The 144,179-nt window shown below is 40.7% G+C and overlaps 2 protein-coding genes across 11 annotated transcripts in view; both read right to left on the reverse strand.

The window, feature by feature from the left end:
* Nucleotides 1–6,065: 6,065 nt before the first annotated feature.
* On the reverse strand, nt 6,066–74,534 carry BBS5 (Bardet-Biedl syndrome 5 protein). 4 transcript variants are annotated; one of them, XM_070092475.1, is made up of 10 exons: nt 74,408–74,534; nt 65,586–65,854; nt 59,966–60,114; nt 44,660–44,709; nt 40,441–40,568; nt 40,022–40,157; nt 38,975–39,076; nt 32,301–32,492; nt 31,998–32,069; nt 6,066–12,811 (listed from the first exon to the last, which is right to left on the reverse strand). In XM_070092475.1, the coding sequence occupies exons 2-10, from the start codon at nt 65,627–65,629 to the stop codon at nt 12,596–12,598; spliced, it is 1,089 nt and encodes a 362-aa protein (XP_069948576.1). In that variant the 5' UTR covers nt 65,630–65,854; nt 74,408–74,534; the 3' UTR covers nt 6,066–12,595. The 4 variants fall into 4 exon arrangements, with proteins under 4 accessions (XP_069948576.1, XP_069948577.1, XP_069948578.1 ...); XM_070092476.1 differs by having other exon boundaries at nt 74,472–74,531; XM_070092477.1 differs by having other exon boundaries at nt 65,586–65,770; nt 74,472–74,519.
* A 44,046-nt stretch (nt 74,535–118,580) lies between these two features.
* Nucleotides 118,581–144,179, reverse strand: part of LOC128696384 (transient receptor potential channel pyrexia) — a 235,169-nt gene continuing 209,570 nt past the window's right edge. For all 7 annotated transcript variants that reach the window (XM_070092480.1, XM_070092479.1, XM_070092482.1 and 4 more), the window contains 3 exons: nt 141,328–141,534; nt 139,874–140,121; nt 118,581–126,549 (listed from right to left, as the gene is read on the reverse strand). In XM_070092480.1, the coding sequence (XP_069948581.1) occupies nt 126,417–126,549; nt 139,874–140,121; nt 141,328–141,534 (588 nt within the window). In that variant the 3' untranslated portion in view covers nt 118,581–126,416. The remainder of the gene's footprint in view (nt 126,550–139,873; nt 140,122–141,327; nt 141,535–144,179) is intronic.

Consider the following 144,179-nt stretch of genomic DNA (forward strand, 5'->3'; position numbering starts at 1 on the left):
AAACAATCAGAAAAATAATCTTAACATTTTCATAAGAAAAAATAATTTTTTTTTTCGAATATTTTGCGACACCAGGAGACACTTCAGGATTGGGCCCTTCGACAGTCAAAGGGTTAATTCTGGATCCTATTTTTAAAATAGTAATTTTTTATTTTGTGTGGAACTGGCCAAATTACTGATTTATGATCACTTTATTGGGTAGTTGAAATAGGTAAATGGGCGGTTTCTTTACACAATTGATTGAATAGAAGGAATACTAGCAAAATAGCTATGGTCAACTGAAAGAATGGGAGTGGCCAAAAGTGGGCGAAATTGCTGATGCACAAATATCACAGACCGCTAACTTTGCGAGAGCGTAATTTTGCAAGTTTTTCATTAAATTTCGTACTTTTGGTTTTATTACCTTTTGAAAGAGATTCTTTATCATTCACAAGATAAATTTTTTTTTTATTTTTTTTAAATTATTCAACCCTGGGAGCAAGTTCGAGATCAGGGGTCTCCACCCTGAAAGGGTTAATGTTGGTGAAGAGCTCTTGATCCAAGAAACTGAAGCTACTCATCCCTTCTTTACAATATTTTGTTACTGATGACTTTGACAAACAGGTACATCTTTCAAGGGGAGTACCTAGATGCTGGAGACAAACTTTTGATCAAAGTAATTGCACTGTCCTTTTTCCTTGAACTGAATCTGATTGCCTCCCATTCACGAGAAGTGCTAAACCCCTAAGGATTTAGCACTTCTCATGAATGAGATAGATAAATAATTACAAAAAGATAACCTCCAAAACTGATTTTGACATGGAAAGATTTCTTTTTAATGAATACTAAAGGGTACATTATTGTTTATACGTCAACTGGAGCTACCCTTCTCTTTGTTAGATCAAACCTAACTGCTTCCCATTTGCCACCCCTCAGGGGAGGTTTCTTGATGCTGATGAGGGGGCTCTTGATCTAGGGAAGTGGATCTGTGCTCCGGTTCCCTGAATTGAGCCTGAATGCTTTCCATTCCCCCCACTTGCTGTATAATGCCTACAGGTTTAGCACTTTCCCATGATAATAATTCCCATTTTCCAGATGGTCTCAGATACGGGCTTATTTCTTCCATGAATATATGACAATATATATATATATATATATATTGTCATATATATGACAATATATATATGAAGGAGGGGTGTTAATGTTGCAGTTTAAAAACTGTAGTGTAAAGCACCCTTCTGGCAAGACAGTGATGGAGTGAATGATGGTGAAAGTTTTTCTTTTTCGGGCCACCCTGCCTTGGTGGGAATCGGCCAGTGTGATAATAAAAAAAAAATATAAGAGAGAAGTGTAGAGGAGAGAGAGAGATCTTGGGAAATGTTGAGTGAATGCGTGGGGTGTTTTGAACCAAGTGTGAGAGTAATGGTGGTTGGGGATTTCAATGCTAAAGTAGGCAAAAATGTTGTGGAGGGAGTAGTAGGTAAATTTGGGGTGCCAGGGGTAAATGAAAATGGGGAGCCTTTAATTGAGCTATGTGTAGAAAGAGGTTTGGTAATAAATAATACATATTTTATGAAGACGAGGATAAATAAATATTCAAGGTATGATATAGCACGTAATGAAAGTAGTTTGTTAGATTATGTAATGGTGGATAAAAGGTTGATGGGTAGGCTCCAGGATGTACACATTTATAGAGAGGCAACTGATATATCGGATCATTATTTAGTTGTAGCTACAGTCAGAGTAAGAGGTAGATGGGAAAAGAGGAAGGTGGCAACAACAAGTAAGAGGGAGGTGAAAGTGTATAAACTAAGGGAGAAGGAAGTTCGGGTGAGATATAAGCAACTATTGGCAGAAAGGTGGGCTGGTGCAAGTATGAGTAGTGGGGAGGCTGAAGAGGGTTGGAATATTTTTAAAAATGCAGTATTAGAATGTGGGGCAGAAGTTTGTGGTTATAGGAGGGAGGGTGCAGGAAGAAAGAGTAATTGGTGGAATGAAGAAGTAAAGGGTGTCATAAAAGAGAAAAAGTTAGCTTATGAGAGGTTTTTACAAAGCAGAAGTGTTATAAGAAGAGAAGAGTATATGGAGAGTAAAAGAAAGGAGAAGAGAGTGGTGAGAGAGTGCAGAAAAAGAGCAGATGATAGAGTGGGAGAGGCACTGTCAAGGAATTTTAATGAAAATAAGAAAAATTTTTTGAGTGAGTTAAACAAGTTAAGAAAGCTTAGAGAACGAATGGATTTGTCAGTTAACCCTTAAACTGTCCAAATGTAGATCTACGTTTTTCCAACATTTGAAAGTATGTAAATAAACGTAGAGTTGTTTTTTTTTACACTTGAAAATGTGTAAAAAAAACTTTGACCTACATTTTTTTTTTATATTTGAAAATATGTAAAAAAAAATGTAGATCTACTTTTGGAGCACTACACATATGAATGTAGATCTGTTTGGACAGTTTAAGGGTTAAAAACAGAGTAGGGGAGTTAGTAGGTGGGGAGATGGAGGTTTTGGGTAGATGGCGAGAATATTTTGAGGAACTTTTAAATGTTGACGAAGAAAAGGAGGCAGTAATTTCATGCACTGGCCAGGGAGGTATACCATCTTTTAGGAGTGAAGAAGAACAGGAAGTGAGTGTGGGGGAGGTGCATGAGGCATTAAGTAGAATGAAAGGGGGTAAAGCAGCTGGAACTGATGGGATCATGACAGAAATGTTAAAAGCAGGGGGGGATATAGTGTTGGAGTGGTTGGTATGTTTGTTTAATAAATGTATGAAAGAGGGGAAGGTACCTAGGGATTGGCAGAGAGCATGTATAGTCCCTTTATATAAAGGGAAGGGGGGCAAAAGAGATTGTAAAAATTATAGAGGAATAAGTTTACTGAGTGTAGGTAGTAGGTTGGTAGACAGCAACCGCCCAGGGAGGTACTACCGTCCTGTCAAGTGAGTGTAAAACGAAAGCCTGTAATTGTTTTACATGATGGTAGGATTGCTTGTGTCTTTTGTCTGTCTCATAAATATCCAAGACTACAGGTACGTCTTGCTACTTCTACTTACACTTAGGTCACACTACACATACGTATACAAGCATATACATGTATATACACACCCCTCTGGGTTTTCTTCTATTTTCTTTCTAATTCTTGTTCTTGTTTATTTCCTCCTATCTCCATGGGGAAGTGGAACAGAATTCTTTCTCTGTAAGCCATGCGTGTCGTAAGAGGAGACTAAAATGCCGGGAGCAAGGGGCTAGTAACCCCTTCTCCTGTATATATTACTAAATTAAAAGGAGAAACTTTAGTTTTTTTCTTTTGGGCCACCCCACCTCAGTGGGATACGGCTGGTACGTTGAAAGAAGAAGTTTACTGAGTATACCAGGAAAAGTGTATGGTAGGGTTATAACTGAAAGAGTTAGAGGTAAGACAGAATGTAGGATTGCAGATGAGCAAGGAGGTTTCAGAGTGGGTAGGGGATGTGTAGATCAAGTGTTTACATTGAAGCATATACAGTAAGGCCCCGCTTTATGGCGTTTCGCCTTACGGCGTTCCGCTAATACGGCGATGTCAAATTATGACCAAAATTTGCTATACGGCACACGGTCTTTCAAATACGGCGCCCCCCACCCAGTTTGTTTACATTTTCCGTGACCTCATCTATTATGTCAGGAAACTTTCCAAAATTTCAAGTGTTTTAAAGTTACTGCATATTTCATATGTACTCTGATAATTACACCTACCATCCGACTTACGACCAAGCTTGGTTCCGACCAACCGGTCTTAAGTCAAAATGGACGTAAGTCGAACCTTTGAAAACTGCCGACATATTGGGTAGGGCATAATGTCAAAACTTTCCTATATAAACTACCTACATAATACTGTAATGTAATGTGCAATCATTATTTCATTCTTTTTACCATAATTTACTTCTATTGTTGTATTTTATTTATGTACTGTATATAATGTATACATGGTAGTGATATGCATTGTAAATTTTACATCGCATACAGTATCATATGTTACTATTATCTTTATGTATTGTCGACACAGTGGAATGGGAGAATACCACTGGTAGTGTCATCCTGGCAGAATGTTGTGTAACCTATACCCTAAGTAAAGAGAAACAACTCTGGAACGTGTGTAATACGTATCCGGCTGGCTGGCTGGTTGGCCGGGTCTGTGGTTGGCCGGGTGGGTGGCTGGCTGGCTGGATGGGTGGGTGGCCGGATGGGTGGGTGGCCGGATGGGTGGGTGGCCGGATGGGTGGGTGACTGAATGTGGCTGTCTCTTTGTATCTCTCTCTCTCTCTCTCTCTCATTGGTACACGTAAGTCAAGTTATCATACATATTGTAAATTACCTAGGATAACCCAAAAAATCCAAAGTGCTATACAGTGGATCTGTGCTCCAGTGCCCTAAATTAATAATAATATTAATAGTCGTTATTATTACAATAATACATATGTACTAATATTAATATTATTATTATTAAGCTATAGTATAATAATCGTGTCCACTCATTACTTACCTTAAAATATCTGTAGTTTTAATGTAGAGTGAGAGGTGAGTAAACAAGATTAAATGAATAAATGAGAGAGAGAATGAGAATGTAGAATGTTCATGAGTTATGTAAACAAATGTTGTTGTTGTTGTTGTTACCAACCCGGACACGAATGGTTCCTGTTCACTGTCAAGCCGACCAGAAAAACATCTCATATTTGTTAATTTATATGTTATGTAGCATGTTTATTATATAATTTCGAAAAAAAAATCATAAATGGATTAAGCAAAATGTCTATATTAACGTTTTATACACATTTAATGCGCCTCAGTGATTACTATTATTATCATTATTAATATGGCGTCTTCAAGACCAAGTACACTCTTAATGAGTGGCTCTGAGACGGACAAGCAGACAAAGACAGACACACAGGTAGACAGACAGACACACAGGTAGACACAGACAGACACAGGTAGACATAAAGCCAGACACAGGTAGACAGAAAAACACACAGGTAGACAAAAACACAGGTAGACAGAAAGACACACAGGTAGACAGAAAGACACACACATGTAGACAGAAAGACACACAGGTAGACAGAAAGACAGACACACAGGTAGACAGAAAGACAGACACACAGGTAGACAGAAAGACACACAGGTAGACAGAAAGACAAACTCACTAGTAGGCAGACAAACAGACACACAGAGATACAGACAGATATACAGGCAGACAGATACAGACAGGTTTATGTGCAACAGTGAAAACAAATAGAGAGTTCGAGAGTAAGAGCCTTTCTTGCCACAATCTCCAGTGCAAGATTCAGACTTCATCTTAGGGGCCATGGTGAAATTTACTGTCCAGTTAGTACAGTTAATACAGTATGATGCTGCTGATAGGGCAGGGTTACTCAAACTGATGCTGCCTGCATGACACATTGCCGCCGCGAGTATTGTCAAATATTGTACAGCGGTGTGCATCAGCCGGCCCAGCCCAGCCCAGCTGCCAGATGCACGGTCGTAAGTCGAGTGGACGTATGTCGAGCAGGTCGTAAGTCAGATGGTAGGTGTATACTTAAGTGTACCTGTACTTAAATATACTTACACACTGTGCTGGTGTGCAGGTACACATTAAAATCACTAAGTCTCTCTCTACTCATGACGCCAATACTACGTAATAATAACCACTCTTTGGCACACTAAATGTCTTACTTTACATCAATATAGGCATTTTCATTAATCCATCTATGATATTTTCCTCAAAATTATATATGAAACCCATTACATAGCATATAAACATGATACATACACTCACAGAATAAAAATTGACGTAAATATGAGATTTGTTTACCAAGCAGCTGTGTAGGTAGTGTCGGAAGAATTACGTTTTCTCTAGTCAAACTGGGGGATAACTGTAGAAAAATATTCTTTTCGTATGCCTTTACTCTATATATAGCAATTCACGACCCTTGTGGGTTTAGTGCTTTTTATAATTAATAATAATAATATTATTATTAATAATAATATTATTATTAATAATAATATTATTATTAATAATAATAATAATAATAATAATAATAATAATAATATTATTATTATTATTATTAATATTATCTTCATTCACTCTAAAAATGGTGTGTTGCTGTTTGTTTATTCTGAACTAACTTGTACAACTTGTACACAATGTAAGAGTATTTGTATTGTGAGGTAATTATTATTATAATAAAAAAAATATTGAGGTAAATGTTTTACAAACTTTTACAAATGGACGTGAATGAACTAAAAGTAGACACACATTAATACGCATTTATTTCGCCTGACCAAGTGATCGTCCACTGCCTGTTCAGTTTGTGCTCTTACATTGTCTCAGCTCTGTATCTCTTTCTCTCTCTCATTTACTCTTTCGTTAACTAGTTGGCTCTCACTGACGATGGCGTCTAAGGTTAGCTGTGATAAAAAGAGAAGCCGTAAGCCTCTTGCTTTAAGTGCCAAGTTAGAGGATGATGGTGTGCCATTCTGATTTTATTCAATAAACACCCTGCCACTCACCTCTCACACATTAATATTAATATTTTAAGGTAAGTAATAAGTGTACTCTGTGTGTATCTTACCTTTTATTGTGTTTTTAATGCCTATTTCTATTGCTAACTTAATATAAGTTAGTATAAACTTGTTGTCTGGCATTTATTGCATATTTTATATGCTCTGATAATAATACAGTGGACCCCCAGTATTCGATATTAACCCTTTGACTGCCGCAACCCCCAATCCTGAGGTGTCTCCTGGTGTCGCAAAATTTAAAAAAAAAAATTTTTCTTATGAAATGATAGAGAATCTTTTCCCGATTGTAATGACACCAAAAAAACGAAATTTGATTGAAAGCTGACGGAATTATGCTCTCGCGAAGTTAGCGACCTCGGCACTGTTTACAAATCGGCGATTTCGCCCACTTTGAGCCCTATTTTTGGCTAATTCCATTGTTCCAGTCGCCCAAACTCATAGCTATTTCTTTAGAACTCTATTTTTTCTATCGATTGAGTACAAGAAACTGCCCATTTACCGATTTCAACTACCTAATAATGTGGTCAGAAATTTGCAATTTGGCCAATTTCACGAAAACTAAAAAATACGACAATTTCAAAATAAGGTCCAGAATGAACAATGCAGACATTCCTGACTCTAAAATAACATTTTCTTTGGTCATCAGTCGTGTTTCCAGGCCCCTCTGATATTACTCTTGCTTTCTATTTTGAATTTTTATTCGAACAAAAAATTGAAGACTTACTATTATGCAGACTACTGCAATACTGTAATAATTGTATAAATAACATCAACCCATTCATGACTGCATATTAGAATGGCTAGTTGGACATTTACTGGAAAATGGCATCATTTGCTTACTTTTGAACATTGGCAAAAATCAAACATTTCCCCTACTTTGAGCTCCATTTCTAGGTTCTTTTTATAGTAAAATCAATCAAAATCACCTCTATTTCTATAATATGTTTTCCATTCTATCAAATGAGACCAAGAAAACGAGAATACAACCATAAATACTATACGAAAATAGACCACAAAGTCGGCATTTTAATTAAAAAAAACGGTCGGAGTTTTTTTTTTTCTCATTATGCACTACGTGCTCCAGGATTTTTTTTATATGGTGCACACTGACCACACAGACCCATTCTCTCACATGTAGGCCTACCAGCTTTCTCCTGCTTGATTTGAAGCCACTAGAATTTATGAGTATATATACGTCAAACACGGTACCTCGTAAGACGTATATATATGGCCGCGACAGTAAAAGGGTTAATCCGTTCCTGAGAGCTCATCGAATACCGATAATATTGAAAACCGAATCAATTTTCCTCATAAGAAATAACGAAAATCAAATTAATCCGTGCAAGACACCCAAAAGTATGAAAAAAAAAATTTTACTCCATGAAATATTAAGTTTAATGCAATAGAATAATTACAATAACAATAAAATAATTGACACTTACCTTTAATGAAGATCTGGTGATGATTGATGGGATGGGAGGAGGGGAGATGTGTTAGTGTTTAGAAGGGGAATCCCCTTCCATTAGGACTTGAGGTAGCAAGTGCTTTTCCAGGATTACTTCCCTTCTTCTTTTAATGCCACTAGGACCAGCTTGAGAGTCACTGGACGTCTGTCACACAACAAATCTGTCCATAGAGCTCTGTACCTCCCATTCCTTTACGATTTGTCTAAAATGGGCCACAATATTGTCATTGTAATAGCTGTGTTAGGGTGATTTTCATCCATAAAGGTTTGCACTTCAACCCACTGTGCACACATTTCCTTAATTTTTGAAGTAGGCACAATGTATTCCACAACTGGTATAGGCTTCTCAGGGTTAGCCCCAAACCCTTCAAAATCTTTCTTAATTTCCATACTAATTCTCACCCTTTTTACCACAGGGTTGGCACTAGAAGCTTTCTTGGGGCCCATGGTGACTTATTTTGCAGAAACAAGCACCAAACACAGTGATAATATGGATAATATGGAATGTACCGAATGTATCCTTAGATGCGCACACACTGGCTGGCTTGTAAACACTGGCACACAAGGGGCAGTTCAGGCCACATGTGGACAGGTCTCGTACGAATCGTATCGAATACCGGGTTTTCAATCGAATACCAAGGAAAAATTTTTGCGATGTAATGCATCGAATACAGGTTTTATCGAATACCGATGCCATCGAATACCGGGGGTCCACTGTACTTGTGGAGCTGTGTGGTAGCCGGGTGGAGGGGTGGAGGGACATCACGTTTTCTCTGCTCAGCCATCAGAGAAAACGTGTATGAATTTGCGTTTGGCCCAGCCACTCCCTCACTCCGCTTTTGTTTACAATTTTCGGCATGAATTATTCATTACTTCTACCTTCGTTTATGATGGCATCTAAAGGTAGTTGTTAGAAATGATTAAATTCAGTGAACAAGGCATGTCGATGTTAATAATATGGCTCTGGGCCACAGTGTAGGTAGCCTGTAGGTGTAGCCCAGACGGGCTACACCTACCAGCTACCTACACTGACTTCCTACAAATAAATACTACTCACCTCTCTTCCTATATTAAGACTACACATATTTTAAGGTAAATAATGAGTGTATTGTATGTGTATTTTACCTCTCTGGGATGTTTTAAATATCGTATATTAAGTATGAGACGGGGAGTCAGGGCTACCTACACCTGGGCTACCTGCTCCTGACTTCCTACAAGTAAGTACTACTCACCTCTCTCCCTACATTAAGATTACAAATACTTCAAGATAAGTAATGAATTTACTGTGAATGTATTTTACTTTGTGTGTTTTTAATGTCTGGTTCTATTACTAACTTAATATAATTTAGTGTATACTTGTTGTCTGGCATTTATACGCATTTATAAATGGAAAAAAATGGCGTTCTGCCTTCCGGCGATGTCTGCTTTCCGGCGACAGCCTGGAACCTAGCCCTACTGTATGTGAACAGTATTTAGATAAAGGTAGGGAACTTTTTATTGCATTTCTGGATTTAGAAAAGGCATATGATAGAGTGGATAGGGGAGCAATGTGGCAGATGTTGCAATTATTTGGAATAGGTGGTAAGTTACTAAATGCTGTAAAGAGTTTTTATGAGGATAGTGAGGCTCAGGTTAGGGTGTGTAGAAGAGAGGGAGACTACTTCCCAGTAAAAGTAGGTCTTAGACAGGGATGTGTAATGTCACCATGGTTGTTTAATATATTTATAGATGGGGTTGTAAAAGAAGTAAATGCTAGGGTGTTGGGGAGAGGGGTGGGATTAAATTATGGGGAATTAAATACAAAATGGTTATTGACACAGTTGCTTTTTGCTGATGATACTGTGCTTATGGGAGATTCTGAAGAAAAATTGCAAAGGTTAGTGGATGAGTTTGGGAGTGTGTGTAAAGGTAGAAAGTTGAAAGTGAACATAGAAAAAAGTAAGGTGATGAGGTTATCAAATGATTTAGATAAAGAAAAATTGGATATTAAATTGGGGAGGAGGAGTATGGAAGAAGTGAATGTTTTCAGATACTTGGGAGTTGACGTGTCGGTGGATGGATTTATGAAGGATGAGGTTAATCATAGAATTGATGAGGGAAAAAAGGTGAGTGGTGTGTTGAGGTATATGTGGAGACAAAAAACGTTATCTATGGAGGCAAAGAAGGGAATGTATGAAAGTATAGTAGTACCAACACTCTTATATGGGTGTGAAGCTTGGGTTGTGAATGCAGCAGCAAGGAGGCGGTTGGAGGCAGTGGAGATGTCCTGTCTAAGGACAATGTGTGGTGTAAATATTATGCAGAAAATTCGGAGTGTGGAAATTAGAAGGTGTTGAGTTAATAAAAGTTTTAGTCAGAGGGCTAAAGAGGGGTTGTTGAGGTGATTTGGTCATTTAGAGAGAATGGATCAAAGTAGAATGACATGGAGAGCATATAAATCTGTAGGGGAAGGAAGGCGGGGTAGGGTTCGTCCTCGAAAAGGTTGGAAGGAAGGGGTAAGGGAGGTTTTGTGAGCGAGGGGCTTGGACTTCCAGCAAGCGTGTATGAGCGTGTTCAATAGGAGTGAATGGAGATGAATGGTATTTGGGACCTGACGATCTGTTGGAGTGTGAGCAGGGTAATACAGTGGAACCCCGCCTAACGATCAGCTCCCAACTCGACCAATTATGTAAGTGTATTTTTGTAAGTGCTTTTGTAGGTGTATTTTTAGGGGTCTGAAACGGACTAATTTAATTCACAATATTTCTTATGGGAACAAATTCGGTCTATAACGGCACCCAAACAGACTTCTGGATTGAAATAATATCGTTATGCGGGGGTCCACTGTATTTAGTGAAGGGATTCAGGGAAACCGGTTATTTTTATATAGCCGGACTTGAGTCCTGGAAATGGGAAGTACAATGCCTGCACTCTAAAAGAGGGGTTCGGGATATTAGCAGATCAGAGGGATATGTTGTGTATCTTTATACGTATATGCTTCTAAACTGTTGTGTTCTGAGCACCTCTGCAAAAACAGTGATTATGTGTGAGTGAGATGAAAGTGTTGAATGATGATGAAAGTATTTTCTTTTTGGGGATTTTCTTTCTTTTTGGGTCACCCTGCCTTGGTGGGAGATGGCCGATTTGTTAAAAAAAAAAAAAAATATTTATATGTCAATGATTGCTCTGAATGTTAAAAAATTATATACCAGGCACCTCCTAATTCATTGGGTTAAGTTTCTGGGCCTACTATGAATTACATTTAAGAACTTATGTTAGCTGAGAAGTTGCTCTTAAACTAAGAAACTGATACAGGTTGGCCATCACTAATCCAGCACCATTGGGACCTGTAGTGTGCCGGATTAGTGAGTTTGCCGGATTACAGAGTGGTTAGGTTAGAATACACATAATTCACCTATCAATAGAGACTCTTTCTGCTACATCTTCCTCATTTTCATCACTGCTTTCTCCTCCACTGGCTTGCTGCTGTGGATTTACAACCATCTGCACAATTTCTGAGTCAGTATTATGATGAAATTTGAATCAGTATAATGATGAAATTTGAAATTATGCTAATTGAAATTAGCGCTGGATTACTGATGGAACCGGATAACTGATTGCCAGATTAGTGATGGCCGACCTGTAATGATGAGGCATTAGAGCTTGCACCACTTCTATCATCTATACATTTCATCAGCTTGGCAATAATTCTTTTTCAAGATGTGTTTGTGTTACAACCCATTCGTTACATGTCCTGATTTAATTAAAATATATTAAATATTATTCATAATTGCTTTTGCCGAGTTACATTACAGTACAAGTAGGTATGAAACAATGGAGGTTCAATGCTCCTGACTAGATATGACTCCCTTACCTTCCAGATGAGAGCTGTGAGTAAATAAGCACAGACAACATGTTCTACACTCGGCACATTAATACTAGCACACAGACATCACCAGTGGCAGCTTGTAACGCCAGAAATACCTATACTATCGTTCCGCATCAAACTTGTATTTTTAATAATTTATCTTGTTTCAACAAAATAAAAAATTCACTCCTATGGACGAGCCACCACTGGACATCGCGTGTCCCACACTAGGCATATGTGAAAATTTTGTGTAACAATTTGGATATTCAGTACTGTATTGTGCAGTCACTGTAACTTTAGCTACTTTGGTAGATAATATCAAATACAGTAGAACCTCCATATCCACTGATTTGGTATCGGCAGTTTTGCTTATCCACAGTTTACTGTGGCCCAATAATACCTCTTAATTTTGCATAATAATGGTTCCTAAGTGCAAAAGTAGAGAAGCTGGCAGTTCTTCAAAGCCTAAGAGAAGCCATGAAGTGCTTCCCATTAGCAAAAAGTGATAATTCTCCAATTATTGTGCATAATTTATGAACTAAACTTTATAATAGTATGTACAGGATTTATATATAGGGTTTGCTTCTATCCACGATTTCGGTATCCAAGGCAGGTCTTTGGAATGTATTCCCCACAAATACAGGGGTCCTACTGTCTTTAGTGCTTATATAATACTAAATTTAAAACAATTACATGTGTGCATTTTTCACACTAAAGTACAAGTTCACAAAATAGTACATATTAACAAAAAATAACTTAACTTGGTATAACTTCCCACAAAGTTTGTAAAGTATACCCTTCCTTCAGTTTTTCAATGGCCAAGCCTAATTCACTGGAAAAGACAGGTTCCCTGTCATGGTGGTTACCATCTGCCAGGTAGGCTGCCAGCACATCAGCAGTCTCACTAACACTCTCATCAATCTCTGTCTCATCCTTATCTGGTAGATCCAGCTGCTCATTTTCTGGTGGTGGCTGTTGTATAAGAAAAAAGAAGTCAATATTATTATAAATATGAGAAAGTGCTAATCCAGAGGGGTCATACACTTACAGTGCCTAGGAAATGGGAAGTAATTCAGTTCAATCCAAGGAATGGGAGGGTAGCTCCAGTTCCTCAGAATAAAAAGCATTCACCAGCATCAAGGCATCAACCTTGAAAGGAAAATATCAGTAGTACTATTATGAAAATTAAATAAAAACATATGAAGCATCTTCAGTGATTTATTAAATCTGAATGAACCTTGTTTCAGTATTGAAACTTGAATCAAATAAAGAAAAAAAAATTTTTTTTCAACAAACCGGCCGTATCCCACCAAGGTAGGGTGACCTAAAAAGAAAAACTAGAAGTTTTTCTTTCCAAGAATAATTATATAAATACAGATCTTCCATGAACAGTGCAAAAAAGCAAGCACATTTTAGAAGCATGCATTAAAATCTTGCCTTATAAAACAAGGGATAAAAGTCTTCCTCTTTAAATACTGGTACAGCACTATTGTATTTACATTACAACCTGACGCAAACACTAATGATCATTACAAATACTCTAATTCTACAGGGATCAATCAGCACTACATAGTAGAGCAGGGTGCACATTAAAAGGTGCACACTGGAAAGATGTGTACAGTTGAAGGTTGGTGTACACTGGAAGATGTACAATAAGAGTGTACATTGGAAGAAAGGTATACAATGGAAGAAAGTTGAACACTGGAAGGAAGGTGCACACTGGAAGGAGGGTGCACTCTAATAGTACAGACTAGAAGGAAGGTGTACAATTGGGAAGATGTATATCTGGAAGGTTATATACTGGAAGAAGGGCCCATACATTCAGGGAATACAATAGGAGAGTCTACACTTTAAAATACTAGCAGTATAAAAAAGACACGGAGGGTAACTAGATGGAAGGCAGAAAGAGTGGTGTATAAGAATACAAAAATGTCAGTGCAACAGACAAATATCCACAGATAGCATCTGAGTTCAAGATAATACTGTACTTAGGAGAAGAGGACAGACAAAGCATAGCAAGGCAGTGAATGACAGGCTGGATATAAAACTGGTGTGCTCTAATAAATGACAATCTATTAAATTGTGCTGAACAGTTAGTCTGAATGGGTAATCCTAAGAGCACAATGGAGATTACAACAAGTGAGTCTGGTGTGATCAATACAGAACCCTGTCTCAACCTCAGTCACACTCTGAGGTATATAACCTTCCCAATCTGTTGTTGCATTACTATCTACATTGAGATTTCCAACTGTGTTGACTAAGTGTGTACGACACTGGTTATCACACACGTGCACAAACCCACACACTTGCGCACACACGCACTTCAGGACTCTCAACAAAAAGTCATTCCAGGTGCTTTATTTATTATAGTTCAGGTCCATCTTCGAGTATGCAGTACCTTCATATGAGGAAGCACATTAACCCTTTAGGTTTTTTTGACGTACTAGTACATCTTACGACCCAGGGTTTTTGACGTACTAGTACGCCTAAATTCTAGTGCCCTCAAATCTAGCGAGAGAAAGCTGGTAGGCCTGCATATGTAAGAATGGGTCTATGTGGTCAGTGTGCGCAGTATAAAAAAAATCCTGCAGTACACAGTGCGTAATGAGAAAAAAAAAACTTTGTGTTTTTGGATTAAAACTGCAACTTTGCACTATTTTTGTATAGTATTTATTGTTGTATTCTAGTTTTCTTGGAAAAGGCATATGACAGGGTGGACAGGGGGGGCAATGTGGCAGATGTTGCAGGTGTATGGTGTAGGAGGTAGGTTACTGAAAGCAGTGAAGAGTTTTTACGAGGATAGTGAGGCTCAAGTTAGAGTATGTAGGAGAGAGGGAGATTATTTTCCAGTAAAAGTAGGTCTTAGACAAGGATGTGTGATGTCACCGTGGTTGTTTAATATATTTATAGATGGGGTTGTAAGAGAAGTAAATGCAAGGGTCTTGGCAAGAGGCGTGGAGTTAAAAGATAAAGAATCACACATAAAGCGGGAGTTGTCACAGTTGCTCTTTGCTGATGACACTGTGCTCTTGGGAGATTCTGAAGAGAAGTTGCAGAGGTTGGTGGATGAATTTGGTAGGGTATGCAAAAGAAGAAAATTAAAAGTGAATACAGGAAAGAGTAAGGTTATGAGGATAACAAAAAGATTAGGTGATGAAAGATTGGATATCAGATTGGAGGGAGAGAGTACGGAGGAGGTGAATGTACGTATTCAGATATTTGGGAGTGGACGTGTCAGTGGATGGGTCTATGAAAGATGGTGAATCATAGAATTGATGAGGGGAAAAGGGTGAGCAGTGCACTTAGGAGTCTGTGGAGACAAAGAACTTTGTCCTTGGAGGCAAAGAGGGGAATGTACGAGAGTATAGTTTTACCAACGCTCTTATATGGGTGTGAAGCATGGGTGATGAGTGTTGCAGCGAGGAGAAGGCTGGAGGCAGTGGAGATGTCATGTCTGAGGGCAATGTGTGGTGTGAATATAATGCAGAGAATTTGTAGTTTGGAAGTTAGGAGGAGGTGCGGGATTACCAAAACTGTTGTCCAGAGGGCTGAGGAAGGGTTGTTGAGGTAGTTCGGACATGTAGAGAGAATGGAGCAAAACAGAATGACTTCAAGAGTGTATCAGTCTGTAGTGGAAGGAAGGCGGAGTAGGGGTCGGCCTAGGAAAGGTTGGAGGGAGGGGGTAAAGGAGGTTTTGTGTGCGAGGGGCTTGGACTTCCAGCAGGCATGCGTGTTTGATAGGAGTGAATGGAGACAAATGGTTTTTAATACTTGATGTGCTATTGGAGTGTGAGTAAAGCAACATTTATGAAAGGATTCAGGGAAACCGGCAGGCCGGACTTGAGTCCTGGAGATGGGAAGTACAGTGCCTGCACTCTGAAGGAGGGGTGTTAATGTTGCAGTTTAAAAACTGTGGTGTAAAGCACCCTTCTGGCAAGACAGTGATGGAGTGAATGATGGTGAAAGTTTTTCTTTTTCGGGCCACCCTGCCTTGGTGGGAATCGGCCAGTGTGTTAATAATAATAAAAAAAAAATAGTTTTCTTGATCTCATTTTATAGAATGGAAGACATATTACAGAAATTGTGATGTTTTTGACTGGTTTTACAAAGAAAACTACCTTGAAATTGAGCTCAAAGTAGCAAAAATGTTCGATTTTTACCAAAGTTCAAAAGTAAACAAATCATGCCAAGCGTCCAATACACATCAACTGGTGAGTCTAATATTCTTTCACAAGTGCGCTGATATTATTTATACCATTTCTACACTAATGCAGTAGTCTGCATAACAGTAAATCTTATTTTTTTTTTTTTTGTAAGAATAAAAATTCAAAGTGGAAAGCCAAAGAAATATAAGAGGGGCCTGGGGATGTGACTAACGAACAGAGAACTTGTTATTTTAGTGCCAGGAATGTCTTTCTTGTTTATTCTGGACCCTATTTGGAAATTGGCATCTTTTGAAATTTGTGTGAAATTGGAAAAATCACTAAATTCTGACCACTTTATTGGATAATTGAAATTGGTGAATGGGTGGTTTCTTGTACTCATTCAATAGAAAAAATGGAGTTCTAGCAAAATAGTTATGATTTTTGTCGACTAGTACACTGGAATTTGCCGAAAATAGAGCTCAAAGTGGGCAAAATCACCGATGTGTAAACATCGTCGAGACCGCTAACTTCACAAGAGCATAATTCCATAAGTTTTCCATCAAATTTCATACTTTTGGTGTCATTATGATTGGGAAAAGATTCTCTATCTTTTCAAAAGAAATTTTTTTTTTATTTTTTTTGAAATTTGGCCGACCCTGAGAACAAGTCTCTGAGAGGACCTGTCGACCCCCAAAGGGTTAAGAAACTGGAGAAAGTGCAGAAGTATGAAATGAGACCAGTTCCAAAGATAAGGGTATGAGTTACAAAGAGAGGCGAAAGGAATTGACCCTTAATGACCCTGAAGGGCAGACCATACAAAATACTCAGAGGAACTGAGAGGGCACACAGGGACAGGATTTTTGAGAGGTGGGAAACAGGCACTCGGGAGCAAAGCTGAAAGTTAAAGACAGTTGCACAAGGATGTTAGGAGGTATTTCTTCAGTTACAGTGGTCAGGAAGTGGAATGATCTTTGTGAGGGAGTGGTGGAGGCAGGCTCAATATACAGTTTTAAGAACAGATGCAATAGAGCCCAAATGTGAAGAATGGCAAATAATAATAATAATAGCAGCAGCAGCGGCGGTGGTGCCGGTGCTTGTTCTTTCAAGAATTTAACAAGCATGTGCACACCAAGTCATAAATACAAAAACAATGATGAAAAAAAAAAATACTAAATTTTCTATTCAACAGTGACAGTATGATCATCAAGATCATAAGCTCTGGAAACAGAGATGTGTTTTCAACTGAGACTTGAAAATATGAACAGATTCCTGACTTAAGAGAAACTAGCAACCTGTTGAACAATCTAAAAGCTACATTAGCAAAGGCTCATTCTTAGAATAATTTCTCCCCAACAGCACGAGGCTCAATTAGTCTTGAAGGTCCACAATTCGCAGAAACATCCCATGCTTGGTGTAAAAGATAGAAACGTATCAGAAAGGTGGGTTTATTAAACTTATTTTCTTAAAAGGTTAAATTCAGGTCTTGCCTTGATAGGGAGCCAAAGCAGTTGACACAGGTAGGTACTAGTGAGAACCACAGTTAACCCTCTGAGGGTCCAGATCCCAATCTGAAAATTCCCCACAGGGTCCAAGAATCTAAAAAAAAAAAAAAAAAAAAAAATTCTTATGAAATGATAGGGAATATTTTTCTGAGGGTAATAAAACAAAAAGTACAAAATTTGATCAAAAACTGATGAAATTACACTCTCGCGAATTTTGTTGTGTCAGTAATATTTACGCATCAGTGATTTTGCCCTCTTTGAGTCCTATTTTAGGCCAATTACGTACACTGTTCCATTAGACAAAATTCTTAGCTATTTCGCTAGTATGTGTTCCATTTTATCTACTGAGCACAAGAAATTGCCCAATCAACTATTTCAACTACCCAATAAATTGACTGGAAATTGGTAATTCAGCTAATTTCACACAAAATTCAAACTATTCCAGTTTCAAAATGAGGTCCAGAATAAACACTGCAGGTATTACTGGCACTAAAATAACATTTCTTCTATTTATTACAGATGAATTCCATTTTGATTTTTTATTCACATAAAGAATTTTTATTCACACCAAATAATAAAAGATTTATTGCTATGCAATATTGTAATAATTGTATACATAATATCAGCGCATTCATGAATGCACATTTGACCCACCAGTTGATGTGTATTAGACGCATACGATTTGTTTATTGTAAAGTAAAAGGACACAATTGCAACTAATGTGACATTTTATTGTGGCAACGTTTCGCTCTCCAGGAGCTTTATCAAGCCATTACAAACAATACATGCACACAGAGGGTAAATAAAGGCTCAGAGTGAGGTGCAATACTAGTGAGGTACCATTTCGATGTTCACTAGTGGTAGTAGTAGTAGTGACAAAAGTAATACAATATGGTAGAGCAATTAATTCGTACATGAGTAAAAGGATGTAAAAGCTATTACTTGGGTAACATAAAAATAGGTTGGACAAATACAGACAGGAAAGAGGCAGCTTGATTCAGTGTTCACTCTCTGTAATGTGCTTTGTGTAGTATAACAGGAGAGACTATGTGATGGCAGGGTTTACTGTTTTCAGGAGGATTCTTGCTAAGACTTCGGAGATGGTGAAGCTGCCGTTGTTTTGTTTAATTGTATTCGAAACAGCGATCAGTGCTGATTTGAGGCACTTGCATCTGCGGAAATTAGTTTCTTTGATCACTAATTGGGCGTCTCTGAATTTGAGATGATTGGTGGAATTTCGGTGTTGTACACAGGCGTTGTTCAAGTTATCGTTCCTACATGCGTAAATGTGTTCATTGAGGCGGGTGCCGAGGTTTCTTACTGTTTCACCTACGTAAATCTTGTCACAGCCTCCACAGGGTATAGTGAAAACGTTTTCCTGCATTGACTGGTTCATGGTGCTTGGATTTTGTCCAGGTTATATCCTTTATTGAAGTGCTAGAAGTGATGGCGACTCTGGTGTTAGCTTGTGAAAGTACTTTTGAGACGTTCAGTGCAACCTGGCTGTTGGGAAGAATTATAACTTTGTTGGGAGTGGTGTTGATGCGTGGAGAATTAATGATCTGAAGAGCTCTTTTCTTGCAGTCTTTGATGAAAAAAGAAGGAAAATGTAACTCAGTGAATGTTTGGTGAATGTATGTACATTCCTCGTCAAGAAACTCAGGACTACAAATTCGGTATGCTCTTAGGAAAAACCCGATGATGATGCCTCTTTTGGTCTTGGTATCTTGACTGGAATAGAAGTGTGTGAGATCATTTTTATTGGTTGGTTTCCGATAAACTTGAAATCTTAGGTTGTTGTCTACTTTGTGAATGAGGACGTCGAGGAAAGGTAGCTTGTGATTGGACTCTTCTTCTAGTGTAAACTGGATCGCCGGTTCAACTGCGTTGAGCCTTGCCTGAAGATTCCGTACATCAAAACGTTTGGGAGTTATTACAAGGACGTTGTCCACGTAACGTAACCAAGTGATGCTTGAAGGGATGATGTTGGCGAAGTGTTCAGACTCTAGGTGTTCCATGTATAAGTTGGCTAGGACGGCACTGATGGGGGACCCCATTCCCATGCCGTGGGTTTGCTTGTAGAGCTTGTTATTGAAAGAAAAACAGTTGAAATTAACACAGAGTTCAATCAAGTCAACAAAATCTCCGGGAGGTGGAGGAAGATTAAGGTCCTGATTGACTTTACGTCGTAGAACCTCGATGGCTTTTTTGGTAGGTACTTTTGTGAAGAGGGAAGTCACATCCAAACTGCTTAGTTTCTTGTTATGGATGGAGAAGTTTCAGATGCGGTTGAGAAGGTCGCCTGAATGTTTAAGATGAGCAGGGCTGATGGTCCCCAGAAGGCAGGAAAGATGTTTGGCAAGAACTCCAGCTAGTTTGTGTGGAGCACTGCCTATTCCTTACGTGATTGGTCTGAGAGGAATATTGTGTTTATGGGTCTTGGGTAAACCATACATGTGTGCTGGTTTAGGGTTGCTTGGTAACAAATACAGAAGTTTCTTCCCTTCTCTAGTGCGTTTGAGTATTTGTCTGGTTTTGTATAGAAAATCTTTGGTGAGCGTCTCCCACTGTTGAGTGCTGATGGGTTCGTATGTAGATTCATCATTCAAAAGGTCCATCATTTTAGTGTTGTAGTCACTGGTGTTGAGTATGACGACTCCACCTCCTTTGTCGGCGGTGGTGACGATAATGTTGGGGTCGTTGGCGAGGTTCTTAAGGGTAGTGATGTATCATCTAGGAAGATTAGAAGAAGAAGGTTCACATAAAGCTGCAGTGAGAAGGCCCTGTATATAACCCTTCTAGAAGTTGCTGTCACTGTGTCTATGGTTCCTGGTAACTAGATTGAGTTGATAGTTAGGTTTGCATATGTTAGTGGTAAATCTGAGTCCCAGACTCAGTGCTTGTTTCTCGTAGTCGGTTAAGGTGCATGATGATAAGTTGTTTATCAGGGATTCGCGTCCCATTTCCTTCCATCGACTGTTTTATCTTCTGTTGGAGGTTAGCTGTGGTGACTGTGCTGAGAATATGCTCAGCAGTGTGTTGGTCAATCTGAAGATTGGTCCTCATATTCCTTGCAGTTTCAAAGGTTTCCTTAGCGATGTTAGAAAGTTCTTCAGCACATTCAGTTAATTCTCCACGCATCAACACCACTCCCAACAAAGTTATAATTCTTCCCAACAGCCAGGTTGCACTGAACGTCTCAAAAGTACTTTCACAAGCTAACACCAGTCACCATCGCTTCTAGCACTTCAATAAAGGATCTAACCAGGACAAAATCCAAGCACCACGAACCAGTCAATGCAGGAGTTTACACTATACCCTGTGGAGGCTGTGACAAGATTTACGTAGGTGAAACAGCAAGAAACCTCTACACCCGCCTCAATGAACACATTTACGCATGTAGGAACGATAACTTAAACAACGCTTGTGTACAACACCGAAATTCCACCAATCATCTCATAAAATCCAGAGACGCCCAATTAGTGATCAAAGAAACTAATTTCCGCAGATGCAAGTGCCTCGAATCAGCACTGATCGCTGTTTCGAATACAATTGAACAAAACAATGGCAGTTTCACCATCTCTGAAGTCTTAGCAAGAATCCTCCTGAAAACAGTAAACCCTGCCATCACATAGTCTCTCCTGTTATACTACACAAAGCACATTACAGAGAGTGAACAATGAATCAAGCTGTCTCTTTCCTGTCTGTATTTGTCCAACCTATTTTTATGTCACCCAAGTAATAGCTTTTACATCCTTTTACTCATGTACGAATTAATTGCTCTACCATATTGTACTACTTTTGTCACTACTACTACTACTACTACTACTACCACCACTAGTGAACATCGAAATGGTACCTCACTAGTATTGCACCTCACTCTGAGCCTTTATATACCCTCTGTGTCCATGTATTGTTTGTAATGGCTTGATAAAGCTCCTCGAGAGCGAAATGTTGCCACAATAAAATGTCACATTGTGTCCTTTTACTTTACATATTGTCGGTAATTCTACCAACTTTATTACGATTTGTTTATTATTGAACGTCAGCAAAAATCAAACATTTCCACTATTTTGAACTCAATTTCAAGCTATTTTCAGTAGTAAAACCAATCAAAATCAACTCTATTTCTGTAAGATATCTTCAATTCTATCAACTGAGACCAAGAAACCACAAATACAACCGTAAAAACAATACAAAAATACACTGCAAAGTCGCTGTTTTAACCCTTTGACTGTTTCTGACGTATATATACGTGTAACGAGCCAGTGTTTTTGACGTATTTATGCTCCAAAATTCTAGAGGCTTCAAATCAAGTGGGAGAAAGCTGGTAGACCCACATATGAGAGAACGGGTCTTTGTGGTCAGTGTGCGTAGTATAAAAAAAATCCTGCAGCACACAGTGCATAATGAGCAAAAAAAAAAATTTCCGACCATGTTTTTGGATTAAAATGCCAACTTTGAGGTGTACAGTGGACCCCCGACCAACGAAGGCATCATCTAACGATAAATTTGACTAATGAAGCGTTTGAGCGTAAAAATTTTGGCCCGACCAACGATGAAAAACTTGACCAACATGATTCGTCCCGAACGCGTCTACGTGTCCTGTCTGGCCTGAGCGCGCCTTAGCTGCCCTGCCTTCAGTTAGTGTGCTAGTGTTTACAAGCCAATCTGGTCGCATCCACGCATACATTCGGTATATTTTGTATTATTCCAGTGTTTTTAGTGCTTGTAACTGCAAAATAAGCCACCATGGGCCCCAAGAAAGCTTCTAGAGACAACCCTGTGGTAAAAAGGGTGAGAATTACAATTGACATGAAGAAGATCATCACAAAGTATGAAACTGGAGTGCGTGTCTCCGAGCTCGCCAGGTTGTATAATGAACCCCAATGAACCATCGCTACTATCTTAGCCAACAGAAAGGCAGTCAAGGAAGCTGTTGCTGCAAAAGGTGCAAGTATGTTTTCGAAACACAGACTGCAAGTAGTCGAAGATGTTGAGAGACTGTTATTGGCGTGGATAAACAAAAAACAGATATCAGGAGATAGCATCTCTCAAGTGATCATATGTGAAAAGGCTAGGAAGTTGCATGACAATTTAATTAAAAAAAAAACTAGTGGTGATGAAGGTAAAGTGTCATTTATTCTTCATTACACAATATACATATGTATACATGTATTGTGCATCTATCCTTCTGTTTGTGTGTAGGAAAATGTATATTTCATGTGGTAAAAATATTTTTTTTTCATACTTCTGGGTGTCTTGAACAGATTAATTTGATTTCCATTATTTCTTATGGGGAAAATTAATTCAACTAATGATAATTTCGTCTAATGATGAGCTCTCTGGAACAGATTAATATCATTGGTCGAGGGTCCACTGTATTTTTGTATAGTATTTTTGGTTGTACTCTCGTTTTCTTGGTCTCATTTGATAGACTGGAAGACATGTTACAGAAATAGAGATGATTTTGATTGGTTTCACGATGAAAAGGACCTTGAAATTGAGCTCAAATTAGTAGAAATGTTTGATTTTTGCCGATGTTCAAGAGTAAACAAAAGATGTCATTGTCCAATAAGTGTCCAACTAGCCAATCTAATATGCAGTCACGAATGGGCTGACATTATTTATACAATTATTACGGTAACAAAGTAGTCTGCATAACAGTAAATATTCTATTTTCTCTGTGAATAAAAATTCAAAATAGAAAGCAAGAGTAATATAAGAGGGCCTGGAGACGTGACTGATGAACAAAGAAAATGTTATTTTAGTGCCAGGAATGTCTGCATTGCTCATTCTGGACTCTATTTTGAAATTGGCAACTTTTAGTTGAAATCAGTAAATGGGTGTTTTTTTGTATTCAATTGATAGAACAAATGGAGTTCTAAAGAAACAGCTATGAGTTTGGTCAACTGGAACAATGTAATTGGCCGAAAATAGGGCTCAAAGTGAGCGAGATCGCCGATGGGTAAATATAGTCAAGATCGCTAACTTTGCGAGAGCGCAATTCCCTAAGTTCTCAATCAAATTTCATACTTTTGGTGTCATTACCATCTGGAAAAGATTCTCTATCATTTCCCCAGAAAAAATAAATTTTTTTTTTTAAATTCTTCGACACTGAGAGCAAGTTTGTGAGCAAGGGTTTCAGCAGTCAAAGGGTTAATCCAAAAACACGGTCGCAGATTTTTTTTCTCATTATGCATTGCATACTGCATGATTTGTTTCATATGGTGTACACTTACCACACAGATGCATTCTCTCAAATCTAAGACCAATTATACCACTCACAGCTGATCCGAATGAGCCGAGCTCATGACGTAGTACCACGGCACGGACCCTGGCTTCAAAGCCGCAGAACTATGAGATGGACCCTCAAAGGGTTAAAAGCAACAATACCAGTCTAACTGCATGATTCAGCACAAACTGAAGTATTTTTTAGGAAGTGATTTGGCAAAGCTCCAAACACTTAATTGCAAAAATCAATTCAAGAGGAAACAAACAACTTGATAAGATTCTCTGTTTATAAAGATATTTTCAGACTATATACACAGATTGAGAATATGAAAATTGCAAAATTTAACAATTTGGTTGATGTGTCCATTTTTTCTTTTTTTATCAAGTCGGCCGTTTCCCACCGAGGCAGGGTGACCCAAAAAGAAAGAAAATCCCCAAAAAGAAAATACTTTCATCATCATTCAACACTTTCATCACACTCACACATAATCACTGTTTTTGCAGAGGTGCTCAGAACACAACAGTTTAGAAGCATATACATATAAAGATACGCAACAAATTCCTCCAAACTGCTAATATCCCGAACCCCTCCTTTAGAGTGCAGGCATTGTACTTCCCATTTCCAGGACTCAAGTCCGGCTATTAAAAATAACCGGTTTCCCTGAATCCCTTCACTAAATATTACCCTGCTCACACTCCAACAGATCGTCAGGTCCCAAATACCATTCGTCTCCATTTACTCCTATCGAACATGCTCATGCATGCCTGCTGGAAGTCCAAGCCCCTCACCCACAAAACCTCCCTTAACCCTTCCTTCCAACCTTTTCGAGGACGACCCCTACCCCGCCTTCCTTCCCCTACAGATTTATATGCTCTCCATGTCACTCTACTTTGATCCATTCTCTCTAAATGACCAAACCACCTCAACAACCCCTCTTCAGCCCTCTGACTAATACACCTACCATCCGACGTACGACCTGCTCGACATACGACCACTCGACTTATGACCGTGTTTTTTATGCCAAATTTCTGGGAAATAAACAACTACAGTGGACCCCCGCATAACGATCACCTCCGAATGTGACCAATTATGTAAGCGTATTTATGTAAGTGCGTTTGTAAGTGTATGTTTGGGGGTCTGAAATGGACTAATCTACTTCACAATATTCCTTATGGGAACAAATTCGGTCAGTACTGGCACCTGAACATACTTCTGGAGTGAAAAAATATCGTTAACCGGGGGTCCACTGTATTTGTGTTGTACACAGTGTTTATCCTAAACCTTACAGTATAAAATACAGTACTAACAGCATAAAAAGTAAAGTAAAACATGAAATACCAAAATAAAACAATAAAATAAAGTCATTACAAAAATGTGATGTTGATATTCAGTAGTAAAGTTCGATTTAGGTCCATTTCGACTTACGACCGGTTTCTCGGAACCGAACTCGGTCATAAGTTGGATGGTAGGTGTACTTTTATTAACTCCACACCTTCTCCTAATTTCCATACAAATTTTCTGCATAATACTTACACCACACATTGACCTTAGACAGGACCTATCCACTGCCTCCAACCGCCTCCTCGCTGCTGCATTCACAACCCAAGTTTCACACCCATATAAGAGTGTTGGTACTACTATACTTTCATACATTCCCTTCTTTGCCTCCATAGATAACGTTTTTTGTCTCCACATATACCTCAACGCACCACTTACCATTTTTCCCTCATCAATTCTATGATTAACCTCATCCTTCATAAATCCATCCGCCGACACGTCAACTCCCAAGTATCTGAAAACATTCACTTCTTCCATACTCCTCCCCAATTTAATATCCAATTTTTCTTTATCTAAATCATTTGATACCCTCATCGCCTTACTCTTTTCTATGTTCACTCTCAACTTTCTACCTTTACACACATTCCCAAACTCATCCACTAACCTTTGCAATTTTTCTTTAGAATCTCCCATAAGCACAGTATCATCAGCAAAAAGCAACTGTGTCAATTCCCATTTTGTATTTAATTCCCCATAATTTAATCCCACCCCTCTACTGAACACCCTAGCATTTACTTCTTTTACAACCCCATCTATAAATATATTAAACAACCATGGTAAAATTACACATCCTTGTCTAAGACCTACTTTTACTGGGAAGTAGTCTCCCTCTCTTCTACACACCCTAACCTGAGCCTCACTATCCTCATAAAAACTCTTTACAGCATTTAGTAACTTACCACCTATTCCATATACTTGCAACATCTGCCACATTGCTCCCCTATCCACTCTATCATATGCCTTTTCTAAATCCATAAATGAAATAAAAACTTCCCTACCTTTATCTAAATACTGTTCACATATATGCTTCAATGTAAACACTTGATCTACACATCCCCTACCCACTCTGAAACCTCCTTGCTCATCTGCAATCCTGCATTCTGTCTTACCTCTAATTCTTTCAATTATAACTCTACTGCACACTTTTCCTGGTATACTCAGTAAACTTATTCCTCTATAATTTTTACAATCTCTTTTGTCCCCCTTCCCTTTATATAAAGGGACTATACATGCTCTCTGCCAATCCCTAGGTACCTTCCCCTCTTTCATACATTTATTAAGCAAAAATACCAACCACTCCAACACTATATCCCCCCTGATTTTAACATTTCTGTCATGATCCCGTCAGTTCCAGCTGCTTTACCCCCTTTCATTCTACGTAATGCCTCACGCACCTCCCCCACGCTCACATCCTGTTCTTCTTCACTCCTAAAAGATGGTATACCTCCCTGGCCAGTGCATGAAATTGCCGCTTCCCTTTCTTCATCGACATTTAAAAGTTCCTCAAAATATTCTCGCCATCTACCCAAAACCTCCATCTCCCCATCTACTAACTCCCCTACGCTGTTTTTAACTGGCAAATACATTCGTTCTTTAGGTTTTCTTAACTTGTTTAACTCACTCCAAAATTTGTTCTTATTTTCATTAAAATTCCTTGACAGTGCCTCTCCCACTCTATCATCTGCTCTCCTTTTGCACTCTCTCACCACTCTCTTCACCTTTCTTTTACTCTCCATATACTCTACTCTTCTTATAACACTTCTGCTTTGTAGGAACCTCTCATAAGCTAACTTATTCTCTTTTATCACACCCTTTACTTCATTATTCCACCAATTACTCCTCTTTCCTCCTGCACCCACCCTCCTATAACCACAAACTTCTGCCCCACATTCTAATACTGCATTTTTAAAACTATTCCAACCCTCTTCAACCCCCCCACTACTCATACTTGCACCAGCCCACCTTTCTGCCAACAGCTGTTTATATCTCACCCAAACTTCCTCCTCCCTTACTTTATACACTTTCACCTCCCTGTTGCTTGTTGTTGCCATTTTCCTCTTTTCCCATCTACCTCTTACTCTAACTGTAGCTACAACTAAATAATGATCCGATATATCAGTTGCCCCTCTATAAACGTGTACATCCTGGAGCCTACCCATCAACCTTTCGTCCACCAATACATAATCTAACAAACTACTTTCATTACGTGCTATATCATACCTTGTATATATATTTATCCTCTTCTTCATAAAATATGTATTACTTATTACCAAACCTTTCTACACATAGCTAAATTAAAGGCTCCCCATTTTCATTTACCCCTGGCACCCCAAATTTACCTACTACTCCCTCCACAACATTTTTGCCCACTTTAGCATTGAAATCCCCAACAACCATTACTCTCACACTTGGTTCAAAACTCAACATTTCCCAAAATCTCTCTCTCCTCTACACTTCTCTATTCTCCAGGTGCATATATGCTTACTATAACCCACTTTTCACATCCAACCTTTATTTTACTCCACATAATCCTTGAATTAGTAAACCACCACAGGAATACAACAAAGTTTCATTTAGACTCCATGAAGAGACCTCAATAAGGAATTTCACAGCTGACCTAGAGACTGTTGACTGGCCTACAGAATTCTCCAAGGCCAATTTCATTGATGATTGGACAGACATTTTTCTCAACAAATTACTTAGACTATACAACAAACACTGTCCTATAAAAACAAAACAGATCACGAATAAACGGCTTGGTTGCCCATGGCTAACCAGCACCATTCTGAAATAAATCCATTGATAAGAAACACCAATATGAAAAGCAATATAGACAGGGCTTAATACACAAAGATATTCTTAAACACTATTCATCAGTTCTCACCAAAGTAATAAAGAAAGCCGAACAACTATACTACTCCAGCAGATTCACTGACACAAGAGATATAAAAAAGACCTGGAAAACACTCTCCCAGATTCTGAGGACCCACAAACTGAAAAAAACAAGAATATTGTCCTAACTAAACCTAATGAAACACCACTGCATCCCACTGACACAGCTAATGAGATAAACGACTTCTTCTCAACCATAGGATCTAATCTTGCCAATAAAATCCCACGTACCAATGCCCATGCCGGGGACTACCTAGATGGGAATTTCCCAAATTCCTTCTATCTTGTACCAACTGAGCCCATGGAAGTCACTGAGATTATAAAGTCACTTAAAAATAACTCGGGGAATCTGTCTCATGTCCCACCATTATTGTACAAGCGAGCGGCCCATGTCCTTTCGCATGCTATTTCATTACTTTTTAACAAGTCACTAGAAACTAGCAACTTCCCGAAACTACTCAAGACAGCAAGGTTTACACCAATACAGATTTAACTCTTTGACTGTTTCAGGCCCCTTTCTGAAACTGTCATTCTATGTCGCTCAATTTTTGAAAAAAAAAAAAATTATTTTTTCTTATGACATGATAGAGAATCTTTTCCCGATGGTAATGACACCAAAAGTTCGAAATTTAGCTCATGGAATTATGCTCCTGTGAAGTTAGCGGTCTCGGTGACACATGCATATCGGCGATTTCGCCGACTTTGAGCCCTATTTTCATCCAATTCCATTGTTCCAGTTGACCAAACTCATAGCTATTTCTTTAGAACTCCATTTTATCTATCAGCTGAGTACAAGAAACCTCCCATTTACTAATTTGCACTACCCAATATGGTGGTCAGAAATTGGCAATTTGGCCAATTTCACGCAAACTAAAAAAGATGCCCATTTCAAAATAGGGTCCAGAATAAACAAGGTAGACATTCGTGGCACTAAAATAACATATGCTCTGTTCATTAGTCACATCTCTAGGCCCCTCTTATATTATTATTGCTTTCTATTTTGATTTTTTATTCATACAAAAAAATACAGAATTTACTGTTATGCAGACTACTGCATTATTGAAAAAATGGTATAAATAATATCAGTGCACTAGTAAAAGAATATTAGACTCCCCAGTTGATGTGTATTGGACGTGTGGTGTGATTTATTTACTCCTGAACATTGGTAAAAATCAAACATTTCCGCTACTTTGAGCTCAGTTTCAAGGTCGTTTTCATCGTCAAAGTAATGAAAATCATCTCTATTTCTGTAATATGTTTTCCATTTTATCACCTAAGACCATGAAAACGCGAATACAACGATAAATACTATACGAAAATACACCTCAAAGTCGGCGTTTTATTCCAAAAAAACGATCCTTTTTTTTTTTCTCATTACGCAATGTGTGCTGCAGGATTTTTTTTATGTGGTGCACACTGACCATACAGACACATTCTCTCACATGTGGGCCTACCAGCTTTCTCCCGCTTGATTTGAAGCCGCTAGAATTATTGAGTATATATACGTCAGAAACATTGGCTCGTAAGACGTATTTATACGTCGAAAACAGTCAAAGGGTTAAACAACTATAGGCCAATATCAAACTTACCATTGCTATCCAAAATCTTTGAGAAACTCGTGCACAGGAGACTATAGTCATTTATAACAGCACAAAACATACTCAACCCCTGCCAATTTGGATTCAGGAAAAATAAAAGCACTAATGATGCAATCATAAAAATGCTAGATATGCTTTACACAGCAATGGAAAATAAGGAATATCCATTAGGAATTTTTATTGACCTAAGAAAAGCTTTTGACACAGTAGACCACGGCATCCTACTCCACAAACTTGACCATTATGGTATAAGAGGCCATGCGCTTGCATATTTCAAATCCTACCTTACTAATAGGTATCAGTATGTCACCATTAAAGACACAGCATCATCAACACAGCCACTTGATACTGGAGTTCCACAGGGAAGTGTCCTTGGTCCCCTGCTCTTCCTCATATACATCAATGATCTTCCAAACGTATCCCAACACCTGAACCCCATTCTCTTTGCTGACAACACGACTTATGTCATCTCTCACCCTAATCTTGCCACCCTCAACACCATTGTTAACGAGGAGCTGCACAAAATATCGACTTGATTGACAGCCAATAAACTTACACTTAACACTGACAAAATCTACTATATTATGTTTGGTAGCAGAGCAGGAGTTGCACAAATTAACATTAAGATCGACAACACTTTAATTGCCAGACATAATGAGGGCAATTTCCTAGGCGTATACCTTGACAACAACCTGAATTTCAACACCCATATAAAACACATAACCAAAATTAGTATCCAAAACGGTTGGGATCCTCTCCAAGATACGATACTACGTGCCGCAAAATACCCTTCTCACACTATACCACTCACTTATTTATCCATACCTCACCTATGCTATTTGTGCTTGGGGTTCAACTGCAGCAACTCACCTAAAGCCAATAATAACCTAACAAAAAGCCGCAGTAAGAATAATCACTAAATCCCATCCCTGACAACACACCCCCCCACTCTTCATAGATCTAAACTTACTCCCTGTTCAGTACATCCACACTTACTACTGTGCAATCTACATCTACAGGACCTTAAATTCCAATATTAACCTTGACCTAAAATGCTTTCTTGATAGTTGTGACAGAACCCACAGGCATAACACCAGACACAAACATCTCTATGACATTCCCCATGTCCGACTAAACCTTTACAAAAATTCAATGTATGTCAAAGGCCCTAAAATCTGGAACACCCTACCTGAAAATTCCAAAACTGCAGACACATTCATCACCTTCAAAACTACCATTAGAAAACATCTTATCTCCCTGATACACCCCGTCAACTAATTATATGAATACCACCTGGTGGTTCACACTTACACTCACCCACTTGACCATAAACACAGAAATATCAATCTTAATCTCAAAATAATGAATCTTAACTAGTCATAAGTTGGCCTGTGATACTCCAATACTGAAACTATGTATTGTGCAAAAACAAAAGCATTCACATTGCTAAACTCACAAACTAGTATTTAGTCACTTAGCCATAATACCAACTTACCTCATAATTTGTAATATTTTAAAGTTAAGAATTAATCTAAGTCTGCCCGAAATGCCTAGCCATGCTAGGTTTTCTAGTGGCCCCCTCTGTAATTAGTATTTTAAAACATGTAAACCACACAATATCCAAATTCTGTAAACTCAGCATTGTATTCCTTATAGAGAATAAACTTGATTTGATTTGATTTATAGTCCCTCTTTTCCTGCCGTAACTTATCCTTCAACATCACTGCTACTCCTTCTTTAGCTCTAACTCTATTTGAAACCCCTGACCTAATCCCATTTATTCCTCTCCACTGAAACTCTCCCACCCCCTTCAGGTTTGTTTCACTTAAAGCCAGGACATCCAGCTTCTTCTCATTGATAACATCCACAATCATCTCTTTCTTATCATTTGCACAACATCCACGCACATTCAGACTTCCCGCTTTGACAATTTTCTTCTTCTTATTCTTTTTAGTAATTATTACAGGAAAAGGGGTTACTAGCCCATTGTTCCCGGCATTTTAGTTGACTTTTATAACACGCATGGCTTACTGATCTCACAGGCTGAAAACTGAAAATACCATAATCAAAGGAATCAAAATCTCCCATCTGTATTTCCCTGAGATTTTCACTGATAATCAAAATCTGTCTCACCATTGCTAGCTTCAATTTTCTATTTCTCATTCACAGCATCCAGTAAAAGAGAAGTAAAACAGTTTTGCACCTTCCACTTTTAGAACCCAGCTGTAAACTTGTGTATCATCAGCATAAAAATGTTTCATAGAAAAATATGTATTATCGTATCATAAAAATATACAAACATCCTAAGAAGCATTGTTCATTAGGTGTGAGGATTAGGATAAACAAAGATAATTATCCAGACTCCATACAACCTTTTAATGGTCTAGCATGAACATGAATAGCACTAGCAAGTTTTATTGATGCTAGAGAAGGGCAATGTTTGCCTACCTGGCCTGCACTGACTAGTAAATATGCTCGAGGAACTGAGTTCATATTGATACCACCCACACCTAGGAAATCCTGTAAAAACACTTCATAAATCATAAACAATTCACCATATTTTATAAATTTTTCTTTTACCGAGAAATTATGCTTTAGTTCATCTTTAATGAATAATTATTACTGTATTTGTATATAGATGGCAGAAGCTACATTGTCTTATACAGTATCGCCATTAAGAATGCCGAATATTAAACCACTATGTTGTGAGTGATAACTATGATATATGTCAAGATGGACAAGGGCTCATACCTTATCTTGCAGAACAAATTCCACCCCAAACACTGGACATTGGGAGTACACGCTGTATAGTGCAGAGATCTCCTTATGAACTTCATGAAGCTTTTCCAAAGGATCAATTCTGAATCCCAATACATATCCACCACTTGCCTCAGAGCTTTCTATTACTAGAGCCATCCCAAACTTAGATTCTCGTACTTTTACCTACAAAAGAATATAACAAAGTCATATCAAGAGCGCTAAGGAAGAATATCAAAATATATTGATATTTAGGATGTAAGAAACTGGTTAACTAAAATATGTACATGTACAGTATTTGAAATAAGCACATACTGCAGCTCAATATCTAACATTTATACCTTTAGAAGAAATATGAATTTTTGAAAGGAAATACAGTACAGCATACAGAAAATATGTACTGTATAAATATACATACTGTATAGATAAATACAAATACAGTGGAACCTCTACTTGCGAGCGCATCCATGTGCGAGTTTTTCCAAATACGAGAAGTCGATGGATCGATTTTTTGCTTCCATATGCGAGCAAAATTTCCATAAACAAACAGACCTCAAGGTAGGTTTCTTGACACTGGTGAAGGGCTCTTGCTCTTGATCTCGGGAATTGTATCTCATTTGTTTGTTGGACTATCTTATTGAAACTTGGGCAATGTATGATGGAAAGATGTTTCTTAACGTACACCAAAAATGAAAGAAATCTAATCATAAATAATGGAGTTCACTTCTCAGCAATTAGCCACCCATTAGTGGTAATTTCAAATGGTTTTTATGCTTGTATTCTCGTTTTTTTGGTCTCATTTGATAGAATGGAAGATATATTACAGAAATAGATATGATTTTGATTGCTTTCACTACAAAAAGTACCTTGAAATTGAGCTCAACATAGGAGAAATGGTCCATTGCTTGGCTATGTTTTCAATATGCAGTCGTGTATGGGTTGACATTATTTATACAATTATTGACTTCACAATGAGGCAGCCATTAATAACTTCACAACAGCAATGACAAAAACTGACTGGCACACTGAGCTAGAAATCTATACAGATATTGACAAATGTATTAATAATTTTCTAAAATAGACCCAATACCTCTATAACAAGCACTGCCCTAAAAAAACTAAACAGATGACAGCTAACAGACTGAACAGTCCCTGGCTAACACCCAGCATCCTCAAATCCATAAATACAAAGCACCAATATGAAAAACAGTACAGAATGGGTCACGTAACCAGAGACCTAACAAAACGTTACTCGTCAATCCTAACCAGCCTTATAAGAAGGGCTAAAAAATTGTATTATGAGAACAGATTATCCAACTTAAAAGGTGATATAAAAAAGACCTGGAAAACCCTATCAGAAATTCTAGGAACAAAAAAGATATCACGAAATAGTGCAATTGAACTAACAAAACCAGATGAACCCCAACTCCCATCAACTGAAACAGCAAACAGACTCAATGAATTCTTCTCCACCAAAGGAAAAAACCTTGCAAATAAAATCCCAAGCTCAAATACCCCACCCAATGACTACCTCACTGGCAACTACCCGAACATGCTGTTCCTAGCTCCGACTAACTCAACAGAAGTCTCCCTTATTATCAACACACTAAAAAACAAGACAGGAGATTTAAATACCTTACCACCCTTTATATACAAAAAAGCGTCCCAAGTACTGTCACCAATCATTGCAACACTCTTCAACAAATCCATCGAATCCTCTACCTTCCCTACAGTTCTCAAAATAGCGAGGGTCACCCCGATCCATAAAGGAGGAGACCAAACAGACTTGAATAACTATAGGCCAATATCCAACTTACACCCTCTCTCTAAAATCTTCGAAAAATTAATTGATAAGCAAATCTATTCCTACCTCATCTCCCACAACATACTCAACCCTGTCAGTTTGGGCTCAGGCCTAATAAAAATACGAATGATGCTATTATACACATGCTAGAACAAATATACACTGCACTAGAGAAAAAAAAAAGTCCCACTGGGGATCTTCATTGATTTACGTAAAGCTTTTGATACAGTTGACCATGACTTGCTCCACATAAAATTGTCGCACTATAGTATAAGAGGGCACTCCCTCAACTACCTAAAGTCTTACCTCAGCAACAGAAGCCAACATGTGTACACAAACGGGGCAAACTCTTCCGCACAGCCACTTACAGTTGGTGTCCCACAGGGAAGTGTCCTTGGCCCTCTTCTCTTTCTTGTTTACATAAATGACCTACCAAATGCATCGCAACTACTCAAACCCACACTATTTGCAGATGACACTACATGTCTTCTCTCGCCCAAGCCCAGTCATGCTAGCCAATACTGTGAACACTGAATTACAGAAAATATCTACCTGGATGAGGACTAACAAACTTACTCTCAACACTGACAAAATCCACTTCATTCAGTTTGGTAACAGAGCTACAGATGTCCCTCTTAACATAATGATAAACGGATCACCTATCACAAAGCTCACAGAGGGAAAATTCTTAGGAATCCACCTTGATAATACTCAAATTTCAAACACATATACAACAAATTTCCAAGAAAATTTCCAAGACTGTAGACATACTATCGAAGATACGGTACTATGTTCCACAGTCAGCCCTCCTGGCCCTATATCACTCACTTATTTACCCCTATCTCACCTATGGAATTTGTGCATGGGGCTCAACAACAATAAATCATCTCAGACCATTAATTACCCAACAAAAGGCTGCAGTCAGAATGATAACAAATTCCCACTACAGGCAGCACACTCCACCAATATTCAAAACTCTAAACCTACTCACCATACAAAACATCCATATTTATTATTGTACCTGCTACATACATGGAACACTTAACTCGGATATAAACCCTCCCCTCAAACTTCTCCTTACCAACCTCAACAGAACACACGACCATAACACAAGGCACAGATCACTCTTTGATGTTCCTCGTGTCCATCTCACTCTATGCAAAAACTTAATGCACATAAAAGGCCCAAAAATCTGGAATTCATTACCTGTGAATATAAGAGAAACACTGTCGGTTTATAAATTCAAGTCTCTACTTAAAAATCACTTACTCACCCACAACTAAATAAATACTGAATAATTGTATCTCATAAAAGTTTAACCTGTGACCCAATCAAACTTTGCTATTTTTAATTACATTACCTAACAGAATAGTACTTCATTCTACTGATTACACAGCAACACAGTAAATGACCATATGACCTGTCTTTGAAATACTCATTTGTGCTTAATTGTTATCTGTTTACAATAATGTTTACCACTGAATATATCATTGCTTAGTTAATCATAAGTTAATTTTAAGCCTGCCCATAATGCTCTGCATACAAGGGGCTTTGGCATGTTACACTTAACCACTGTATCTTTTTGTACTTCAATGTATCATGTTCAAATTAATAAATAAATAAACAAATAAATTGCAATAAAGAATAACAGTAAATCTTATATTTTTTGTGTGAATAAATATTACAAATTAATTATATAATAATAATAATAATAATAATAATAATAATAATAATAATAATAATAATAATAATAATAATAATATGTATAAAAATAATATGTATAATAATAATACATATATAATAATAATGTACTACATATAATAATTATAATAACAGACCTCTTCAAAAGGCCGTCACTAGATGGCAGTGTTTACCACAACAAAGAGGGAGCGGTTGTGGCCGCCTCTACCTGTTATATAATGACCTATTTTATTCATTCAAGAGTATATATCATGTTTCTATGTTATTTATATTGTTATGTCATATTAGATGAACTGTGATAGATAAATAAGCTGTATAGATGATATTAGCGAAATTATTTATGAAGTATTTTGCCTGGTCTCCAGACAAACTCTCGTCCACTGCCGACACTGCCCATACCACTACATGAATGACAATTTATTCATTTTAGAGTATATATCAGGTTTCTGTGTTATTTATATTGTTTATTATGTCATATTAGATGAAGTGAGATAGATAAATAAGCCATAGAGTTGATATTAGCGAAATTATTGAAGTACAGAATTCCACTGAAACGGATTAATTGCATTTCAAATAATTTAAATGAGGAAAATTGACTCTGCAAACGAGCAAATCCAGTTGCGAGCAAGGTTATGGAACGGATTAAACTCGCAAGCAGAGGTTCCACTGTACGTACATAGACAGCAATCACCCAGGAAGGTACTACCGTCCTGCCAAGTGAGTGTGAAACAAAAACCTGTAATTGTTTTACACGATGGCAGGATTGCTTTGTCTCATAGACATGCAAGGACCATGGGTCCTAAGAAAGCATGTGCAATGGACAGTGCCGAGAAGAAACGGAGGATGATTTGCATGGAATTAAAGCAAAAAATGATTAATAAGCACAGACTAGGTACAAGGGTTGAGGACTTAGCGAGTTGAGTACAAGCGTAGCCCCTCTACTATATGTACAACACTAAAGCAGAAGGAGTCTATAAAGGCTATAGCACCAGCAAAGGGCATTACAGTAATTTCTAAGCAGTGGACTTCTGTCAATGAAAAGATGGAAAAGCTGCTGTTGACATGGCTGACGGAGAAACAGCTCACAGGAGATACGTAGTGTAGCAAGATAAACATACAAATTGTACATAGCAGTTCTTAAGATTATTATTATTATAATTAAGGGGAAGCGCTAAACCCGTAGGATTATACAGCGCCTGGGGGGTATTCAGGCTTAATTCGGGGAACTGGAGCACAGATCCAATTCCCTAAATCAAGAGCCCCTCACCATCATCAAGGAACCTTCCTTGAGGGGCAGTTTTTAAGAAAAGTGTGAACTCCTGACAGGATATGCCACTCTGTATTTCTTCTCCAAGGTATGTATGTATGTACACCAGATCTAATTCAGTTAGCCTCACAAATTCCGTTTTTGTCTTATAACATCTCTGACGTTTTCATAGCGAGAATGCACGACCACTCTCACGGCCACAATCCTCCTCCCTCCGCCATCCATGTAATGACACATTTTATTCATTCTAGAGTGTATATCATGTTCCTATGTTATTTATATTGTTTATTATGTCATATTAGATGAATTGTGACAGATAAATAAGCTGTAGAGTTGATATTAGGGTTATTTTGTCATGCCTCTCGAGAGCAGGAATTCAGCTGGAACGAATTAATTGCATTTCAATTAATTTAAATGAGAAAAATTGACCCAGCATACGAACAAATCAGGATACGAACAAGTCCATGGAACGGATTAAATTCGTAAACTGAAGTTCCAATGTACTTCAATATAACGCTAATATCAACTCGACAGCTTATTTATCTATTACAATTCATCTAATATGACATAATAAACAATATGAATAATATAGAAACCTGATATATGCTCTAAAATAAATAAAATATGTCATTATGTGGTTTACCTGGAGTTTACCTGGAGAGAGTTCCGGGGGTCAACGCCCCCGCGGCCCGGTCTGTGACCAGGCCTCCTTAGGTCAGTGTCCCAGGATGCGACCCACACCAGTCGACTAACACCCAGGTACCCATTTTACTGATGGGGAACATAGACAACAGGTGGAAAGAAACACGTCCAATGTTTCTACTCTGGCTGGGAATCGAACCCAGGCCCTCACCGTGTGAAGCGAGAGCGTTAACCACCAGGCCACCAGAGGTGGCCATTCCCAATTCCATTTATCTATGATTTCATGCTTTACTTCCATGGACATCATCCTCTTTTTCTTCTCAGTACTGTCCTTGTCACTTACTTTCTTATGACCCAAGAAAAAAAAAACATACTGTGGGCGGGGTTAGAACCTGCGATGAGAGTCATAAAACTCCAGACCGATGCGTTTGCCACTAGGCCAGCTAGCCACAATAAGAGTCATCCAACTAGGTGCTATACTTATACACCATAGGAAAGTTAGCATAGGCACCACTGTGACAACAAATGCAAGTGTTTGCAGACAAATTTCCAGCTAGCATGGCTATGACAAACTCTAACTCAAGTCCCCTCAAAGCCGTCAACACGATGACTTTGAGGGGTATGGTTTGTTTGCAATCGTGTCATTACGATTTCATGAGTCATTAGGGCCCATGGTTAGAAAAAAAAAATTTGGCAAGATAACTGGACAAAACGTAAGCAAAATACGAGAGAAATCCTTCCACTGCGAGGTAAGCATGTGCACTGAGTGTTTTTCTGGTATTCACTGTGCCATCTAGTGGTGGCATTCTCAAGCTCACTTGTTATTATAGTATTATTATTATTATATTATTATTATTATTTATTATTATTATTACTATACATATTATTATTATATTATACTTATTATTATATTATACATATTATTATATTACATTATTATTATTAGTATTATTATAATGGGGAAGTGCTAAACCTGTAGGATTATACAGCGCCTGTGGTGGGGAGGGGATGGAACATATTCAGGCTTAATTTAGGGAATTGGAGCACAGATATAATTCCCTAGATCAGGAGCCCCTCACCAGCGTCAAGGAACCTCCCTTGAGGGGGAAGCTCACAACCTGAATTTTGGCTCACATCCAGGAGCAAAAAATTGACTGAGCGACGGCTCGTAGCTTGAAAAACTCACATAGTGAAGCACTCGTAAGAAGAGGTTCCACTGTACAGTCAATGACTATCTACAGTATGTTCACTTACAGATGATATTTGTAGAAAAGGGAGTGAAATGTTGAATAATTCATTCATGTTTGCGAACCATACAAGCCGTACATTTGTGATAACGAACGTCCCCAAGTTGCCCTGAGGAAAAAGAATGATATTACTCTCATTTTCATTATTCAGTATTATCATAGATTTTATAATATAAATTACCATAATTATTATTACTATTAATACAGTGATTATTGTTGTATGCTATGCTTGTATCCAATAATATTAATACACTCACATTTACCTATGATTGCCTAAGTGTTAGAGGAATTTATTAACAGCTTAAGACTGTATTATATATTATACATTACTGCATAGTGCAAGTGTTATAACAATTATAAATGTAGAGGTATTTGTGATGAGATAAATTATTATTACTGCATTAACATTAATAGTATTATTATCTTGTATTGCTGTTGCTGCCCTATCATTATTATTAATTCACCCTAGTCTCCAGCACCCTTTTTCCTCCCAGTTCTTTCCCCACTCTTTCCTTTCCCAGCTCCTCCTCACACTTTCTATCTCAGCTTCCCTTTCCCAACATCCTTTCCTTTTCCAGCTACCTTTTTTCACGTTAACCCCCATCACTCGTCCTCCTTCCAATTCCAGCCACCCTTTTCTTTTCTAGCTCCCCCACTTTTTCCCCTTTTAGGTCACTCCTACCCTCCCCAGTTCCAGCTCATCCCTTTCCCTTCCATCTTCCCCATTCAGTTTCCCTACCCTTCTCCATTCTAACTTTCCCACTCTTTCCCTTCCTCTTCTCAGCTTCTTTCACCCTACCTCCCTCACTTGTACTCTCCAAGCTCTTTCCCCCACCCTTTCCACTTCCAGCAACTCGTTTCTCTCCCTTCTCTACTCTCAGCTTCTCCCTTCATCCTAGCTTTCTCCTTTACCTCTCAGCTCCTCCCTTGCAGTGAAAAAGAAATCATGGTGACACATGAATCATCTGCTACAGAAAGTAATCAATCATTTTTAATAGTTGTATATATAGAGAGTAATGAAGGTTAAAAAACTGTTCTCCAGTCATAATCATACCTGATCACTTGACAGGTTCCAGACACCATTTACACGTGAAAATATTTGTTCTTGTGGTAATATCCTCAACTGTTTATTCTGGATGATGGCACCACGTAGCTTCAACTCACGATACATTTTAGAGGAAGTGTATGCCCTGTTGAATTATTGTTCCAACTGGTTGGCATTAGAACATTCTGTAATAATCAGGCTTCACATATATAATGAGTTAGAGCTTATATATAAAGTAATACAATGCTGAAGTACTAGTAGAAAATAGTACACTAAGCTTAGAGTTTGTTATATACAGTATATAATACAGTACTGTACAGTACATACTTTAGAATATACCAAAAGGGAAATATACCATAGCAAGTTGTTTTAAGATGGCAGTAAAATGAACTGATCTTTTATATACAGTTTTTACCCTGTGTCCTTACTTATATACTCCCATGACTGATGTGAAGAGCCTTGGGGTACCAGGCACAAGATTTGTAAAGATGAACTCAAATCTGGTATTGTTGGCTTTAGTAAGGATGTACAGAGCCTCTGTCAGCCCTTTTAGTTTCTGAAAATATCACGTGCATCAAAATATGACACAAAATATGACACAAAATTTGAAAAAGCATATAAACATACGTAAATAAATACTTTTTTTAAATGAATAAGCTGTATCCCACAGATGCAGGGTGACCTAAACAGAAAAACAAAAATTTCTCTATTTAAATTTAGTAATTTATACAGGAGAAGGGGTTACTAGCCTCTTGCTCCTGGCATTTTAATCACTTCTTACAATACACATGGCTTATGAAGAAAAAATTCTAAATAAATATAAATAATAGGGATAGATAACAGGGATATCTTGCTACTCCTACTTACACTTTGGTCATACTTCACAGACACGCACATGCATATATATATACATACATCTAGGTTTTTCTCCTTTTTCTAAATAGCTCTTGTTCTTCTTTATTTCTTCTATTGTCCATGGGGAAGTGGAAAAGAATCTTTCCTCCATAAGCCATGCGTGTCATATGAGGCGACTAAAATGCCGGGAGCAATGGGCTAGTAACCCCTTCTCCTGTAGACATTTACTAAAAAAGAGAAGAAGAAAAACTTTATAAAACTGGGATGCTTGAATGTGTGTGCATGTAGTGCGGATGACAAGAAACAGATGATTGCTGATGTTATAAATGAAAAGAAGTTGGATGTCCTGGCCCTAAGCGAAACAAAGCTGAAGGGGGTAGGGGAGTTTCGGTGGGGGGAAATAAATGGGATTAAATCTGGAGTATCTGAGAGAGTTAGAGCAAAGGAAGGGGTAACAGTAATGTTGAAGGATCAGTTATGGAAGGAGAAAAGAGAATATGAATGTGTAAATTCAAGAATTATGTGGATTAAAGTAAAGGGTGGCTACGAAAAGTGGGTCATAATAAGCGAGTATGCACCTGGAGAAGAGAGGAATGCAGAGGAGAGAGAGAGATTTTGGGAGATGTTAAGTGAATGTATAGGAGCCTTTGAACCAAGTGAGAGAGTAATTGTGGTAGGGGACTTGAATGCTAAAGTAGGAGAAACTTTTAGAGAGGGTGTGGTAGGTAAGCTTCGGGTGCCAGGTGTAAATGATAATGGGAGCCCTTTGATTGAACTTTGTATAGAAAGGGGTTTAGTTATAGGTAATACATATTTTAAGAAAAAGAGGATAAATAAGTATACAAGATATGATGTAGGGTGAAATGACAGTAGTTTGTTGGATTATGTATTGGTAGATAAAAGACTGTTGAATAGACTTCAGGATGTACATGTTTATAGAGGGGCCACAGATATATCAGATCACTTTCTAGTTGTAGCTACACTGAGAGTAAAAGGTAGATGGGGTACAAGGAGAATAGAAGCATCAGGGAAGAGAGAGGTGAAGGTTTATAAACTAAAAGAGGAGGCAGTTAGGGTAAGATATTAACAGCTATTGGAGGATAGATGGGCTAATGAGAGCATAGGCAATGGGGTAGAAGACATATGGGGTAGGTTTAAAAATGTAGTGTTAGAGCGTTCAGCAGAAGTTTGTGGTTACAGGAAAGTGGGTGCGGGAGGGAAGAGGAGCGATTGGTGGAATGATGATGTAAAGAGAGTAGTAAGGGAGAAAAAGTTAGCATATGAGAAGTTTTTACAAAGTAGAAGTGATGCAAGGAGGGAAGAGCATATGGAGAAAAAGAGAGAGGTTAAGAGAGTGGTGAAGCAATGTAAAAAGAGAGCAAATGAGAGAGTGGGTGAGATGTTATCAACAAATTCTGTTGAAAATAAAAAAAAAGTTTTGGAGTGAGATTAACAAGTCAAGGAAGCCTAGAGAACAAATGGATTTGTCAGTTAAAAATAGGAGAGGAGAGTTATTAAATGGAGAGTTAGAGGTATTGGGAAGATGGAGGGAATATTTTGAGGAATTGTTAAATGTTGATGAAGATAGGGAAGCTGTGATTTCGTGTATAGGGCAAGGAGGAATAACATCTTGTAGGAGTGAGGAAGAGCCAGTTGCGAGTGTGGGGGAAGTTCGTGGGGCAGTAGGTAAAATGAAAGGGGGTAAGGCAGCCGGGATTGATGGGATAAAGATAGAAGTGTTAAAAGCAGGTGGGGATATAGTTTTGGAGTGGTTGGTGCAATTATTTAATAAATGCATGGAAGAGGGTAAGGTACCTAGGGATTGGCAGAGAGCATGCATAGTTCCTTTGTATAAACGCAAAGGGGACAAAAGAGAGTGCAAAAATTATAGGGAGATAAGCCTGTTGAGTATACCTGGTAAAGTGTATGGTAGAGTTATTATTGAAAGAATTAAGAGTAAGATGGAGAATAGGACAGCAGATGAACAAGGAGGCTTTAGGAAAGGTAGGGGGTGTGTGGACCAGGTGTTTACAGTGAAACATATAAGTGAACAGTATTTAGATAAGGCTAAAGAGGTCTTTGTGGCATTTATGGATTTGGAAAAGGCATATGACAGGGTGGATAGGGGGGCAATGTGGCAGATGTTGCAGGTGTATGGTGTAGGAGGTAGGTTACTGAAAGCAGTGAAGAGTTTTTACAAGGATAGTGAGGTTCAAGTTAGAGTATGTAGGAAAGAGGGAAATTATTTCCCAGTAAAAGTAGGCCTTAGACAAGGATGTGTGATGTCACTGTGGTTGTTTAATATAATTATAGATGGAGTTGTAAGAGACATAAATGCGAGGGTCTTGGCAAGAGGCGTGGAGTTAAAAGATAAAGAATCACACATAAAGTGGGAGTTGTCACAGTTGCTCTTTGCTGATGACACTGTGCTCTTGGGAGATTCTGAAGAGAAGTTGCAGAGATTGGTGGATGAATTTGGTAGGGTGTGCAAAAGAAGAAAATTAAAAGTGAATACAGGAAAGAGTAAGGTTATGAGGATAACAAAAAGATTAGGTGATGAAAGATTGGATATCAGATTGGAGGGAGAGAGTATGGAGGAGGTGAATGTATTCAGATATTTGGGAGTAGACGTGTCAGCGGATGGGTCTATGAAAGATGAGATGAATCATAGAATTGATGAGGGGAAAAGGGTGAGCAGTGAACTTAGGAGTCTGTGGAGACAAAGAACTTTGTCCTTGGAAGCAAAGAGGGGAATATATGAGAGTATAGTTTCACCAACGCTCTTATATAGGTGTGAAGCATGGGTGATAAATGCTGCAGCGAGAAGGCTGGAGGCAGTGGAGATGTCATGTCTGAGGGCAATGTGTGGTGTGAATATAATGCAGAGAATTCGTAGTTTGGAAGTCAGGAGGAGGTGCAGGATTGCTAAAACTGTTGTCCAGAGGGCTGAGGAAGGGTTGTTGAGGTGGTTCAGACATGTAGAGAGAATGGAACAAAACAGAATGACTTCGAGTGTATAAATCTGTAGTGGAGGGAAGGCAGGGTAGGGGTCGGCCTAGGAAAGGTTGGAGGGAGGGGGGTAGAGGAGGTTCCGTGTGTGAGGGGCTTGGACTTCCAGCAAGTATGCATGAGCATATTTGATAGGAGTGAATGGAGACAAATGGTTTTTAATACTTGATGTGCTGTTGGAGTGTGAGCAAAGTAACATTTATGAAAGGATTCAGGAAAACCGGCAGGCCGGACTTGAGTCCTGGAGATGGGAAGTACAGTGCCTGCACTCTGAAGGAGGGGTGTTAATGTTGCAGTTTTATTAACTGTAGTGTAAAGCACCCTTCTGGCAAGACAGTGATGGAGTGAATGATGGTGATGAAAGTTTTTCTTTTTCGAGCCACCCTGCCTTGGTGGGAATTGGCCAATGTGTTAATAATGAAAAAAAAATATTTTCCCATTATGTTCTTTATACGTACTTTGATCTAACATAATATTTAATGGTTAAGTATAAATGTACTGTACATGCATTATGCAGGTGCTGTATAGGTGTATGTTATCATAAGATCTTAGTACAATACTTACAAACTTGCAACCATATACATTTACAATACTAATACAGTGGACCCTCACGTAGCAATATTAATTGGTACCCGAGAACGAATATCATTAGGCGAGTTTTTTAGAGTTAGCCGAGGCAAAATGTTAGCGTTAAAATGTATCGTTAGGCGAATTTAACGTTATGCGATGCGTTCGTTAGGCGAGGGTCCACTGTATATTAGAAAAATTAGTAAAGTTGCTTACCGAGTTTACTGTCTTTGTGGTTATATTTATTATGCAGTTCAAACCAACAGCTGGAAAAATAAATGTGTGTAAATATTCAGAAAACCTCTGAAAAGTACAATATAAAATATACAAAAAATCACTATTGCCTGGCTCCAGCTGGATTACAAGTGTCTCTGGGAGGCTGCATCACTACTACCTGTATGGAACTAATAATGACTAAAAAAAACTGTTAGTGATGTAGACAAGCTGACCATTTACAACTAAAAAAGGACTGCCCGGCATACCAAACACCAGCCTGCTGCCAGACGTAGCACCAGCCAAGCAATGGTTACCACTACAGTAGCTCCATATCAACTGTGCTAGCGTTCTCATGGGACAGAAAAATAGAAGAAACAACTCCAAGACATACACCAAAACTCCTAGAAAACTGTTACCCATTATGTCTACCCTGAAGGATACCAGAGCACCTTACACCCCCCACCCCCACCTGGACCAACACAACAACAACAACAACAATGGCGGACGACTCCATATCTTTCTATGGATTCGGTCAACAAGCTGACTTCTTTTTCACCACTATGGCAAACACTCAAGACCTCTTCACCCCAAATGGTATCATCAACACCAAGAGGTATAGCCCAGGTATGCAGTACTCAACAATGGCTTGACACAAGAGATCAAATTCTACAGGAAAATAGTATGCTGAGGCAGCAAAACGAAATCTACAGAAAACTGACTGCGGACCTAGAGCGTTATTTACCAAAACACAAAGATTAGCAACCTAGAGTGCCATCTAATGACACAAAATTCAAGGATTAGTGAACTAGAAGACAAACTGACAATCTTAACAAATACGACCAAGCAACATGCAAACCTGCAAAACAACCATAGCCACACATACTGAGCATATAGATTCCTTTACCACCAAGCTGTCAGCAGCTACACAAGATTGGAGGTTAAACATAGAATCCCAATGGAGTGTATGCCTCCAGTATCAGAGGGACATGATTGAACAAGACAAGCTCCTAGACTCTGTAATTTTAACCAGCTCTAACTGACCATCAGATACAAACCATGACAACTGCACCAACAAAGCACTTCAGCTAATAAAAGATGAGATACACATTAACACTGAAACTAGCCACATCAAGGAGGCCCGTCTGCTAGGCAGGTCAGGTCAAAAGCAAAGTGTTATGTTAGATTCCATTCCATTGGTGTATAAAAGGACCTAATAAGTTCCTCCATCAAGAAAAAGAGTAATGTGTATGTTAATGAGCGACAGAAGGTACTATACAGACTCTGAAAACTTAAACATGATAACAACATAGCAATTAAACAGTGTTTTACGCATGATGGCATGATCATGGTAAAATTATCAGACTCGGGTAGCAGGTTTGAAATAACAAATGAACAAGAACTAACATATTTCCTCACATGCTCTGAATGAAACTTGTTAATCTGCTTCTCAACATAACATCAACCATGTACAGTGCTTCAGTATAGTGCAATATACCCCATTCCTTTTATTTGTCTTACTATTTATCAAAAGTGAATATTTACCATATTGTTATAAGTGTATGCTTTACTATATTCTTAAAAGTGTATGTTATTTAGCAACATCAGGTACTTAAAAAGGTACTAGATCAGGTGCTAAAGAGTTAACTTTTTTACTGAATCTTAGTATCCCCAGTGCCTCATACATTTTTAGCTTTAATAATAATCTTAATCCATACATTCTTGATTAACAGCAATTGACTCAATTTACTTAGCAACATAAGGTGCTAAAGTTTTATCTCTTCTTCGAATTATTTTTTTATAGTCAGTATCTCCTTTATTTTTAGCTTTAAAATAATTATCTTAGTCCATATATTCATAATTGTTAGTGGTTAATAGTAAATGTTTTTTTATTTTTTGATACAGTGGACCCTTGGTTATCGGCCGTTCCTCTTATTGGCCAACTTGGTTACTGGCTGGGTTTTCGGTTCCCGGTTATCAGCTGTTATTTCACTTATTGGCAGTATGATACATGTTAACCCGCTGCTGCCAGCCACTCGCGCATCTGTCTGGCTTTGTCTCTGGGCAAGTGAGGAAGCTTCTGCTCATTCATCCAAACATTTCGCTATAGTTCACTGATTTTCGTGGTTATCGATTAAATGCAACTGGGAAATAAGTAACCATGGCCCCAAAGAAAGTTCCTAGTAAAGTTCCTTTGGTAAAGAAAGTGAAAAACACAATGGAATTTAAGAAAGAAGTTGCTGAAAAGTATGAGAGTGGTGTACGGGTCCTAGAACTTGCCAGGATGTATGTGAAAAACAAATCAACAATCACTTCTATCCTGGCAAAGAAAGAACAAATCAAGGAAACTGATATGGCAAAAGGAGTAAATGTGCTAATCAAACAAAGGTCACCGATAATGAAAGATATGGAGAAGTTGTTGGTTTTGTGGATCACCGAAAAACAATTAGCAAGAGATAGTGTTGTGGAGTCGATGATTTGAGAAGGCAATGCAGTTGCATGCGGATCTTGTAAAGAAAATGCCTGGAACAAGTGCTGCTGTTAGTGTATTTAGAGCCAGCAAAGGCTGGTTAGAGAGATTTAAGAAGTGTAGTGGTATACACAGTGTGGTAAGGCATGGGGAGGCTGCAAGTTCTGACAAATGTGCGGCTGAAAAATTTGTGCAGGAATTCAAGGGGTACGTAGAGGCTGAAGGATTCCTCTCCCAACAAGTGTTCAATTGTGACGAAACAGGCCTCTTTTGGAAGAAAATGCCTATGATGACCTACATTACACAGGAGGAAAAAGCACTGCCAAGGACACAAGCCTATGAGAGACAGGCTTACTCTTTTGTTACACAAATAACCCGCACATAAAAGAGAGAAGCTTACGACGACGTTTCGGTCCGATTTGGACCATTGACAAAGTCACACTAACCAGAAGTGGAGCAGGACGGCTATATATAGGCAGGAAGAGGTGGTGGTAGCAGTAGTAGTACAAGAATTGTATATAATACCGACAAGATGAAATTAAGATACGCACAACACCCGGGCATCCCCATCGTAGACGCTCCGCCATCCAGCCAGCCACTGGATGGCGAAACGTCCACAACGAAGACAACCAGACACCGCACATGTTTCTTAATTTCATCAGTAGTTGTAGTAGTAGTAGAAGAAGAAGAGGTAGTAGTAGTGGTAGTGGAATGGATTATGGCTGATAACCCTGTAATTGCAACAGCTTATTTCTCTATGTGCTTACTGTAGATAGTTTTTACATCCTCCTTTACTCTTATGAATGCAATTATCGATCCTGATATCAACCTCTTATTTTTTTTTTTATTATCACACTGGCCGATTCCCACCAAGGCAGGGTGGCCCGAAAAAGAAAAACTTTCACCATCATTCACTCCATCACTGTCTTGCCAGAAGGGTGCTTTACACTACAGTTTTTAAACTGCAACATTAACACCCCTCCTTCAGAGTGCAGGCACTGTACTTCCCATCTCCAGGACTCAAGTCCGGCCCGCCGGTTTCCCTGAACCCCTTCATAAATGTTACTTTGCTCACACTCCAACAGCACATCAAGTATTAAAAACCATTTGTCTCCATTCACTCCTATCAAACACACTCACACATGCCTGCTGGAAGTCCAAGCCCCTCGCACAAAAAACCTCCTTTACCCCCTCCCTCCAACCTTTCCTAGGCCGACCCCTATCCCGCCTTCCTTCCACTACAGACTGATACACTCTTGAAGTCATTCTGGTTCGCTCCATTCTCTCTATATGTCCGAACCACCTCAACAACCCTTCCTCAGCCCTCTGGACAACAGTTTTGGTAATCCCGCACCTCCTCCTAACTTCCAAACTACGAATTCTCTGCATTATATCCACACCACACATTGCCCTCAGACATGACATCTCCACTGCCTCCAGCCTTCTCCTCGCTGCAACATTCATCACCCATGCTTCACACCCATGTAAGAGCGTTGGTAAAACTATACTCTCATACATTCCCCTCTTTGCCTCCAAGGACAAAGCTCTTTGTCTCCACAGACTCCTAAGTGCACCACTCACCCTTTTCCCCTCATCAATTCTATGATTCATCTCATCTTTCATAGACCCATCCGCTGACACGTCCACTCCCAAATATCTGAATACATTCACCTCCTCCATACTCTCTCCCTCCAATCTGATATCCAATCTTTCATCACCTAATCTTTTTGTTATCCTCATAACCTTACTCTTTCCTGTATTCACTTTTAATTTTCTTCTTTTGCACACCCTACCAAATTCATCCACCAATCTCTGCAACTTCTCTTCAGAATCTCCCAAGAGCACAGTGTCATCAGCAAAGAGCAACTGTGACAACTCCCACTTTATGTATGATTCTTTATCTTTTAACTCCACGCCTCTTGCCAAGACCCTCGCATTTACTTCTCTTACAACCCCATCTATAAATATATTAAATAACAATGGTGACATCACACATCCTTGTCTAAGGCCTACTTTTACTGGGAAATAATTTCCCTCTTTCTTACATACTCTAACTTGAGCCTCACTATCCTCGTAAAAACTCTTCACTGCTTTCAGTAACCTACCTCCTACACCATACACCTGCAACATCTGCCACATTGCCCCCCTATCCACCCTGTCATATGCCTTTTCCAAATCCATAAATGCCACAAAGACCTCTTTAGCCTTATCTAAATACTGTTCACTTATTTGTTTCACTGTAAACACCTGGTCCACACACACCCTACCTTTCCTAAAGCCTCCTTGTTCATCTGTTATCCTATTCTCAGTCTTACTCTTAATTCTTTCAATAATAACTCTACCATACACTTTACCAGGTATACTCAACAGACTTATCCCCCTATAATTTTTGCACTCTCTTTTGTCCCCTTTGCCTTTATACAAAGGAACTATGCATGCTCTCTGCCAATCCCTAGGTACCTTACCCTCTTCCATACATTTATTAAATAATTGCACCAACCACTCCAAAACTATATCCCCACCTGCTTTTAACATTTCTATCTTTATCCCATCAATCCTGGCTGCCTTACCCCCTTTCATTTTACCTACTGCCTCACGAACTTCCCCCACACTCACAACTGGCTCTTCCTCACTCCTACAAGATGTTATTCCTCCTTGCCCTATACACGAAATCACAGCTTCCCTATCTTCATCAACATTTAACAATTCCTCAAAATATTCCCTCCATCTTCCCAATACCTCTAACTCTCCATTTAATAACTCTCCTCTCCTATATTTAAATGACAAATCCATTTGTTCTCTAGGCTTCCTTAACTTGTTAATCTCACTCCAAAACTTTTTCTTATTTTCAACAAAATTTGTTGATAACATCTCACCCACTCTCTCATTTGCTCTCTTTTTACATTACTTCACCACTCTCTTAACCTCTCTCTTTTTCTCCATATACTCTTCCCTCCTTGCATCACTTCTACTTTGTAAAAACTTCTCATATGCTAACTTTTTCTCCCTTACTACTCTCTTTACATCATCATTCCACCAATCGCTCCTCTTCCCTCCCGCACCCACTTTCCTATAACCACAAACTTCTGCTGAACACTCTAACACTACATTTTTAAACCTACCCCATACGTCTTCGACCCCATTGCCTATGCTCTCATTAGCCCATCTATCCTCCAATAGCTGTTTATATCTTACCCTAACTGCCTCCTCTTTTAGTTTATAAACCTTCACCTCTCTTCCCTGATGCTTCTATTCTCCTTGTATCCCATCTACCTTTTACTCTCAGTGTGAGTAGGTTTAGTGTTTTGAATATTGGTGGAGTGTGCTGCCTGTAGTGGGAATTTGTTATCATTCTGACTGCAGCCTTTTGTTGGGTAATTAGTGGTCTGAGATGGTTAATTGTTGTTGAGCCCCATGCACTACTGTCTAGAAATAGTATATACAAAGTATTTATAGGTCTCAGCAATGTCTTAGACATGCTGGAATATGTATGAAACTTCTTGAAGCACTGTGTTTATGACGAGTGTCACTAAACTGCTGAGAGGGTAAGCAGTGGAGTGACACTTGATGATGACTGTTACACACAAACATGCATGTCTGTCTGTCCATCTATCTATCTATCTGTCTGTCTGTCTGTCTGTCTGTCTAACTCTGATCATCTTTCTGTCTGCCTGTGTGTGTCTGCCTTTCTGTCTGCCTGTGTGTGTCTGTCTTTCTGTCTGCCTGTGTGTGTCTGTCTTTCTGTCTGCCTGTGTGTCTGTCTGCCTGTGTATGTGTCTGTCTTTCTGTCTGCCTGTGTGCATCTGTCTTTCTGTCTACCTGTGTCTGTGTCTCTCAGTCTGCTTGTCTCTTAGTCTCGAAGAGCAGCTCGTAAACCAACAGGTATTACACACGATGTAGTAGTCTGATTCTTCATGAAGTGAAAATGTGTATTACTTGCCACTGAGTTGCCAGTCATGCTTATTATGTCTTTATATCTACAAGCAAAAAAAAAAAAAAAAAAAAAAAAAAAAAAAAAAAAAAAAAAAAAAAAAAATAGAAAAGCTAGATACAGCGATTGATAAACAAGGGTTGAGGTCGACCGTTCGTCATTGTAGGAGCTGCCAGCAGTCACCGGCTCTTCAACACGCAAGTTATACTTTTGTATCAATCAAATCACATATTACTCGGGTAGATAATTTCCAGTAGATCCTTCATGTGTTAGCTCAAATCACCGACAAGTATGTTTTAAATAAGTGACCCACTGATCAGATCAGATCAACTGGTTCGAACCCTTGACTGGTCCGAACCCTTGACTGGTCCGAACCCTTGACTGGTCCGAACCCTTGACTGGTCCGAACCCTTGATGGTCCGAACCCTTGACTGGTTTCAAACGGTTTCGTTGGACAATAAAGCAGACTGTAAACGGATGGGGTTGTAGGCGCCCTTATAAACACAAACATAAAAAATCAGGAACGTGACGGTAAGCTGTCCAATATACAAAAACAGTTAGAAACAGAAATACAAATAGCTAGAGCTTCATTTAAGGTTATTAATAGAATATTCAAGAGGTTGCTAGTAGAATTGCAGTAAATCAACCATTCAAATCATTATGAAGCTGTGTGTAGTCTGTGGTCAGTCAAACAAACGGGCTTCCACATGGATAAATTGTCATTTTTGTGGAAATTGGTGTCACGCCCCTTGTGCAGATATCCAAGAACTAGCTACAAGCAGTATTAAAACAGAGAAGTGTTTTTGGGTATGCCCAAATGAGGAAAATCTGTGGACTAAAATCACAAGGGTATTAAAAGAGGACAACATCAAAGCTGCTTTCATAGAAAACCTGGAAGCTTTCTACAACAGATGGGAACATAAAAAGTCTGGGCTGAATGGTACTGCCCTTGATACTGGCCATGTAGTCACAAACTGTAAGGCTGGAGGTGATGTGGTAGTCAGTAAATGTGGGGCTGATAGTGCTGTCCTGGGAGACAGTAATGGTGAAGCTGGAGGTGCTGTCCTGGGAGACAGTAATGGTGAAGCTGGAGGAGCTGTCCTGGGAGACAGAAATGGGGAAGCTGAAGATGCTGTCCTGGGAGACAGTGATGGTGAAGCTGGAGATTTTGTCCAGGTAGTCGGGAATTATACGCAGGAAGGAATACATATAAGTGACCTCATAGGGGACATGAGCCATAGTAGAGAAACAAGTGTAGTCAAAGATAAGATAAAACCAATATTGCAAACTAGAAATACCGCAGGAAATAGCAAACAAGAGGACTCCAATAGCAATAGTGAGGATATATTACCAAAAACAACTGGTGGGAGCTCCATTGTTGGTGCTAGGGAGGATAGAAGTAAGACAGGGAAACATGCACCAACAGGGAATACAGTCACAGAAACCCAAGGCAAGCGGAAACCAAGCCTGTGCACATACTATGCACTTGGTATCTGCTGGCATGGGAAATCTGGAAAAACAGATGGGACGTGCAACTATGACCACCCTAGAAAATGCCATGCACATATGACAACAGGAAAATGCAAACTCCCTTCCTGTAAGCTTTTTCACCCTGAACTGTGTACCTCTTCAGTACAGGAAAGACTGTGCTATAACTTAAATTGCCAGGCATACCATCTAAAGGGGACAAAAAGATACAAAACATCCAGGCCATGGGAAAACCTGGGTAGCCACAGCCACTCAAGAGGGAGAGGTTTTTTAGTGCCAGGAAGGAAAAAAAACTGGCAGGAAATGGCAGAAATCGTACACCAAATCCAGTCATTCCTGGAGTGGAACCACAGTCGATGGCCTCCACTCCAAACCAACAGATACAGATACTAATGCCGGAAAAAAAATCCACCCCCAGTACCAACAATACCACCAGTCCGATAACATTCTTCTTTGCAAATATACAGGGTCTAAAGCCAGCAACAAACAACAAAATACCTTTCATCCGTGGACTGCTTGCAGAGGCAAAGGCAATGTTCGCGGCTTTCACTGAGACCCACATAAAGGATCACTTGGACAACGAAATATGGATCCCAGGTTACAACCTATACAGATGTGACAGAGTGAACAGGCAAAGGGGGGGGGAGGGTTGGCCTATACATTGCAGAGTCACTTGTTTGCACAGAACTGCTTAATGCCTCAAATGATGTAGTGGAAGTTTTAGCAGTAAAGGTCGAGAACCAAAACCTAGTCATTGTGGTAGTCTACAAGCCTCCGGATGCAACATCCCAGCAATTCCAGGAACAGCTGTTAAAAATTGACCACTGTCTGGAAAATCTTCCAGCTCCTGCACCCAACATCTTGCTCCTGGGGGATTTCAACTTAAGGCACCTAAAATGGAGGAATATAGCAAATAATATTGTTGCAGTAATAACACCAGGAGGCAGCTCTGATGAAAACTCACACTCACACGAGCTTTTAAATCTCTGCACAAAATTCAATTTAAACCAGCAAATAATAGAGCCTACTAGACTGGAGAATACACTAGACCTCATCTTCACTAACAATGATGATCTGATAAGAAATGTCACCATATCAAAAACAATATACTCAGATCACAACATAATTGAGGTTCAGACATGTATGCGTGGAGCCCCAGACCGACAAAATGAGACTAGTCACGAGGGAACATTCACCAAATTCAACTTCAATAACAAAAACATAAAGTGGGACCAAGTAAACCAAGTCCTAACCGATATAAGCTGGGAAGATATACTAAGCAACACAGACCCCAACTTATGCCTAGAACAGATTAACTCGGTGGCACTCGATGTATGCACAAGGCTTATTCCTCTAAGAAAAAGGAGGAGTAGATGTAAAATAGAAAGAGACAGGCGCTCCCTTTACAGGCGACGGAAAAGAATAACAGAGCGGCTAAAAGAGGTCAATATATCTGAAATGCGTAGGGAGACACTGGTCAGAGAAATAGCAAGCATCGAACTTAAACTAAAAGAATCCTTTAGGAGTCAGGAATCGCGGGAAGAACTAAAAGCCATAAATGAAATCGAAAGAAACCCAAAGTATTTCTTCTCCTATGCCAAATCAAAATCGAGAACAACGTCCAGTATTGGGCCCCTACTCAAACAAGATGGGTCCTACACAGATGACAGCAAGGAAATGAGTGAGCTACTCAAGTCCCAATATGACTCAGTTTCTAGCAAGCCGCTAACCAGACTGAGAGTCGAAGATTAAAATGAATTTTTTATGAGAGAGCAACAAAATTTGATTAACACAAGCCTATCCGATGTTATCCTGACGCCAAATGACTTCGAACAGGCGATAAATGACATGCCCATGCACTCTGCCCCAGGGCCAGACTCATGGAACTCTGTGTTCATCAAGAACTGCAAGAAGCCCCTATCACGAGCCTTTTCCATCCTATGGAGAGGGAGCATGGACACGGGGGTCGTCCCACAGTTACTAAAAACAACAGACATAGCCCCACTCCACAAAGGGGGCAGTAAAGCAACAGCAAAGAACTACAGACCAATAGCACTAACATCCCATATCATAAAAATCTTTGAAAGGGTCCTAAGAAGCAAGATCACCACCCATCTAGAAACCCATCAGTTACACAACCCAGGGCAACATGGGTTTAGAACAGGTCGCTCCTGTCTGTCTCAACTATTGGATCACTACGACAAGGTCCTAAATGCACTAGAAGACAAAAAGAATGCAGATGTAATATATACAGACTTTGCAAAAGCCTTCGACAAGTGTGACCATGGCGTAATAGCGCACAAAATGCGTGCTAAAGGAATAACAGGAAAAGTCGGTCGATGGATCTATAATTTCCTCACTAACAGAACACAGAGAGTAGTCGTCAACAGAGTAAAGTCCGAGGCAGCTACGGTGAAAAGCTCTGTTCCACAAGGCACAGTACTCGCTCCCATCTTGTTCCTCATCCTCATATCCGACATAGACAAGGATGTCAGCCACAGCACCGTGTCTTCCTTTGCAGATGACACCCGAATCTGCATGACAGTGTCTTCCATTGCAGACACTGCAAGGCTCCAGGTGGACATCAACCAAATCTTTCAGTGGGCTGCAGAAAACAATATGAAGTTCAACGATGAGAAATTTCAATTACTCAGATATGGTAAACATGAGGAAATTAAATCTTCATCAGAGTACAAAACAAATTCTGGCCACAAAATAGAGCGAAACACCAACGTCAAAGACCTGGGAGTGATTATGTTGGAGGATCTCACCTTCAAGGACCATAACATTGTATCAATCGCATCTGCTAGAAAAATGACAGGATGGATAATGAGAACCTTCAAAACTAGGGAGGCCAAGCCCATGATGACACTCTTCAGGTCACTTGTTCTATCTAGGCTGGAATATTGCTGCACACTAACAGCACCTTTCAAGGCAGGTGAAATTGCCGACCTAGAAAATGTACAGAGAACTTTCACGGCGCGCATAACGGAGATAAAACACCTCAATTACTGGGAGCGCTTGAGGTTCCTAAACCTGTATTCCCTGGAACGCAGGAGGGAGAGATACATGATTATATACACCTGGAAAATCCTAGAGGGACTAGTACCGAACTTGCACACGAAAATCACTCACTACGAAAGCAAAAGACTTGGCAGACGATGCACCATCCCCCCAATGAAAAGCAGGGGTGTCACTAGCACGTTAAGAGACCATACAATAAGTGTCAGGGGCCCGAGACTGTTCAACTGCCTCCCAGCACACATAAGGGGGATTACCAACAGACCCCTGGCAGTCTTCAAGCTGGCACTGGAAAAGCACCTAAAGTCAGTTCCTGATCAGCCGGGCTGTGGCTCGTACGTTGGTTTGCGTGCAGCCAGCAGCAACAGCCTGGTTGATCAGGCGCTGATTCACCAGGAGGCCTGGTCACAGACCGGGCCGCGGGGGCGTTGACCCCCGGAACTCTCTCCAGGTAAACTCCAAGTAATACATACAGCTTTGTTAGGGTGATGTTTCTCCACAAAACTTTGCAACTCATTCCACTTTGCACACATGTCCTTAAGCACTGAAGAAGGCACATTCTCCCCTCTCTCTTCCTCCTCCTTCGAAGCAATTTCCTCAGCTGCAGTTTGTTGCCATTCTAGCTGAAGGTCTTGCAGCTCTTCAATGGTTAGCTCTTCCCTGTGGTCATCCACCAACTCTTCCACATCCTGGCCATTCACATCCAACCCCATGGACTTCCCCAGAGACACAACAGATGCCACAACAGGCGTAGGGTCATCAGGGTCAGCACCAAACCCTTCAAAATCACGAAAGCATGGGATGCTTTGTGTGGGCCCTCAATTCTAGGAAATGAGTGGCCGAGTCACTTGGGCAGGTGGACAAGTTTGGTATGGACCATTTTCAACTGTACAAAAATCTGAGCAGATGTATGAAAACTGGAACAAAATTTTGACAAAAAAAGTCGTCGAAAACCAAATCGTAGGAAAACTAGTGCACACAAAAACCGAGATTCCACTGTATACAATTAGCTAAAAAAGCTTCTGTATTAACAGACAGACAAAATAGCTAAGAGCAAATTATTATTATTAAATTCATGGGGGGCCCTAAACCCATAGGGGTCAAAAAGTGAATTGGGGGAATAGAAGGTACGTAGTCAGGTTCAGTCCAAGGAAGGGGAGTCAAGGCCCAATTTTTTGAATCAAGAGTACTTCATTGGCATCAAGGAACCTCCCTTGAGGGGAGGTAAGAGCACAACATAGCATCCACATAATTAAACAAAAATATGAGAATATCTTTTAAGTCCTTACATGCGAGGATATTTTTCAGAAATACACAAATGCATTCTTTATTTTAGTAACACTGGCTGAAATCAACTGAAAAGTATCTCTTATATTAGTAATTTTGCAAGAAAAGCTTTTTAACCCCTTCAGGGTCCAAGGCCAAAATCTGAAGTGGTGCTCCAGTGTCCAAGAAATTTTGAAACAAAAAAAAAATTATTTTTTCTTACAGAATTAAAGAGCATATTTTTATGAAGGTAATAAGACAAAAAAAAAAATTCTGATTAGTACTTACCGAGATACAGTGCCAAGAAGTTTGTCAAAAATGATGTGGTGGCGGCAACATCGACGAATTCCACATACGCGCATTACATTATTTTGCGGTTTTTACATTTTTTCTTTTCTTTTCCAATTTTTTTCTATTCCTACTAACATTTGGGGCCTGAGAGACCAATACTGTATATAATGTATATATATAAACTCACTGTATTGAACACAATAACCGCACTAAAGTTATTATCATATTATTGTTTACCACTGTTGTTTATTACAATAAACATGCACAAATCTTGTATAATACTAATGTTCTATCATATATTTACATATTTACAATCACTGGACATGGTTTTAGAACTGCTGGAGCTTGTGGAACTCCTTGAAACAAGGCACCATGCACAGAGGCACCTTACATTCCTCACACATAAACCGAGTGTCTTTGCGTCTTTGTTGCCGTCGTTTTGTTTGTGCGCAGACGATGCATCTCTTCTGAGCAAATTTCTTCTGAGTTGAAGGAAGTTGTATTATGAAATGATCACCTTCCCTCCTCAAACGCTTGGGTATATCCTGAGGAATTCAAGGACCTTGTTGTATAGCAGGTGTTCTTACCTGGTACTTCATTATGAGTTGTCTGACAACAGACAAACAAAATTCACCATACGGTGGTCTGTTGCCAGTCTTTATTTGGTACATATTATATGCATTGAGCATTGAAATGTCCATGAGATGGAAGAAAAGTTTCATGTACCACTTGTAACTCTTATGAACACAGTCAACAAAACCAATATGCATGTCACATTTGTCAACCAAGCGCATGTTTTGTGTATAATCAATCACTGTCGCTGGTTTTCGAATACGTTCATTAGTCACTCGATCAACTTTGCCACTGTCTTGCATTTCATTACGGTGAATGGTTGTCAACAATGTGACATCTCGTTTGTCATGCCACCGTAATGCCATGATGTCATTGGCAGTAAACACCTGCACGTCATCACCACGAGCACCTGCGTTGAGCCTGGGCATATGTTTACGATTAGAACGCACTGTGCCACACACATCTGTCTTGTTCACTCGCATGAAATCACTGAGTAATGGGCTTGTGTACCAGTTATCGGTATATAATGTATGCCCCTTACCAAGATAAGGTGCCATCATGTTTCTCACTACGTCACCTGAGATACCCAATAACATCTTGGTATCTTTCAATGTTTTACTACCCGTGTATACAACAATATCCAACACCAGGCCACTGTCACAATCACAGAGTACAAACAGTTTTATACCAAAGCGTTTCCTCTTGCTCGGTATATACTGCTTGAATGACAGCCTACCTTTGAACAAAATCTAAGACTCGTCAATTACAAGATTCTTGAATGGATAAAAGTATATGCTGAACTTTTGTTTGAGATACATGAAAACATTTCTAATCTTGTATAACCTGTCACTTCTGTCAGGCCTGGTTTTGTCAGAGAAGTGCAACATACGTAAGAGTAAGATAAACCTGCTCACTGGTATGATTTCACTGAAGACCGGGGTAGAAATTAGCCGATCTGTGGACCAGTATGCTTTTATATTATGCTTATACACATGAGGCATAAGCATTATTGTTGCAAAAAGCAAATACATTTCTGCAACAGTCGTCTCTTTCCACCTGTGTAGTCTTGACTGTGGTGATATGATCATATTTGCCATGGTGTACTCAAAATACTTATTACTTTCCCTGACAATAGTTTCCATCAATGGCTGGTCAAAGAATAATTCAAAGAATTCCAGTTCATTGGCCGTGGTTCCAAGGGGACAAGTAGGTAGAATTCCACTTTGAGAGTCATCAAAGTGGTGAGGCTTGGGAACAAAATTGGGATTTTGCTGCCAATCCCACATACGGTTTGCTGGTGGATACTGGACATCATAGGCTGGTTGTACGAGTGGTTGTGGTTGTGGTGGGCTGGTGGCTGACGCTCCGCTTTGTCCTTGAACTGACGAGTCAGCAGTGTGGGTCCCAGCGTGGGCTGGTGAGTCACGCATGGCGGTGCCACTACCATCACCACTAACACCATCCACTGATGCCTGTGGTTCTATCCATGCCAAGTATAGCCACATCATCCTCACTATCACTACCTAAAACTGGTGTAGGGCCATGGGATGTACTCCGGGATGTACTCCGTCCCCTGAGCACAGCATAGGGTACACTACCCGAGCGCATGCGGTGGCGAACATACCGACACTTCACTGGTGAATATGATTCCTCACTATCACTACTCGAATGATCGTCGAGCGCAATAAAATCACAATCCACGTCACTATCATCATCATTACTGAAGTCAGTGGCCTGGCCACGCAAAAATATTAGTTTTCTCTTGCGTTGAGGAACAACCGACCGTGAGTCACGAGTGCCCACACCAGAGGTAGAAGGTTGAGGATCGTCAGGGTTTTCTGCACTATTATCGATATCCTGGTCATTCTTTTCGGTCACTAACTGATCAAAGCCGTAGAATTCGTCTTCATTTCCACTTCCATCACTGTCAGAACTATCAGATAGGAAGAGGAGAGTCTCAATTTTCCAGGGAGTGAGAGCTGACTTGCGACGAGGCATGGTGAACAAGGGTAACTGAGCCAGCGTTCCCACAATGCTATGCGGGCGCCTAGATTTTTTGTTTATGGCGCACACCCACCACGCAGACCCGTTCTCTCACATGTAGGCCTATGAGCGTTTTCGCGCTATATTTGACGGCGCTAGAATTTTGGCATAGATCTACGGTTTGGACACTCAACGTGAAGCCGTAGATCTACGGGACGGACCCTGAAAGGGTTAAAAAGGATGTTATTTACACAATACATCAAGATTAACTTCTTAAGAAACTCACAGAGAGACACCCGAGGCAGGCTGAGGGAGTGCCATAAAAGTCGCAGGTTTGTGATGATAAGTCTTCCACGGTCTCCTGAATTTCCTTTAGTGTCTTCTATGGATTCCAGTTTGTCAATTATTCTCTCCCCAGACCTCATTTTCATCTGTCTAAGAGTCAAAATAGATTAAAATGCAATATTACAGTAAAATTCCATTGCATTAAAAAATTGTATACAGTAGTGCAGCACTTGTTAATGTAAACTTAGATGTCTACAGTAAATTCAATACAAAATGCTTGAATAAAAAATCTCTTTTACCTTCCTCCATCATTTCTTCAAACATTAGTACCATACATAATAAACTTGCATACTATGGGATCAAAGGCTGCCTATCAATGTTTTACTAATCATATACCCATGCAACCCAATCATTGCAGAATATGAAGAGCTTTGATAATGATTCACATCAATGGATATGCCAATATTTAAAACATCTCTAACCTTCTACAAGATCTGTGTGAAAACCTAAAGTTTATATATATCACTGAAGAAAACTAAGTTAATAAACTGGTACCCATCCCTCTTGATAGAGGTGTGACCTGTATGATCCACCTGCATCATCCCTCTTGATAAAGGTGTGGCCTGTATGATCCACCTGCATCATCCCTCTTGATAGAGGTGTGGCCTGTATGATTCACCTGCATCATCCCTCTTGATAGAGGTGTGACCTGTATGATCCACCTGCATCATCCCTCTTGATAGAGGTGTGGCCTGTATGATCCACCTGCATCATCCCTCTTGATAGAGGTGTGGCCTGTATGATCCACCTGCATCATCCCTCTTGATAGAGGTGTGGCCTGTATGATCCACCTGCATCATGGATCTCTACACAATTAAGTAACCAGATGAAAATATGTGTAAACCATCTGAATTTTCTTCTATTTTCTAAATAGCTCTTGATCTTATCTATTTGCTTTTATCGCCATGGGGAAGTGGAAAAAAATCTTTCTTCTGCAAGCATGCATGTCATATGAGACTAAAATGCCAGGAGCAATGGACTAATAACCCCTTCTCCTGTATACATGACTTAAGAATTAAAACTTTATAAAGCTGGGATGTTTGAATGTGCATCAATGTATTGTAGATGATGACAAAAAAAGAGAGATGACTGCCAATGTTATGAATGAAAAGTAGTTGGATGTCCCAACTCTAAGCGAAACAAAGCTGAAGGGGGTAGGGGAGTTTCAGTAGGGAGAAATAAATGGAATTAGGTCAGGAGTATCTGAGAGAGTTAGAGCTAAGGAAGGGGTAGCAATATTGTTGAAGGATCAGTTATGGAAGGAAAAGAGGGAACATGAACATTTAAATTCAAGAATTATGTGGATTAAAATAAAGGTCAGATATGAAATGTGGGTTATAATAAGTGTTTATACACCTGAAGAAGAGAGGAGTGTAGAGGAGAAACAGAGAGAGATTTTGGGAGATGCTAAACAAGTGTTGAATAATACACAGATAACTCGCACATAGAAGAGAGGAGCTTACAATGACATTTCGGACTGAAACATCGTCGTAAGCTCCTCTCTTCTATGTGCGGGTTATTTGTGTATTGTTCCAGTCACGGTATTGTGCCTTTTTTGTAATTTAAGTGTTTAGAAAGTTTTGAACCAAGTGAGAGAGTAATTGTGGTAGGGGACTTGAATGCTAAAATAGGAGAAATGGTTATAGAGGGCATGGTAAGTAAGTTTGGGGCACCAGGGGTAAATGATAATGGGGAGGCCTTTGATTGAATTCTGTACAGAATGAGGTTTGGTAATAGGTAATACACATTTTAAGAAAAAAAAAGGATAAATAAGTATATTAGAAAAGGATACAGGGCATAATGACAGTAGTTTGTTGGATTATGTATTGGTAGGCTGATGGGGAGACTTCGGGATGTGCATGTTTATAGAGGGGCCTATATCATATAATTTTTTTAGTTGCAGCTACAGTGAGAGTAAAAGGTAGATGGGAAGCAAGGAGAATGGCATCAGCAAGTAAGAAAGAAGTGAAGGTCTATAAATTAAATGAGGATGCAGTTAGGGCAAGATATAAACAACTACAGTGGACCCCCAGTTTGTGATGCTATCGGTATCCGATAAATCCGGTAACCGATGCATTATATCGCAGAAAATTTGCCTCGGTTCCCGTTACAAAACCCAGTATGCGATGCGATTCGTACGAGACGTGTCCACGTGTGGCCTGAACTGCCCCATGTGTGCCAGTGTTTACAAGCCAGCCAGTGCGCTCGCATCTAAGGATACATTCGGTACATTCCATATTATCCATATTATCACTGCTTTTGGTGCTTGTTTCTGCAAAATAAGTCACCATGGGCCCCAAGAAAGCTCCTAGTGCCAACCCTTCAAGACCAAGGGTGCTAATGACTGTTGAAATGAAGAAAGAGATAATTACAAAGTACGAAAGTGGAGTGCATGTGTCGGAGCTGGTCAGGTTGTACAGTAAACCCCAATCAACTATCTCTACTACAGTGAGCAGGAAAACGGCAATCAAGGAAGCTGTTCTTGCAAAAGATGCAACAGTGATTACGAAACAGCGACCGCAAGTGTTAGAAAATGTTGAGAGACTGTTACTGGTGTGGATAAATGAAAAACAGATAGCAGGAGATAGCATCTCTCAAGCGATCATTTGTGAAAAGGCTAGGCAGTTGCATGACGATTTGGTAAAAAAATTGCCTGCAACTAGTGGTGATGTGAGTGAATTTAAGGCCAGAAAAGGTTGGTTTGAAAGATTTAAGAATCGTAGTGGCATACATAATGTGATTAGGCATGGAGAGGCTGCCAGTTCAGACCTCAAAGCGGCTGAAATTTTTTTTTTTTATTATTATCACACTGGCCGATTCCCGCCAAGGCAGGGTGGCCCGAAAAAGAAAAACTTTCACCATCATTCACTCCATCACTGTCTTGCCAGAAGGGTGCTTTACACTACAGTTTTTAAACTGCAACATTAACACCCCTCCTTCAGAGTGCAGGCACTGTACTTCCCATCTCCAGGACTCAAGTCCGGCCTGCCGGTTTCCCTGAACCCCCTCATAAATGTTACTTTGCTCACACTCCAACAGCACGTCAAGTATTAAAAACCATTTGTCTCCATTCACTCCTATCAAACACGCTCACGCATGCCTGCTGGAAGTCCAAGCCCCTCGCACACAAAACCTCCTTTACCCCCTCTCTCCAACCTTTCCTAGGCCGACCCCTACCCCGCCTTCCTTCCCCTACAGACTGATACACTCTTGAAGTTATTCTGTTTCGCTCCATTCTCTCTACATGTCCGAACCACCTCAACAACCCTTCCTCAGCCCTCTGGACAACAGTTTTGGTAATCCCGCACCTCCTCCTAACTTCCAAACTACGAATTCTCTGCATTATATTCACACCACACATTGCCCTCAGACATGACATCTCCACTGCCTCCAGCCTTCTCCTCGCTGCAACATTCATCACCCATGCTTCACACCCATATAAGAGCGTTGGTAAAACTATACTCTCATACATTCCCCTCTTTGCCTCCAAGGACAAAGTTCTTTGTCTCCACAGACTCCTAAGTGCAGTCTGAAAAATATGTGCATGAATTCAAGGAGTACATAGAGGCTGAAGGATTGAAACCTGAACGAGTGTTAATTGTGACGAAACAGGCCTGTTTTGGAAGAAATTGCCAAGCAGGACCTACATTACTCAGGAGGAAAAGGCACTCCCAGGACATAAGCCTATGAAAGACAGGCTTACTCTTCTGATGTGTGCCAATGCTAGTAGTGACTGCAAAGTGAAGCCTTTATTGGTGTATCACTCAGAAACTCCCAGAGTGTTCAGGCAAAAGAATATCCTCAAAGCTAATTTGTGTGTGCTGTGGAGGGCAAACAGTAAGGCATGGGTCACTAGGGACTTTTTCTATGACTGGTTACACCATGCATTTGCCCCCAATGTGAAAAATTACCTAATTGAAAAGAAATTAGACCTTAAGTGCCTCCTGGTATTAGACAATGCCCCTGGTCATCCTACAGACTTGGCAGAGCGACTTTCTGGGGACATGGGTTTCATTAAGGTCAAGTTTTTGCCTCCTAATACCACTCCTCTCCTGCAGCCCATGGACCAGCAGGTTATTTCCAACTTCAAGAAACTGTACACAAAAGCTATGTTTGAAAGGTGCTTTGAAGTGACCACAGATACTCTATTGACTCTAAAGGAGTTTTGGAAGGATCACTTTAATATCCTCAATTGTGTAAACCTTATAGGTAAGGCTTGGGAGGGAGTGACTAAGAGGATCTTGAACTCTGCCTGGAAAAAACTGTGGCCAGAATGTGTAGACAAAAGGGATTTCGAAGGGTTTGAGGCTAACCCTGAGAAGCCTATGCCAGTTGAGGAATCCATTGTGGCATTGGGGGAAGTCCTTGGGGTTGGAGGTTAGTGGGGAGGATGTGGAAGAGTTGATGGAGGAGGACAATGACGAACTAACCATTGATGAGCTGCTAGATCATCTTCAACAGCAAAGGGCCAGACCTGAGGAAACTGCTTCGGAGGGGATAGAGAAATTGAAGAAGTTGTCTACTTCAAAGATTAAGGAAATGTGTGCAATGTGGCTTAAAGTGCCAAGCTTTTTTGATGAAAATCACCCTCAGACAGCTACTGCAAGCCGTGTTGGCAACCTGTACAATGACACTGTTGTGAACCACTTTAGGAAAGTCATAAAGGAACGAGAGGTACAGGCTTCTATGGACAGATATGTTGTGCGACACAAGTCCAGTGACTCTCAACCTGGTCCTAGTGGCATTAAAAGAAGGGAAGTAACCCCGGAAAAGGACTTGCTACCTCAAGTCCTAATGGAGGGGGACTCCCCTTCTAAATGCTAACACCATCCACACTCTCCCCTCCTCCCATCCCATCAATCATCACCAGATCTTCATTAACCCTTAAATGGTCCAAACGTATATATACGTTTTTTCAACATCTGAAAGTATGTAAAAAAATTTAGATCTTTTTTTTTTTTGTTTTACATTTGAAAACGTGTAAAAAAAACTTTTATCTACTTTTTTTTTTTGTTACATTTGAAAATATGTAAAAAAAAGTAGATCTACTTTTGTAGCATTACAAATTTGAACGTCTATTTGTTTGGACCGTTTAAGGGTTAAAGGTAAGTGTCAATTATTCTATTGTTATTATTCTATTGTTATTGTTATTATTGCAATTATTCTATTGCATTAAACTTAATATTTCATGTGGTAAAAGTTTTTTTTTCATGCTTTTGGGTGTCTTGCACGGATTAATTTGATTTCCATTATTTCTTATGGGGAAAATTGATTCACTTTCCAATAATTTTGGTTTACGATGAGCTCTCAGGAACGGATTAATATCGCGAACCGGGGGTCCACTGTATTTGAAGAAAGATGAGCTACTGAGAGTAAATGGAATAAAGTTAACCCTTTGACTGTTGCAAGCCCATTTCTGACACTGTCATTCTATGCTGCAAAATTTTTGGAAAAAAAAACAGCAACAACTGATATAGCATAGAACAAAATTTTCAAAGTGCAATATTGAGTGTCACTTACATTTCATATAACAATAAAAAAATTGAAGGTAAATTACTTACTGTGGAGTAATATCAAAACGAACATCCCTATCTTCCCACAGCATCCTTGGCTTTTACAAAAGCTTTCTCTTATTTGCCGGAGAAACGTGCGCTACTTTGGACCAATGAGGTCCCTCATCCTTTATCTGTATTCTTTTTTTTTTCTGTGGGTGTTTCTTGTGTCAGTAGTTCTTAATAGTCTGTATCTGCACACCAGTAGTTGCAAGAAGATACAACAAAACAGTATTACAAATCTCAAGGTAGTTGAAAATATCCTTTCAATATTCACTCTGAAAACATAATGGAAGAATTATAAAGCATTAGTAATACATTTCTTATCTTCTCTCCTACAATATTATGATTATCATTGTCTTGCACAGATAATATTTTCTGTGTATAAAAGACAAAAATAATAAGTGATTTTCTGGAGACTGTTGGACCCCTAAATATAATAATAACAATAATAATAATAATAATAATAATAATAATAATAATAATAATAATAATATCTTTATTTCTGCTAGTACATGTTCAAGGTATACAGTCCTAGCTGACATCAATGACATACTACTATACAGAAAGTCACTTGTTATGCAGAGCATTTTGGGCACAATAGGTCAGTTTTTTCCCAGTATGCTGTCCTCATAGACAGTAACTGTACGAATGGAGAAATGAATGTTAGTGGCCTGAAGGGAGACAGGAGCTCTAGTGGGGGAACAGGTGTAGACTAGGACATGCAAAAACCAATGTTACAAACTAGCGATACCACAGGAGATAGTAAACAAGGGGATGCCCCAAGACATAGTGAAGATAAATTACCAGAAATAACTGGTGAAGGCTCCACTGTTAGTACATACAAGTGCTGAGGATAGTAATGAGACAGGAAAACACACACCAGTAGGGAATACAGTCACAAAAAACTAAGGTAAGCAGAAACCAGGCCTATGCAAATTCTATACACTTGGTATCTGCAGACATAGAATATCTGGAAAAACAGATGGGATGTGCAACTTTGACCACCCCAGAAAATGCCATGCCCATATGACAACAGGAAAATGCAACCTCTTTTCCTCTAAGCTTGTCCACCCTGAAATGTGTTAATCTTCAGTTCAGGAAAGACAGTGCTATAACTTATATTGTCAAGCACACCATCTAAAGGGGACAAGAAGATACAAAATATCCAGACCATGGGAAAACCTGGGAAGCCACAGCCACTCCAGAGAGGTTTTTTAGTGCCAGGAAGAAAAAAAAGCTGGCAGGAAATGAGGAAATCATACACCAACTCCGATCATTTCAGGAGTGGAATCACAGTCGATGGCCTCCACTCCAAAACAACAGTTATTAAGTTATTAGTGCCAGGAAAAAAAGACCCTCCCTCATACCACCAATCCAACAACATTCATCTTTGCAAATATACAGGGTCTAAAGCCAGCAACGAACAACAAAATAACTTTCATCCGTGAACTGCTTACAGAGTCAAATGCAATGTTCGTGGTTTTCACAGAGACCCACATAAAAGACCACTTTGACAATGAAATATGGATCCTGGGTTACAACAAGTGAACAGGTAAAAGGGGGGATGGGGGGGGGTTGGCCTGTACATCACAGAGTCACTTATATGCTCAGAACTACTAAATGCCTCAGATGATGTAGTTGAAGTTTTGGCAGTAAAGATCGAGAACCGAAACCTAGTCACTGTGGATGTATACAAGCCTCCGGATGCAACTTCCCAACAATTCCAGGAACAGCTTTTGAAAATTGATCACTGGAAAATCTTCCAGCTCTTGCTCCCAAAATCTTGTTCCTGGGGGATTTTAACTTAACGCACCTAAAATGGAGAAATGAAGTAAATAATGTTGGAGCAGAGATAACACTAGGAGGCAGCTCAGATGAAAACTCACACACACACATGAGCTTTTAAATCTCTGCACCAAATCCACCTTAAACCAGCAAATAATAGAGCCTACAAGACTGGAGAATACAATGAACCTCATCTTCAATAACAATGATGATCTGATACAAAATATTACCACATCAAAAACAATATACTCAGATTACAACATAATAGAGGTACAGACATGTTTGCATGAGGCCCGAGTGACAAAATGTGATCAGTCACAAGGGAGCCTTCACCAAATTCAACTTCAATAACAAAACACATAAGGTGGGACAAAGTAAACCAGGCTCTAAGTGATATAAACTGGGAAGATATCCTAAGCAACACAGATCCAAACCTGTCTTGAACAAATTAATTCTGTGGCACCTTAGGTATGCTCAAGGCATATTCCTTTAACCCTTTGAGGGTTTTGGTCGTACTAGTACGTCTTATGCGTAGGGGTTTTTGTCGTACTAGTACGCATAAATTCTAGCGGCCTCAAATCTCACAGGAAAAGGCTGATAAGCCTAGATGTGAGAGAATGGGTCTGTGTGGTGGGTGTGCGCAGTAGGAAAAAAATCTGGGACCCAGTGGTGCATTGTGGGAATGCCATCATAGTACACAATTTCCACGTGCCCTGTGGTAAGAAGTTCCTCACTCCTCGGCGAATTGGGACACTTTTGTTCCCCAGTGACAGTTCTAATACAGATGGAAGTGACAGTGAAGATGAGTTTCAAGGTTCTGGTGAGGTTTTGACCGAAACTAATGACCATAATATGGGTAATAGTGAGGAAAACCCAGACAACCCACAGCCTTCCACCTCTGGTGCTGGGCCATCTTGTTCACGTTCAGTTGTACCAGAATCAAAGAGGAAACTCCTATTTTCCAAAATCCCAGACTCAGATGTGAGCATTGGTGATGATAGTGATAGTGATTATGAACTACAAGCTCTTCAAACTTGTTCCAAGAATGGAGAAGGAGGAGGAGGCAGAGGAGGAGGAGGCAGAGGAGGAGGAGGCAAGAGGAGGAGGAGGAGGCAAGAGGAGGAGGAGGCAGAGGAGGAGGAGGAGGAGGAAGAAGAAGAGGAGGAGGAGGAGGAGGAGGAGGAGGAGGAGGAGGAAGAGGAAGAGGAAGAGGAAGAGGAAGAGGAAGAGGAAGAGGAAGAGGAAGAGGAAGAGGAAGAGGAAGAGGAGGAGGAGGAGGAGGAGGAGGAGGAGAAGAGGAGTAGGAGGAGGAGGAGGAGGAGGAGGAGGAGGAGGAGGAGGCGAGGAGGAGGAGGAGGAGGAGGTGGAGGAGGAGGAAGAAGAGGAGGAGGAGGAGGAGGAAGGAGGAGGAGGAGGAGGAGGAGGAGGAGGAGGAGAAGGAAGAAGAGGAGGAGGAGGAGGAGGAGGAAGAAGAAGAGGAGGAGAAGGAAGAAGAAGAATACGTAATGATAACAATAATACATAATAATAATAATACATAATAATAATAATACATAATAATAATACATAATAATAATAATAGGTAATAATAAATGTTCACCCATGACAGTAACAAGATAAGGGGAGATAACATCTGATAAGTGCTGACGTTTGATGAGGGTAAATGAGGGTAGAGCTGATGCCAAAAGATGAGATAAACATCTCCCTCCCTTTGTTTTTGCTGGTATACTAACATTTCTGTCTGTCTATTTGCCTGTCTGTCAAGCTCCCTGTCTATCCGTCTAGCTCTCTGTCTCAGAGAGCCACAAGACTGTGTCATCACTTTTACTCACATCTTCAAGCAGAGTATAGCACTTTGTCTGGGTTTCTTGGGTTATCCTAGGTAATTTATACTATGTATACTTGTATTTATGTGTACCTGTGAGACAGAGATAAAAAGACAGATAGAATGAGGGAGAAAGATAATTAGATAGAATGGAGGAAGGGAAGCAGCATCCGACCCCATTGTTTTGACAGGCGGGAGGGGGGAGTGAGTAATGAGACAATATGTCATTTTGACAGCTGCCGACTCCTGGTAATTTACACTATGGAGGAGGAGGAGGAGAAGGAGAAGGAGGAAGAGTAGGGGGAAGAGGAAGAAGAGGAGGAGGAGGAAGAGGAGGAGGAAGAGGAAGAGTAGGAGGAAGAGGAATAAGAGGAAGAGGAGGAGAAAGAGGAATATTAGGAGGAAGATTAGGGGGAAGAGGAGGAAGAGGAAGAAGAAGAGGAGGAGGAAGAGTAGGAGGAAGAGGAAGAGTAGGAGGAAGAGGAAGAAGAGGAGGAGGAGGAAGAGGAGGAGGAGGAAGAGGAAGAGTAGGAGGAAGAGGAAGAGGAACAGTATGAGGAAGAGTAGGGGGAAGAGGAGGAAGAGTAGGGGGAAGAGGAGGAAGAGGAAGAAGAGGAGGAGGAGCGTGGAACACTAGTACACTGGTACTGGTACACTAACATTTCTGTCTGTCTATTTGTCTGTCTGTCAAGCTCCCTGTCTATCTGTCTATCCATCTAGCTCTCTGTCTCAGAGAGCCACAAGACTGTGTCATCACTTTTACTCACATCTTCAAGCAGAGTATAGCACTTTGTCTGGATTTCTTGGGTTATCCTAGGTAATTTATACTATGTATACTTGTATTTATGTGTACCTGTGAGACAGAGATAGACAGACAGATAGAAAGAGAGAGACAGATTGAAAGAGATAGAATGAGGGAGAAAGATAAAACACCATTGTGTATGACACCATGTTTCAGAGTTCCACAAGCTGCAGAACTAATAGGAATATGTTCAGTGACTGTATATTGGTATATATATTATAGAACAATAATAAACAATGTTTTGTATTGTTTGTTTTTGTAAACAAGTTTTGTAAACAATATATTGATAATTATGTTTGTGTGCTTATTGTGTTGTATACAACGAGTGTATATATGTACATTGCACCTAACTTTGGTCTCATAGGCCACATAAGTTATGTGAAAAAATAAAATAGTGAAAAAAACAACAAACCTTCAAATACAAGTAAACTAAAGTTTACCGGGTGAGCGGCAGTCGCCGCTGTTGCCATACGCGGCTCATTTTCTGCAAACTTCATGCATCCATATCTCCGTAAGTATTGATGGTAAATTTTTTTTGTTTATCCTATAATGTTTAGAAAAAAAAAAACTATTTTTTCATAAGAAAAAATAATTTTTTTTTTTTTGAAATTTGGCCGACCCTGAGAACGAGTTTCGGAGAGGGCCTGTCGACCCTCAAAGGGTTAAGGAAAAGGAGGAGAAGATGTAAACTAGAAAGAGTGAACATTAAAATGGTATAAAATACCGACAGGTTGTTAGGTAAGACACATATGCAACAGTTAGGTATCTTTATTATGAAACGTTTCACCTACACATAATAAAGATACCTAACTGTTGCATATGTGTCTTACCTAACAACCTGTCAGTATTTTATACCATTTTAATGTTCAATCTGTCAGACACTGCAACACAAGGGTATCTTGGTACAGACCTGCAATCAACTTCGACAACTTCCACTAGTGAGAGCGGCTGGATTTGAGAGGGACCTGACCTCTCAACATCTGAGTTCTTACCTCTTCTAGTGACCTACGTCTCACCTCTTGGCGCTATATAGGCTCCATCCTGTCACTTCATCTCCATATTGTTTCATACTATGGAACAATGCTCTTCTCCAGACTGAGGGACTGACCACCTCAAACTTTAAGGGTGATGGACTGATTACATCGTCTTCAAGTATCTTCTGCTTCTATCAACTTTTCTGTACTCGACTGAAGAAGCCTACTGTGTAGGCGAAACGTTTCATAATAAAGATACCTAACTGTTGCATATGTGTCTTACCTAACAAACTAGAAAGAGAAAGGCGCTCCCTATACAGGCGAAGGCAAAGTATAACAGAGCGACTAAAAGAGACCAGTATATCTGTAATACGTAGGGAGATACTAGTCAGAGAAATAACAAACATCAAATTAAAGTTAAAGGAATTTTACAGGAGCCAAGATATGCAGGAAGAACTAAAAACCATAAATGAAATTGAAAGAAACTCAAAATACAGTGAACCCCCGCATAACGATCACCTCCGAATGCGACCAATTATGTAAGTGTATTTATGTAAGTGTGTTTGTACGTGTATGTTTGGGGGTCTGAAATGGACTAATCTACTTCACAATATTCCTTATGGGAACAAATTCGGTCAGTACTGGCACCTGAACATACTTCTGGATTGAAAAAATATCGTTAACCGGGGGTCCACTGTATTTCTTTTCTTATGCCAAACTAAAGTTGAGAACAACATCCAGTATTGAGCCCTTACTTAAATGAGATGGGTTCTACACAGATGACAGCAAGGAAATGAGTAAACTACTCTAATCCCAATATGACTCGGTTTTTAGCGAGCTGTTAACCAGGCTAAGAGTCAATGACCTAAATTATTTTTTTATGAGAGACAGAATTTGGTAGACTCGAACGTATCTGATATTATCCTGACACCAAATGACTTCGAAAAGGCGATAAATGACATGCCCATGCACTCTGCCCCAGGCCCAGACTCATGGAACTCTCTGTTCATCAAGAACTGCAAGAAGCCCCTATCATGTGCTTGTAACATCCTGTGGAGAGGGAGCATGGACACTGGGGTCATCCAACAGTTGCTAAAAACAACAGACATAGCCCCACTCCACAAAGGGGGCAGTAAAGCAACAGCAAAGAACTACAGACCAACAGTGCTAACATCTCATATCAAAAAAATCTTTGAATGGGTTCTAAGAAGCAAGACAGCCACTAATCTAGATACCTATCAGTTGCACAACCAGGACAACATGGGTTTAGAGCAGGTTGCCCCTGCCTGTCCCAACTACTGGACCACTATGACAAGGTTCTGGATGCTCTAGAAGACAAACAAAATGCAGATGTAGTGTACACAGACTTTGCAAAAGCCTTGACAAGTTTGACCATGGTGTAATAGCACACAAAATGCATGATAATGGAATAACAGGAAAAGTTGGTAGATGGACCTATATTTTCATAACAAATAGAACACAAAGAGTAGTAGTAAACAGAGTAAAGTCTGACAAGGCTACGGTGAATAGCTCTGTTCCACAAGGCACAGTCCTTGCTCCCATCCTGTCCTCATCCTCATACCTTACATAAACAGGGATATAAGCCACAGCATCATGTCTTCCTTTGCAGATGACACCCGAATCTGCATGACAGTGTCTTCCACTGAAGACACCACAAGACTCCAGGCAGACATGAACTAAATCTTTAAATTGGCCACAGAAAACAATATGAAGTTCAATGATGAGAAATTTCAATTTGTACTCTGATATGGAAGACGTGAGGAAATTAAAACTATATCTGATTATAAAACAAATTCCAACCATACAACAGAGTGAAAAATTAATGTAAAAGACCTGGGAGTGATCATGTCGGAGGATCTCACCTTCAAGGACCATAACATTGTATCAATCACATCTGCTAGAAAAATGACAGGATGGATAATGAGAACCTTCAAAACTAGGGATGCCAAGCCCATAATGACACTCTTCAGGTCACTTGTTCTATCTAGGCTGGAATATTGCTGCACACTAACAGCACCTTTCAAGGCAGGTGAAATTGATGACCTAGAAAATGTACAGAGAACCTTCACGGCACACATAACTGTAATAAAACACCTAAATTATTGGAAACGCTTGAAATTCCTCAACTAACACTCCCTAGAATGCAGGCGGGAAAGATACATGGTTATATATACACTTGGAAAATCCTAGAGGAATCAGTACCAAACTTGCACACGACAATCACTCCCTATGAAAGCAAAAGACTCGGCAGACGATGCAACATCCTCGCAATGAAAAGCAGAGGTGCCACTAGCACGACAAGAGACAACACAATAAGTGTCAGGGGCCCAAGACTGTTCAACTGCCTTCCATCATACATAAGGGGGATTACCAATAGACCCCTGGCTGTCTTCAAGAAAGTGCTGGACAGGCACCTAAAGTCAGTACCTGACCAGCCAGGCTGTGTTTCATATGTCGGGTTGCGTGCGGCCAACAGCAACAGCCTGGTTGATCAGGCCCTGATCCACCATGAGGCTTGGTCACAGACCAGGCCACTGGGGCATTGACCCCCATAACCCTCTGCAGGTATACTTCAGGATGCGACCCACACCAGTCAACTAACACCCAGGTACCCATTTCACTGATGGGTCAACATGGACATAAGGTGTAAGAAAACAAGCCCAATTTTCCACCCTTGCTGGGAATTGAACCCAGACCCTCAGTGAGTGAAACGAGAGCTTTACCTACCAGGCCACGAGCCACCTATAACAGATAAGAAACAAACCACAGAAACTTGAAACAAAATTAATTAGTGTTCACACAAGAAAATCAGAGATGTGCAAATTTCAATGTGTAAAATAATGTGGTGGCTGAAGACAAACTACAGAATATAGTATACACTGCGCAGGTGTCAAAAATAACTGAACTACAGTAGTCAAGAAATACAACTAAAACTAAAAATGTATAAATTACCAGCTGCTGATGCTGTCTCATTAATAAAGATATTGAAATGTTATAGAAATATCTGATACATCAATCTGGAGAATGGAATTTTACTGTTTAATTTAAGGAAGGAGAGTACTTCTAATTTCTTGGATGAAAAGCCCTTATCTTGTCTTCCTCCTCATAAAAATACTCTCTGGAAACTTAGGTACAAGTATAATTATCATATATATACTGTAACTTACCTAGGATAACAAAAAAGTTAGACTAAGTGACTCAGTTCCACTGAGGTCCATGTAATATCTTATTATTTAAACTTTAAAAGTTAAAATAGCTAAGTAACTCAACTATGTGAAAATAAATTACAATAAAATAAGATATATTAGGAATAAGGTAAACCGAGAAATTTACTGTACTCTTCAAATGTTCAGTATACAGGGTATATACTCATTATAGATATATTCACTATAAGCAGTAACCAGTGTGAGTCTTTCAGCACCTTTAATATTTCTTAAAAAGCAGTGAATAATGATTGTCAAGGAATATGAAGGAGGTTTTCTCACAAGTTTAACACAATACCAGAGTACGAGAGTGAGAGTACCAGTTACTATGGTAACCAACACTACATACTCACTAACCTTTACTCAACAATATTTACACAATTTATTTGTATTACTCTTATTATTATTACTGCTATTAATATTGTTATTGCAGCAGCAACACTATTATTATTATTATTATTATTATTATTATTATTATTATTATTATTATTATTATTATTATTATTATTATTATTATTATTATTATTATTATTATTATAAGCAGCAGCAGCAGCGCAGCGGCGGCGGCAGCAGTAGTAGTAGTAGTAGTAGTAATAGTAGTAGTAGTAGTAGTAGTAGTAGTAGTAGTAGTAGTAGTAATAGTAGTAGTAGTAGTAGTAGTAGTAGTAGTAATAATAATAATAGTAGTAGTAGTAGTAATAGTAGTAGTAGTAATAGTAGTAGTAGTAATAGTAGTAGTAGTAGTAGTAGTAGTAATAGTAGTAGTAATAGTAGTAGTAGTAGTAGTAGTAGTAGTAATAGTAGTAGTAGTAATAGTAGTAGTAATAGTAGTAGTAGTAATAGTAGTAGTAGTAATAGTATTAGTAGTAGTAGTAGTAATAGTAGTAGTAGTAATAGTAGTAGTACACCAAATCCAGTCATTCCTGGAGTGGAACCACAGTCGATGGCCTCCACTCCAAACCAACAGATACAGATACTAATGCCGGAAAAAAATCCCCCCCCCAGTACCAACAATACCACCAGTCCGATAACATTCTTCTTTGCAAATATACAGGGTCTAAAGCCAGCAACAAACAACAAAATACCTTTCATCCGTGGACTGCTTGCAGAGGCAAAGGCAATGTTCGCGGCTTTCACTGAGACCCACATAAAGGATCACTTGGACAACGAAATATGGATACCAGGCTACAACCTATACAGATGTGACAGAGTGAACAGGAAAAAGGGGGGGGTTGGCCTGTACATTGCAGAGTCACTTGTTTGCACAGAACTGCTAAATGCCTCAAATGATGTAGTGGAAGTTTTAGCAGTAAAGGTCGAGAACCAAAACCTAGTCATTGTGGTAGTCTATAAGCCTCCGGATGCAACATCCCAGCAATTCCAGGAACAGCTGTTAAAAATTGACCACTGTCTGGAAAATCTTCCAGCTCCTGCACCCAACATCTTGCTCCTGGGGGATTTCAACTTAAGGCACCTAAATGGAGGAATATAGCAAATAATATTGTTGCAGTAATAACACCAGGAGGCAGCTCTGATGAAAACTCACACTCACGCGAGCTTTTAAATCTCTGCACAAAATTCAATTTAAACCAGCAAATAATAGAGCCTACTAGACTGGAGAATACACTAGACCTCATCTTCACTAACAATGATGATCTGATAAGAAATGTCACCATATCAAAAACAATATACTCAGATCACAACATAATTGAGGTTCAGACATGTATGCGCGGAGCCCCAGACCGACAAAATGAGATTAGTCACGAGGGAGCATTCACCAAATTCAACTTCAATAACATAAACATAAAGTGGGACCAAGTAAACCAAGTTCTAACCGATATAAGCTGGGAAGATGTACTAAGCAACACAGACCCCAACTTATGCCTAGAACAGATTAACTCGGTGGCACTCGATGTATGCACAAGGCTTATTCCTCTAAGAAAAAGGAGGAGTAGATGTAAAATAGAAAGAGACAGGCGCTCCCTTTACAGGCGACGGAAAAAAATAACAGAGCGGCTAAAAGAGGTCAATATATCTGAAATGCGTAGGGAGACACTGGTCAGAGAAATAACAAGCATCGAACTTAAGATAAAAGAATCCTTTAGGAGTCAGGAATCGCGGGAAGAACTAAAAGCCATAAATGAAATCGAAAGAAACCCAAAGTATTTCTTCTATGCCAAATCAAAATCGAGAACAACGTCCAGTATTGGGCCCCTACTTAAACAAGATGGGTCCTACACAGATGACAGCAAGGAAATGAGTGAGCTACTCAAGTCCCAATATGACTCAGTTTTTAGCAAGCCGCTAACCAGACTGAGAGTCAAAGATCAAAATTAATTTTTTATGAGAGAGCCACAAAATTTGATTAACACAAGCCTATCCGATGTTATCCTGACGCCAAATGACTTCGAACAGGCGATAAATGACATGCCCATGCACTCTGCCCCAGGGCCAGACTCATGGAACTCTGTGTTCATCAAGAACTGCAAGAAGCCCCTATCACGAGCCTTTTCCATCCTATGGAGAGGGAGCATGGACACGGGGGTCGTCCCACAGTTACTAAAAACAACAGACATAGCCCCACTCCACAAAGGGGGCAGTAAAGCAACAGCAAAGAACTACAGACCAATAGCACTAACATCCCATATCATAAAAATCTTTGAAAGGGTCCTAAGAAGCAAGATCACCACCCATCTAGAAACCCATCAGTTACACAACCCAGGGCAACATGGGTTTAGAACAGGTCGCTCCTGTCTGTCTCAACTATTGGATCACTACGACAAGGTCCTAAATGCACTAGAAGACAAAAAGAATGCAGATGTAATATGTGGAAAATTTTTAATTTTCCGAAACTATAGCGCCTAATAGGTGTTTAATGTGCCGATATGAGTCAAAAATGTATTTGACAATAGGGTAGAACCAAGAGTTCCCTTTGCGCATGCGCGGATGTGCGGGGGGATAGGTGGACGCGGGCCATGGGAGAGGCGGGAGTGTTTTGAATGTGGTGAGGAGGCTGGGAAAGCATGGAACCACGAAATTGGCATTCACGGCGGCCTAAGGATTAATATAGGCCTCATTTCATAATAGGAAGTGTCATAACTGTTCCTGGTGGAGAGTGAGGGAACGTGATTTACGGGACCACCATAATAAAGTGGTAAAATGAGTGAATAAGGGTAGGACCGGGTGACTGGCGCGTCACTATGGACTGTGTCCTGGGGAAAATTACCCTTGGTTTAATCATCACTCATCGGTCTCAGATCTTAATGGAGTGATCTCTAATGTGTATAATAATTATGAGAGGTTAAATCGTCTTGTGAATGGTAATATAATCAGTGATAATAACGTTGAGTTAAGAGAATGCGGGATGTGAAATAGATCGCCCTGCTCCGAGTGAATGTGTGATTCGTACCGAGGATAATGAAGTTTTATGGAATCACGACTTCTAAACTGGGACAAACCGACGGATACCTCATCCTGCTGGAATGAGAACCGTGTCGGTGTAGCAGAGCATCGAAATGAGATGGTGAATGGAGGAAATAAGGAGTATCAATCACCCACAGTTAAGTAACCCTTCTAGTTATAACAGACTGATGCTGGCCAGTTAGGTTATGTTGTAATTGGATAGGTTATGAGTGATCCAGCTACATCAAGTGACCACCAGAGAACATCTGGTAAGTGGTGGGATTATGTACAAATGTTTTTCCTTGATGGATGTATCCAGGTGTATCCTACCCCCCCCCCTTCATTCAGCTAAATTAATATAATCTATACAGTCCACAATTAATTAGTAGCACCGTACTTGTGGGTGCTATCCAATCCATACTGGTCTCGGATAGATATGGATAAGATTGTGAGGTCGAAGGAACCACTTGCCGCGACCAGGGGTGGTTAAGTTTTCTCACATGTCTACACGGGGTGACTACGGTAAACAATATGGTTGTCTCCCAATGAGATTACTGGTATGTATATAATGTTGAGGTACATACAGGTAAGCACCCTAGAAAATTTTCCATATCTGCCCGTTGGTCCTTCCTGAACCGGATGCAATCAGTGAAAAAAATTAATTGAATTAATTACTTAATAATTAAGTGACTGATTGAAGGAAGTGGGTGTAGGGTGCACAAGTTTAATCGATCGTGTGATGGATGACAATTAGCCCAATTAATTGCTAGCACATGTGTGGCTAGCATTTATACAAGAGTAAAGTGCAAGAATTACTCTTATAAGGCGCCTACTTAAGTTGTATAATCAGTGATTAATAATTCTCTAGCCATGACTGGATCTAATGGAGTTAATGTGGCTGACAAGTCCGTGAATTTTAGAGTAATGAAAGCATCATTACAGGCTATTAAAAGCCATGTGACGAAGGCATTTGATTTAGTGAATCAAAGAACCGTGAACCTTAATGAATTAAAGTTATATTTAGATGTTTTAGAGAGTAGATTTGATTGGTACAAATTGTGGTTTAAAAACTGTGAAAGAGATCTGCTGGAGAATTGTGCAGATGGAATGGAAATGAATGTTTTAATTAATCAACATTACGAATTGGAAGAAAAACTGTCTTGTAAAAGTAAGGCTTTGAATAAATTAAAGGGTGTAAGCCAGGCAGTTGATCAACCTATTAATGCAAAGGGTGGGTTTGCCAAAACCTCCATAGTACGGTCTGGAGGAAATCAGACTAGGTCGGCAGGAATTAATTGTTCAATTGCAGACCAGTCAGCCAAACAGTTCTAAGGATATAACACATAATGACTCTGAAGTATCTGTCAAGTCTCAAAAGGGAAAAATAATCCCAGTGGTAATAATCATAGTTAAGAGTTAAATAGGCACATATCAAGTCAGGAATCAGTAATAGTGGTTCCTCACATCAAGGTAAGAGGAATAAGTACCTCAGTAAGTGTAACCCAGTTAATAAGAGGTCAGGCAAGGAAAAGAGAGACTGCCTCTTCTGCCAGGGTACTCATTTCACTAAAAATTGTAATGCCTATAATTCATGGGATATTAAAGTGGAAAGAATGAAAGAACTTGACAGATTTATCAGATGTCTAGACAATCATAATGTAAAGGATTGTCATACCAAATTGAACAGTTGCTATCAAGGCAACAAGGGAAGGCACCATACAGTTACGTGCAGGGTTGTATGTAAGTCTGATAATAATGGTAACAATAATGATAATGTTAATAACCCTGACACTACAGTGACTGATGTAAAGGTTGCAGCTAATGGCAATAATGATGGCCTAGCTGAGGTAGCCTTGCCGGCGTTGGATGTAATAATTCAGGATAAAGGGCATAAATCCAAAACCATGCGGCGTCACTCTCCTCAACACTGGTACGGGCCATGTAATATATGGCAGACTACCGCCTAGTAATAATGACTAGAGGAAGTAGTGAATACGGTCACGGTGTCTTACTCATGAAAGGTCAACCCAGTACAAGTGTTCTTCTATCGAGAATGATGTTGAACCAGTCTAATTTGTGGGAGCTGGACAGCATAGGGATTAATATAAATGAGGAAAGTCCAAATGATTCCTTTACTCAGGAACAATACCTGAAGGATGTTAAATGTGAATCTGGACATTACTGGGTGCGACTTCCGTGGAAGCTTGACCGTCCAGAATTACCTACTAATTATAGGATGGCGTATGGACAGTTAAAGGGCCCAGCTCTGCGAACTGAGCAAGACACCAAAATTGTTGACTGCTTATAATGATATAATTAATAAACAGTTAAATAATAAATTGTTCTTACTTCAGGCGACGATAAATGCACACCTTAAGTGCACAGGTGGTCCACTGAGCGAAGTAATTGGGTAAATAATCTTATGTGGACAATTTCCGGGTGTGACGTCAACTGAAGAGGAACTAATGAGGATGTGTGAAGGGGTTAATGAAATAATGCAGTAAGGTGCTGGGACTGACTTGGGATACTGAGAGAGACTTGTTATTGTTAAAGTCTCATAATTCCAGTATGCCCAATAAATTAATCCAGGGAGCATAGGCTTATGCCCCTGAGAGAATGGAACACTAATTAGTCCATTTTGAGGGTTCAATAAATATGGATGGCCATGGAGTTGGTGCCTATATGCAGTAATGTGCTGGGGCTGACTTGGGATACTGAGAGAGACTTGTTATTGTTAAAGTCTCATAATTCCAGTATGCCCAATAAATTAATCCAGGGAGCATAGGCTTATGCCCCTGAGAGAATGGAACACTAATTAGTCCATTTTGAGGGTTCAATAAATATGGATGGCCATGGAGTTGGTGCCTATATGCAGTAATGTGCTGGGGCTGACTTGGGATACTGAGAGAGACTTGTTATTGTAAAGTCTCATAATTCCAGTATGCCCAACAAATTAGCCCCGAGAGCATAGACTTAGTGTCGTACCTTACAATAAGAGGGAAATTGTTAATACCAGAAGCATGGAGGCTTGAGTGTGCTTTGGATGGAGCTCTACCTGAGGAGTTAACAGGTGGAAAGAATTAATGGGTGATTATGTAAATATCAATGTTGGAGTTCCCAAGCCAGGTGGCCAGTGAAGATGGGAAAATTGTACTCCACATTATGTAAGTCGTCTAGCAACGACCTCCGCCCGGCCGCAGTGTGGAAAATTTTTAATTTTCCGAAACTATAGCGCCTAATAGGTGTTTAATGTGCCGATATGAGTCAAAAATGTATTTGACAATAGGGTAGAACCAAGAGTTCCCTTTGCGCATGCGCGGATGTGCGGGGGGATAGGTGGACGCGGGCCATGGGAGAGGCGGGAGTGTTTTGAATGTGGTGAGGAGGCTGGGAAAGCATGGAACCACGAAATTGGCATTCACGGCGGCCTAAGGATTAATATAGGCCTCATTTCATAATAGGAAGTGTTGTAACTGTTCCTGGTGGAGAGTGAGGGAACGTGATTTACGGGACCACCATAATAAAGTGGTAAAATGAGTGAATAAGGGTAGGACCGGGTGACTGGCGCGTCACTATGGACTGTGTCCTGGGGAAAATTACCCTTGGTTTAATCATCACTCATCGGTCTCAGATCTTAATGGAGTGATCTCTAATGTGTATAATAATTATGAGAGGTTAAATCGTCTTGTGAATGGTAATGTAATCAGTGATAATAATGCTGAGTTAAGAGAATGCGGGATGTGAAATAGATCGCCCTGCTCCGAGTGAATCTGTGATTCGTACCGAGGATAATGAAGTTTTATGGAATCACGACTTCTAAACCGGGACAAACCGACGGATACCTCGTCCTGCTGGAATGAGAACCGTGTCGGTGTAGCAGAGCATCGAAATGAGATGGTGAATGGAGGAAATAAGGAGTATCAATCACCCACAGTTAAGTAACCCTTCTAGTTATAACAGACTGATGCTGGCCAGTTAGGTTATGTTGTAATTGGATAGGTTATGAGTGATCCAGCTACATCAAGTGACCACCAGAGAACATCTGGTAAGTGGTGGCATTATGTACAAATGTTTTTCCTTGATGGATGTATCCAGGTGTATCCTACCCCCCCCCTTCATTCAGCTAAATTAATATAATCTATACAGTCCACAATTAGATTTCAACTTAAGGCACCTAAAATGGAGGAATATAGCAAATAATATTGTTGCAGTAATAACACCAGAAGGCAGCTCTGATGAAAACTCACACTCACGCGAGCTTTTAAATCTCTACACAAAATTCAATTTAAACCAGTAAATAATAGAGTCTACTAGACTGGAGAATACACTAGACCTCATCTTCACTAACAATGATGATCTGATAAGAAATGTCACCATATCAAAAACAATATACTTAGATCACAACATAATTGAGGTTCAGACATGTATGCGCGGAGCCCCAGACCGACAAAATGAGATTAGTCACGAGGGAGCATTCACCAAATTCAACTTCAATAACAAAAACATAAAGTGGGACCAAGTAAACCAAGTCCTAACCGATATAAGCTGGGAAGATGTACTAAGCAACACAGACCCCAACTTATGCCTAGAACAGATTAACTCGGTGGCACTCGATGTATGCACAAGGCTTATTCCTCTAAGAAAAAGGAGGAGTAGATGTAAAATAGAAAGAGACAGGCGCTCCCTTTACAGGCGACGGAAAAGAATAACAGAGCGGCTAAAAGAGGTCAATATATCTGAAATGCGTAGGGAGACACTGGTCAGAGAAATAACAAGCATCGAACTTAAGCTAAAAGAATCCTTTAGGAGTCAGGAATCGCGGGAAGAACTAAAAGCCATAAATGAAATCGAAAGAAACCCAAAGTATTTCTTCTATGCCAAATCAAAATCGAGAAAAACGTCCAGTATTGGGCCCCTACTTAAACAAGATGGGTCCTACACAGATGACAGCAAGGAAATGAGTGAGCTACTCAAGTCCCAATATGACTCAGTTTTTAGCAAGCCGCTAACCAGACTGAGAGTCAAAGATCAAAATTATTTTTTTATGAGAGAGCCACAAAATTTGATTAACACAAGCCTATCCGATGTTATCCTGACGCCAAATGACTTCGAACAGGCGATAAATGACATGCCCATGCACTCTGCCCCAGGGCCAGACTCATGGAACTCTGTGTTCATCAAGAACTGCAAGAAGCCCCTATCACGAGCCTTTTCCATCCTATGGAGAGGGAGCATGGACACGGGGGTCGTCCCACAGTTACTAAAAACAACAGACATAGCCACACTCCACAAAGGGGGCAGTAAAGCAACAGCAAAGAACTACAGACCAATAGCACTAACATCCCATATCATAAAAATCTTTGAAAGGGTCCTAAGAAGCAAGATCACCACCCATCTAGAAACCCATCAGTTACACAACCCAGGGCAACATGGGTTTAGAAGATAAGATAAGATAAGATAAGATTTCGTTCGGATTTTTAACCCCGGAGGGTTAGCCACCCAGGATAACCCAAGAAAGTCAGTGCGTCATCGAGGACTGTCTAACTTATTTCCATTGGGGTCCTTAATCTTGTCCCCCAGGATGCCACCCACACCAGTCGACTAACACCCAGGTACCTATTTGCTGCTAGGTGAACAGGACAACAGGTGTAAGGAAACGTGTCGAAATGTTTCCACCCGCCGGGAATCGAACCCGGGCCCTCCGTGTGTGAAGCGGAAGCTTTAGCCACCAGGCCACCGGGTCACCTGTACAGGTCGCTCCTGTCTGTCTCAACTATTGGATCACTACGACAAGGTCCTAAATGCACTAGAAGACAAAAAGAATGCAGATGTAATATATACAGACTTTGCAAAAGCCTTCGACAAGTGTGACCATGGCGTAATAGCGCACAAAATGCGTGCTAAAGGAATAACAGGAAAAGTCGGTCGATGGATCTATAATTTCCTCACTAACAGAACACAGAGAGTAGTCGTCAACAGAGTAAAGTCCGAGGCAGCTACGGTGAAAAGCTCTGTTCCACAAGGCACAGTACTTGCTCCCATCTTGTTCCTCATCCTCATATCCGACATAGACAAGGATGTCAGCCACAGCACCGTGTCTTCCTTTGCAGATGACACCCGAATCTGCATGACAGTGTCTTCCATTGCAGACACTGCAAAGCTCCAGGCGGACATCAACAAAATCTTTCAGTGGGCTGCAGAAAACAATATGAAGTTCAGCGATGAGAAATTTCAAATACTCAGATATGGTAAATATGAGGAAATTAAATCTTCATCAGAGTACAAAACAAATTCTGGCCACAAAATAGAGCGAAACACCAACGTCAAAGACCTGGGAGTGATCATGTCGGAGGATCTCACCTTCAAGGACCATAACATTGTATCAATCGCATCTGCTAGAAAAATGACAGGATGGATAATGAGAACCTTCAAAACTAGGGAGGCCAAGCCCATGATGACACTCTTTAGGTCACTTGTTCTATCTAGGCTGGAATATTGCTGCACACTAACAGCACCTTTCAAGGCAGGTGAAATTGCCGACCTAGAAAATGTACAGAGAACTTTCACGGCGCGCATAACGGAGATAAAACACCTCAATTATTGGGAGCGCTTGAGGTTCCTAAACCTGTATTCCCTGGAATGCAGGAGGGAGAGATACATGATTATATACACCTGGAAAATCCTAGAGGGACTAGTACCGAACTTGCACACGAAAATCACTCACTACGAAAGCAAAAGACTTGGCAGACGATGCACCATCCCCCCAATGAAAAGCAGGGGTGTCACTAGCACGTTAAGAGACCATACAATAAGTGTCAGGGGCCCGAGACTGTTCAACTGCCTCCCGGCACACATAAGGGGGATTACCAACAGACCCCTGGCAGTCTTCAAGCTGGCACTGGACAAGCACCTAAAGTCAGTTCCTGATCAGCCGGGCTGTGGCTCGTACGTTGGTTTGCGTGCAGCCAGCAGCAACAGCCTGGTTGATCAGGCTCTGATCCACCAGGAGGCCTGGTCACAGACCGGGCCGCGGGGGCGTTGACCCCCGGAACTTTCTCCAGGTAAACTCCAGGTAAACACCCAGAAACTGTCCACATAAGATTATTTACCTCTCCAGGTAAACTCCAGGTAAACTCAGCAGACCACCTGTGCACTTAAGGTATGCATTTATCGTCGCCTGAAGTAAGAACAATTTATTATTTAACTGTTTATTAATTATATCATTATAAGCAGTCAACAATTTTGGTGTCTTGCTCAGTTCGCAGAGCTGGGCCCGTTAACTGTTCATACGCCATCCTATTACCTGGAGTTTACCTGGAGAGAGTTCCGGGGGTCAACGCCCCCGCGGCCCGGTCTGTGACCAGGCCTCCTGGTGGATCAGAGCCTGATCAACCAGGCTGTTGCTGCTGGCTGCACGCAAACCAACGTACGAGCCACAGCCCGGCTGATCAGGAACTGACTTTAGGTGCTTGTCCAGTGCCAGCTTGAAGACTGCCAGGGGTCTGTTGGTAATCCCCCTTATGTGTGCTGGGAGGCAGTTGAACAGTCTCGGGCCCCTGACACTTATTGTATGGTCTCTTAACGTGCTAGTGACACCCCTGCTTTTCATAGGGGGGATGGTGCATCGTCTGCCAAGTCTTTTGCTTTCGTAGTGAGTGATTTTCGTGTGCAAGTTCGGTACTAGTCCCTCTAGGATTTTCCAGGTGTATATAATCATGTATGTCTCCCTCCTGTGTTCCAGGGAATACAGGTTTAGGAACCTCAAGCGCTCCCAGTAATTGAGGTGTTTTATCTCCGTTATGCGTGCCGTGAAAGTTCTCTGTACATTTTCTAGGTCGGCAATTTCACCTGCCTTGAAAGGTGCTGTTTGTGTGCAGCAATATTCCAGCCTAGATAGGACAAGTGACCTGAAGAGTGTCATCATGGGCTTGGCCTCCCTAGTTTTGAAGGTTCTCATTATCCATCCTGTCATTTTTTTAGCAGATGCGATTGATACAATGTTATGGTCCTTGAAGGTGAGATCCTCCGACATGATCACTCCCAGGTCTTTGACGTTGGTGTTTCGCTCTATTTTGTGGCCAGAATTTGTTTTGTACTCTGATGAAGATTTAATTTCCTCATGTTTACCATATCTGAGTATTTGAAATTTCTCATCGTTGAACTTCATATTGTTTTCTGCAGCCCACTGAAAGATTTGGTTGATGTCCGCCTGGAGCCTTGCAGTGTCTGCAATGGAAGACACTGTCATGCAGATTCGGGTGTCATCTGCAAAGGAAGACACGGTGATGTGGCTGACATCCTTGTCTATGTCGGATATGAGGATGAGGAACAAGATGGGAGCGAGTACTGTGCCTTGTGGAACAGAGCTTTTCACCGTAGCTGCCTCGGACTTTACTCTGTTGACGACTACTCTCTGTGTTCTGTTAGTGAGGAAATTATAGATCCATCGACCGACTTTTCCTGTTATTCCTTTAGCACGCATTTTGTTCGCTATTACGCCATGGTCACACTTGTCGAAGGCTTTTGCAAAGTCTGTATATATTACATCTGCATTCTTTTTGTCTTCTAGTGCATTTAGGACCTTGTCGTAGTGATCCAATAGTTGAGACAGACAGGAGCGACCTGTTCTAAACCCATGTTGCCCTGGGTTGTGTAACTGATGGGTTTCTAGATGGGTGGTGATCTTGCTTCTTAGGACCCTTTCAAAGATTTTTATGATATGGGATGTTAGTGCTATTGGTCTGTAGTTCTTTGTTGTTGCTTTACTGCCCCCTTTGTGGAGTGGGGCTATGTCTGTTGTTTTTAGTAACTGTGGGACGACCCCCGTGTCCATGCTCTCTCTCCATAGGATGGAAAAGGCTCGTGATAGGGGCTTCTTGCAGTTCTTGATGAACACAGAGTTCCATGAGTCTGGCCCTGGGGCAGAGTGCATGGGCATGTCATTTATCGCCTGTTCGAAGTCATTTGGCGTCAGAATAACATCGGATAGGCTATCTTGCTTCTTAGAACCCTCTCAAAGATTTTTATAATATGGGGGTTTAGTGCTATCGGTCTGCAGTTCTTTGCAATTGCTTTACTACCACCTTTGTGGTGTTGGGCTATGTCTTGTTTTTAGTGTGTGTGGGATGACCCCTGTGTCCATGCTGCCTTTCCATAAAATGCTGAAGGCACGCGATAGGGGCTTCTTGCAATTCTTGATGAACACAAAGTTCCTCGAGTCTGGGCCTGGGGCAGAGTACATGGGCATGTCATTAATTGCCTCTTCAAAAATTTGTGGAGTTAGAATAATATCCGAGAGTTTTGGGATGACCAGATTTTGGGTTTCGTTCATAAATAATGATTACAGAGTGTACCACTAGAACGCCTAGCATGGCTAGGCATTTCGGGCAGACTTAGTTTAATTCTTTATTTTAAAATATTACAAATTATGAGGTAAGTTGGTATTATGGCTAAATGACTAAATACTAGTTTGTGAGTTTAGCAATGTGAATGCTTTTGTTTTGGCACAGTACACAGTTTCAGTATTGGAGTATCATAGGATTCATTATTTTAAGATTGAGATTAATATTTCTGTTTATGGTCAAATGGGTGAGTGAGTGTAAGTGTGAACCACCAGGTGGTATTCGTGTAGTTAGTTGATGGGGTTTATCAGGGAGATAAGATGTTTTCTAATGGTAGTTTTGAAGGTGATGAATGTGTCTGCAGTTCTAGAGTTCTCAGGTAGGGTGTTCCAGATTTTAGGGCCTTTGACATACATTGAATTTTTGTAAAGGTTTAGTCGGACATGGGGAATGTCGCAGAGATGTTTGTGTCTGGTGTTATGCCTGTGGGTTCTGTCACAACTATCAAGAAAGCGTTTTAGGTCAAGGTTTGATATTGGAGTTTAAGGTCCTGTAGATGTAGATTGCACGGTAGTAACTGTGGATGTACTGAACAGGGAGTAAGTTTAGATCTATGAAAAGTGGGGGAGGGGTGTTGCCAGAGATGGGATTTAGTGATTATTCTTACTGCAGCTTTTTGTTGGGTTATTATTGGCTTTAGGTGTGTTGCTGCAGTTGATCCCCAAGCACAAATAGCATAGGTGAGGTATGGATAAATAAGTGAGTGGTATAGTGTGAGAAGGGCGTTTTGCGGCACGTAGTATCGTATCTTGGAGAGGATCCCAACCGTTTTGGATACTTTTTTGGTTATGTGTTGGATATGAGTGCTGAAATTCAGGTTGTTGTCAAGGTATAGGCCTAGGAATTTGCCCTCATTATGTCTGGTAATTAGAGTGTTGTCGATCTTAATGTTAATTTGTGCATCTCCTGCTCTGCTACCAAACATAATATAGTAGGTTTTGTCAGTGTTAAGCGTAAGTTTATTGGCTGTCATCCAAGTCGATATTTTGATCAGCTCCTCGTTAACAATGGTGTTGAGGGTGGCAAGATTAGGGTGAGAGATGACATAAGTCGTGTCGTCAGCAAAGAGAATGGGTTTCAGGTGTTGGGATACGTTTGGAAGATCATTGATGTATATGAGGAAGAGCAGGGGACCAAGGACACTTCCCTGCGGAACTCCAGTATCAAGTGGCCGTGTTGTTGATGCTGTGTCTTTAATGGTAACATACTGATACCTATTAGTAAGGTAAGATTTGAAATAAGCAAGAGCATGGCCTCTTATACCGTAATGGTCAAGTTTGTGGAGTAGGATGTCGTGGTCTACTGTGTCAAAAGCTTTTCTTACCTAGAGTTTACCTGGAGAGAGTTTCGGGGGTCAACGCCCCCGCGGCCCGGTCTGTGACCAGGCCTCCTGGTGGATCAGCCCCTGATCAACCAGGCTGTTGCTGCTGGCTGCACGCAAACCAACGTACGAGCCACAGCCCGGCTGATCAGGAACTGACTTTAGGTGCTTGTCCAGTGCCAGCTTGAAGACTGCCAGGGGTCTGTTGGTAATCCCCCTTATGTGTGCTGGGAGGCAGTTGAACACTCTCGGGCCCCTGACACTTATTGTATGGTCTCTTAACGTGCTAGTGACACCCCTGCTTTTCATTGGGGGGATGGTGCATCGTCTGCCAAGTCTTTTGCTTTCGTAGTGAGTGATTTTCGTGTGCAAGTTCGGTACTAGTCCCTCTAGGATTTTCCAGGTGTATATAATCATGTATCTCTCCCTCCTGCGTTCCAGGGAATACAGGTTTAGAAACCTCAAGCGCTCCCAGTAATTGAGGTGTTTTATCTCCGTTATGCGCGCCGTGAAAGTTCTCTGTACATTTTCTAGGTCGGCAATTTCACCTGCCTTGAAAGGTGCTGTTAGAGTGCAGCAATATTCCACCCTAGATAGAACAAGTGACCTGAAGAGTGTCATCATGGGCTTGGCCTCCCTAGTTTTGAAGGTTCTTATTATCCATCCTGTCATTTTTCTAGCAGATGCGATTGATACAATGTTATGGTCCTTGAAGGTGAGATCCTCCGACATAATCACTCCCAGGTCTTTGACGTTGGTGTTTCGCTCTATTTTGTGGCCAGAATTTGTTTTGTACTCTGATGAAGATTTAATTTCCTCATGTTTACCATATCTGAGTAATTGAAATTTCTCATCGTTGAACTTCATATTGTTTTCCGCAGCCCACTGAAAGATTTGGTTGATGTCCGCCTGGAGCCTTGCAGTGTCTGCAATGGAGGACACTGTCATGCAGATTCGGGTGTCATCTGCAAAGGAAGACACGGTGCTGTGGCTGACATCCTTGTCTATGTCGGATATGAGGATGAGGAACAAGATGGGAGCTAGTACTGTGCCTTGTGGAACAGAGCTTTTCACCGTAGCTGCCTCGGACTTTACTCTGTTGACGACTACTCTCTGTGTTCTGTTAGTGAGGAAATTATAGATCCATCGACCGACTTTTCCTGTTATTCCTTTAGCACGCATTTTGTGCGCTATTACGCCATGGTCACACTTGTCGAAGGCTTTTGCAAAGTCTGTATATATTACATCTGCATTCTTTTTGTCTTCTAGTGCATTTAGGACCTTGTCGTAGTGATCCAATAGTTGAGACAGACAGGAGCGACCTGTTCTAAACCCATGTTGCCCTGGGTTGTGTAACTGATGGGTTTCTAGATGGGTGGTGATCTTGCTTCTTAGGACCCTTTCAAAGATTTTTGTGATATGGGATGTTAGTGCTATTGGTCTGTAGTTCTTTGCTATTGCTTTACTGCCCCCTTTGTGGAGTGGGGCTATGTCTGTTGTTTTTAGTAACTGAGGGACTACCCCCGTGTCCATGCTCCCTCTCCATAGGATGGAAAAGGCTCGTGATAGGGGCTTCTTGCAGTTCTTGATGAACACAGAGTTCCATGTGTCTGGCCCTGGGGCAGAGTGCATGGGCATGTCATTTATCGCCTGTTCGAAGTCATTTGGCGTCAGGATAACATCGGATAGGCTTGTGTTAATCAAATTTTGTGGCTCTCTCATAAAAAATTCATTTTGATCTTTGACTCTCAGTCTGGTTAGCGGCTTGTTAAAAACTGAGTCATATTGGGACTTGAGTAGCTCACTCATTTCCTTGCTGTCATCTGTGTAGGACCCATCTTGTTTAAGTAGGGGCCCAATACTGGACGTTGTTCTCGATTTTGATTTGGCATAGGAGAAGAAATACTTTGGGTTTCTTTCGATTTCATTTATGGCTTTTAGTTCTTCCCGCGATTCCTGACTCCTAAAGGATTCTTTTAGCTTAAGTTCGATGCTTGCTATTTCTCTGACCAGTGTCTCCCTACGCATTTCAGATATATTGACCTCTTTTAGCCGCTCTGTTATTCTTTCCGTCTCCTGTAAAGGGAGCGCCTGTCTCTTTCTATTTTACATCTACTCCTCCTTTTTCTTAGAGGAATAAGCCTTGTGCATACATCGAGTGCCACCGAGTTAATCTGTTCTAGGCATAAGTTGGGGTCTGTGTTGCTTAGTGTATCTTCCCAGCTTATATCGGTTAGGACTTGGTTCCACTTTATGTTTTTGTTATTGAAGTTGAATTTAGTGAATGCTCCCTCGTGACTAGTCTCATTTTGTCGGTCTGGGGCTCCACGCATACATGTCTGAACCTCAATTATGTTGTGATCTGAGTATATTGTTTTTGATATGGTGACATTTCTTATCAGATCATCATTGTTAGTGAAGATGAGGTCTAGTGTATTAGGTCAATAAAAATTCCTAGTGGATATTCCTTATTTTCCAATGCTGTGTAAAGCAGATCTAGCATTTTTATGATTGCATCATTAGTGCTTTTATTTGTCCTAAATCCAAATTGGCAGGGGGTTGAGTATGTTTTGTGCTGTTATAAATGAATATAGTCTCCTGTGCACGAGTTTCTCAAAGATTTTGGATAGCAATGGTAAGTTTGATATTGGCCTATAGTTGTTTAAGTCTGTAGGGTCAGCACCTTTATGTATTGGTGTAACCCTTGCCATCTTGAGTAGTTTCGGGAAGGTGCTAGTTTCTAGTGACTTGTTAAAAAGTAATGAAATAGCATGCGAAAGGATATGGGCTGCTCGCTTGTACAGTAATGGTGGGACATTAGACAGATTCCCTGAGTTGTTTTTAAGTGACTTTATAATCTCGGTGACTTCTGAGGGCTCAGTTGGTGCATGATAGAAGGAATTTGGGAAATTCCCATCTAGGTAGTCCCCGGCATGGTCATTAGTATGTGGGATTTTATTGGCGAGATTAGATCCTATGGTTGAGAAGAAGTCGTTTATCTTGTTAGCTGTGTCAGTGGGATGTAATGGTGTTTCATTAGGTTTAGTTAGGACAATATTCTTGTTTTTTTCAGTTTGTGGGTCCCTAGAATCTGAGAGAGTGTTTTCCAGGTCTTTTTTATATCTCCTCTAGTGTCTGTGAATCTACTGGAGTAGTATAGTTGTTTGGCTTTCTTTATTACTTTGGTGAGAGCTGATGAATAGTGTTTAAGAATATCTTTGTGTATTAAGCCCTGTCTATATTGCTTTTCATATTGGTGTTTCTTGTCAATGGATTTCAAAATGGTGCTGGTTAGCCATGGGCAACCAAGCCGTTTGTTTGTGATCTGTTTCGTTTTTATAGGACAATGTTTGTTGTATAGTCTAAGTAATTTGTTAAGAGAAATGTCTGTCCAGTCATCAATACCATTGGCCTTGGAGAATTCTGTAGGCCAGTCAACAATCTCTAGGTCAGTTGTGAACTTCCTTATTGAGGCCTCGTCATGGAGTCTAAATGAGACTTTGTTGTATTCAAGTGGTGATTTATTAATGTTAGTCAGGAGGAAGGTAGGGTAGTGGTCTGTAGTGCTATCTGTGATTATCCCTGATTTAAGGGGGGCTAGTATATTGGTCCATATGTGGTTTATTATGGTTGCACTTGTCTCAGTGAGCCTGGTTGGTTTAGTTATTGTTGGTATGAGAAGTGTGTTGTTCATATTGTTGATGAAATCAGAGTCACTTATTTCGAAATGCAGCAACACTGGCAGTTATCGAACTTGCTGTTAAATCTCAGAGTCGTAGTCGCGCAAAGTTACAAATGACCGAAAGAAACTCAAAAGTTTCTATGCCAATCAAAATTGAGAATAACGTATTAGTCCCTATTTTTGAAACAAGATGGTGTCTACATACGACAGCAGCGAGTTGGCCAAGTCCAATATGACTCAGTTTTAGCAAGTCGCTGCACCAGACTGAGAAAGTCGAAGATCGTAAAATGGCTTTTTATGAGAGTAAAGCTTACATCACGTTTGTCCGATGTTATACTTCGACGCTGTGCCTCGAACAGGCGATAGCGCTCATATTCTCGCCTTCAGGCCAGACTCTCAATCCCGTGTTCGAAGAACTTAAAGCCTTTTCCACCTTATGGAGCACGGACAGTGGGTCGTCCCACGTTACTAAAAAACAACAGACAGCAGCCACTCAGTAAACAGCAAAAGACAGTAGCACAACATCCTTCATATCATTCATCAGAGTACAAAACAAATTCTGGCAACAAAGTAGAGCGAAACACCAACGTCAAAGACCTGGAAGTGATCATGTCGGAGGATCTCACCTTCAAGGACCATAACATTGTATCAATCGCATCTGCTAGAAAAATGACAGGATGGATAATGAGAACCTTCAAAACTAGGGAGGCCAAGCCCATGATGACACTCTTCAGGTCACTTGTTCTATCTATGAGTTTACCTGGAGTTTACCTGGAGAGCATTCCGGGGGTCAACGCCCCCGCGGCCCGGTCTGTGACCAGGCCTCCTGGTGGATCAGAGCCTGATCAACCAGGCTGTTGCTGCTGGCTGCACGCAAACTAACGTACGAGCAACAGCCCGGCTGATCAGGAACTGACTTTAGGTGCTTGTCCAGTGCCAGCTTGAAGACTGCCAGGGGTCTGTTGGTAATCCCCCTTATGTGTGCTGGGAGGCAGTTGAACAGTCTCGGGCCCCTGACACTTATTGTATGGTCTTTTAACGTGCTAGTGACACCCCTGCTTTTCATTGGGGGGATGGTGCATCGTCTGCCAAGTGTTTTGCTTTCGTAGTTAGTGATTTTCGTGTGCAAGTTCGGTACTAGTCCCTCTAGGATTTTCCAGGTGTATATAATCATGTATCTCTCCCTCCTGCATTCCAGGGAATACAGGTTTAGGAACCTCAAGCGCTCCCAGTAATTGAGGTGTTTTATCTCCGTTATGCGCGCCGTGAAAGTTCTCTGTACACCTTGAAAGGTGCTGTTAGTGTGCAGCAATATTCCAGTCTAGATAGAACAAGTGACCTGAAGAGTGTCATCATGGGCTTGGCCTCCCTAGTTTTGAAGGTTCTCATTTTCCATCCCGTCATTTTTCTAGCAGATGCGATTGATACAATGTTATGGTCCTTGAAGGTGAGATCCTCCGACATGATCACTCCCAGGTCTTTGACGTTGGTGTTTCGCTCTATTTTGTGGCCAGAATTTGTTTTGTACTCTGATGAAGATTTAATTTCCTCATGTTTACCATATCTGAGTAATTGAAATTTCTCATCGTTGAACTTCATATTGTTTTCTGCAGCACACTGAAAGATTTGGTTGATGTCCGCCTGGAGCTTTGCAGTGTCTGCAATGGAAGACACTGTCATGCAGATTCGAGTGTCATCTGCAAAGGAAGACACGGTGCTGTGGTTGACATCCTTGTCTATGTCGGATATGAGGATGAGGAACAAGATGGGAGCGAGTACTGTGCCTTGTGGAACAGAGCTTTTCACCATAGCTGCCTTGGACTTTACTCTGTTGACGACTACTCTCTGTATTCTGTTAGTGAGGAAATTATAGATCCATCGACCGACTTTTCCTGTTATTCCTTTAGCACGCATTTTGTGCGCTATTACGCCATGGTCACACTTGTCGAAGGCTTTTGCAAAGTCTGTATATATTACATCTGCATTCTTTTTGTCTTCTAGTGCATTTAGGACCTTGTCGTAGTGATCCAATAGTTGAGACAGACAGGAGCGACCTGTTCTAAACCCATGTTGCCCTGGGTTGTGTAACTGATGGGTTTCTAGATGGGTGGTGATCTTGCTTCTTAGGACCCTTTCAAAGATTTTTATGATATGGGATGTTAGTGCTATTGGTCTGTAGTTCTTTGCTGTTGCTTTACTGCCCCCTTTGTGGAGTGGGGCTATGTCTGTTGTTTTTAGTAACTGAGGGACGACCCCCGTGTCCATGCTCCCTCTCCATAGGATGGAAAAGGCTCGTGATAGGGGCTTCTTGCAGTTTTTGATGAACACAGAGTTCCATGAGTCTGGCCCTGGGGCAGAGTGCATGGGCATGTCATTTATCGCCTGTTCGAAGTCATTTGGCGTCAGGATAACATCGGATAGGCTTGTGTTAATCAAATTTTGTGGCTCTCTCATAAAAAATTCATTTTGATCTTCGACTCTCAGTCTGGTTAGCGGCTTGCTAAAAACTAAGTCATATTGGGACTTGAGTAGCTCACTCATTTCCTTGCTGTCATCTGTGTAGGACCCATCTTGTTCAAGTAGGGGCCCAATACTGGACGTCGTTCTCGATTTTGATTTGGCATAGGAGAAGAAATACTTTGGGTTTCTTTTGATTTCATTTATGGCTTTTAGTTCTTCCCGCGATTCCTGACTCCTAAAGGATTCTTTTAGCTTAAGTTCGATGCTTGCTATTTCTCTGACCAGTGTCTCCCTACGCATTTCAGATATATTGACCTCTTTTAGCCGCTCTGTTATTCTTTTCCGTCGTCTGTAAAGGAAGCGCCTGTCTCTTTCTATTTTACATCTACTCCTCCTTTTTCTTAGAGGAATAAGCCTTGTGCATACATCGAGTGCCACCGAGTTAATCTGTTCTAGGCATAAGTTGGGGTCTGTGTTGCTTAGTATATCTTCCCAGCTTATATCGGTTAGGACTTGGTTTACTTGGTCCCACTTTATGTTTTTGTTATTGAAGTTGAATTTAGTGAATGCTCCCTCGTGACTAATCTCATTTTGTCGGTCTGGGGCTCCGCGCATACATGTCTGAACCTCAATTATGTTGTGATCTGAGTATATTGTTTTTGATATGGTGACATTTCTTATCAGATCATCATTGTTAGTGAAGATGAGGTCTAGTGTATTCTCCAGTCTAGTAGGCTCTATTATTTGCTGGTTTAAATTGAATTTTGTGCAGAGATTTAAAAGCTCGTGTGAGTGTGAGTTTTCATCAGAGCTGCCTCCTGGTGTTATTACTGCAACAATATTATTTGCTATATTCCTCCATTTTAGGTGCCTTAAGTTGAAATCCCCCAGGAGCAAGATGTTGGGTGCAGGAGCTGGAAGATTTTCCAGACAGTGGTCAATTTTTAACAGCTGTTCCTGGAATTGCTGGGATGTTGCATCCGGAGGCTTGTAGACTACCACAATGACTAGGTTTTGGTTCTCGACCTTTACTGCTAAAACTTCCACTACATCATTTGAGGCATTTAGCAGTTCTGTGCAAACAAGTGACTCTGCAATGTACAGGCCAACCCCCCCCCCCCTTTTGCCTGTTCACTCTGTCACATCTGTATAGGTTGTAACCTGGGATCCATATTTCGTTGTCCAAGTGATCCTTTATGTGGGTCTCAGTGAAAGCCGCGAACATTGCCTTTGCCTCTGCAAGCAGTCCACGGATGAAAGGTATTTTGTTGTTTGTTGCTGGCTTTAGACCCTGTATATTTGCAAAGAAGAATGTTATCGGACTGGTGGTATTGTTGATACTGGGGGGGATTTTTTTTCCGGCATTAGTATCTGTATCTGTTGGTTTGGAGTGGAGGCCATCGACTGTGGTTCCACTCCAGGAATGACTGGATTTGGTGTACGATTTCTGCCATTTCCTGCCAGTTTTTTTTTCCTTCCTGGCACTAAAAGACCTCTCCCTCTTGAGTGGCTGTGGCTACCCAGGTTTTCCCATGGCCTGGATGTTTTGTATCTTTTTGTCCCCTTTAGATGGTATGCCTGGCAATTTAAGTTATAGCACAGTCTTTCCTGTACTGAAGAGGTACACAGTTCAGGGTGAAAAAGCTTACAGGAAGGGAGTTTGCATTTTCCTGTTGTCATATGGGCATGGCATTTTCTAGGGTGGTCATAGTTGCACGTCCCATCTGTTTTTCCAGATTTCCCATGCCAGCAGATACCGAGTGCATAGTATGTGCACAGGCTTGGTTTCCGTTTGCCTTGGGTTTCTGTGACTGTATTCCTTGTTGGTGCATGTTTCCCTGTCTTACTTCTATCCTCCCTAGCACCAACAATGGAGCTCCCACCAGTTGTTTTTGGTAATATATCCTCACTATTGCTAGTGGAGTCCTCTTGTTTGCTATTTCCTGCGGTATTTCTAGTTTGCAATATTGGTTTTATCTTATCTTTGACTACAATTGTTTCCCTACTATGGCTCCTGTCCCCTATGAGGTTATTTATATGTATTCCTTCCTGCGTATAATTCCCGACTACCTGGACAAAATCTCCAGCTTCACCATTACTGTCTCCCAGGACAGCATCTCCAGCTTCACCATTACTGTCTCCCAGGACAGCATCTCCAGCTTCACCATTACTGTCTCCCAGGACAGCACCTCCAGCTTCACCATTTCTGTCTCCCAGGACAGCACCTCCAGCTTCACCATTACTGTCTCCCAGGACAGCACTATCAGCCCCACATTTACTGACTACCAGGACATCATCTCCAGCCTTACAGTTTCTGACTACATGGCCAGTATCAAGGGCAGTACCATTCAGCCCAGACTTTTTATGTTCCCATCTGTTGTAGAAAGCTTCCAGGTTTTCTATGAAAGCAGCTTTGATGTTGACCTCTTTTAATACCCTTGTGATTTTAGTCCACAGATTTATCTCATTTGGGCATACCCAAAAACACTTCCCTGTTTTAATACTGCTTGTAGCTAGTTCTTGGATATCTGCACAAGGGGCGTGACACCAATTTCCACAAAAATGACAATTTATGCATGTGGAAGCCCGTTTGTTTGACTGACCACAGACTACACACAGCTTCATAATGATTTGGATGGTTGATTTACTGCAATTCTACTAGCAACCTCTTGAATATTCTATTAATAACCTTAAATGAAGCTCTAGCTATTTGTATTTCTGTTTCTAACTGTTTTTGTATATTGGACAGCTTACCATGCACGTTACCTGGAGTTTACCTGGAGAGAGTTTCGGGGGTCAACGCCCCCGCGGCCCGGTCTGTGACCAGGCCTCCTGGTGGATCAGCGCCTGATCAACCAGGCTGTTGCTGCTGGCTGCACGCAAACCAACGTACGAGCCACAGCCCGGCTGATCAGGAACTGACTTTAGGTGCTTGTCCAGTGCCAGCTTGAAGACTGCCAGGGGTCTGTTGGTAATCCCCCTTATGTGTGCTGGGAGGCAGTTGAACACTCTCGGGCCCCTGACACTTATTGTATGGTCTCTTAACGTGCTAGTGACACCCGTGCTTTTCATTGGGGGGATGGTGCATCGTCTGCCAAGTCTTTTGCTTTCGTAGTGAGTGATTTTCGTGTGCAAGTTCGGTACTAGTCCCTCTAGGATTTTCCAGGTGTATATAATCATGTATCTCTCCCTCCTGCGTTCCAGGGAATACAGGTTTAGAAACCTCAAGCGCTCCCAGTAATTGAGGTGTTTTATCTGCGTTATGCACGCCGTGAAAGTTCTCTGTACATTTTCTAGGTCGGCAATTTCACCTGCCTTGAAAGGTGCAGTTAGAGTGCAGCAATATTCCAGCCTAGATAGAACAAGTGACCTGAAGAGTGTCATCATGGGCTTGGCCTCCCTAGTTTTGAAGGTTCTCATTATCCATCCTGTCATTTTTCTAGCAGATGCAATTGATACAATGTTATGGTCCTTGAAGGTGAGATCCTCCGACATAATCACTCCCAGGTCTTTGACGTTGGTGTTTCGCTCTATTTTGTGGCCAGAATTTGTTTTGTACTCTGATGAAGATTTAATTTCCTCATGTTTACCATATCTGAGTAATTGAAATTTCTCATCGTTGAACTTCATATTGTTTTCTGCAGCCCACTGAAAGATTTGGTTGATGTCCGCCTGGAGCCTTGCAGTGTCTGCAATGGAAGACACTGTCATGCAGATTCGGGTGTCATCTGCAAAGGAAGACACGGTGCTGTGGCTGACATCCTTGTCTATGTCGGATATGAGGATGAGGAACAAGATGGGAGCTAGTACTGTGCCTTGTGGAACAGAGATTTTCACCGTAGCTGCCTCGGACTTTACTCTGTTGACGACTACTCTCTGTGTTCTGTTAGTGAGGAAATTATAGATCCATCGACCGACTTTTCCTGTTATTCCTTTAGCGCGCATTTTGTGCGCTATTACGCCATGGTCACACTTGTCGAAGGCTTTTGCAAAGTCTGTATATATTACATCTGCATTCTTTTTGTCTTCTAGTGCATTTAGGACCTTGTCGTAGTGATCCAGTAGTTGAGACAGACAGGAGCGATCTGTTCTAAACCCATGTTGCCCTGGGTTGTGTAACTGATGGGTTTCTAGATGGGTGGTGATCTTGCTTCTTAGGACCCTTTCAAAGATTTTTATGATATGGGATGTTAGTGCTATTGGTCTGTAGTTCTTTGCTGTTGCTTTACTGCCCCCTTTGTGGAGTGGGGCTATGTCTGTTGTTTTTAGTAACTGAGGGACGACCCCCGTGTCCATGCTCCCTCTCCATAGGATGGAAAAGGCTCGTGATAGGGGCTTCTTGCAGTTTTTGATGAACACAGAGTTCCATGTGTCTGGCCCTGGGGCAGAGTGCATGGGCATGTCATTTATCGCCTGTTCGAAGTCATTTGGCGTCAGGATAACATCGGATAGGCTTGTGTTAATCAAATTTTGTGACTCTCTCATAAAAAATTCATTTTGATCTTCGACTCTCAGTCTGGTTAGCAGCTTGCTAAAAACTGAGTCATATTGGGACTTGAGTAGCTCACTCATTTCCTTGCTGTCATCTGTGTAGGACCCATCTTGTTTAAGTAGGGGCCCAATACTGGACGTTGTTCTCGATTTTGATTTGGCATAGGAGAAGAAATACTTTGGGTTTCTTTCGATTTCATTTATGGCTTTTAGTTCTTCCCGCGATTCCTGACTCCTAAAGGATTCTTTTAGCTTAAGTTCGATGCTTGCTATTTCTCTGCCCAGTGTCTCCCTGCGCATTTCAGATATATTGACCTCTTTTAGCCGCTCTGTTATTCTTTTCCGTCGCCTGTAAAGGGAGCGCCTGTCTCTTTCTATTTTACATCTACTCCTCCTTTTTCTTAGAGGAATAAACCTTGTGCATACATCGAGTGCCACCGAGTTAATCTGTTCTAGGCATAAGTTTGGGTCTGTGTTGCTTAGTATATCTTCCCAGCTTATATCGGTTAGGACTTGGTTTACTTGGTCCCACTTTATGTTTTTGTTATTGAAGTTGAATTTGGTGAATGCTCCCTCGTGACTAGTCTCATTTTGTCGGTCTGGGGCTCCACGCATACATGTCTGAACCTCAATTATGTTGTGATCTGAGTATATTGTTTTTGATATGGTGACATTTCTTATCAGATCATCATTGTTAGTGAAGATGAGGTCTAGTGTATTCTCCAGTCTAGTAGGCTCTATTATTTGCTGGTTTAAATTGAATTTTGTGCAGAGATTTAAAAGCTCGTGTGAGTGTGAGTTTTCATCAGAGCTGCCTCCTGGTGTTATTACTGCAACAATATTATTTGCTATATTCCTCCATTTTAGGTGCCTTAAGTTGAAATCCCCCAGGAGCAAGATGTTGGGTGCAGGAGCTGGAAGATTTTCCAGACAGTGGTCAATTTTTAACAGCTGTTCCTGGAATTGCTGGGATGTTGCATCCGGAGGCTTGTAGACTACCACAATGACTAGGTTTTGGTTCTCGACCTTTACTGCTAAAACTTCCACTACATCATTTGAGGCATTAAGCAGTTCTGTGCAAACAAGTGACTCTGCAATGTACAGGCCAACCCCCCCCCCCTTTTGCCTGTTCACTCTGTCACATCTGTATAGGTTGTAACCTGGGATCCATATTTCGTTGTCCAAGTGATCCTTTATGTGGGTCTCAGTGAAAGCCGCGAACATTGCCTTTGCCTCTGCAAGCAGTCCACGGATGAAAGGTATTTTGTTGTTTGTTGCTGGCTTTAGACCCTGTATATTTGCAAAGAAGAATGTTATCGGACTGGTGGTATTGTTGGTACTGGGGGGGGATTTTTTTTCCGGCATTAGTATCTGTATCTGTTGGTTTGGAGTGGAGGCCATCGACTGTGGTTCCACTCCAGGAATGACTGGATTTGGTGTACGATTTCTGCCATTTCCTGCCAGTTTTTTTTCCTTCCTGGCACTAAAAAACCTCTCCCTCTTGAGTGGCTGTGGCTACCCAGGTTTTCTCATGGCCTGGATGTTTTGTATCTTTTTGTCCCCTTTAGATGGTATGCCTGGCAATTTAAGTTATAGCACAGTCTTTCCTGTACTGAAGAGGTACACATTTCAGGGTGAAAAAGCTTACAGGAAGGGAGTTTGCATTTTCCTGTTGTCATATGGGCATGGCATTTTCTAGGGTGGTCATAGTTGCATGTCCCATCTGTTTTTCCAGATTTCCCAAGCCAGCAGATACCAAGTGCATAGTATGTGCACAGGCTTGGTTTCCGCTTGCCTTGGGTTTCTGTGACTGTATTCCCTGTTGGTGCATGTTTCCCTGTCTTACTTCTATCCTCCCTAGCACCAACAATGGAGCTCCCACCAGTTGTTTTTGGTAATTTATCCTCACTATTGCTATTTGAGTCCTCTTGTTTGCTATTTCCTGCGGTATTTCTAGTTTGCAATATTGGTTTTATCTTATCTTTGACTACACTTGTTTCCCTACCATGGCTCCTGTCCCCTATGAGGTCATTTATATGTATTCCTTCCTGCGTATAATCCCCGACTACCTGGACAAAATCTCCAGCTTCACCATTACTGTCTCCCAGGACAGTATCTCCAGCTTCACCATTTCTGTCTCCCAGGACAGCACCTCCAGCTTCACCATTACTGTCTCCCAGGACAGCACTATCAGCCCCACATTTACTGACTACCAGGACATCATCTCCAGCCTTACAGTTTCTGACTACATGGCCAGTATCAAGGGCAGTACCATTCAGCCCAGACTTTTTATGTTCCCATCTGTTGTAGAAAGCTTCCAGGTTTTCTATGAAAGCAGCTTTGATGTTGACCTCTTTTAATACCCTTGTGATTTTAGTCCACAGATTTATCTCATTTGGGCATACCCAAAAACACTTCCCTGTTTTAATACTGCTTGTAGCTAGTTCTTGGATATCTGCACAAGGGGCGTGACACCAATTTCCACAAAAATGACAATTTATGCATGTGGAAGCCCGTTTGTTTGACTGACCACAGACTACACACAGCTTCATAATGATTTGAATGGTTGATTTACTGCAATTCTACTAGCAACCTCTTGAATATTCTATTAATAACCTTAAATGAAGCTCTAGCTATTTGTATTTCTGTTTCTAACTCTTTTTGTATATTGGACAGCTTACCGTCACGTTCCTGATTTTTAATGTTTGTGTTTATAAGGGCGCCTACAACCCCATCCGTTTACAGTCTGCTTTATTGTCCAACGAAACTGTTTGAAACCAGTTCCGGGTTCGGACCAGTCAAGGGTTCGGACCAGTCAAGGGTTCGGACCAGTCAAGGGTTCGGACCAGTCAAGGGTTCGGACCAGTCGATCTGCTCTGATCAGTGGGTCACTTATTTAAAACATACTGGTCGGTGATTTGAGCTAACACATGAAGGATCTACTGGAAATTATCTACCCGAGTAATATGTGATTTGACTGATACAAAAGTATAACTTGCGTGTTGAAGAGCCGGTGATATCTGGTAGCTCCTACAATGTTTGTGTTTATAAGGGCGCCTACAACCCCATCCGTTTACAGTCTGCTTTATTGTCCAATGAAACCGTTTGAAACCAGTCCAGGGTTTGGACCAGTCAAGGGTTCGGACCAGTCAAGGGTTCGGACCAGTCAAGGGTTCGGACCAGTCGATCTGATCTGATCAGTGGGTCGCTTATTTAAAACATACTGGTCGGTGATTTGGGCTAACACATGAAGGATCTACTGGAAATTATCTACCCGAGTAATATGTGATTTGATTGATACAAAAGTATAACTTGCGTGTTGAAGAGCCGGTGACTGCTGGCAGCTCCTACAATGACGAACGGTCGACCTCCACCCTTGTTTATCAATCGCTGTATCTAGCTTTTCTATTTTTTTTCCGTCTCCACCACAATAAATGCTATATTATCACTATAGTTGACTGGTGCAAATTTTGGAGGAAGGACGCTTTTTCTGTAGTAATATTTGCTTCTCGTTGTGTATATTGCGACCGCTGGTAACTACAGGTTATATGAAAATCACAGTATATGTCTGGTATTTCAAGAAAAAAGAAACTAATGAAAGTCACTCCACTCCACTAAGTACCATTATAATACTGGTTAGTTGCTACTACAACACTGTATTCTGCTATTCACTGGTATCACTAGATATCAGGCTGGAGTATTGCTGCACACTAACGGCACCTTTCAAGGCAGGTGAAATTGCCGACCTAGAAAATGTACAGAGAACTTTCACGGCGCGCATAACGGAGATAAAACACCTCAATTACTGGGAGCGCTTGAGGTTCCTGAACCTGTATTCCCTGGAACGCAGGAGGGAGAGATACATGATTATATACACCTGGACTAGTACCGAACTTGCACACGAAAATCGCTCACTACGAAAGCAAAAGACTTGGCAGACGATGCACCATCCCCCCAATGAAAAGCAGGGGTGTCACTAGCACGTTAAGAGACCATACAATAAGTGTCAGGGGCCCGAGACTGTTCAACTGCCTCCCAGCACACATAAGGGGGATTACCAACAGACCCCTGGCAGTCTTCAAGCTGGCACTGGACAAGCACCTAAAGTCAGTTCCTGATCAGCCGTGCTGTGGCTCGTACGTTAGTTTGCGTGCAGCCAGCAGCAACAGCCTGGTTGATCAGGCTCTGATCCACCAGGAGGCCTGGTCACAGACCGGGCCGCGGGGGCGTTGACCCCCGGAACTCTCTCCAGGTAAACAGGCTGATCATCTAGTAAGCCAAGGTTGATGTTGAAGTCTCCAGCTAAGAGAAGGTGGTGCTTATTCATTTGTCTGTTTGTTATTAGTGACTTTAATTTCTCACTGAAATCTGGGATGTTTGTGTGAGGTATCCGGTAAATGGCACCGATTGTTATAGGTGTCTTAAGGTTTTTTTACGGTAAAATTAGCAAAAATGTATTCCCCATATTCATCACTAAAGCATGTGGTGCTAATACAAGATAATTGGTTAGAGTAATAGATTGCAATACCACCCCCAACTTGGTATGGTCTGCAGTTGTGAATTGCTGTGTATCCTGGTAGAGGGTAGATATCTATTGTGTCCTGCTTAAGCCAGGTCTCAGTAAGAATAATGCAGGAGAAGGGTGTCTTTAGTGATTCAAGGAGTGCCAGGAGGTCATCATAGTGTTTGCTTAAGGATCTGATGTTGTAATTAAATACTGATAGGCTTTTAGCATTGTTTAGGATAGTGCTGGCTTGTGATGCTGTGTAATAAAGGCAGTTACTTTCCAATAGGTTTTGATTGTGTGTCAGATTATGGAGGTTTAGATCAGGGTCAACGTGATCAATCATCTTCTAGGTTTAAATTATGGTTATTTATATCCTGAGTTATGTGTTGAGTTCTAGTACTGATATCTGTAGTGGTGGGAAGCTTGGATAAGTATATAGCTAGAGTATTTTGGTCATATAGAGTATAGTCACTACTACACATAATGAAGTTGATGTTGTCTATGTGTTGTGCTGGAATGAACTAAAGTACAACTAGGTATAAGCTAGTAATATAAAAATACAAATTTAAAATAGAACAAGACTCTCACTTGTAATTGCACTAAGGTGTAATATAATGACTTTTGTGAAGTCTATGAATAAAGAATTCATTTGGATTGTCTACTCTTAGTCTGGGCAGTTTACTAGTTTACATCCTTTCTTTCTTTTTCTTAATGGAATGTGTCTTGAGCAGATCTCAAGAACCACAGAATTCATTTTTTATTCAAGGCAAATGCTCGGATCCGTGTTGTTCAGGATATCTTCCCAGCTTGTTTTATTTAGGACTTGGTTTACTTGATTCCATTGTATGCTTTTGTTATTGAAATTGAATTTCGTGAAGAGACCTTCATGACTGCTCTCAGTTTGCCGGTCCGGAGACCTGTGCATACATGTCTGTACCTCCATTATGTTGTGATCTGAGTAGTTGAAGTTTTGGAGGTAAAGATTGAAGACCAAAACCTTATCATTGTGGTCCCCTCAAGGAAGGTTCCTTGATGTTGGTGAGGGACTCTTGATTTAGGGAATTGGCCCGGTGGTCTGGTGGCTAAAACTCCCTCTTCACACACTGAGGGCCCGGGTTCGATTCCCGGCGGGTGGAAATTCCGACACGTTTCCTTACACCTATTGTCCTGTTCACCTAGCAGCAAATAGGTACCTGGGTGTTAGTCGACTGGTGTAGGTCGCATCCTGGGGGACAAGATTAAGGACCCCAATGGAAATAAGTTAGACAGTCCTCGATGACGCACTAACTTTCTTGGGTTATCCTGGGTGGCTAACCCTCCGGGGTTAAAAATCCGAACGAAATCTTATCTTATCTTATCTTATCTTAACTGTGCTCCAGTTCCCCGAATTAAGCCTGAATGCCTTCCACATCCCCCCCCCAGGCGCTGTATAATCCTCCGGGTTTAGCGCTTCCCCTTGGATTATAATAATAATAATTATCATTGTGGTGGTAGACAAGCCTCCAGATGCAACTTCCCAGCAATTCCAGGAGCAGCTTGTGAAAATTGACCACTGTCTGGAAAATCTCTCAACTCTTGCCGCAAACATCTTACTACTAGGAGATTTCAACTTGAGACACCTAAAATGGAGGAGCATAGCAAATGTTTTAGCAGAGGTCACCCCAGGAGGCAGCTCAGATGAAAATTCACACACACACAAAATATTAAATCTCTGCACCAAATTCACCTTAAACCAGCAAACAGTAGGGCCTACAAGACTAGAAAATACGCTGGACCTCATCTTCACTAACAACGACGATTTGATACGTAATATAACTGTATCAAAGACAATACACTCAAATCACAACATAATAGAGGTACAGACATGCATGCACAGGGCTTCTGACCAGCAAAATGTGAGCAGTCATGAAGGTCTCTTTACGAAATTCAATTTCAATAACAAAAACATACAATGGGATCAAGTAAACCATGTCCTAAACGAAACCAGCTGGGAAGATATCTATGGAAAATTTATAAGGGGTTACCTGTATGTACCTCAACATTACATTCATACAAGTAATCTCATTGGGAGACAACAACCATATTGTTTACCGTAGTCACCCCGTGTAGACATGTGAGAAAACATAGCCACCCCTGGTCACTGCAGGTGGGTCCTTCGACCTCACAATCTTACCCATATCTATCCGAGACCAGTATGAATTGGATAGCACCCGCAAGTACGGCACTAATTAATTGTGGACTGTATAGATTATATTAGTTTAACTGAATGAAGGGGGAGGGGAGTAGATTACGCATGTATATATCAAGGGAAAACACTTGTATACTGTAATACCACCACTTACCAGATTTTCTCTGGTGGTCACTTGATGTAGCTGGATCACCCAAAACCTATCCAATTACAACATACCTAACTGGCCAGTATCAGTCTGCTATAACTAGAAAGGTTACTTAACTGAATGTACAATAATGCATGCAACCATATGACCTGTCTTTGTAATACTCACTTGTACTTTATAGTAATCTGTTTACATTAATGTTTTATCACTGATTTCATCATTGCTTAGTTAATCTTAAGTTAATTTTAAGCCAGCCCGTAATGCTATGCATAGTATAAGTGGCTTTGGCATGCTGCTCTTATCTGTATTTTTTTTGTACCTCTGTTTACCTGGAGTTTACCTGGAGAGAGTTTCGGGGGTCAACGCCCCCGCGGCCCGGTCTGTGACCAGGCCTCCTGGTGGATCAGCCCCTGATCAACCAGGCTGTTGCTGCTGGCTGCACGCAAACCAATGTACGAGCCACAGCCCGGCTGATCAGGAACTGACTTTAGGTGCTTGTCCAGTGCCAGCTTGAAGACTGCCAGGGGTCTGTTGGTAATCCCCCTTATGTGTGCTGGGAGGCAGTTGAACAGTCTCGGGCCCCTGACACTTATTGTATGGTCTCTTAACGTGCTAGTGACACCCCTGCTTTTCATTGGGGGGATGGTGCATCGTCTGCCAAGTCTTTTGATTTCGTAGTGAGTGATTTTCGTGTGCAAGTTCGGTACTAGTCCCTCTAGGATTTTCCAGGTGTATATAATCATGTATCTCTCCCTCCTGCATTCCAGGGAATACAGGTTTAGAAACCTCAAGCGCTCCCAGTAATTGAGGTGTTTTATCTCCGTTATGCGCGCCGTGAAAGTTCTCTGTACATTTTCTAGGTCGGCAATTTCACCTGCCTTGAAAGGTGCTGTTAGAGTGCAGCAATATTCCAGCCTAGATAGAACAAGTGACCTGAAGAGTGTCATCATGGGCTTGGCCTCCCTAGTTTTGAAGGTTCTCATTATCCATCCTGTCATTTTTCTAGCAGATGCAATTGATACAATGTTATGGTCCTTGAAGGTGAGATCCTCCGACATAATCACTCCCAGGTCTTTGACGTTGGTGTTTCGCTCTATTTTGTGGCCAGAATTTGTTTTGTACTCTGATGAAGATTTAATTTCCTCATGTTTACCATATCTGAGTAATTGAAATTTCTCATCGTTGAACTTCATATTGTTTTCTGCAGCCAACTGAAAGATTTGGTTGATGTCCGCCTGGAGCCTTGCAGTGTCTGCAATGGAAGACACTGTCATGCAGATTCGGGTGTCATCTGCAAAGGAAGACACGGTGCTGTGTCTGACATCCTTGTCTATGTCGGATATGAGGATGAGGAACAAGATGGGAGCTAGTACTGTGCCTTGTGGAACAGAGCTTTTCACCGTAGCTGCCTCGGACTTTACTCTGTTGACGACTACTCTCTGTGTTCTGTTAGTGAGGAAATTATAGATCCATCGACCGACTTTTCCTGTTATTCCTTTAGCGCGCATTTTGTGCGCTATTACGCCATGGTCACACTTGTCGAAGGCTTTTGCAAAGTCTGTATATATTACATCTGCATTCTTTTTGTCTTCTAGTGCATTTAGGACCTTGTCGTAGTGATCCAGTAGTTGAGACAGACAGGAGCGACCTGTTCTAAACCCATGTTGCCCTGGGTTGTGTAACTGATGGGTTTCTAGATGGGTGGTGATCTTGCTTCTTAGGACCCTTTCAAAGATTTTTATGATATGGGATGTTAGTGCTATTGGTCTGTAGTTCTTTGCTGTTGCTTTACTGCCCCCTTTGTGGAGTGGGGCTATGTCTGTTGTTTTTAGTAACTGAGGGCCGACCCCCGTGTCCATGCTCCCTCTCCATAGGATGGAAAAGGCTCATGATAGGGGCTTCTTGCAGTTCTTGATGAACACAGAGTTCCATGAGTCTGGCCCTGGGGCAGAGTGCATGGGCATGTCATTTATCGCCTGTTCGAAGTCATTTGGCGTCAGGATAACATCGGATAGGCTTGTGTTAATCAAATTTTGTGGCTCTCTCATAAAAAATTTATTTTGATCTTCGACTCTCAGTCTGGTTAGCGGCTTGCTAAAAACTGAGTCATATTGGGACTTGAGTAGCTCACTCATTTCCTTGCTGTCATCTGTGTAGGACCCATCTTGTTTAAGTAGGGGCCCAATACTGGACGTTGTTCTCGATTTTGATTTGGCATAGGAGAAGAAATACTTTGGGTTTCTTTCGATTTCATTTATGGCTTTTAGTTCTTCCCGCGATTCCTGACTCCTAAAGGATTCTTTTAGCTTAAGTTCGATGCTTGCTATTTCTCTGACCAGTGTCTCCCTGCGCATTTCAGATATATTGACCTCTTTTAGCCGCTCTGTTATTCTTTTCCGTCGCCTGTAAAGGGAGCGCCTGTCTCTTTCTATTTTACATCTACTCCTCCTTTTTCTTAGAGGAATAAGCCTTGTGCATACATCGAGTGCCACCGAGTTAATCTGTTCTAGGCATAAGTTTGGGTCTGTGTTGCTTAGTATATCTTCCCAGCTTATATCGGTGTGCTCAAATTGTAATAAATAAACAAATAAAAAAAAATAAAATAAAACTGTGGGTGATTGACGCTCCTTATTTCCTCCATTCACCATCTCATTTCGATGTCCTGCTACACCGATACGGTTCTTATTCCAGCAGGACGAGGTATCCGTTGGTTTGTCCCAGCTTAGAAGTCGCGATTCCATAAAAACTTCACTATCCTCGGGACAGGAACCACAAGGTTAACATGTGCACACACACTCTGGGAATGACAGCTCATATCGCTTCAACGATTCCTTAACTTAGTGTTATTATCACTGATTATTTCACAGCCCACCATACGGTTTAACGTCTCATAACTAGTATACATGTTAGAGGTCGCTCTATTAAGATCTGAGACCGATGAGTGATGATTAAATCACGGGTATTTTCCCCTGAACACACTCCATGGCATCTACAATTATTCACACATTTTACCACTTATTCCAGCAGTCCCATAAATCACGTTCCCTCACTCTTCACCAGGAACAGTTACGACACTTCCTATTATGAAGTGAGGCCTATATTAATCCTTAGGCCGCCATGAATGCCAATTTCCTGGTCCCATGCTTTCCCAGCCTCTTAACTCCATTCAAAACACTCCCACACCCGATGCCCCGTCTCGACCTGCCCCCTGCCCATCAGCGCAGGCGCAGAGCTTCCCTGTTGGTTCTATTCCATTTTCAAATACATTTTTTGACCCATATCAATGCATTAAGCACCTATTAGGCACTATAGCTTTGGAAAATTAAAATATTTTCCACAATATCCTAAAATACATGCATCCAAATATTTGCCTTGAAAAAATGAATTTTGTGTATCTTGAGATCTGTTCAAGACACATTCCATTAAGAAAAAGAAAGAGAAGATGTAAACTAGAAAGAGAGAGACGCTCCCTATACAGATGAAGGTGAAGAGTCAGAGACCCCAAGGACCCCAAGGACCCCAAAGGACCCCAAGGACCCCAAAGGACCCCAATGGAAATAAGTCACTCTGTCTTGACTTTTTTGGGTTATCCTAGGTTCTCTACACATATGCTGCTATGTATGATAATTCTATGTAACTGTATTTGTGTATACCTGAATAAACTTACTTACTTACTTACTTACTAGCTGCTGAGTTAGGTTAATATATCTGAAATACGAAGGGAGGCACTAGTCAATGAAATTGCAAATATCAAACTTAAGCTGAAGGAATCTTATAGGAGACAAGAATCACAGGAAGAACTAAAAGCCATAAAGGAAATTGAAAAAATCCAAAATACTTCTTCTCTTATGCCAAATCTAAGGGAAAAACAACATCCAGTATTGGGCCCCTGCTTAGGCGGGATGGGACATACACAGAAGATAGCCAAGAAATGAATGAGATACTAAAGTCCCAATATGTTCAGCAAGCCACTGCCCCCTCAAAGGGTCGACAATCCAAATGAATTCTTTATGAACGAAACCCAAAATTTGGTCATCCCAAAAATCTCGGATATTATTCTAACTCCACAAGACTTTGAAGAGGCAATTAATGACATGCCTATGCACTCTGCCCCAGGCCCAGACTAGTGGAACTCCGTGTTCATCAAGAATTGCAAAATGCTCCTATCGTGTGCCTTAAGCATTTTATGGAGAGGGAGCATGGACACAGGAGTCATCCCACACGCTAAAAACAACACACATAGCCCCACTCCACAAAGGTGGCAGTAAAGTGATTGCAAAGAACTACAGACTGATAGCACTAACATCCCATATCACAAAAAATTTTCAGAGGGTTCTAAGAAGCAAGATAGCCAACCACCTCGATACCCATCAATTACACAACCCAGGGCAACGTGGGTTTACAGCAGGTCATTCCTCCCTGTCCCAGCTACTGGACCACTATGACAAGGTCCTGGATGCTGTAGATGATAAACAAAATACAGATGCAGTATACACAGACTTTGCAAAAGCTTTCGACAAATGTGACTATAGTGTAATAGCACACAAAATGTGAGATAAAGGAAGAACAGGAAAAGTTGGTAGATGGATCTACTACTTCCTGACAAATAGAACACAAAGAATAATAGTAAACAGAGTAAAGTCCCAGGCAGCCACGGGAAAGAGCTCTGTTCCACAAGGCACAGTACTCGCTCCCATTCTATTCCTCATCCTCATTTCTGACATAGACAGAGATGTAAGCTGTAGCTCCGTGTCCTCCTTTGCGGATGACCCCTGCCAATTTGGATTCAGGAAAAATAAAAGCACTAACGATGCAATTATAAAAATGCTAGATCTGCTTTACACAGCATTGGAAAATAGGGAATATCCACTAGGAATTTTTATTTATTTTTTTTTTTTTTTTTTTTTTTTTATCACACTGGCCGATTCCCACCAAGGCAGGGTGGCCCGAAAAAGAAAAACTTTCACCATCATTCACTCCATCACTGTCTTGCCAGAAGGGTGCTTTACACTACAGTTTTTAAACTGCAACATTAACACCCCTCCTTCAGAGTGCAGGCACTGTACTTCCCATCTCCAGGACTCAAGTCCGGCCTGCCGGTTTCCCTGAATCCCTTCATAAATGTTACTTTGCTCACACTCCAACAGCACGTCAAGTATTAAAAACCATTTGTCTCCATTCACTCCTATCAAACACGCTCATGCATGCCTCCTGGAAGTCCAAGCCCCTCGCACACAAAACCTCCTTTACCCCCTCCCTCCAACCTTTCCTAGGCCGACCCCTACCCCGCCTTCCTTCCACTACAGACTGATACACTCTTGAAGTCATTCTGTTTCGCTCCATTCTCTCTACATGTCCGAACCACCTCAACAACCCTTCCTCAGCCCTCTGGACAACAGTTTTGGTAATCCCACACCTCCTCCTAACTTCCAAACTACGAATTCTCTGCATTATATTCACACCACACATTGCCCTCAGACATGACATCTCCACTGCCTCCAGCCTTCTCCTCGCTGCAACATTCATCACCCATGCTTCACACCCATATAAGAGCGTTGGTAAAACTATACTCTCATACATTCCCCTCTTTGCCTCCAAGGACAAAGTTCTTTGTCTCCACAGACTCCTAAGTGCACCACTCACTCTTTTTCCCTCATCAATTCTATGATTCACCTCATCTTTCATAGACCCATCCGCTGACACGTCCACTCCCAAATATCTGAATACGTTCACCTCCTCCATACTCTCTCCCTCCAATCTGATATTCAATCTTTCATCACCTAATCTTTTTGTTATCCTCATAACCTTACTCTTTCCTGTATTCACCTTTAATTTTCTTCTTTTGCACACCCTACCAAATTCATCCACCACTCTCTGCAACTTCTCTTCAGAATCTCCCAAGAGCACAGTGTCATCAGCAAAGAGCAGCTGTGACAACTCCCACTTTGTGTGTGATTCTTTATCTTTTAACTCCACGCCTCTTGCCAAGACCCTCGCATTTACTTCTCTTACAACCCCATCTATAAATATATTAAACAACCACGGTGACATCACACATCCTTGTCTAAGGCCTACTTTTACTGGGAAAAAATTTCCCTCTTTCCTACATACTCTAACTTGAGCCTCACTATCCTCGTAAAAACTCTTCACTGCTTTCAGTAACCTACCTCCTACACCATACACTTGCAACATCTGCCACATTGCCCCCCTATCCACCCTGTCATACGCCTTTTCCAAATCCATAAATGCCACAAAGACCTCTTTAGCCTTATCTAAATACTGTTCACTTATATGTTTCACTGTAAACACCTGGTCCACACACCCCCTACCTTTCCTAAAGCCTCCTTGTTCATCTGCTATCCTATTCTCCATCTTACTCTTAATTCTTTCAATTATAACTCTACCATACACTTTACCAGGTACACTCAACAGACTTATCCCCTAAGAAAAGCTTTTGACACAGTAGACCACGGCATCCTACTCCACAAACTTGACCATTATGGTATAAGAGGCCATGCGCTTGCATATTTCAAATCTTACCTTACTAATGGGTATCAGTATGTCACCATTAAAGACACAGCATCAACAACACAGCCACTTGATACTGGAGTTCCGCAGGGAAGTGTCCTTGGTCCCCTGCTCTTCCTCATATACATCAATGATCTTCCAAACGTATCTCGACACCTGAACCCCATTCTCTTTGCTGACAACATGACTTATGTCATCTCTCACCCTAATCTTGCAACCCTCAACACCATTGTTAATGAGGAGCTGATCAAAATATCGACTTGGATGACAGCCAATAAACTTACGCTTAACGTTGACAAAACCTACTACATTATGTTTGGTAGCAGAGCAGGAGATGCGCAAATTAACATTAAGATCGACAACACTCTAATTACCAGGCATAATGAGGGCAAATTCCTAGGCCTATACCTCGACAACAACCTGAACTTCAGCACCCATATCCAACACATAACCAAAAAAGTATCCAAAACGGTTGGGATCCTCTCCAAGATACGATACTACGTGCCGCAAACTGCCCTTCTCACACTATACCATTCACTTATATATCCATACCTCACCTATGCTATTTGTGCTTGGGGTTCAACTGCAGCAACACACCTAAAGCCAATAATAATCCAACAAAAAGCCGCAGTAAGAATAATCACCAAATCCCATCCCTGGCAACACACCCCCCCACTCATCATAGATCTAAACTTACTCCCTGTTCAGTACATCCACACTTACTACTGTGCAATCTACATCTACAGGACCTTAAATTCCAATATTAACCTTGACCTAAAATGCTTTCTTGATAGTTGTGACAGAACCCACAGGCACAACACCAGACACAAACATCTCTATGACATTCCCCGTGTCTGACTAAACCTTTACAAAAATTCAATGTATGTCAAAGGCCCTAAAATCTGGAACACCCTACCTGAAAATTCCAAAACTGCAGACACATTCATCACCTTCAAAACTACCATCAGAAAACATCTTATCTCCCTGATACACCCTGTCAACTAATAATACGAATATCACCTGGTGGTTCACACTTACACTCACTCACCCATTTGACCATAAACAGAAATATCAATCTCAATCTCAAAATAATGAATCTTAACTAGTCAAAAGTTGGCCTGTGATACTCCAATACTGAAACTATGTATAGTGCCAAAACAAAAGCATTCACATTGCTAAACTCACAACTAGTATTTAGTCACTTAGCCATAATACCAACTTATCTCATAATTCTGTAACATTTTAAACCTAAGATTTAATATAAGTCTGCCCGAAATGCCTAGCCATACTAGGCGTTCTAGTGGTAAGATAAGAGATAAGATAAGATAAGATTTCGTTCGGATTTTTAACCCCGGAGGGTTAGCCACCCAGGATAACCCAAGAAAGTCAGTGCGTCATCGAGGACTGTCTAACTTATTTCCATTGGGGTCCTTAATCTTGTCCCCCAGGATGCGACCCACACCAGTCGACTAACACCCAGGTACCTATTTGCTGCTAGGTGAACAGGACAACAGGTGTAAGGAAACGTGTCGAAATGTTTCCACCCGCCGGGAATCGAACCCGGGCCCTCCATGTGTGAAGCGGGAGCTTTAGCCACCAGGCCACCAGTACACTCTGTAATTATTATTTTACTACATGTAAACCACACAATAACCAAATTCTGTAAACTCAGCATTGTAATACTTATAGAGAATAAAGTTTGAATTTGAATTTGAATTTGAATTTGAATCACCATGTCAGTGACCTCCATCGAAGACACCATGAGACTCCAAGTGGACATCAACTAAATCTTCGAATGGGCCACTCAAAACAATATGAAGTTCAACGAGGAGAAATTTCAACTACTCAGATATGGAAAACCTGAAGAAATTAAAAATGTGTCAGGGTATACCACAAATTCTAACCATACAATAGAGCAGAAAAGTAATGTGGAGGACCTGGGAGTGATAATGTCAGAGGATCTCGCCCTCAAAGACCACAACAATGTATCTACCTCATCCGCTAGGAAAATGATAGGATGGATGATAACAACCTTCAAAACAAGGGATGCCAAGCCCATACCTGGAGTTTACCTGGAGAGAGTTTCGGGGGTCAACGCCCCCGCGGCCCGGTCTGTGACCAGGCCTCCTGGTGGATCAGCCCCTGATCAACCAGGCTGTTGCTGCTGGCTGCACGCAAACCAACGTACGAGCCACAGCCCGGCTGATCAGGAACTGACTCTAGGTACTTGTCCAGTGCCAGCTTGAAGACTGCCAGGGGTCTGTTGGTAATCCCCCTTATGTGTGCTGGGAGGCAGTTGAACAGTCTCGGGCCCCTGACACTTATTGTATGGTCTCTTAACGTGCTAGTGACACCCCTGCTTTTCATTGGGGGGATGGTGCATCGTCTGCCAAGTCTTTTGCTTTCGTAGTGAGTGATTTTCGTGTGCAAGTTCGGTACTAGTCCCTCTAGGATTTTCCAGGTGTATATAATCATGTATCTCTCTCTCCTGCGTTCCAGGGAATACAGGTTTAGAAACCTCAAGCGCTCCCAGTAATTAAGATAAGATAAGATAAGATAAGATTTCGTTCGGATTTTTAACCCCGGAGGGTTAGCCACCCAGGATAACCCAAGAAAGTCAGTGCGTCATCGAGGACTGTCTAACTTATTTCCATTGGGGTCCTTAATCTTGTCCCCCAGGATGCGACCCACACCAGTCGACTAACACCCAGGTACCTATTTGCTGCTAGGTGAACAGGACAACAGGTGTAAGGAAACGTGTCGAAATGTTTCCACCCGCCGGGAATCGAACCCGGGGCCTCCGTGTGTGAAGCGGGAGCTTTAGCCACCCATCAGTTACACAACCCAGGGCAACATGGGTTTAGAACAGGTCGCTCCTGTCTGTCTCAACTACTGGATCACTACGACAAGGTCCTAAATGCACTAGAAGACAAAAAGAATGCAGATGTAATATATACAGACTTTGCAAAAGCCTTCGACAAGTGTGACCATGGCGTAATAGCGCACAAAATGCGCGCTAAAGGAATAACAGGAAAAGTTGGTCGATGGATCTATGTGTCACTAGCACGTTAAGAGACCATACAATAAGTGTCAGGGGCCCGAGACTGTTCAACTGCCTCCCAGCACACATAAGGGGGATTACCAACAGACCCCTGGCAGTCTTCAAGCTGGCACTGGACAAGCACCTAAAGTCAGTTCCTGATCAGCCGGGCTGTGGCTCGTACGTTGGTTTGCGTGCAGCCAGCAGCAACAGCCTGGTTGATCAGGCGCTGATCCACCAGGAGGCCTGGTCACAGACCGGGCCGCGGGGGCATTGACCCCCGAAACTCTCTCCAGGTAAACTCCAGGCCACCGGGCCACCAATTGAGGTGTTTTATCTCCGTTATGCGCGCCGTGAAAGTTCTCTGTACATTTTCTAGGTCGGCAATTTCACCTGCCTTGAAAGGTGCTGTTAGAGTGCAGCAATATCCCAGCCTAGATAGAACAAGTGACCTGAAGAGTGTCATCATGGGCTTGGCCTCCCTAGTTTTGAAGGTTCTCATTATCCATCCTGTCATTTTTCTAGCAGATGCGATTGATACAATGTTATGGTCCTTGAAGGTGAGATCCTCCGACATAATCACTCCCAGGTCTTTGACGTTGGTGTTTCGCTCTATTTTGTGGCCAGAATTTGTTTTGTACTCTGATGAAGATTTAATTTCCTCATGTTTACCATATCTGAGTAATTGAAATTTCTCATCATTGAACTTCATATTGTTTTCCGCAGCCCACTGAAAGATTTGGTTGATGTCCGCCTGGAGCCTTGCAGTGTCTGCAATGGAAGACAGTCATGCAGATTCGGGTGTCATCTGCAAAGGAAGACACGGTGCTGTGGCTGACATCCTTGTCTATGTCGGATATGAGGATGAGGAACAAGATGGGAGCTAGTACTGTGCCTTGTGGAACAGAGCTCTTCACTGTAGCTGCCTCGGACTTTACTCTGTTGACGACTACTCTCTGTGTTCTGTTAGTGAGGAAATTATAGATCCATCGACCGACTTTTCCTGTTATTCCTTTAGCACGCATTTTGTGCGCTATTACGCCATGGTCACACTTGTCGAAGGCTTTTGCAAAGTCTGTATATATTACATCTGCATTCTTTTTGTCTTCTAGTGCATTTAGGACCTTGTCATAGTGATCAAATAGTTGAGACAGACAGGAGCGACCTGTTCTAAACCCATGTTGCCCTGGGTTGTGTAACTGATGGGTTTCTAGATGGGTGGTGATCTTGCTTCTTAGGACCCTTTCAAAGATTTTTATGATATGGGATGTTAGTGCTATTGGTCTGTAGTTCTTTGCTGTTGCTTTACTGCCCCCTTTGTGGAGTGGGGCTATGTCTGTTGTTTTTAGTAACTGAGGGACGACCCCCGTGTCCATGCTCCCTCTCCATAGGATGGAAAAGGCTCGTGATAGGGGCTTCTTGCAGTTCTTGATGAACACAGAGTTCCATGAGTCTGGCCCTGGGGCAGAGTGCATGGGCATGTCATTTATCGCCAGTTCGAAGTCATTTGGCGTCAGGATAACATCGGATAGGCTTGTGTTAATCAAATTTTGTGGCTCTCTCATAAAAAATTAATTTTGATCTTCGACTCTCAGTCTGGTTAGCGGCTTGCTAAAAACTGAGTCATATTGGGACTTGAGTAGCTCACTCATTTCCTTGCTGTCATCTGATGATTCTGTCATGATGATTCTCTGCAAATCGCTTGTGCTCTCTAGGCTGGAATACTGCTGTACACTAACGGCTACCTTGAAGGCTGGCAACATTGCAGACCTGGAGTGTACAAAGAACTTTCACTGCACACATAAGTGCGATAAGGCACCTAAACTACTGGGAACGGTTGAAGGTCCTTTATCTGTATTCCCTCGAATGCAGGCGAGAGAGATACATGATAATATACACTCGTAAGGTCCTGGAGGGATTGGCACCAAACCTGCACACGAAAATCACTCCCTATGAAAGCAAAAGACTCGGCAGGAGATGCAACATTCCCCCGATGAAAAGCAGGGGCACCACAAGTACAGTGAGAGACAACACAATAAGTGTCCAGGGCTCAGGACTGTTCAATTGCCTCCCAGCATACATAAGGGGGATTACCAATAGACCCCTGGCTGTCTTCAAGGAGGTGCTGGACAGGCATCTAAAGTCAGTACCTGACCAACCAGGCTGTGGTTCGTATGTTAGCTTGTGTGCGGCCAGGAGTAACAGCCTGGTTGATCTGATCTCGATCCACCATGAGGCCTGGTCTCAGATCGGGCCATGGGGGTGTTGACCCCCGAAACCCTCTCCTGGTAAACATCGTTTGAGGTGTTTAGTAGTTCTGTGCAAATGAGCGACTCTGTGACATACAGGCCAACTCCCCACTTGTTGCCTGGTTAGTCTGTCATATCAGAAAAGGTTATAACCTGATATCCATATTTCATTGTTATAATGATCCTTTATGTGGGTCTCTGTGAATGCATTTGACTCCATGAGCAGTCCCTTGATGTAAGGAATTTTGTTGTTTTTTGATGGCTTTAGACCCTGTATGTTTGCAAAGACAAATGGCGTTATATTGGTGGAATTTAGGGGGGTACATAGTATCGTATCTTGGAAAGGATACCTACTGTTTCGGAAACTTTCTCAGTTATATGCTGGTTGTGGGTCTGAAATTTAAGATTACAGTCAAGGTGTAGACCTAGAATTTTCCCTCAATGTGCCTTGTAATGGGTGAACCATTTATCGATATGTTGAGCTGGATATTTAATGCTCAGTTTCCACAAAGCACAAAGTGGGTTTTGTCTGTAGTGAGAGTAAGTTTGTTGGTCGTCATTCAGTTTGATATTTTATGTAGTCCACTGTTTACAGTGTTACTAAGTACAGCCAGGTTTGGGTGGGAGAAGATGTAAGTGGTGTCATCTGCAAATAGAACTGGTTTAAGTCGACTGGTGTGGGTTGCATCCTGGGATAAAATTGACCTAATTTGTCCAAAATGCTCTGCATAATAAGGGGCTTTCTATATAGTAGTATGTCATTGATGTCAGCTAGGCCTATATACCTTGTACATGTACTTGTAGAAATAAAGATATTATTATCAAACTTGAATGCCTCTCATTCCCTCAGGTACCATATAACCCCCTGTGGGTTTAGTGTTTCCCTCCTGAATTTAATGTAAACTTTTTCATGATGATTATAAAGTTCAATAATGTAGTAAAAAAAATATTAGGATTCAATGAAACTCTTGAAATGTGGCTTGCAGGATGTGGCATTACATAAGCAAGTACAAATAAGTATTTAATACATTTGGTTAATTATAGCTTACATAAAACTCATTGTTTGAATTACGAAACGACTACAGAATATTGATAAAATATATATTTTAACTTATTTGGCAGATAAATCATATACAGTAACTTAATTAGCTTTGATAACGATTAAACTCAGACACCAAATCAGTAATTGGTCCTTATACCTCATGAAGACTAGTAAAGGAATGTATAGCATATTTAATGCAGGTACAGTACTGAAGCTTCTGTAGTAACAAGTGTACACAGCTTCCACTTCACTTAAGTACAGTTGCATCATATCCATAACCCCAAGTTTGCTATATGTATAGGCATAATTTACCATTAGTTATATAGTAGTACTTAAGAACCTATACTGCCTCCACGAAAAACAATAAAAATCTCAAAAGATTCTACATAATAATGAGGGGTTATGCTCCAAGGAAGAAACCTGTATATCCTCCCTTTCCTTGAGTCAAACTCAAATGCCACCCATTCCCTATGCAATGTGCTGTATGACACCACATGTTTAGCACTTCCCTTGATGATGATAATAATAATAATCATAATAATAATAATAATAATAATAATAATAATAAAAATAATAATAATAATCTACTTACATACCTGTATACATTTTCTGCATGCTACATGCTCAAGCCCATAATATTCAAAGCTGCCCTATTCCCTTCCCTTCAACCATTCCCTGGATGACCTCTAACCCTCCTACCTTCCACCCCAGATTTATACACCATCATCCAATTCCTCCACATCCTGTATAGGTGGTTTGAATGGAGAGAGGTAGGATGACAAAGGTGTATAAATCTGGGGTTTAAGGCAAGAGGGGTAGGGATCATACTAGGAATAGTTAAGAGGGCAGGGGTAAAAAGAAACTTTTTTAGATTAGACATAAATGGAGCAAAGGCCAAGTGGGTTTTAATTATCATGCTGTTTAATGTGAGGAGCAGCAGCTTCAGTATTTCTCTGTTGGAAGCTTAAGGGTGGCTGCCTGGTTGGAAGAGGTAGCATAAGTACACTGTGTTGACTTAGTGCATATTACATATCAATAAGAACAGAAATGTTTTCTAAAGATTCTTTTATTCACACTTTTTATAGGGAGAAAACAACTGTCCTTATCAAAGAATAAAATCAATAATTACATGATATTTCATCAATATGTAAACCATCAAAATAATGGCTTTACTGATGTAATGATATACAACAAGACCAAAATATTCATTCTACTTTCAAAATAAAGGCTCAGGATAACTGGAAAGTTAAAGCAGTGTGATTTTTCCATTGTTGTGGTTGGTAGCAAGAGGATTAATGATGATGTCATCACTCAGACTCTTGGTTCTTTCCTAATTTATAGATATAATTGCAATATCACTTTGTTCTGTTGTCACTACTGTTGTTGCTCAAGTAAATTTTTATCAATCACAAGCAAGAAAACCTACATTCACATGCTGCAGAATTATGGTAGCTGGCAACGACACACTGATGCACACCACCTTATACAGATTTGTGAAAGCATCACAGCATAGTTCAACAGAGTTGTAAATTCAAGTGAAGTGATAGTATTGTATGACCATTTTTTTCCCTCCCATGATATGGCACTTGATGAAAATTAATTTTTAATTTTCCTCTCTGATATCACTGCAAGACAAAATGAAGGTTTGTACCTTGACAGCAACTTGAAATTCAACACCCACATTCAGAATGTAACAAAAGAAAATGTTACCAAAATCAGTTGGCATCCTCTCTAAGATATGATACTATGTACCTCAAATAGCATTACTTACATTATACTACTCACTAATCTATCCCTACCTTGCCCATGCTATTTGTGCCTGGGGATCCATGACAGCAAATCAGCCAAAGCCCATAATAACATAAAGCAGCAGTATGAATGATCACCCAGTCTAGTGTAAGAAAACACACTCCTCCATGCTTTCAAAATCTAAACTAACTTAATACATATACATAAAATTCACTCATAGTACTGTGCATACTACATACACAAGACAATCAATTTTAATATTAATCTTGCCCTGAAACTCTTTCTTGATAGTTGCAACAGAATTCATAGCCATAATACTACACAAAAATCTCTATGATAATCCCCACATCTGACTCAACCTTTGTAAAACCTTAATGCATATAAAAGAACCATAAATCTGGAGCTCTTTACCTGACGATTTCAGAGGTTCCCTCTCTGCCATCCACTATAAGATAAGATTTCGTTCGGATTTTTAACCCCGGAGGGTTAGCCACCCAGGATAACCCAAGAAAGTCAGTGCGTCATCGAGGACTGTCTAACTTATTTCCATTGGGGTCCTTAATCTTGTCCCCCAGGATGCGACCCACACCAGTCGACTAACACCCAAGTACCTATTTGCTGCTAGGTGAACAGGACAACAGGTGTAAGGAAACGTGTCGAAAAGTTTCCACCCGGCGGGAATCGAACCCGGGCCCTCCGTGTGTGAAGCGGGAGCTTTAGCCACCAGGCCACCGGGCCACCAGGCCACCGGGCCACCAGGCCACCGGGCCACCAGGCCACCAGGCCACTGCTACTGCTAAACAGCCTCTCCTTACCTTAATACAATACTGTCCCTGTTCTTGTTTCATCCTTCCTTCAACTCTCATATATTATTAGACAGCTATATACTATCTCACTATACTTTGTATCAATTCATTTAACTAGCTTCATCCTTACTGTATTTTTTACTAGAATTTTATTTTTAATTACTGAATACTTTCAATATACCTGGAGTATACCTGGAGAGAGTTCCGGGGGTCAACGCCCCCGTGGCCCAGTCTGTGACCAGGCCTCATGGTGGACCAGGGCCTGATTAACCAGGCTGTTACTGCTAGCCACATACAGTCCAATGTACGACCTACAGCCTGGCTGGTCAGGTACTGACTTTAGGTGCCTGTCCAGTGCCTGCTTGAAGACAGTCAGGGGTCTGTTGGCAATCCTCCTTATGTATGCTGGGAGGCAGTTGAACAATCTTGGGCCCCTCACACTTATTGTGTTGTCTCTTATCATGCTAGTGACACCCCTGCTTTTCATTGGGGGGATGTTGCATAGTCTGCTGAGTCTTTTGCTTTTGTATTGAGTGATTTTCGTGTGCAAGTTTGGTACTAATTCCTCTAGGATTTTCCAAGTGTATATATAACCATGTATCTCTCCTGCCTGCATTCTAGGGAGTACAGGATTATAGCATTAGATAAATTAATACATAGCATTAGAAATCTTCCTTATGAAAAAAGATTGAAGACTCTTAAGTTGCATTCACTTGTTAGACGAAGAATGAGGGGAGACCTGATCGAAGTGTATAAGTGGAAGATAGGTATTAATGGTATACCATTTTGATGTTCATAGGTATTAATAAAGGGGATATAGATAAGGTCTTGAGGATATCTCTCCAAGAGAGAACCCGCAGTAATGGATTTAAATTAGATAAGTTTAGATTTAGAAAGGACATAGGAAAGTATTGGTTTGGAAATAGGCTAGTTGATGAGTGGAACAGTCTACCTAGTTGGGTTATTGAGGCTAGGACTTTGGGTAGTTTCAAATTTAGGTTGGATAAGTACATGAGTGGGAGGGCTTGGATTTGAGTGGGACTTGCACATCAAAGCTTATTTCTTGGGTAGCATTGAAAATTGGGTTGGGCAAATGTTTTGTTAGTGGGATGAATTGTAAAGGACCTGCCTAGTATGGGCCAACAGGCCTGCTGCAGTGTTCCTCCTTTCTTATGTTCTTATGAGTGAGAGGGGTTGGATTTGAGTTATCAGAGCTTATTTCTTGGGTGGCATTGAAAATTGGGTTGGGCAAACGTTTTGTTAGTGGGATGGATTGTAAAGGACCTGCCAAGTATGGGCCAACAGGCCTGCTGCAGTGTTCCTCCTTTCTTATGTTCTTAACTTCAACCATTCCCAGTACCTGAGGTGCTTTATCGCAGTTATGCATGCCGTGAAGGTTCTCTGTACATTTTCTAGGTCAGCAGCTTCACCTGCCTTGAAAGGTGCTGTTAGTGTGCAGCAATATTCCAGCCTAGATAGAACAAGCAACCTGAAGAGTCATCATGGGCTTGGCATCCTTGATTTTGAAGGTTCTCATTATCCATTCTGTCATTTTTCTAGCAGATGCAATTGATACAATGTTATGGTCCTTGAAGATGATATCCTCTGACATGATCACCCCCTGGTCTTTGACATTAGTTTTTCACTCTACTGTGTGGTTGGAATTTGCTTTTTACTCTGATGAAGTTTTAATTTCCTCACGTTTTCCATATTGGAGTAATTGAAATTTCTCAACATTGAACTTCATATTGTTTTCTGCAGCCCATTTAAAGATATGGTTGATATCCACCTGGAGTCTTGCAGTTTTCAATGGAGGACACTGTCATGTAAATTAGGGTGTCATCTGCAAAGGAAGACACAGCGCTGTATCTTATATCCATCTATGTCCGATATGAGGATGAGGAACAAGATGGGAGCAAGTACTGTGCCTTGTGGAACAGAGCTTTTATAGTATAAACTAATAATATATATACATTTAAGTCATTCTCATTGAATTTATTTTACTGTGAATATCATTAATGTCTTATATACATACAGTAAGGCCCCGCTTTACGGTGTTTCTCCTTACGGCGTTCTGCTAATACGGTGATTTCAAATTATGACCAAAACTTATTATACGACTCCTGGTCTCTCTAATATGGTGCACCCCACCCAGTTTGTTTACATTTACCGTGAGCATATCTCTCTATTACGTCTGTAAATTTTCAAAAATTTCTAGTGTTTTAAAGTTAGTGCATATTTTTACATGTATGTACTCTGATAATTATACTTATGTGTACTTGTACCTAAATATACTTACACACTGTGCTGGCATGCAGGTACATATTAAAATCACTAAAAGTCCCTCTACTCTTGACACCATGTTAATAATATGTAATCTCTTGGGTGCATTAAATGTCATGTATTATGTTAATATAGACATTTCCATTAATCCATCTATGATATTTTTTTGAAAATTATATAATAAACACACTACATAACATATAAACATGATAAATACACCTCACAGTAGAATAAATTAACATATATATGAGATGTGGCAGCCAGGCAAACATCAGAGAAAATGTGTACACTATAATATTACTGGGGGTAACTAGAAAATATTTCCTTTTGTATGCCTTCCCTCAGAGCGTCATTTCTTCTAAAAATGGTGTTACATGAGAATGGGAGTGTTTCTCTTTATTCTACTGTATCAACGTGGAGACAACTTGCACACAATGTAAAGTGTTTGTATTATGGCATAATACAAAACAAATGAAAACCAGATGTGTTTGCCTTGTTTGTTTACATTACATGTGGGTAGGGTGGGGTGAGCTGCCCTGGCTGGCTACCATACTTCCCAAACCTGACTTCCTACAAATAAAACTCACCTCTCACCCTACATTAAGTCTACAAATATTTTAAATCAAATCAAATCAAATCAAAGTTTATTCTCTATAAGGATTACAATGCAGAGTTTACAGATTTTGGTTATTGTGTGGTTTAGTAATGGGTGTACTGTGTGTGGATTTTACTTTTCATTGTTTTTAATGCCTAATTTTATTGCTAACTTAATACAGCCTCTCCTAACTTAACGACGGAGTTCTGTTCCTGAGGCCACATCGTTAAATAAATTCGTCTCTAAGAGGAGCATACTATAAAGGTAGTGAGTTTGTGTTAACCATCTTTGATATTGTTTTAATGTCACCTTTGCACCATTTATAACATTTTTGGTATATTTTTAAATGTTTATGGCATACTGTAGATTGAAATAAACAGAATAAAGGAAATCAGCTCTAATATACATTACTATTTAGGTATGAATAATGGTCAGAGAGCCCGTCGTAAGTCCGAGGTGTCGGTAAACGAGTACGTTGCTAAGTGATGAGAGGCTGTATGTGTTTGTGTAAACTTGTTATCTGGCATTTAGGTGCATTTATATATGGAAAAAAAATGGTGTTCTGCTTTCTGGCAGTAGCCCGGAACCTAACCTGCCATGTAAGTGGGGCCCTACTATATATGTAAAATACTATCTAATCACATCTGTAATAAATCATGTTACTAGTTTCACTCCTATTGTAATTCATATTAAATATTTTATTTTGAATTAACTGAATCATTTTAATACAGTAGGAACCCCATATTAGTGGGGGATACCTGCTGTGGATACCAAAACTGTGGATAATGGCAAATCCTATATATAAGTCCTATACATATCTATTATAAAGTTTAACTGATAAATTATGCACGTAAAGTGGAGAATTAACACATTTTATTGATAACTGAAACTGCAGATACTAAATCAATGAATACAGGGGTTCAACTGTACAGAATAATCTAAGTGACCTTATCACCATGTACCTTGCTATGATTTTATATTTCATTTACATTTGATTCATAAACATTTATTCTGTTTTACTGTGAATATCATTTATGTCTTATACAAGTATATTTAAAATACTATAGTCCTTCTAGATGTAAGTTAGGTTTAAGTTTGCATGAAATGCTCTACATAACTAAGGGACTTTCCATGTGACTGATGTAATGCCATCCAACTTTGTACAGATGATGTATCATGTGAAAATAAATACTGATCAACTGATTTAAAGTTAAATGCAATCTCCAGAATGCAAGATTTCTCTGGAAGCAATCTCCAGAATGCAAGATTTCTCTGGAAGCAATCTCCAGAATGCAAGATTTCTCTGGAAGCAATCTCCAGAATGCAAGATTTCTCTGGAAGCAGTCTCCAGAATGCAAGATTTCTCTGGAATGCAATCTCCAGAATGCAAGATTTCTCTTGAATATTCAATGTTGATGAACCCTTTAGTATGCTACATGTGCTGTTTGAAAAGTGTCTGTTTAATTTATTGACTAACCTTTTCAATTCTCAACTCAATGCCCCAATTAAATTGCTGATAATATTTTTGCAAGCATGCATGAGCATGTTAGATAAAAGTGAATAGAGACGAATGGTTTCTGGGGCCTGACAAGCTGTTGGAGTGTGAGAAGGGTAATATTTTGTGAAGGGATTTGGGGAAACCTGTTAGCTGGACTTGAGTCCTGGAAATGGGAAGTATAATTCCTGCACTTTAAAGGAAGGATTTGGGATATTGGCAGTTTGGGGGGACTTCTGAACTGTCGTATCTGAGCACCTCTGCAAAGACAGTAATTATGTATGAGTGATGGTGAAAGTGTTGAATGATGATGAAAGTATTTTTCTTTATTTTTGTTTTTTTTTCTTTCTTTTTGGGCCACCCTGCCTTGGTGGGAATGGCTGATGTGTTAAAAAGAAATTGCTAGCTACCACATTTTAATTTATTATAAAATAATTTATCAATGTAATTGTGCTTGTATGTGATGTGTTTTCTTGAGCAGCAGCTGGAGCAGGCAAGGTACTGTATGTGTAGCAGCACCAGCTCCAGATACAAGGCTGATGTTTACTAGGCTGTATACTAGCTACAGTGTATTAAAACACTTTCATAAAGTTTACAAGGTCAGAAACAATTCCTTCCTGGCAAATTATTATTCACATCTCTAAGTGAGGCTGTAACATAAATAAAGTGAAGCTTATACCATTTTTTAAAATATTGCCTTATACTATTTGTCTCATATGAATAGAATTATATTTTTAATTTCCAATTAACTAATAAATTTGTAAAATAAATTCATTAAAACTGGAACCTCTCACATTAAAGAACACATCAGAAAGACATTTGTAGGTCCTATAATATTGGCTAGGGTCCAGAGTGCTGCAGAACTTGGGGATGAGTACTCAAGACATCTTGTAGCTTTTGCAAGACAGGTAAGTATTTGCTCAAAGGGTCACCACCTTCTTTATCCTCTTCCAGTTTCTGCAGTCGATGGTTTCTGTGTGAATATAATTTTACAATAAATGCTTTTACAAAAGATGAAAGATGAAAATAGTATGTCAGTAACAAAGCTAATGAACAGAATTAAGGATGTACAGGTCGGCCATCACTGATCTAACAATCACTAATCTGGCACTAATTTCAACTAGAACAATTTCAAATTTCCTAAGTCGCTGCTGAAAAATGGATGGTGTAAATTGTGGCCAGGGTTAATGTTTGAGACTGCACCTGGTGAAGACACTGAAAATGACTTTACAGGATTTAGGGTTTCAAAGGAAAAATAGATTATACATGATCTGCTGTCTTTTGCTCATGATCTGCCTAATCCTGCTGTGAAGGATCTTGTATCGAGAATGGATCAAATCAAATCAAATTTTATTTCTTTGCAAGATTATATTGAGATTGTGAAATTACAATAATGAGTTGCAATGCAAAAGAGCCACTATCATGCCTAGGCATTATGGGCAGACTTAATTTAATGGCATACAGACTACTAAATACTAAAAAAATTGATCATAGTTTGTTTAAGTTGTACATCTTTTTGTTTACTGTAGACAGTAATTTTACTCTAATTACAATAGTTTCAATAATGAATATTGAAATTATATTATGGGAATATAACATTGTGAGTTGTTGAAAGTAGTTTACAGTATGTGAATGCAACAACTGGGTGTAAGGCAGCATTGTTTTGGTATTATAAATACCTACCCAATTGGGTAGTTATTATAATACCTACCTAATTTGGTAGGTATTCATAATAATGTATGAACTTTGGGCATCTAGATTTGAAGTTTTAAGATTTAGGTAATTGGGAAATTTCTTGTGAAGTTGAGTATTGAGTATTTAGTTTAGGGTGATTAGGTGGTTTTTGAGAAAAGCCTTAAATTGGTGTTCAGACCTGGTTACTTTAGTATTTACTGGTAATGAATTCCAAATTTTGGGGCCCTTTACATGCACAGAGTTTTTACACAGTGAGATATGGACATGGGGTACATCAAAAAGAGATCTGTGTCTTGTGTTGTGGTTGTGTGTCCTGTTAAGGTTGGTGAGGAGAAGTTTGAGTGGAGGGTTTATTTTTGAGTGTAGTGTTCTATGTATGTAGTAGGCACATGAATAAGTATGGATGTTCTTAACGGTGAGTAGTTTAAGACTTTTGAATATTGGTGGGGTATGCTGTTGGGAGTCGGAATTTGTTATTCTGGCTGCAGCCTTTTGCTGGGTTATTAATGGTCTTAGGTGATTTAACCCTTTGACTGTTTCAGGCCCCTCTCTGAAACTGTCATTCTATGTCGCCAAATATTCAAAAAAAAAAAATTATTTTTTCATCATAATCATCATCATCATCATCTTCTTCTTCTTCTTCTTCTTCATCTTCTTCTTCATCTTCATCTTCATCTTCATCTTCATCTTCTTCTTCATCTTCTTCTTCTTCTTCTTCATCTTCTTCATCTTCTTCTTCATCTTTTTCTTCATCTTCTTCTTCATCTTCTTCTTCATCTTCTTCTTCATCTTCTTCTTCATCTTCTTCATCTTCTTCTTCATCTTCTTCTTCATCTTCTTCTTCATCTTCTTCTTCATCTTCTTCTTCATCTTCTTCTTCATCTTCTTCTTCATCTTCTTCTTCATCTTCTTCTTCATCTTCTTCTTCATCTTCTTCATCTTCTTCATCTTCTTCTTCATCTTCTTCTTCATCTTCATCATCTTCATCTTCTTCATCTTCTTCATCTTCTTCTTCATCTTCATCTTCATCTTCTTCATCTTCTTCTTCATCTTCTTCTTCATCTTCTTCTTCATCTTCTTCTTCATCTTCTTCTTCATCTTCTTCTTCATCTTCTTCTTCATCTTCTTCTTCATCTTCTTCTTCATCTTCTTCTTCATCTTCTTCTTCATCTTCTTCTTCATCTTCTTCATCTTCTTCATCTTCTTCTTCATCTTCTTCTTCATCTTCATCATCTTCATCTTCTTCATCTTCTTCTTCTTCTTCTTCTTCTTCTTCTTCTTCCTTGTCTTGTGTGCGAGTGTGTGGCTTATAATTGTTTTGAGTCAGAAGTCGGCAGCTGTCAAAGTGACATATTGTCTCATTAGTCACTACCCCTACCCCTGTCAAAACAATGGGGTCGGATGCTGCTTCCCCTCCTCCATTCTATCTAATTATCTTTCTCCCTCATTCTATATCTTTCAATCTGTCTCTCTTTCTATCTGTCTGCCTATCTCTGTCTCACAGGTACACATAAATACAAGTATACATAGTGTAAATTACCTAGGATAACCCAAGAAATCCAGACAAAGTGCTATACTCTGCTTGAAGATGTGAGTAAACGTGATGACACAGTCTTGTGGCTCTCTCTGAGACAGAGAGCTAGATGGACAGACAGGGAGCTTGACAGACAGACAAATAGACAGACAGACAAATGTTTGTGTACCAGCAAAAACAAAGGGAGGGCGATGGTCATGTAATATTACCCTCCTTTATGCTCATCAAAGTCAGCTCTTATCAGATGTTATCTCCCCTTATCTTGTCACTGTCATGGGGTGGACTTTTTTTTTTCTTGCTTCAAGGGAACAATATTATTACATCTTCTTCTTCCTCCTCCTCCTCCTCCTCCTCCTCCTCCTCTTCTCCTCCTCCTCCTCTTCTCCTCCTCCTCCTCCTCCTCCTCTTCCTTCCCTCCTCCTCTTCCTTCCCTCCTCCTCCTCCTCCTCCTCCTCCTCCTCTTCCTCCCCTCCTCCCCCTCCTCCTCCTCCATTGCTTTTGGTCTCAAACTCCTCCAAATCATGAAATTGATCTTCACTGACACTTCCATCTGTGTTAGAGCATCACTTGGGAAGAGAAGAGTCCCAGATTTGCTGGGGAATCACATATTTCTTACCGCTAGACATGCTGAAAAAGGACAACTGAAATGGCATTCCCACAATGCACCACTGGCTCCCCGATTTTTTTTATATGGTGCACACTGACCATGGAGACCCATTCTCTCACATGTGGGCCTACCAGCTTTCTCCTGCTTGATTTGAAGCTGCTAGAATTTATGCGTATAAATACGTCAGAAACATTGGCTCGTAAGACGTATTTATACGTCGGAAACAGTCAAAGGGTTAATGTTGTTGATCCCCATGCACAAATTCTGTATGTAAGATAAGGGTAGATGACGGAATGATACAGTGCAAGGAGAGCTGATTGTGGAACATATTACTGTATTTTGGATAGTATGCCTACTGTCTTAGAGATTTTCTTAGAAATTTGTTGTATGTGTGTCTGGAATTTGAGGCTACTGTCAAGGTGGATTCCTAGGAATTTTCCCTCTGTGAGTCTTGTGATGGATGATCTGTTTAGCATTATGTTAAGTGGAACATTTGCAGCCCTGCTTTCAAACTGAATTAAATAAATTTTGTCAGTATTGAGGGTAAACTTATTTGTCATCATCCAGGTAGATAATTTCTGCAATTCGGCATTAACAGTGTTGGCCAGTATGACTGGGTTTGGGTGAGAGAAGACATAAGTTGTGTCATCTGCAAATAATATGGGTTTGAGTAGCTGTGATACATTCGGTAGGTCATTGATGTAAATGAGAAAGAGGAGTGGGCCAAGGACACTGACTGTGATTGATTGAGTGGAAGAATTTGCTCCATTTGTGTACACATATTGGCTTCTGTTACTAAGGTGTGACTTTACGTAGTTAACCCTTTGACTGTCGCAACCCCCAATCCTGAGGTGTCTCCTGGTGTCGCAAAATTTAAAAAAAAAAAATTGTTTTTTCTTATGAAATGATAGAGAATCTTTTCCCGATTGTAAAGACACCAAAAAAACGAAATTTGATGGAAAACTGACGGAATTACGCTCTCGCGAAGTTAGCGACCTCGGCGATATTTACAAATAGGCGATTTCGCCCACTTTGAGCCCTATTTTCAGCTAATTCCATTATTCCAGTCAACCAAACTCATAGCTATTTCTTCAGAACTCCATTTTTTCCATCGATTGAGTACAAGAAACTGCCCATTTACCGATTTCAACTACTCAATAACATGGTCAGAAATTTGCAATTTGGCCAATTTCACGAAAATTAAAAAAATGACAATTTCAAAATAAGGACCAGAATGAACAATGCAGACATTCCTGGCTCTAAAATAACATTTTCTTTGTTCATCAGTCATGTCTCCAGGCCCCTGTGATATTACTCTTGCTTTTTATTTTGAAATTTTATTCAAGCAAAAAATAGAAGATTTACTGTTATGCAGACTACTGCAATACTGTAGTAATTGTAAAAATTACATCAACCCATTCATGACTGCATATTAGAATGGCTATTTGGACATTTATTGGACATTGACATCATTTGTTTACTTTTGAACATCGGCAAAAATCAAACATTTCCCGTACTTTGTGCTCCATTTCCAGGTTCTTTTTTATAGTAAAATTAATCAAAATCGCTCTATTTCTATAAAATAGTTTCCATTCTATCAAATGAGACCAAGAAAACGAGAATACAACCACAAATACTATACGAAAATAGACCACAAAGTCGGCATTTTAATTAAAAAAACGGTCGGAGTTTTTTTTTCTCATTATGCACTGCGTGCTCCAGGATTTTTTTTATATGGTACACACTGACCACACAGACCCATTCTCTCACATGTGGGCCTACCAGCTTTCTCCTGCCTGATTTGAAGCCGCTAGAATTTATGAGTATATATATATCAAACACGGTACCTCGTAAACATATATATACGGCCGCGACAATCAAAGGGTTAAGAGAGTGCCCTCTTATACTGTAGTGTGTTAATTTAATGTGCAGCAAATTATGGTCAACCGTATCAAAAGCTTTACATAAATCAACGAAGATTCCCAGCGGGACTTCTTTCTTCTCGAGAGCGGTGTATATTAGTTCTAGCATGTGTATAATAGCATCATTTGTGCTTTTCTTAGTCCTGAATCCAAAGTGACAGGGGTTAAGTATGTTGTGTGAGATGAGGCAGGAACAGATCTGCCTATGAATTAATTTTTCAAAGATTTTAGAGAGCAGAGGTAGGTTAGATATTGGTCTATAGTTATTCAAGTCGGTATGATCACCTCCTTTTTGGATTGGGGTGATCCTCACTATTTTGAGAATTGCTGGGAAGGTGGAGGATTCAATGGATTTGTTGAAGAGTGTTGCAATAACTGGTGACACTACTTGTGATGCTTTTTTGTACATAAAAGTGGAAAGTCGTTCATGGCCCCTGCCTTGTTTTTAAGGGTGTTGATGATGAGCGAGACTTCTGTTGGGTTGGTTGGGGCTAGGAATAGTGTATTCGGGTACATGCCCATGAGGTAGTCTGATGGATGGGTGTTTGAGCTTGGGATTTTGCTCGCTAGGTTCTTTCCTATAGTGGAGAAGAAAACACTGAGTCTGTTTGCTGTTTCAGTTGGTGGGAGTAGGGGTTCATCTGATTTTGTTAATTTGATTGCTTTGTTTTTGGATATCTTTTTAGTTCCTAGAATTTTGGATAGGGTTTTCCAGGATTTTTTCATATCACCTTTTATGTTATGTAATCTGTTTTCATAATACAATTTTTTTGACCTTCTTATCAGGCTGGCAAGGATTGACAAGTAATGTTTAGAATGATCTCTAGTTATTTGACCCATTCTATACTGTTTTTCAAATAGGTGCTTTGTGTTAATGGATTTAAGGATGTTTAGTATTAGCCAGGGACTGTTCAGTCTCTTGGCTGTGATCTGCTAAGTTTTTTTAAGGCAATGCTTGTTATAGAGGTAGTGTTTTTTTTTTTTAAATTATTAATACATTCATTCATATCTGTATATGTTTCAAGCTCATTATGCCAGTCAACGTTGTTCATAGCTGTTATAAAGTTATTAACCCTTTCAGGGTTTCCGACGTACTAGTACGCATAAATTCTAGCGCCTTCAAATCAAGTAGGAAAAGGCTGGTAGGCCTATATGTGAGAGAATGGGCGTGCGTCGTCAGTTTGCACACTAGGAAAAAATCGGGCACCCAGTGGTGCATAGTGGGAATGAAATTTTAGTACACCTTATTCACCATGCCTCGTGGTAAGAAACTCCTCACTTCTTGGTGAACTGGGACACTTTTGTTCCCAGTGACAGTTCTAATACAGATGGAAGTGTCAGTGAAGATGAGTTTCAAGGTTTTGATGAGGTTGTGACCAAAACAAATGGACATAATACCGGTAATAGTGAGGAAAATCCAGATGACCGTCAACCTTCAACCTCTGGTGTTGGGCCGTCTGGTTCACACTCAGTTGTACCAGAATGAAAGAGGAAACTCGCATTTTCCCATATCCAGGACTCAGATGTGAGCAATGGTAGTGATAGTGAATATGAACTCCAAGCTCTTGAAAACAGTTCCAGTAGCGAGAGTGAAGTCGAATATTCTCCAGTGAAGCATCAGTATATACGGCACTATTAACCCTTTCAGGGTTTCTGACGTACTAGTACGCATAAATTCTAGCGCCTTCAAATCAAGCAGGAAAAGGCCGGTAGGCCTATATGTGAGAGAATGGGTGTGTGTCGTCAGTTTGCACACTAGGAAAAAATCGGGCACCCAGTGGTACATAGTGGGAATGAAATTTTAGTACACCTTATTCACCATGCCTCGTGGTAAGAAACTCCTCACTCCTCGGTGAGCTGGGACACTTTTGTTCCCCAGTGACAGTTCTAATACAGATGGAAGTGTCAGTAAAGATGAGTTTCAAGGTTTTGATGAGGTTGTGACCAAAACTAATGGACATAATACCAGTAATAGTGAGGAAAATCCAGATGACCCTCAACCTTCAGCCTCTGGTGCTGGGCCGTCTGGTTCACACTCAGTTGTACCAGAATGAAAGAGGAAACTCGTATTTTCCCATATCCAGGACTCAGATGTGAGCAATGGTGATGATAGTGATAGTGAATATGAACTCCAAGCTCTTGAAAACAGTTCCAGTAGCGAGAGTGAAGTCAAATATTCTCCAGTGAAGCATCAGTATATATGGCGCTATATGCGCTCTGGTAGTGTGCCATATGCTATTCCAAGGGGAAGGAGTACATCTCGGAGTACATCCCGTGGCTGTACAACAGGAACAGATAGTGAAAATGAAGATGATAGTGTTGCAATTGGGATAGAAAATGTGCATGCATCTGGTGGTGGTAGTGGTGGTGCCAGCATTGAGGAACCAGCAGTGGGCCATGCTGCTACCCACGCCACTGACTCAGCTGAACTGTTATGGGGCTATAGGACCCAACATGTATTTATAAGTAACAATTACTCTAGAATACCTAATTATATTGAATTGATGGGGACTCGGCTCTAAATGTCATAAGGGCAGATCACTCTTATGGCTGTAAGGCAGCTGAGTCAAGCCTGTTTTTCTCAATATAATAGGTTATACTGTAGACACACACACACACAATTTAAGTAAGTAGTTTATAAAGTTGTATTTCTTTTTGTAAAAGTAAAATTAAGGTGTGGTAGAATTGTGGTAACTGGAGAATTGTGCTTGGCAACAGTCTTTTGTTTTTGGTGGGTGTGGGAGGAGCTTAGCTAGGCCCCTCCCTCTCTCACTTTTTTGTTGACTTCAAACTGGGAGGACCTCTGGGTCCTTCTTCTATTTTTTTGGGCATTATGTGTGCTCCAGGGGTGAGTTTTTATAACTTAAGTTGTGGCCATCATACCCAGGGTAACTAAAGTGTGTCAAAACACTGGTTAGCCCAGAGTTTAGTCAAGAAGAGAGAAGGGCATTGTTGAGATGCACCATGTGGACTGTCCTAGGAGAGCAGCTAAGGGGTATGCAGGCTTATGTTTTGAATATGTTCTTCTTCTTCTGTTGGGTTTCAGGGCCACTGACAGCATATGCCGTACTGAGCCCTGCCGTCCAGTGCTAGGAGAGGGAGTATCGACCAAAGTGCCAAAGTGGAAGAATGTCTTGACTAATAACTATGTATCATATGTCTCTGATACGCTCTGAAGCCAGCAGGAAGGAGCAGGTACAGGCCAATATCTCCTGACGGTTCAGAGGGCGAAACCCCTACCCATTGAGGAGGACAGGTAGAGTGAAAGTGTGCACCCCAAGTGTGCGCAAGGCTGCACAGAGAGTAGTCCATGCAGAGTGATAACGTGGGCACCACAGCAGGAAGTGTTCCACCGTCTCGGGCTGTGAGGGACACCACGGGCAGTATGGAGAGTCCGTCATCTGAAGGCGATATAGATGAGCCGCCAGTCGTGAGTGCCCAACTCGAAGGCGAGTCAGTGCAACATCCACCGAGCATTTGAGATGGCGAGCCCAAGGGCAGGGGCCATTAAAAGTTCGGACAGAGCCCAACGCCGAAGAAGAGAGGGAATGTGCAAGGCCCTCTTGCCACTGATGACGGATTCCCTTCCAAACAGCCCTTGTGAAATCACTGTGGCCCAGGGCAAGAGGGGTAACAGTAGGAAGTGTGTGCGTGAGGGAGGCCGCCCGATCTGCCACTTCATTACCCCAGATTCCAACATGGGCGGGAACCCACTGAAGGGAGATGCTCCAACCTGGGCTCCGCAAGAAGCGCAGGAGGAGAGATTGTGTCCGACGAACGAGGACGCGCAGTGATCGTGGACGGGCAGAGCACAAAAGTGCCAGGGAAGATTGGGAATCCGAGAAGAGAACCAATGGTTGTGGGGGAATGTGATCTAGGACAAAAGCCAGAGCCTGGTGAATGGTGAAGAGCTCCCCTGCCAGAACAGAATGAGCAGGGTCTAACCGCCACGTTTGACACGGAGAGATTAGCGAAGAAGGCCGCAGATGATGTGGAAGGGGGGAGGACCGTGCAGAGCCATCCGTGTAAACGGAGAATGAAGAGCTGTATGTAACAGAGCGAAACTCTTCAAATAGAAATGCAACTAACTGAGGGGGTTCCCTGTTCCTGTAGTGCCAATCCAGGTGAATGTATCATGTCAGGTCCAGCCAGGGGGGTACCGGAGAGTGGAGAGGGGAGGGAGTCATCACAAGTGCAGGGAGAGTAAGGCAGGACAGGGAACGCTGGGCCCTGGCTACAAAGGAAGGCTGAACCAAACGTGGGGGGACAGAGGCTGTCTCCCACATCTGTGAAGAGAGGCAACAGGGGCGAGTACATATGATGGAGTCGTAAATAGTTCCTCGCTGTCCTCACCGACGAGAGAGGGACTATCCCCGACTCTGCCTCCAAGGCTGCGATAGGGGTGGAGGGGAATGCCCCCAGCATATTACAGATGGCTGAATTCTGGAGAATGTCTAAGCGATGAAGAGAGGAGGAAGAAGCCGAGCCATACACCTCACTCGCATAAGTGAGTTTGCTGCGAACCATAGCTATATAGAACTTATAGAGAAGGTCTCGATCCACCCCCCACTTGGTGCCAGAGATCCGGCGCATAAGTGCAATGCGACGTGTACATGAGAGGTGAAGGGTCGCTATGTGTTTCTTCCATGTCAAGAATGGTGCATCTAAGGTGACTCCCAACCAACGATGAGAAGAGACCAAAGGGACTGGCGTCTGGTTCAATGAGACTGATGGAAGAGTGGGGAGTCAGCGTCTAGTAAAGCATAAGAGCTTGGACTTAGTGTCACTAACCTCCAAACCCCAGGTGGTGGCCCATGATGTTATGCATTGCAGGGCACCCTGAAGTGTTTCCTGTGCTGTCAGTAAAGCTGGGGCACTGCACATAAGGGCCACATCATCTGCATATACCAGGGTATGCCCTCCCTGGATGGAAGGGAGATCCGACAATAAGACAGAGAAAAGGAGTGGGCTAAGAACAGATCCCTGGGGCACTCCCCGATATACAGGACAGGGTGAGGACAAAGCGCCACCCACTGCTACACGAAAGGTCCTCCCTTGCAAAAAGTTGCGCATCCAGCAGAGGGGAGCTCCTGTCAGTCCCATGCAGGCCAGCTTGAAAACAATTGCTGTGTGTGATGCAGAGTCAAATGCTCTGTGTAGGTCCAAAAATGCTGCCAAAAGGAACTCCCGGCATTCAAATGAAGTGTGCACAAGCTGTGTAAATTGAAGCAAAGGGTCGAGGGTGGACCGACCTTCTCGGAAGCCACTTTGGTTATCAGGCAGGAGGCCATGTTCCTCAATCCACCAGGAGAGACGAGTAGCCACCAGTCATTCCAGCACCTTACCCAAGCAGGGCAGTAGAGCAATAGGCCGGTAAGGGCTCGGTTGGGTATCATCCTTGCCCGGCTTTAGAATTGGAATCAGAAGAGAGTGTTTCCACATATCAGGGAAGACACCTGTATACCAGCTGGTATTGAAAACCTCCAGCATAGCTTCTGTACAGGAGGGAGGTAGATGTAGTACAAATGAATAGGGTAAGTTGTCCTCCCCTGGAGAAGAGCAGGAAGAAAGTTGGGAAAGTGCCCGCTGCAATTCATGGGAGCTAAAGGGAGATGCCAGCACCTGGCAGTGAACCTCGGGTACGGCAGGTGGCAAAGGGCCCCATTTGATCACCTTAGAGGGTAGAGGAGGAGGAGGAGAAAACATAGGACCAAAGAAATTTGCAAATGTCTCAGCCTTGTCCTGGGGTAAGAGTGGAGTCGCTCCTTCCTTCAGCAGGGAAAAAGTACTTACAGAACGTGATCCCAACATGGAGTGGAAGAAACCCCATGCCTGACTGGCAGAGGTACGAAAAGAAAGAAAAGAACAGAATAAAGCCCAGGATGCACGTTTCGCATCTGTGTGCCTTAAGTTTCCTCAATAGCCTCTGGTGTGGAACTCTATCAAAAGCCTTACTGAAGTCCATATACACAATACCATATTTGTTACCGTGATCTACCTCCTCAAACACCTTAGTGAAAAAAGTTAGTAAATTCGTAAGACAGGAATGCCCCTTTGTAAAACCATGTTGAGATTCATTAATCAATCTGTGCCTGTCAAGATGGCTACGAATTGCTTCGGCAATTATTGATTCCATAAATTTTCCCACTATGGAGGTAAGGCTTATTGGTCTATAGTTTGAAGCCAAGGACCTGTCACCTGCCTTGTAAATAGGTATTACATTTGCCATTTTCCACTTATCAGGCACTATGCCAGTTTGTAGTGATATGTTAAAAAGATTAGCCAAAGGTATGCTAAGTTCCTCTTTACATTCCTTTAACACCCTTGCAAACAGTTCATCAGGGCCTGGGGATTTGTTAGTTTTTAGTTTCTCTATTTGCCTGAGGACCATGTCACTAGTTATTGCAATCGTGCATAGTTTATTATCATCCTGTTCTACATAATCTATTATTTCAGGAATATTGCTAGTATTTTCCTGGGTGAAAACTGAGAGGAAGTAGGTATTTAGAATTTCACACATATCCTTATCACTGTCAGTGATCTGACCAGAGTTACTCTAAAGTGGGCCAATCTTGTCCCTAATCTTACTTCTGTATACCTGAAAAAACCCTTTTGGGTTAGTCTTTGAATCCCTTGCGACCTTAGCCTCATAATCCCTTTTTTCTTTTCTTATTCCTTTCTTTATTTCTCTCTTTAGTTGAATATATTGATTCCTTAACTGCCCATCCCCTCTTTTGATATGCCTATATATGCCTCTCTTTTGACCAATGAGATGTTTTAATCTATTGTTCATCCATTTGGGATCATTTTTCTTAGATCTAATTTCCCTACTCGGAACAACTTTTGTTCCGAGTAGGGACCCCTGGGTCTCCGCCCTCTTGGGAGTGTAGAAGAGAGGGAGACTACTTCTCGGTAAAAGTCGGTCTTAGACAGGGATGTGTAATGTCACCATGGTTGTTTAATATATTTATAGATGGGGTTGTAAAAGAAGTAAATGCTTGGGTGTTCGAGAGAGGGGGTGGGATTAAATTATGGGGAATCAAATACAAAATGGGAATTGACACAGTTACTTTTGGCTGATGATACTGTGCTTATGGGAGATTCTAAAGAAAAGCTGCAAAGGTTAGTGGACGAGTTTAAAGGTAGAAAGTTGAAAGTGAACATAGAAAAGAGTAAGGTGATAAGGGTATCAAATGATTTAGATAAAGAAAAATTGGATATCAAATTGGAGAGGAGGGGTATGGAAGAAGTGAATGCTTTCAGATATTTGGGAGTTGATGTGTCAGCGGATGGATTTATGAAGGATGAGGTTAACCATAGAATTGATGAAGAAAAAAAGGTGAGTGGTGCATTGAGGTATATGTGGAGACAAAAAGCATTATCTATGAAGGCAAAGAAGGGAATGTATGAAAGTATAGTGGTACCAACACTCTTATATGGGTGTGAAGCTTGGGTTGTAAATGCTGCAGTGAGTAGGCAGTTGGAGGCAGTGGAGATGTCCTGTCAAAAGGCAATGTGTGGTGTAAATATTATGCAGAAAATTCAGAGTGTGGAAATTAGGAGAAGAAGTGGAGTTAATAAAAGTATTAGTCAGAGGGCTGAAGAGGGGTTGTTGAGAATGGATCAAAGTAGAATGACATGGAGAGCATATAAATCTGTAGGAGAAGGAAGGCGGGGTAGGGGTCGTCCTCGAAAAGGTTGGACAGAGGGCGTAAAGGAGGATTTGTGGGCAAGGGGCTTGGACTTCCAGCAAGCATGCGTGAGCGTGTTAGATAGGAGTGAATGGAGACGAATGGTATTTGGGGCCTGACGAGCTGTTGGAGTGTGAGCTGGGTAATATTTAGTGAAGGGATTCAGGGAAACCGGTTATTTTTATATAGCCGGACTTGAGTACTGGAAATGGGAAGTACAATGTCTGCACTTTAAAGGAGGGGTTCGGGATATTAGCAGTTCAGAGGGATATGTTGTGTATCTTTATACGTATATGCTTCTAAACTGTTGTGTTCTGGGCACCTGTGCAAAAACAGTGATTATATGTGAGTGAGGTGAAAGTGTTGAATGATGATGAAAGTATTTTCTTTTTGGGGATTTTCTTTCTTTTTGGGTCGCCCTGCCTCGGTGGGAGTCAGCCAACTTGTTGAAAAAAAAAAGTTGTAAATTTCACCTCTTCACTTTGGAAGTGGCAGTGATGAACTTTCTTGTGTAAGCCAAGTTGGTTAACTTTATTAACCAACTTGTACTGATTTACAGGGTATTTTAAAGGTAGGATGAGGGGGGGTTAGCTGTTAGGGTAAGTGTATTCTAACCTAACTACTCTGTGATCCAGCAAAATTACTAATCCGGCACACTACAGGTCCCAATGATGCTGGATTAGTGATGGTTGACCTGTAAAGCATTCAAAAAAGATAGCCTGTATGCAAACTGGGAGCGTCATGAAGAGTAAGACAGCAACAAAGTGCTACATATACATTCAGTTTGACATTATATTAAACTTAAAGACACTGTATACTGAATTATACATATATGTATTTGAGGATACCTAAGGCATTCTGCTGAATAATCATCAAGCTTGCTCCGGAACTGCTCCTTCCCAGATATGAGTCTCTGTTTCTTGATGTGTTTATTCATCTGGGCATATAAAACAGGCTTGTACTTATTTCCAGAGAGCAATTGAACTTTTTCCATGTGAGAGTGAAGGCCAGGACATCTGAGGAACAAGGACTCAATCAGGTAGATCAGCTCTAAACGTGAAGTGAGGGAATGTAGTGTTGCGTCTTCCACCACTTTCTGAAAATCATTATTAAGTTACTAAAATGTATATTTTTCAATGCCTAGAACTGTGCCACATTGTTGAGTTGCTACATTAAACATGACTTCATATAGAGTAGTTATAAATATTAAAACCTAATAGAGTATTTAGTAAGGATATCAACATCTATAGAACTGAATTAAAGCTATTACATTTATTAACATTTAAAACCATTAAGTTTATGAACACTTAAAGCTAGTAAGTATCTTGCCAATTAGCTAGTACCTTTTACATTGGACTCAATAATGTTTCTGCGAACTGCCACAGACCCTTCTAGGCTGATTGAGCCTAGTGTTGTTGGGAGAAATCATTCACAGAGTCTTTCTTTTATCTAGCTCCTAGATTGTTTAACATATTGCCTGTGTCTTTCTTATCAGACAGGAATCTGTTCATGCTTTCAAGTCTCAGTTGAAAGCTCACCTGTTTCTTAGAGCTGATGATCTGACGATCATACTGTCACACTTGATCATAGACTTTAGTATTTCATCTTTATCACTGTTCTTGCATTTATAGCTTGGTGTGTGAGAATTTGTATATTATTATTATTATTTCCTCATCCATATATCTATAGGCTATTTTAAAGTTTGTCAGTGTATGTTGTGTATGTTAGCTAATCAAATGATGTGGCCCAGTCCATAGATTCATTATGTGCCTCAGTAATTATTTTAACTATCACCAACAACATGGATATGGGGTGCAAAATAAAACTATCAAAATAACTAGTAGTTTAGTAAATGAATTTCTCACAATTTTGTGATATCTGGTGACAATTTTTCTTGCCCATGATAATTACTAGATATCTCTCTCTCATGCTTTTAGCATTTCATTACAAAACTGATATTGTTCTTGAGGCTTTGTATCGCTTTCTCTCATTTCAATTACTTGGTAACTTATATTTTAAAAATAACTGAGCATATCCCACCAAGGCAGGGTGACTATCTTAATTAAATTCCATTATCCATCACTCCCTTTAGTCATGTTATTTGAGTCATTTTGTAGAGATCCTAGTATCATCTACTAACCTATTCATTTTGTGTTTTATTCCTTATGGCAAGCCATTTATGTAAATTATTATTACCCTAATACATAGGAAAGCTCATGTCACATAATGGGCCTTCTACACACTTCATGAATATAATAACATAAGAACGTAGATTTCATAAATCACAGAACAGTGAGCATACCTGAGTATCTGTGACTGCCAGCCCATTCATAACGTTCATGAGGACAAGGAAGATGAGGAACAAAAAGAGGAGGAAAACAAGTAGAGCTGATGTTAAGAAGATCAGTCTGCGAGAGAAGTGTTGGCTTAGATCAGAGTACTCAAACTCTCCGGTAGCCATTACTATTGCCTTGGGAAGTGTCGACCAGAAGTCACTAAAGTCAGTGTCCTGATAAAAAAAATGTTTTATTAATTGTACTGATTTACTAAAAAGGGTGGATTGCAAGACTGCATTAAACACTGTATTATTATAGATATAATCTGGTGGTAAATGAAAATTCAACTCAGGCAAATCCAACAAAGCCAAAGATGATTGATTTCAGTTGGGGTTCATCTATTTTGTACAGTATCTTGTTTAAACACAACTATACACTGGTATGCACACACAGATGCATAAACACACATTTACAAAATAAAAATGCAGTACTATGGGTTATACAAAATCTACATATTGTTAAAATTACAACACAACAATTGTTACTACTATACTATATACTATAAATGTAAACTAGATCCAGCAAAGTTTCCAGCTACACAGTAACTACTACTAATACAGAACTGTAAAATCTGATTGACTTTTTCTTTTCTCTTTTGCAGATTCATTAATAAGGTACTCTTATCTTTAGACATAAATGAATTTATACTGTTACTGAACTCAGTATTATTAGGCAGCCCATTCTAATATACCAGAAATGTTCTGCCTCGACATAGGCTTTCCAAAGTGCATTAAAGAAATGTCACTTATAATAATATGTAATAAGTAATAATAATAATATCTTTACTTGGAGAGTATAATTATACCAACTCTCTTATATGGGTGCAAAGCATAGGTGGTGAATGTTGCAACAAGGAGAAGGCTGGAGGCAGTGGAGATGTGTCTGAGGGCAATGTGTGGTGTGAATATAATGCAGAAAATTCATAGTTTGGAAATTAGGACGAGGTGCAGGATTACCAAAACTATTATCCAGAGGGCTGAGGAGGGGTTGTTGAGGCGATTCAGACATATAGAGAGGAGGGAACAAAATAATATGACTTCGAGAGTGTATAAATCTTTAGTGGAGGGAAGGCAGGGTAGATGTCGACCTAGGAAAGGTTGGAGGGAGGGGGTAAAGGAGGTTTTGTGTGCAAGGGGCTTGGGCTTCCAGCAAGCATGCATGTGTTAGATAGGAGCAAATGGAGACAAATGGTTTTTAGGACTTGACATGCTGTTGGAGTGTGAGCAGGGTAATATTTATGAAGGGATTCCGGGAAACCGGCAGGCCAGACTTGAGTAATGGAGATGGGAAGTACAGTGCCTGCAGTATGAAGGAGGGGTGTTAATGTTGTAGTTTTATAAATGTAGTGTAAGTGCACCTCTGGCAAGATAGTGGAGTGAATTATGGTGAAAGTTTTTCTTTTTCGGGCCACCCTACCTTGGTGGGAAATGGCAGATGTATTAATAAAAAAAAAAAATATCTTTATTTCTACAAGTACATGTACAAGGTATACAGGCCTAAGTGACACCAATGACATACTACTACACAGAAAGCCTTTTGTTATGCAGAGCATTTCAGGCATATTAAGTCACTTTTGTCCCAGGATACGACCCACACCAATCAACTAACACCCAGGTACCCACTTTACTGATGGGTGAACATGAACAACAGATATTAGTGCCAGGGAAAAAAAAGGCCCCCACATACCATCAGTAAGACAACATTCATATTTGCAAATATACAGGGTCTAAACCCAGCTGTGGACTGCTTACAGAGGTTTTCACAGAGATACACATAAAGGATCACTTTAACAATGAAATATGGATCCCAGGTCATAACCTATACAGATGTGACAGAGTGAACAGGCAAAAGGGGGAGCGGGGTTAGCCTGTATGTCACAGAGTCACTAATATGCCCGGTGGCCTGGTGGCTAAAGCTCCCGCTTCACACACGGAGGGCCCGGGTTCGATTCCCGGCGGGTGGAAACATTTCGACACGTTTCCTTACACCTGTTGTCCTGTTCACCTAGCAGCAAATAGGTACCTGGGTGTTAGTCGACTGGTGTGGGTCGCATCCTGGGGGACAAGATTAAGGACCCCAATGGAAATAAGTTAGACAGTCCTCGATGACGCACTGACTTTCTTGGGTTATCCTGGGTGGCTAACCCTCCGGGGTTAAAAATCCGAACGAAATCTTATCTTATCTTAAATGCCTCAAATGATGTTGATGTTTTGACAGTAAAGATTGAGAACCAAAACCTGGTCATTGTGGTTGTATACAAGCCTCCCAACAATTCCAGGAACAACTATTAAAAAGAGACCACTGTCTAGAAAATTTTCCAGCCCCTGCCCCAAACATCTTGCTCCTGGGGGATTTCAACCTAAGGCACCTAAAATGGAGGAATGTAGCAAATAATGCTGTAGCAGAGATAACCCCAGGAGGCAGCTCAGATGAAAACTCTCACACACACAAGCTTTTAAATCTCTGCACCAAATTCACCTTAAACCAGCAAATAATAGTCAACAAGATTGGAGAATACACTGGACCTCATCCTTACTAACAATGATGATTTAATACGAAATATTACCTTATCAAGAATAAAGAATAAAAACAATATACTCAGATCACAACATAATAGAGGTTCAGACATGTATGCACGGGGCCCCAGAACAACAAAATGTGATCAGTCATGAGGCAGCCCTCACCAAATTCAACTTTAATAACAAAAACATAAGGTGAAACCAAGTCAACCAGGTCCTAAATGATATAAACTGGGAAAATATCCTAAGCAACATGGATCCAAACCAATGTCTGAATATATAATTGCTTAGTTAATCTT

This window comes from Cherax quadricarinatus, chromosome 39 (genome assembly GCF_038502225.1).
Source record: "Cherax quadricarinatus isolate ZL_2023a chromosome 39, ASM3850222v1, whole genome shotgun sequence".
Classification (NCBI taxonomy): domain Eukaryota; kingdom Metazoa; phylum Arthropoda; class Malacostraca; order Decapoda; family Parastacidae; genus Cherax; species Cherax quadricarinatus.

What these genes read in the sequence shown, in the direction of transcription:
- BBS5 (XM_070092475.1), bottom strand. Translation starts at nt 65,629, where the DNA reads ATGCTGTGGGAAGATAGGGATGTTCGTTTTGATATTACTCCACA. An exon ending in TCAGTCATGGGAGTATATAA is followed by an intron (nt 40,158 to 40,440) that starts GTAAGGACACAG and finishes ATAATTCAACAG; the next exon opens with GGCATACACTTCCTCTAAAA. An exon ending in TACTAGTCAGTGCAGGCCAG is followed by an intron (nt 12,812 to 31,997) that starts GTAGGCAAACAT and finishes CTTATACAACAG; the next exon opens with CCACCACCAGAAAATGAGCA.